This window comes from Pinus tabuliformis, chromosome J (assembly GCF_031772625.1).
Source record: "Pinus tabuliformis cultivar Carrire ecotype Pingquan chromosome J, CPIR1, whole genome shotgun sequence".
In the NCBI taxonomy this organism is placed as follows: Eukaryota; Viridiplantae; Streptophyta; class Pinopsida; order Pinales; family Pinaceae; genus Pinus; species Pinus tabuliformis.
Window position 1 is genome coordinate 272,790,093 of NC_142295.1, and position 144,179 is coordinate 272,934,271.

At 36.9% G+C, this 144,179-nt stretch overlaps 1 protein-coding gene across 1 annotated transcript; it reads left to right on the plus strand.

The window, feature by feature from the left end:
- Positions 1 to 17,114: 17,114 nt before the first annotated feature.
- LOC149226833 (DDT domain-containing protein PTM-like) lies at positions 17,115 to 62,102 on the plus strand. Its single transcript, XM_089377616.1, is given in 9 exon segments — positions 17,115 to 18,303; positions 24,752 to 25,507; positions 26,222 to 27,410; positions 27,637 to 27,931; positions 28,041 to 28,165; positions 28,255 to 28,715; positions 30,453 to 30,481; positions 58,784 to 59,341; positions 59,671 to 62,102. Coding segments are annotated over 9 exon segments (6,276 nt in total). The 5' UTR covers positions 17,115 to 17,242; the 3' UTR covers positions 61,473 to 62,102.
- The last annotated feature ends 82,077 nt before the right edge of the window (positions 62,103 to 144,179 follow it).

The window sequence follows — 144,179 nt, forward strand, 5'->3', positions numbered from 1 at the left end:
TAAAAAGAAAAATGATGATATAGCTGCACTGAAGAAGCAGCTCAAGATCCCTCCTCTCCACCATCCTCAAATTGCAGAAGTTATAGAGAGGCAAAAAGAGGAAGAACTTATGGACCTAGTCCTTATGTTAAATGACCAGTTAAAAGAAACTGAAAAAGAATTGGAGAAAGCAATACAGTCTAAGCAGAGTGAGCTGGCCACCACTCCTCAGACTGTCATACCTACAATTTCTACAACAATACCCTCCACTCTGGCAACTTCCTTGGCGCCAACACTTCCACCAGTGATAGCATTGCCAGTAGCAAGGACTATTTCAACCATAGGTACATCAACCAGTGCAGGGACATCAGCAGAAAAAACAAATGAATTGATTAAAGCCATGGAACAAATGAGTATCCAGGCCACAGAATTGAAAAAGCTCAGAGAACAAATGACAAGTTTGGAAACAAACTATGAGCTTGCACAAATTCAGAATAAAGAAGAAGAAAGAAAAAACCGAAGGATGGAGGAAAGAATCAGAGTCCTGGAGAAGGATTTGACATTAGAAAAACCATTGGGAGACATGAAAAATATATTGTGGGCCAATATCATTGATTCCATCAATGATATTTGGCCTTCTATCTAGGTAATTTTTGAACAGACTGAATTAATTAAAGTAGCTATGGAAGCTATACAAAAGACTAAAGAAGAACTTGGAGATAAACTTGAAGAGGCAAATCAGTTGATTGATTTTTTAAATAGCAGAAACAAGTACCAGCTGGACGAGTTAGAGATTGAGGATAAAACAACTACTATTATTGAAATAAATAAAGTTCTTGCTAAAAGGAACTTAATGCTTAATTTAGAGAAAAGGTGTGAGAGTATTCAGGCAGACGTAGATAGCTTCATGTTAAAATATGACATTTTGAGAGAGAAAGGCCTTTCTAGCCCACTAGTTATACATGACAAGTTAATGGCACAAGAAGACTATATCGAGAGATTAAATAAACAGACTAGGAGTCAAGCAAGTTCTTTAGGAGTAAAATCATTACCTACAGGAAAGGTACTTTATGATGCCCTTGAGAATCTATTCTACATAGAGCATGAAGTAAAACATATATTCACCAGCAAACCCAATTTTGCTAAGTACACAGAAGCTGATGAAGTTTACAAGAAGATGATCAGGATGAAATTACCAGATAACAAATGGTGGACCAGTTTGACTGACTTACTGTGAAGTTACTATAGTAAATATGTGGAGTAAAAAATGTTTACTATGGTAAAGTCTGGTAATACAGGATGAAAGGATGAAACAACACAGGTAAAGAGTATCAGTAGGTGAAGATAAGAGTGAAATCCAACACATAAATACCGAGGCAACTGCAAGAGCCAAATCCGAGTTCCAGTATCCAGCACATTCACAAATAAAGGGACAACAAACAATCTGTTTTCCATCTGTCTCTATCTTCATGTGGAAGATAACTTTTGTTTCCTAGAATAAATCTCATATAGTTATGAGATATTTTGTATTAATTTTTGTATAAATACTTCACAAATTGAAGTAATTAGGGTGGATTAAAAAGACATTTTTGTAGACTTTTTGTTTTGAGCTAAAGGAGCTATTGTAATCAAGGCTGGACTGGTTTACTGGATTAAATAAAGCTGAGGACATTTCACTTGATTCATGTGCACTGTGGGAAACAAATAAGTATCATTTCTCTAAGTTTGATTATTGTTTTCCTTTATGTTATGAAATATCATATGTGTTTCTTATAATTCTTAAAAGCAAACAAGGAGTAATATCATCAGAATTAGCTTAAGTGCTCTCTGTTTTAATTGTTTGCTTCTTTAATGTTTTCTACTAAATTGCTTAAGTCTGGGAATTCTTAGTTGCTCCCTTACTTCTGTAATTCATTCCCTCTATTGGCCCCTAGTATAGGATTCTTAATTGCCCTTGCTATTTGCCAAACCTCCCTTCTTCATCTTAATCCCTGTCAAGGATTCTTCATTGCCCTTGGCCCTGGTTAAGATTTTCATCCATTGAGACCTTCAAATTTGTCCTTGCTGTGCTATCTTTCCTTGTGAACTCTTACCTCGGTGATTAATCAAATCCTGTTAAACCTTTCCTACTTGACTCCATAGCCCAATGGCCTGAATACCTACTCTGCCCATCTGTTTCCTTAATTCCACCAAACAAATCAAAACAAATTCCTTAAGCATTAATAACTAGCCTAATATCATATCAAAACAACGCTAAATTATAAAGAGAGAGCCCTCTCTGAGTGTAGATCGGCTAGGATCTGTACTTAAAAGATTGGTTTGTAGTTACCTTGGACACTTTCCTTCTTTCAAATAACTTCTAAGGAAAATCTGAGTGATAACATCACTTAAATAATAAAATTCCTTTTATTCAAAATAATAAATTTATACATTCATAACATCAACACCTAAGTGTGGATTAGGCAATAAAACCCAAACAATAGCGAAATGATTTTAATTAGAAAAATAATTTAGAGTAACTCATTCATTCCATCATGACCACTCATCAAGATAAAGTAATGATATAATTGAAGCAAGACCATAGGATAGAAAGTGAGACAATAGTCCTTTGCAAAAATTCAAATGATTACAGGCAATTAATTCCATAGGGATGTAAAGGAGACACATGCTTGAGGTCTCATGCTTCAATAAAAGTCATAAATCATGAAATTTATGAGCTCCATAACAACTCTATGTGAAATCCACTTTAAAGAATAATACAACTCAAACTTTCAAGATAAAATACAAAACATCACTACATATATCTATGATACCTGAATGTGTTTGTAGGATTGGACTAATATGGGACTCCCATGGATCATACTTATGTATTAGTATAAATGACCAAGAGGAGAAAAGGAAACAATCAAGGATTGACCTTATAGGAAGATAAATCAAATCATTAAGTCTAAATGATCACCTATTTGGAAGAAAAGATGTAAATGCTTCAAATAAAAGCGTACTTACAAAATTTGGAGATGAACAATGATGGATGGATTCCTCCTCCTCCTCCTTCTCTCTAGTACTCCTCAAATAAGTAGTTGGGATCGTGAACTTAACTCATGTAACCATTTCATGCAAGTTGGAAGTTACAAAAGATTAGTTATTGTATCAATGGATTTTTGAGCCAATCTTCAATATGATCTCTTAATGATATTACCATTATATCTTGTTTGATTTGAAGTGGAAAAAAAATCATCTTTAACAACTTTGCATTCAGAATGTAACTCTTGAAAGATATTGTTGTGGTCTTCATTATCATTCACAATGTTAACCAACCATTTCAAATTTATTCTTTAGGGAAGTTAGTGAGGTTGTGAAACTCACTACTCCATGAAGCCTTAATTATATTTAATTTCGATTCAAGTTGGTATTTGGTTACCTTCATGGCATCCCTTCTTAGTGGTGGGCATTTAAGTTCGTTCACTGTATCCAAGATCTTTAGAAGCAATTCACTTCTTTTCCCTTCAACTAGTTGTTAGTTGTTGAATGATACCAATCCTTATGAGCCAACAAGCTTTTATCTGCTTTATCATGCTTTGGGAGGGGAGATATTGTTATTTTCTTGTGTAATCATCCATGTATAATACTCTTGCTACAAAAGTACTTAATGCAGTTTTATAGAAATATTCATCATTTTCTAAATCTTTTTTATGGTACGTAGTGAGAGAAGAAACTTTATTTGCCAATTTACTTGAATTAGCAACAATTTCTCAAGCTTCCAAAATTGTGCTAAGTTGTTTATTTATGTTCTCAACAACATATGTTCTGATCCCAATTAACAACTTAGTAGCCTTTTTAACTTTAGTAGATGATATGGGTGTTTCTAGAAGGGCTTCACCTAGGTTGATGATAGACAATGACTTCATGAACAAAGGTTTAGGACTTGAAGCATCCTCTAGCTCATCTATCAGTTTCTTCAATATGGTGTTTTCTATTTCCTGCTCTACTATCAAGTGAGCGAGTGTATCGCCAATAGCTCAGTGAAATTTAAGAATTCTAGAGCCTTTCAATTCTTTGACTCAATTTGCAAATTCCATTTTCTTGTAAGATTCTTGTTTTTTACAATAACTTTTTCAATTTGTACTTTTCTAGCCTCTTTATTCCACAAACGAACATAATCATTAATAATCCTTAATAAAACATCCTTTTAGCGTGTATAGTTGCTCTAAAATGCATGTGAAATATTGGTATAAATGTCATTTGTCTATAAATAATTATGAGAAAATGCAACGATTAAGCCTTATTTACCTCAAGCAACCGTCCTTATATTGTGGAATGTACCATCATAAATAAACTATAAATCACCTCAAGAATAGAAACCATAGAGGTTGCATAATGAGGAATGATGTGCTAAGTGTGAGATGGGGAATGCATGAAATATGTAGAATGTGGGATGTGGAGGTTATCGAGGGTGTCGATGTGAAGTCTATGCAGTGAAGAGATTATGTAGAGGAAAAGGCAATGCATGGGAAACTGTGTTGAAGAAAAGTTAATGTGGGGGAAAAGTAATGTAATTCATTTGCATGGTAAATAAAGGGGAAATGAGAAATAAACTATGTACCATTGGTATGGGATCCTTAGTGTTGAATGTAGAGAGTAGACTTCATGTGGTATGTGGAGCACAAAGTCACTACAAAAATTCTCCTCATACATAAAGAAAGTCACAAGATGACTAAGTATATGAATTTTTATTATTGGAACAGAAAGGGGTATGATATGAGTGTATAGTGTGGAGGTTAATAAGATGAGGTGAACAACATTCTTACTTCTGCATCTATAATAAATAGTGGAATTAAAAGGTTTGGCATGAAAAAGTATCAACATGACCATCAAGTTTTAATATATATGTATCCATATCACTCTTCTCAAAAAGTTTAGTAGGGTCCTTGTCAAACATTGTCTTCCTAATCTCATCCTAAAATATTTTTTTGTACCAATTAATCATGTTTCAATCCTAAATCCTTCAACCAGGAGAATTTGCTATTTTTCTTACCTTTTGTAGTGAGAATCTTTAATCTCCAAACACAAAACAACTATATGCTAAATAATACTCCTTTTTAAAATTTATAACATTTCGAGAAAATTTTAGACATTTTATATATTTAAGTGTCAAACATTCATCACTTATCAAAACTCTAAATGTCGTCACATTATAAGATGGGTGATCACTCTACTTAGTAAATAATACAAACACTTTGATTAGTGAAAAAATAATCTTCTAATATGAAAATATCACTCCTAAAAACAAATAAACCTATTTTCCAAAATCTAAACTTTCTTTTGGATATAAAAATTTTCCATTTTAGACTCTTTTAAAAGATTCATTTAACAAACCCATAAAATGTAATAACTATGAGTACAAAATACCATGTTAAAATCCCTTAAATATTTAACCCATAATTACATGATAACGTAAAAATTATAATAATAATACTCCACATACCATTTTCCATCTTTAAATTTATACCAATGTTAAAAAATAATCTTACACATATCCTTGTAATTTATTTTTACTAAACTAATAATATAATTTGCCTTGTAATTTATTTTTACTCAACTAATAATATAATTTGTATTTTAATATCGTTTTCAAGTGTTTTAGTTATATTGATGTTCAAATACGAAAGTTTCAGGATGAAGGTGAGATAAAAACATGATGTTGAGTAGCAAAAGTATAACATCACGACAAAATTACTTCAGATTGGGATTAAGTGGCAGAGTCAAGTAAGGTATAACTTTACCCACAATGAAGGTAATTGATTGCTTGAGCATTTATTTTTCCTCGGAAAAGAGTTGTTTCAAAACTATATTAACAAATCAATTATGAAATTTTATTAACAACACATAATTATATTACCAACTATGAAAATTTAATAACATCACATAATTTAATTTTATAATTTAAAGAATATAATTTTTTTTGTTGGGGTAAGTTTAGCAAGATTATATTTTCATGGTGTTTAATATATTATTTTGATTGGGGTGAGGAATTAAATTAATGATTTTATATTAAGGAGTGCTTTAACATAGTATTTGATCACCCTTTATCTAAGATTTTAATAGATTTTTTTTGTGAGCTTGGCATGACTACTATGTCTTCATCATGTTCAATAAATCACCCCTATTATGGGGAAGAAATGTGACTTCACATCAAAGAGTGCCTTAACAAAACACCGATCACTATTTATCCAAATCCCCTTTAGCAAAAATGTCATAATATTTATTATTAATTTTTTATAATAAATTTAATTTAAAAATGTAAAATTTTAATAAATAATTTAAAAATATAAATAATAATTAAATGAAAAATAAAAAAATATATTTTAAAATAGAAAAAATATCCATGTACAATTAATTTAACAATATATTAACAAGAATATATTAATAAGAGAAATTATCTTTATGCTTTATTTATTTAAATTTAATTTGATATTAATTGTTTTATTTATTTAAATTTTAATTGATATGGCTTTTTATATTTTGAAAATTTATTTTTAATTAAAATATAAATAAAATGTTAAAATAATTGCATGCTCTTCAATCTAGTGTGTTAGAGATATTTGGTCGAAATAAAATAAAATGAAATAACTCTATGTTAAAATTAAAATTCTATATAGTTATTATTTTCTAATTAGTTTTTGTTGGGTAGTTAAGCTAAATTTGAAATAAAAGTAAAAAATAAAAATAACTCTATGTTAAAATTAAAATTCTATGTCATTATTATTTTTTAATCAATTTTTGTTGGGTAGTTAAGGTAAATTTGAAATAAAAATAAAAATAACCCTATGTTAAAATTAAAATTCTATGTCGTTATTATTTTTTAATCCATTTTTGTTAGGTAATTAAGGTAAACTTGACTTAGTCAAATTACCAATCATTTTTTAGCTTCAGGTTTATGAAAACCCATGATACTGGACATGGTATTCATATAGAATATAACATATTTAAAAGGGAATTAAACCAACCTACTTCCATTTTAACTATAAATCAAATGTTTCGATCTCTCTTGACGTTTAATAAATCTGAAATTAAAATAAATATAAATTAATTTTATATAAAATTTTAATGTATTCAAATTAATTTAAATAAAAAAAATAATAACCATAATTATATTAAATTATTTATTATAACGAAAAAAAGTAAAAAAATAAATTAACTAAAATCATAATATAAATAAAATTTAGTTTTATATAAATTTTACCTCTTCCTTCCATTCCACCTTGATATTAATTATCATTCTACTAATAATCTCTTGCATTAATAATCAATACAGTTCATATTAATTCTCCTTAAAACATTGCCTCATAATTAGTAATTTGGAGTTTTGACCCCTTTCTATTGTGTAATCTTCAAAGCACATTTAGAATTATTGTTATGTTTCCATATATCTAGTTGCAGCTACCTCCTTATTTCACATTTTATTCTATAATCACTAGTCCTTTTTTTTTCTTCTTCAGTAAGAAAAAAAAGCAGTATTTGTATTAATGTAGGAATATTTACATACTGAAAAAAGTGATATGCTTTGACAGCAACATGGTATAATAAGGCTGTGTAAAAACAGAGCACACTAAGATAATAGATACAAGGCAAGTCCCAATATGTATACTAAAAGATATGTATGAGAATGAGAACTCATCAAAGTACCAAGGCAAGTCCCAATATGTATACTAAAAGATATGTATGAGCATGAGAACTCATCAAAGTACCAGGATAACTTCCAGGTTCATATGGATAGAAAACAAAACGAACCAGTTGGGATAAAACCAAAAGATAGTAAAGAGATCATACCTTCCGCGAATAGGTAGAAATCGTTTGTCAAAAAGGAAAATACCTGATAGATACCAAAAAACAGAGTGGATCAAGTACCCGACCAAGAGAATTCTTCTATCTGGAATGTGGCTGAGCCCATTTGTATCTCCATTTTCCATATGCCAAGCTAGCTCGCTAGTCCCATCTTAGATAAGATATCAACTTTCTAGTTCTGGAGTCTTTCGTGAAGTTATCTATAGTATTCATTGCCAAAGGATATCAAGCTTAAAAAAAAATCTCTCACACATTTAATGTATTACTTCAATTTATATAATATCATTTTTCTCTTAACATGCTTCCTCTATTTCCCTATCATTTAACATTCCATAAATCACTTCTTACCTTATAGATTGACATTTTCTTACATCCTATAAATCACTTCCTACCTTATAAATTCCACATTTCATTTTCTTTTTTCTTAATAAAAAGTACTCTAATGTATTATATTTTTTTACCCCAACTTAAAAAAAACAAAACCAAGGTAAAAATATGCATATCACAATTAGGAAATATGTAAATTAAAATATGAAATAATAACCAATAAAACAAAATTTTATTAATTTTTTAAACTTATAATTTTTATTTTTTTGGTAACTTATCATTTATCAATTTTCAATTTCATTGTAGTTTAAATTTTAATAAATAATTATTTATCCATTTCAAAATTTTCTTCTTCACATGCCTCGACCTAGACCTAGAGATGCAGACCTAAATATCATTTCACACAAATAAACTAAAATTAAAAAAAACTCACATATATATATATATATTCAATTAGATACAAATGTCTTAGATAAAACAAAGACGCTCTAAGACACCAAAAGTGATGCTTAAGTTACAGACTCAAATGTGCTTATTTGGGTTGCACATTAAAATATATCGTAAATAAATATTGAAAAAGGGTAATGTAAAATGTAATTAAATAGACCGTAAAGAGATTTAAAAAAATTATAATAAATAATACATATATTTTGAAATTGAATATGAATGTATAGTTATATTTGTATAATAAAATATATGATTAATAAAATCAAAATATATATATATATATATATATATATATATATATATATATATAATATTTTTACTATGTTTAGAATTATTTTCTAGTTTATTTTAGTATCGAAAAGATGTTGTAATATGTTTTGTCATATTAAAAAAAAATTATATGTTAAAATAAAAATAATATAAGTTAAATAAAAATAATATATTGACTTATAATTATAGTATTCATCTATAATATTGATTTGATTCATGATATTTATATGTAATATAATTTTTTTAATAGAAATCTATCTTAATTCGAACTACATAAAATTTAAAAAATCATTTTTTTTTTCACTATAAAAAATATTTAACTTCAAAAAATTTAATTTTTAAACACTTGATAATTCTAAATTAATAAATCTAAGTTTTATTTTTTTAATAGCAAAATAAAACTATTTTAAAAACAATTTAATATTATCATAATACTCCTTCATCTAACACCACTAATTTCTTTAGCACTTGGATAATTCATGTTAATCTTCTTTTTTTTCAGAGAGAAAAAACCGACATAGATTATATTAAGGAGATATAAAAATCTGGATACATGTCAAAAAGTGATTGATTCAGCTGGAAAACATGCAACTGAAACAGTAACAGATTGCAACTGAAACAGAAACAGATAATGTTCTGATGCGGCGCCATAAAAAACCAAAACATAGCTGTATGTGCGAGCTAGTGGATCCATCCACCTGTTATCAGAGGCGCTTCAAAACAAAGCAGACCGCCATGGAGAGATAATAAAAAACATATGGACAGAAATGAGAGCCATAATCTGTAAAAGCAACCCCAAGAAAGAGAAGCATGTCCCAAAAAGAGCATGTTAATCTGAGCGAGGCAGGAGGCCCGTGATGGAGATCAGAATGGAGTGCAAAGGCATCCTGGAGTTCTGGAAAATGCAAGCATTTCGCCATTTCTATAGGGACCAGCAAGTGAGAATAAACAGTGAACGCCAGCACGGATTCTTCGTGCACCACCAGGAGAAAGCATGGATTTAAAACAATCACAAACCTTGCACCAAATTTAAAATTAACCTTAAACCTTGAGACTTAGCAAATGCACCACTAGTTCAATATTCTATATACTTAGGAGTTGAACATCAAGCAATTTACATAAACTATTAAAACAAATATAAATAAGGAATCTTAGAATGGTTATAGCCAATGTGAATAATATAAGACAACCACTAACTATGTGAAGATAAGGCAATTAGGGAAAACAAAGGAGGACAATAAAACATAACCCTTAGCCAATATATGCTCATGGCAAATCATCTATTCTTGAATCTTGTCCAATAATTTACTCAATTGGAAAATTGCAGGGGGCATAGCACTCTATTAATCAATAGTTTTTTTTATGTTCCACTCTTTTAATTTCTTAAGATAATCACTTTTGTATGTTAAATGAAATTATGATCACACTAAATAACCTAACATATATGATAATAACCATGTATGCATATTTATATTTATATATAAATTGTTTATATACCATGGTGTGTACTAGCTCTCACACGAGTCCTTTGGGTCCTACAAGCGCATAAAGCTCAATGTCATTATAAATGTGGTTGGACCTTGAGATATTTTTCCTAACTATAGAGTACAACACTTTTTTAATTATTAATTATTGTATTATTAGATAAATAGTGCATACCATTTTTTAATTATTAATTATTGTATTATTAGATAAATAATCTATTAGATAGGTTGACATTTATGAAAATGTTTAATTATTAATTATTGTATTATTAGATAAATAATGTATAAGATATGTTGAGATTTATGAAGTAATAAATTATGATCATATTTTTAATTATAATGAATAGGTTAAAATTGATGTATCTATTTCATTTTATACTATTGCTTTGAATTTTTAGGTGAAGAGTCTTATATGGTATTAAATTGTATCATTATTTTTTTTCATTTTTAATTAATTTAGTTAATAAAGTTTTTGAAAAAAAAAGAATAGAAATTTTAATTTATTATTTGTTTTAGATCATTTACTATTTTTTAACAGTATAACAATTTTTATTAGATAAATAATGTATAAGATATTTTGACATTTATGAAGCAATAAATTATGAATATACTTTTTAATTATGGTGGATAGGTTAAAATTTATTGGTCAACCTCATTTAATGCTATTTGTCTAAATCTCTAGGTGAAGAGTCCTACATAGTATTAAGTTGTATCAACAATTTTTTCTTTTCTATTTTTAATTAATTTAATTAATAAAGATTTTGAAAAGAAAATCAGTTTTAATTTATTATTTGTTTTATATCATTCACTAAATTCATTTTTATATATCAAGAATTTTGTTATTAGAAATATAATCTTTCGAATACTAATAATATCAATAATATTTGCATCTATATGGCAATAGGTGGGGTGGGAGTCTCTACAATTTCAAAGGAAATAAAATAGTTCATTTTACATGGGGCCTTTGCATTACTCCTAGTAATTTAGTGGAAGTAGTAACATTATGGTAAGATATTTCCTTAACATCAAAAGAAGGTTTGAAATCTTTAATCATGCCAAGAGATTCAAGAGCCATGATAGAGAAAGTTCCATAAGAAGATATAAACTTAATTCCCTCCTCACTATAATAAAATTTCTTGCAAGCCATTTTGAGCAAACATGGTTCTTTTATATTAAACATGAGCATAACGTTGAAGCTGACCATTGGGCGAAGGTTGGTTCAATAATGAAAGAGGTTGCTCTATTTAAGCCATTAGTTGGCCCTTTCAAGGTCTGGATAGGAGCACATTATTATCCACTATAATCCACTAACTTTAGCTCAACTTACGTGTGGGTAATTTGAGCGGTGCATCAGGGCTTCACTAAATAATTCGAACAACAAATGCAAACAAAATGAGTTGGCTTTGTTTGGTGGAAGGGGCTCTCAAGGTTTCAACGAGGGTTTATTTTACATTCATCATAAGCCCAACCTCTTATAACATGGAAAAAGCTTCTCTTGCCCACACATGTTAGGAATTAGGGCCTTTTTTCAGGTACGCTAAGTGGAGCTATTATTTAACATGACCTCTCATGCAAATTCTAGGCACGTGCATCACCAAGCATCCTCTGGATTCTTAGCTTCTACTAGCCTTCTAAGTTAATGGTGCTTTGGTGTTTATTTGCTTTTACACTTCTCTTGGTGCATCACTTTCATCGAGAGAAAGAAGATTAGTCTTCAATCTCAGACTGATATGGTCTAATCTCTATAATCATTTTCTATTAGCTTTGTTTTTGTTCGAATATCATTATCTGGAAGGTAAACTATGGACAAACTAGAAGTCAAGGAAGTGAGGAAAGCACTTCATTGGAAAGCAAAAGCCATTAGGCTAATAACATGGCCCTATCAACAATTTTTGCGAGCTGGTGGAGATGGAATAGAGTACATTAGCTCATAATTTCACTGTAATGAGCCTTCTCCATAGTCAAGGTTAATGCATAGACAATATCGAAGCTAAGTGTAAAATACTTAGATTTCTTCTTCTATCACAATGAATGGATTCCTTTATCTCTGGGATCCAACAATGTAGAGACTGGTTAATTGGCTCATGCAGGTTACGTGGAAGAAGATTCAATTCATTAGTCGAGAGATCTAATAGAAATAGAAGACCAATTACTCCCTACTTAATGGGACAAGAAGTAAAGGACAATTGTCAACTTTAAATTATAGCTATATGTTTTTTCTTACAGTTGGTATGATGGAAAGTTTTGTAAAAGTGTTAACATGTAGGAAAACCTAGAATTATAGCATGTGTAAAATGCTAGAATATGTATCAATTAGTCCAAATGTTTATTTTCTCTTCAAACTTGTGGATCTGTTGCTTTTACACAATGATATGTACTATTGCTAGCTTCAATGTAGACATTTTCATTGATACAAAAATAATTCTAGTTAAACAAATTAAAAAAAATAATAATATTTGTATCTGTAACATCCTTCTTACAAGGTTTGAAAAGGTTATTACCAAGCTTTACATTATTAATCTCCTTCTAAAACATTTGTGGTACCAATTAATGGAGATTAAATACAAAGTCATTCTACTAAAAATAATTGCTATATTTTCCATCTTTTATCTCAAGAATCCTTATCCTTTGTAAAACAAACCCATTACATACTCAACAACCCTCTATAGGGAAAGTTTTTATATGCTTCCTTGATAGTTAAGCATTAAGAATCTATCACTCCTTAAGAGGTGGGAACAAGTCAAGCATCCACTACTTCTCAAAAAAATAAAAATCCACTGCCTCTCAAAAATATAAGATATTGTTCATATTATAAAAACTGTGATAAATCAACTCAATTTAATAACCCCTAAAACTTAATTAATAAAAACCATTTTCTTAAACATCTATCACTTTTCAGAAAGTGATAACAAGTATAGCATCACTAGGTATTCATATCATAAGAGATATAATCATTCAACTTAATTTAATGAACCCTAAAACTCATTTAGCATCCCACACTTATTAAGAAATAGGATACTCTTTATATTATAAGAGGTGTGATCATTCAATTCAATCTAATTTAATAACCCTTAAAACTTAAAGCAACTTTTCTATATAAAAATCATTTAGAAAAACAAAATATTCTTTCCAATAATATATATATCGTCTTTCAACCTATAACAAACTTATAAATTGCTATTAATTTATAACCAAAATACGCTTACAAACTTGCATTTAACCAAATATGTCACTATCAAGTCCTTGACTATTTTAAAGTTTAAAAGTTCTTCAAATAAAATGTTCTACCGAGGTATTGTGATATTTTCTATTTTAAAATCGCTGTCAAACTCTGAATTTCAATTATATATTTTGTATTTGACTTTGAGGAAAGAAATCCTACATATCTAATGTAGTCCAAATGAGTTGAGGAAATGAGTGAAAATGGGGTAATAGTAATGTTTATAAAGCAGAGTATAATCATATCTTGGAGAGAAGGCAATTGATTCTACCTATACAGTTTTGGAGAAGACTTGTTCATGGGAAAGAATATGCTATTAAAATTTGTAAGTTTTTTTTAAGGGAAGAAATATTTAGAGAAATAAGTTGTGATTTTTTTATATATATATACATATTTGTTCATGGGAAAGAATATACTATTAAAATGTGTAAATTTTTTAATGGAAGAAATATTTAGAGAAATAAATTGTGATTTTTTATTTTTTTTTAATATAATAATAAAAATATCATATATATATATGGTGTGGTTATTGGGTGACTGTGATATCCACGAAAATATCTTCGCTAATCAACCCTAAAGGGAATCAAGCCCCGCAACCAATAACTAGGTCTAACCCCAAGGGCTTTGGGGTGGTCATTGGGTGGCCGCTACGTCCACGAAAATGTTTGGGTCTAACCCCAAGGGCTTTGGGGTGGTCATTGGGTAGCCGCTACGTCCACGAAAATGTTTGGGCTGATCAACCCCAAAGGGAATCAAGCCTCGCGGCCAATAACTAGGCCTAACCCCAAGGGTGGCCAATAACTAGGCCTAACCCCAAGGGCTTCGGGGATAATTGACCCTGTGACTACCCGATCGACGAGGCCCCGAAGGGAATCAAGCCTCGTGGCCAACAACTAGGCCTAATCCCAAGGGTAGCGAATAACTAGGCCTAACCCCAAGGGCTTCGGGGATAATTGACCCTGTGACTACCCAATCGGCGAGGCCCCGAAGGGAATCAATGACCTTGTGACTTCCCGATGGGCGAGGCACTGATTTGAACTAATAAACTTTATTAGTTTAAATATTGTTGAGTATTTAATTAAATTAATTTTAAATATGGTTGAGTATTTAATTAACTTAATTTTAATAGATGTAGAGTTTGAATTATTTTGAATCTAATGAATTAATATATATCAATAAGTTTTTGATTTTTGGTATGGTTCCTCCGGACCTCTTTTGGAACAACTCTTCCTTTTTTGCGGCTCTAAATAACCCATCTATTGTCATTAGGAACAACATGCATGCATCTGGCTTTTCCATGTATCAGCTCATTATATATCCTGAATATAATATACATATTGATTTTCTCTCTGAAAAAAAAAATATATATCAATAAGTTCATTGAAGATGTCATTCATACTTATAAAAAGCATTTCTTTACTCTTATAAAAAATTTATTGGAGAAAAAAGAGATAAATTTATTTTAATGGTATAATAATTTTCTTTAAATAAAACAAATCAATATACAAAAACAAATTTATTAAAAATGCCATTCATAAATATATAAAGCATTTTTTCATTTTTTAAGTTATTTTTGTTGTTGTTGTTAAATTGTTTAATTGATCAATTCTTATTTAACAAAGATGTTTACACTTCCATGAAATTTGAAAAAGTTCAAAACAACATAATTATAATAAAACAAATGAGTAAAATGTTTTTTTTAAAGAACAAATGAGTAAAAGATTACAACAAAAGACTAGGGCAAAGCAAAGGTACGATCTAGATGCTAGTGTAAAGTAGTTTTGAGCTATGCCCCTCTCTCCCTACTACACGCTATCATTTAATTTTAATAGTCTTTTTCACACATCATTTTTACACTAATAAGGATGATATTTGTTTGTTGTTGTTGTTGTTGTTTTTTGTTTTTTGTTTTTGTGTTTAGAGTGAAAGTTGTCTCTTTTGTTTTATTATTGACATATTTGACCATTTAGTAATGAATGTATGCTAATTATCAACTAAATTGTGATATTTATGATTTTTTTTTAAATGAGATTTTTGAATCAAATTTAACAATTAATAAATATGCGACTTCATCAATTGAAAACTTTGATCTATTCTAAATTTATGACTTTTGACTTAATGCTTTGTTAATCATTTGGATATTTGATCATCCACCAATGTCACCAGCTAAATCACCATCGAAATCATATTCATGACTTCTTTTTAATGAAATTTTAATCAAATTTGACAACTAAATATATCATTTAAGCACATGTCAATTCAAAACTTGGATTACTTACCATCCATGACCTTTGTGTTGATGGAGATGCAATTTAGACAACACATTTATTATAGCTAAAGATTTTTTTTGTTTATTAAATTCTAATCAAAACAATAGAAATTGGAAAAAGTTAACTAATTAATAGACAACACATCTTTAATTAAGTGGAAACTTAGTAATATTTTGACAAATTGCTGTGTTACCATCTTTTATTTCTTTGACGATTTTGTTACCATATTTATTTCTTTGGTTATCTTTTGTTTTTGACAAATTTTCTTACTAAGAATATTGAGGCTTAAATAATCTTAAATTATAATTTATTGTTTTCATTATAATTTATAATTATTTTTTAACTAAGAACATGTTAAAATACAATGATCTTAAATTTTGATTTTAATTTTTATTATAATTTAAGGCTTAGTCTAATTTAGTGATGAAATGATTTTTTTTCAAGACATTTTTTCTGGTTAATTTTAACCAAAATCTGGCAAAATTTTTTAATGCATTAAAAATATATATTTCAAATAACAAAAAATCACATTCTTGCTTGAAATTATATAGCATTCAAAAATGCTATCTCATCCATAGATTAGACAAAAATTATTTATAAATTTGATCCATTTTAACATCTCAAAACGATAAGAATAATTTTTAATCTTTCATCCAAAATCTTGTGAATTATCATCTTACCCCATTCTTAATTTTTAATCTTTCATCCAAAATCTTGTGAATTATCATCTCACCCCATTCTTTTTTTGTTAGTGTAAAGCTTATCACCTCACTCCCAACCTACTAGCTCTGGGAAGATGAGCTCTAGGTTAGTGAGTTCCTCAAGTAAACCAGCCATTGGATCCAGGGTTTATCCATGTGAGCATGTATGTTTAGGAAAGTTAGGTCAGATTCATTCATAAAGTGAGCCCCCAGCACAGTGTGAGTGTTTGGTTAAGCTAAGTTGATGCAGGCTACATTATCTGTTAGGTTAAGCTAGTGGATCCAGGGTACATCATCTAGGTGAGCATGCATGTTTTGAAAAATTAGCAAAAGTTAAATGTTCAAGTTCATAAATGGTAGAAAATTGAACATGTGTAAACTGGTTTAGATTATATAATATTATCAACCCTAGGAAAGACAAAGGCAACGCATATACAGCATAATGGAGAAGCATGCAGGGCACGTTATGGAAAATAATAATAAATACCAGAGAGGAAAAGTTATTTTGTATACAAAATCAGGATTTATGAATTTCATTATCAATTTACGTATCAATAATTATAATCTATTATTCCTTTCCTTTCCATACTCTCGCTTGATTGATCGTTGGGGCTGGAAAATAAAAATGGAAGGCGATGAGCTCCGTTTCTCAGTTTGCGCTAGTGCCATTTTGACGATCATCCGACTAGGTCGCGAGCGATGGGAGGTAACAGGTTCCAATCCGGGGAGCACATCGTGGGGAAGACCGTGCAGAAGAAATTCAGAGGTTACGGGGTTTTCACGGGCAAAGTAGTCTCCTACAACTCAGCTCGGGGGTTTTACAAGATCAGATACGAGGACGGGGACGCAGAGGAGGTCGACACCGACGATTTCCGTGGCATTCTGGTGGTAGAAGATGAAAATGGCAGGAAGAGGAAGCGCGATGATGAGACTCCGAAACGGCGGAAGAAGAGGAGAAAGAATGGCGTCGGCCGGCCCAGAAAGACTCCAGAGGGGGGCGAGGTTCGGAAGAGGGGGCGTCCTAGGAAGAATAGAGGAAATGAAACCGAGGTTCGGAACACGGGAATTCTTGAGGGGAGTAGAGGAAAGGAGGCGGAGGTTTCGAACACGGGACCTCTTGGGGGGACTGGAGGAAAGGAGGCGGAGGTTTCGAACACAGGACCTCTTGGGGGGAGCGGAGGAAAGGAGGCGGAGGTTTCAAACACCGTAGATCTTGGGAGGAGCGGAGGAAAGGAAGCAGAGGTTTTGAACAACGGAGATCTTGGGAGGAGCACAGGAAAGGAGGTGGAGGTTTCGAATGGGGAACCTCCTAAGCGTAAGAGGTTTAGAAGAAAGAAGTTAGATGTTTGGAACGAGGGACCTGTCAGGAGGAGTCCTCGCGTAAAGGAGTCTGCAGAAAATGCTATCGAAAAGCCCACTCCGCCTAAGCAGCGCAGGCGCAGGGTTAAGGTTCAGGATGAAGGTTTGGCAGGCTCAACGCCCTCGGTGCCTCAGCTACCCCCGTCATCCAGCGATTTAGGTGTGCCGGAGGAATCGGTGCCGAATTTGTTATATGTTTATAATTCTTTGAGGTCTTTCAGTAGACTGTTGTTTTTGAGCCCGTTCGGGCTTAATGATTTCGTTGGGGCATTGAACTGCAAGTCTGCTAATTCTTTACTGGATGCCGTGCATGTTAAGCTTCTGCAAGCATTGAGGAGACATCTTTATTCTATTTCCCGAGAAGAGGGGTCAGCTGCTGCAGCCGCGGCTAGATGTTTGAGGTACAATTGTCCTTTTCCCCAATTTATTTTTATTTTTATTTTTGGAAGGTGTTCTGAGAAACAATGTGGAGGTTCTTCTTTCTTCTCTACCAAATTCGCCCATAATATGCACCCACATTTATTCTATTTGTGTCATGTCCTTTGGGTAGGACAGATCAAAGTGAGAATGGATTAATACCCCGTCTATCCCACCAGTGAACCAAGGTCCCATTAGCATTTCTCAGTTTCTGTGAATTCTTAAATTAAAAAAAATCTCAAAACCAAGTTTGGACCTGTGGATATGGGCCCTTAACCAAAATGCCAGTCTAGGGCATTCGGAAAGGCACCCACATGCACCCACATTATTGGCAGAAATTCAATCCATAGAGCTGTATGTGGAGTTGTAGTGATGCACAGGCATCACAAGGTGATTGAACTCAAGGCTGACTACCTATGTATGTGGGTGATTGAATTTCAAGCCATGGAGTTGTATGTGGAGCTCTAGAGATGCATGGTGGGGGTTATCAATCTCAAGATCACGACCTGTGGATATCGGTTGTTAACCAAAATGCCAGACTGGGCCATTCTGTACAGGCGAGCTACAGACAATACAGGAAGAATCAATTCCTGTTAGCATTTCAATTAGTCCTACAATTCCCATTCATAATACCAATAAGCTTGTTAGCGAACTATCCATCAAGATCAGCATAAACTTGTCACTGCCCAAATCCATGGAGTGTTGGAGTATATAGTATCATCAATGTACTTTGAACAAGTTTTTATAGAAAATCTGCATTATGTGGACATTGCAAATATTCATATAGGTGAAAAGAGTTTTATTTGTGAAATTTCGTTTAGTTTCATTCTATTTAAATTTTCTGTGTCAACTCCCAAATTTTCACTGGCTCAAGTCACCTCTTACTCTTCGGCCCTGCTGAGTTACTATTCTTCTGGTTAGGCTGGCAACTTTCCTCTGCACTAGTATTTGTATTCTTTTTATGTTAATATGACCAGTGACTATATGATGCTCCTCTGACTGGCTCTAACTTCTGTTTCTGAACACATTCTGACATCTGCTATTGCTGGTCCTGACGGGTGTACAAGTTCTCAACTGTTCATACAGTCTGTGCGTGCAAATGTATATTACACATGTACATTTAGTAACAGATGGTGTGACATAGATCTAATCTCAGCACATGATTCATCATTATATTAGCCATGGTGGCTTTTATTGGTAACTTTATGCACATAATGTTATATTAGCAACCGGAGATCAATCCTATCATTAGGATATTATTTTAATATTCTCTAGGTAATCTCAACCTTTTGTCCAATTCTGTTACAGCTTTATACTATGAATTTGATGTACAGTTAAGATTTCTGTTGAAAAGTGTAGCGAAGAAGGTTTTCTTCTTGACATGTGCCTTAGTCAAGAAGGAATTCAATATGTTCTTCTTTTGTCAAGTACAAGTTCATGAAAACGGATGAGTTAGTTTGTTCATGCGCTAGTTGGAGGCTCAGTTATGTGGCTATCCAAGTGTGACTTCAGAATTAGAAGGGAACTAGTTGAAGAGCTTCAGTCTTGATTGAAGAAAGGGAGTGTTGAACTAAGAGTAGACTCAGTTAACAAGTCAGACTCAACTTGTGTTCTAAATTTGTATTTGCCAGATATAGCATGATTGAATAACATAAAAGGAGGACAAAGGCATAGAATTCAATTCAATTGTTTTGTGTGCTCAAGATTGTGAGACGAGACAATAGCTCACGAGTTTGTGAGAGGTTGCACAGGGTTTGTGTGAGAGCTTGTTATAGGAAGAACATATCAAGGAGGAGCCTGTACACAGATCAGAACAGAGAATTTCCTTGCTGATGTGCGCTAAGATTTAGGAGCAATATTCCTAAATAATAGTAGCCTGTCTTGCGCTAGGAAATAGGAGATTTCAGTGCTAGGAAATAGGGAGAAGCAACGCAAGGAAAGAGGAGCGAGCTAGATCAAGTGTGTTTGCAGGGAATTTCATGCTAAGTGTTAGCAGTGAGAACAAACTTGTTTTCTAGTGACAGAGTGTTGCCTTGTAAAGAGATCAATTGCTCAAAGTTCTGTTAATAAAATTATACAACAAAGCAGATGGTTTTCCAAGTTGGGTTCTCTAGAAAAATACTGTGTTATTGTGTGTGACTGGTTTTTTTAATCTCTGTTTCCATTTTGCTGCTTATTTAGAAGAGAAATTCTATGTCTTGGTGAATAGAAGTTGTTTCAGATTGTTCATCATAGTAGTTGCAGAATTTTGAGGAAATTCTACATGGTATCAGAGCAGAGAACAACGAAAGATCAACACACAGAGGAGCAGGCAGTTTGGTTAAGAAGTTACCATGGTTCTGCAGTCTAGAACGCGACCTTGGAGAGGCCTGTAATACCTCAGATCCGAGATAGGTAGGGCTGTGAATCTCTGCTATGACAGGAAGGGCCGAAAGGCCTCTTTAGATGCGGAAAAACCCTGAGTAGCCTCAGGTGATAGCGAGCAGGAAAGGGTCTCTTAAGGTGTTCTTAAAGAGAAAAGAGATAGGCCACAAGCCTGAAGGTATTGACTGAAAGTCTGGAAGGTGTCTAGATAGGTGGTTGAGTCAAGGAGGTTTGTGGCAGTTGTTGTTTTGAGTGCCCTAGATCAGCCTTCCTTAGTGGTGTTAAGGAGCTGTGAGTGGGCTGATTGGAAAGCCCTAAGTAAGGTGACAAAGGAGTATACTTGTCACTGTGTGAGGTCAGCTTGATCAAGCCCTAAGTTCATTAAATTTGGTGAAGCAGAGTTGATTAGTGAGGGTAGTGTTTTTTTTGGAGAGCAAAGCAGTCCCTTGGATAACAGTATGGCATTCATAGGATTGATGTTGGATCACAGTCTAGAGGAAGCCTCGAATTTCTGTGCATGGAAGGAGCGAATCACTATAGTGCTGGAAGATAATGGAGTGGGAGAGTTTATCAAGCAGGCGATAGCGCCAACTCAAGATCCCCAACAACTGGCCCAACATACTAAGAATGACACCAAGGAGAAGAGGATAATTCTAGAGGGGGTCAAAGAACATATCATTCCTTGTCTCCATGAAAAGAAGACAACGTTCAAGATGTTTAAAGCATCCTAGATCTATTTCAAGGTACCGATGATTCCAAGCAGCTTGCTCTTAAGGAGAAGCTAAGAAGTATTCAGATGAGCAAGGATGAGCCCATCGTCACATATCTTTCTAATTTCACTTAGGTTTGAGATGAGCTAGGTGATGTGGGTGTCACTGTGCCAAAGCAAGACCTTGTGAGTTTTGCATTACTAGGACTTTATAAGTCTTGGTATACCTTCCAGAATGCAGTAAGTGGTAGATAAAATTTCCTAGTTGGGAAAGACTATGGGGTGACTGTGCTTGGGAAGAAAGCTGAAGAGGAACAAGAAATGGCAGATCAACACCGACAAAGGACGAGGAGAACTTTCCCCTGGTAGGCAAAGGTAGCAAGGCCAAGGGCAAGAAGGGCCTAGGAGAGGCTGAGTCTAGTCAAAGGGCAAGAAGAAGGATTTGAGCAAGATCTTGGACACTATGCCATGAGTTTGGACACTATGCCACTAAGTGTCCTTAGTAGAAGATGGAGTCCAGGAAGGTTCATGTAGCTGCATCAGCGTAGGTAGTAGATGCATTTTCTGCCTAGTTCGAGGAAGATTTCTCTTTGATAGCTTGCATGGCAAGCGACAACAATGTATAGTATATTGATTTAGGAGCTTCCTTACACATGACCAGAAACAAGCAGAATTTCAACCACCTGAAGAAGAAGGACATGCAGTTTTAGATTGAGCTAGGAGATGATGCCATGTATGCAACTAGAAGGGTTGGTACTGTTAGTTTTCAGAGGGAGTCACACAATTCTCTTGATCTCAAAGATGTCCTCTATGTTCCAGGATTAAAGCAGAATCTTATTTCAGTAGCGATCCTTGAGGACAAGGGTTATGATGTCATCTTCAACAGAGGTAAGGCTTACTTCCAATGCTTAGATTTTGGATGTAAGAAGTTGATAGGTGTAAGGAAGAAGAATCTTTACAAGTTCCAGGTAAGATAGGTGCAACCTTGAGCAGCAAGGCAGGGAGAGCTCGGAGTAGAGAGGTGATGGTTGAGGAGAGCAGAGCTTTGAGAGAGTCCTTAGAGCAAGAGTAGATTAGAGTACTCGAGAAAAAGCTACTTAAGATGGAGCCTCAACTAGTATCTGAGTTTGAGTCTAAGCTAGTTGGCAATTGGGCCGCGCAGTAGTATGATAAGGAGCATAGCCCAGGGCGAGTGGAGGCAACCACTTAGTCAGTGACTCCAAGTATAAGGAGAGTTCAAGCCTAGTGGGTAGAGGATTTGTTTAAGGGAGAGCAGGAGAGAGTTGGATCTTCCAGTGTAAACTTCAGCCAGAAGAAGCAACCACCGAGATACACAGGGCACATGGCACTTATGATTGAAGTGATAGACTCGCAGAGCATGGCTAGAAAGAATAGGTCTTCAAATCAGATTCCATGGAAGAAAGCAGGGAAGCCTTCTAGTTCAAAGGGAGCAGCTGTAGTAGCGGAGAAAGTGGTAGTGTTGGAGGCAGATCCAAGTGGATGATGTTCTTCTAGAAGCACCTTCCTTGTTAAGAGGGAGTGTTGAAAAGTGTAGTGAAGAAGGTTTTCTTCTTGACTTGTGCCTTAGTCAAGAAAGACTTCAATGTGTTATTCTTTTGTCAAGCACAAGTTCATGGAAAATGATGATTTAGTTTGTTCATGCACTAGTTGGAGGCTCAGTTATGTGGCTATCCAAGTGTGAGTTCAGAATTAGAAGGGAACAAGTTGAAGAGCTTCAGTCTTGATTGAAGCAAGGGTGTTTTGAACTAAGAGTTGACTTAGTTAACAAGTCAAACTCAACTTGTTCTAAATTTGTATTTGCCAAATATAGCATGATCGAATAACATAAAAGGAGGACAAAGGTACATAATTCAATTCAATTGTTTTGTGTGCACAAGATTGTGATACAAGACAAGTTTGTGAGAGGTTGCACCAGGTTTGTGTGAGAGCTTTTTGTAGGAAGAACTTATCAAGAAGGAGTCTGTACATAGATCAAAACAGAGATTTCCTTGCTGATGTGCGCTAAGATTTAGGAGCAAAATTCCTAAATAATAGGAGCCTGTCCTGCACTAGGAAATAGGAGATTTCAGTGCTAGGAAATAGGGAGAAACAGCGCAAGGAAAGAGGAGCTAGATCAGATGTGTTTGCAGGGAATTTCATGCTAAGTGTTAGCACTAGCAGTGAGAGCAATCTTGTTCTCCAGTGACATAGCGTTGCCTTGTAAAGAGATCAATTGCTTAAATTTCTGTTAATAAAATTCTACAGCAAAGCAAAAGGTTTTCCCAGTTAGGTTCTGTGGAAATATACTGTGTTATTGTTTGTGCCTGGTTCTTTATCTCTGTTTACATTCTACTGCTTATTTAGTAGAGAAATCTGTGTCTTGGTGAATAGAAGTTGTTTCAGATTGTTCATCATAGCAGTTAGAGAATTTCAAAGGAAATTCTACAATTTCATGTGTTTCTGTTAGTTGGCGTCATATCCTCATTTTCGCCTTCATCCTGGACTTCTTAAAGATGGAGTCTACAACCAATTGCTTTAGGCTCTCATCCTGGTTTCTATTGATACCTGTCTGCATAGACAGGTTTGTCATTAACCCAGTTCTGAGAGTACACCTCAATGGGGCTTGCAAGAGAAATTGGGTCTATGATAGACTGGATCTACAAGGTTCAGTAGTATGATTATTGTCAATGACTTCCTCAGTTTGAACTGGTACAAAGTCCTTGCTTTTAGCAAGCGTCTGGTTCTGTTGCTATAAATTGATTTAGATCTGCCATCTGTTTCTTAGTTGAGGAATAGCTATTCACATTCTCTATAATAGTAATTTTCTGTAGAAACTTGGAACATCAATCACATGGTGTGTGAACTATACTTTGTCAGGATTGTCACAGTGTGGGAGTTTAAGCTCTCAGGCACATGTTCTATGATTGAAAAGCTTGCAATTGCCTGTGTGTTCAAGGACTGCTATTCTCATAGACTGACAGCTTTTAAGGGTTGTTTGCACTTATTTATGGCATGTGATCCTTAATTACTAGAATGAAAGAATCTATGCCCTTTTTAAAGTCCATCCATTTGTCTGTAACTCTGCAGTATAAGAAGTCTTACTGGTTTGCTCCATACTCACCTTAAAATTTGTAGTGTTTTCAACCATGGTTGTCTGATTGGTCCGCTGTCCTTATGATTGTGCTAAATCCCCACTATAGACATGAATAGGTAATAGACATTTAGCAGACTATTTTTCCTATTCTTATCTCTACATTGTTTGATCCTTAGAGGTAATTTTTATTGCTTTGTTTCAATATTCATTATTCTAAGCTTGTTGAACTTTCAATGTTTAATCAATTTGCATTTTCATTGTGTAGGCACCAGGACTGGAATTTTCTAGACATGATAACCTGGCCAGTTTATTTGGTAGAATACCTAACAGCGCAAGGTTTTAGTAAAATCTATGGCCAAAAGGTTAGTCGTCTGAGGCTTTTGGATGGTGAGTACTACAGGACACCAGTGCCTATAAAACTCACTATTTTACAGTTTCTCTGTGATGATGTCATGGAAGCTGAAGAAATAAGGGCAGAAATTAGCATGCGGCTAAATGATGAGCCAGATGCAGAGACTGATATAAATGTTAACTTGTCCCCTGGTGTGCGGTCAGTTAAAAAATTGAGGCCTGGGAGGGTATGCAGACGTCTATGGAAAGAAAATGAGGAATTAGACTACACTAAAACAGATGACCATGGAAGTTCCATTTCAAATCAAATGCTTGTTGAGAATGTAAATTATGTGGGAGATAAGACAACATTACAGCGCAAATTACGCCACAGCCAGGCCACTAAAGATGAAAAAAGAAGATCTGTAGAAAATTTGAACAGTGATGAGTGCTGCCTTTGTGGGATGGATGGTACTTTAATTTGTTGTGACAGTTGTCCTGCTGCATATCATTCTAGATGTGTTGGTGTTTCAAAAGCCTTTTTACCTGAAGGGGATTGGTATTGTCCTGAGTGTTTGGTGAAAGAAAGAACCAAAGGACTTGAGGCATTGAGTGGTTTGCAAGGAGCTGAGATATTGGGTTACGATCCATATGGACGTGTATACTTCTCTGCCTGCGGTTACTTGTTAGTGTAAGTTAAACTTCTGATGGCTTGAGTTACTGGTCTTGTATTAATTTTTGTATGCATTTTTGACTGAGGTTCTTTATGATTATAATGCTGAATATTATTAGACTGCTTTTATGGAAGAAAATAATTGCATAAAAGACATTGTTCACAACTACATGGTCCTTTTACCAATTTGAGGCTTTTTTGTTTATATTGTGTTTGGGAATATCTGCTGATTTTGATGTGTTTCAAGGTCCTTGTCATTTGATGGAATCTTTGTCATTTCTTGCATTTAAAAACTTTTTGAATTTTATAAAAATTGTAATTCCCCCCTCCCAGTTACATTGTTTGCAAGTGTCAATTATTTATCTTTCCCTTTATCAGGACTTTCAAGACATTTCAATATTCACACTTGTAGCAATCTTCTGGTTCTGAATGGAAGCTTTCAATGGAGTCAATAATTTATAGCTTGCCAGGCTGGATAGTTTCATTCATTCCATTGTATGCACTTTCATTATATTTTCATTTAGCATAGTTCTAAGGATGGATGTTTTACTTCAGGATGCCTTCTGGGCACATGATGTTTGGAGTTAGTTATAGGCTTGTCACTTTTTAAGGAAAGAATCTTTGTACCATTATTTGCTTTTGGTTAATGATGCATTCAGAATTGCAATGATTTTGAGACCACTTTATGTTGGATGTATTTAATTCAAAGGTTTTTCAACTATACTGTCACAGGTCAGATTCTTCCTTTGATCGAGCTATAACTCACAAGTATTACAACAAAAATGATACAGTAAAGGTTTTGAAGATATTAGACTCATCAGATCCTCTATATAATAATATACGGAATGCTTTTGTAGTCTCCCGGAATATACCGATCAGATATAGGGATGAGCCAAAGCATAAAATGAGCACAAAGGCAGATAATTTTTCTGATAAATGCTCATCAGAATTATCTGCTATATCTGTCTCGCAGTCTTTTGTTCAACAGGATCGAAAGAAAGGTTATATATTTACATCTCTAGGTGCCCAGGAGGATGTAAACCTCAAAAAGGTGGCATCTCAAAAATTGGAGGGTATCCATCATTGTGATGTAGCAGGACGAAAAGAAGATGAAGTATTTGTTATGGATCAGATATATGATAATACTCAATTAGCAAGTTCTGAAGGTTCTTTGGAAATTACGTCATTGAATGATGTAAAAGAACATCAGAAAAGTTCTGAGCAGCATTTTAATGATTTAGGTGCTCATTGTTGTCCTGGATTTACTAAAAGCAGTACTGAAACAGATGTTGGCAGCGCAGCTGTCCAGGTGGAACAAGTAAAGCAGTCTGGTATGGGCACCAACTCTGTCGTGGGCCAAAAACGTTTTAAAAGCAGTCCTTCAAATAAGGAAGTGACCTTTCATCCAAATGCATATATCAATCAATATGTTTTAGGTGATATGGCTGCATCAGCAGCTGCAAATTTAGCAGTCAAAGGTGCTCAATATCGACGAGTGAATGCATGAGTATCTTCAAAGAAATCTCCATCAGCAACACTTGCAGAACAAGTAAAAATATTTTCCAGGGAAGCTGTGCAATTCTGCTGGCCATGTTTTAGCAAGAAAGTTATGGAAGTGCCAAAGGAAGGATGTGGATGGTGCTTTGTGTGTAAGTCATCTCCAGGTAGTCGCAGCCATTGTTTGTTGAATATAGCTGCAGGAAATATTATGACAGGAGCTGCACGGATGGCAGGTGGCCTTCATCCAACAAAGAATGGTGATGGTCATTTTCCAGCCATTGTAGCCTATATACTATATATGGAGGACCAATTACATGGCCTTTTGGAGGGTCCATGGGAGAATCCATCCTACAGAAAACATTGGCGCAAGTCCATTGAACAAGCTTCAACTTTTGCCGAAGTCAAATATTATCTTCTGAAAGTAAGAATTTATGAGATTGATTTTTTTGCAGTGTAGATTGTTTGAGAATTGCATTCTGAAATTCCTAGAATCAAACACCCAATTCTTTTCCTTAAGCTGCTTTGGTTACATTATTTTCTTAATCATGTGAACTGTATGGCAATTGTAATATCTGAATTATTTCTTATTCATGAGATTGTATGGTGATTGTGATTAGCTGAATATTTTTACCCTTTTTAATTGGCAGCTAGAAATGAATATCAGACCTGTTGCACTTGCGGCAGCTTGGACCAAACCTGTTGATGATTCCTCTACTGTGGTCTCTAGCAATCGAATTGTTACAAGTGTAGCTGCTATAACCCCAAAACGTGGAGGCCGTTTTCAACGTGGTCAAAGGCATTCTGGTGCTGCGAAAATAATATCTGCATCAGTGGATGCTAAAATGTTTGGAGTTAATTGGTGGAGGGGTGGAATATTTTCAGACCAAGCACTTTACTGGAAGGTCTTACCTTGCAGTACAGCTCGGCGAGCTGGACGCCAAGGTTTTTTTTTCAATTCTTTTCTGAGTTCCTTAGTGTGTCTTTATCTGTTTGTTCATTTTGATTTACTTTATCACAGGTTTCTAAATCCATACATAGTATAAATTTGCAGGTGGCTTCAGAAGAATACCTGGTATTTATTACAATGAAGGTTTAGAAATCCCCAGAAGAAGTAGACAGTATGCATGGCGAGCTTCTGTTGAAATGGCAAGGAGTGTATCACAACTAGCTGTACAGGTCTGTGGTCAGTTTGCAATTTCATTGTTTTTCTCAGGTTCTAAGCAATTGACCTTCTATTGATCTTATATTCTTGAAATGCTTTACAGATAAGGAACCTTGATGCTTGCATTAGATGGGATGACCTTTTAAATTCAGAAAATTTCTGTCAACTTAAAATGGTAGGAGACAAAGAGTCTGCTGTCTTCAAGAAGACTGTTATTTGTGCCAAGAATTCAGAAAATGGTCTGATAAAGTATTTGATAGACTTTGGGAAACAGAAAGCCATCCCAACTTGCATTGTTAAACAAGGAACAAAGGTTGAGGAGGCCTTAGATGGTACATGTAAGTATTGGCTTAGCGAGTATCATGTGCCTCTGTGCTTGTTGAAGGATTTTGAAGAGGAAGTGCAATTACGTGCCCACCCAAACAAAGGTTCAAAGAGATTCTGTAAGGTTCATTATAGACTCTCAAAAACTTCCAAGTTGGATGTTTTTACCATCCTCCTGGCAAAAGCAGAGAATCGTGAGAAATTTTCATGTGCTCATTGCAACAAGGATGTACTGATTCGGTATGCAGTGTTTTTTCTTGCCTGTTATCAATTTCCCCTTAATTAGTCATGATTATGTGGATACGCACTTAACGGGTTGCAATCTTGTTCTAACATTTTATGGTCTACTGTTGTACCATATGCTTGTCTACAAGATTATAGATTATTACAATGGCAGGCATAGTTACCATGTCCAATTACTCTCCACTTTGGAAGGATTAAGTCATCTCTTTAATTAACTTTGTTAATCAACAATTTAGATGAGTTTTGGAGGAATATTCTATGGTCATCGTTGACAATGAACATTCAAGATAAAAGTTTAATCATATGTCCTTGTTCCTTAACCCAGCTGTTTTGTGTTAAGGAACTCAATCATGGAGGTTTGAATGGCATGCAAATGTTTTCTTCTCTGTGAGGGAGTCCATCTGTTTCCTTTGGGATGTTTCAGTTTTCACGAACTTTGAACTTCTGTTGCCTTTTTGAATTGTCAGTACTTATAATATCATATGATTTTCTATTTCCTATTTTTGGGTTTTCACATTACCTATTGTTGTACACCAACTACATCATTTAATGTGGTTGTGCTCACTGCATGTGGTCTGTATGTAGTACTTAATTTGGCATTATCTCGAACTGCATCAGGGTAATGTCAAAATTTCTGTTTTTCACCTCAACAAATCTATTATGCTAGTTGTGGGTTGTGTTTATAATTGTATTTCTTACTTCAGTTCTTTTCAGGGTCTGCAGGTTATGTCCAGTTTCCCCTGACGATTTTGTCATGTTTTCCTTTGTACCAGATATAGTTAAATATACACAGATAATTAATCAACTTGTATAATTTTATAATGAGGAAGGCACAGCAAGATGATGAAATGTGAACAGGAACCTGCAGTAAATAAGTGCAGATATTTAATATGTTGGGATTGTTTCTAGTATTCAATTTAAACTCTCAAATACTGTCAAGTCTTGAGTAAAGTTAGGTTAAAAATATCAGTGATTTTCTCAGGCTGTAATGATGTCTTGTATCATATCACAATGCTGTAAGTTTTAAGGAAGCTGCTCTATGAATTAGGATCCGTGTTTTAGTTTTTATATTTAGAGGAGTTTGCTTGCAGAAGAATTTATTGTAGTGTTTGGTTGGTGTTGACTCTTCTATTTGCAATAAAAGATACTGTAAACTCATCCTGAGATACTGTAAACTCATCCTGAGACTTACCTGTTCTTCCTTTCTTTTAATCACACTTCTATAACAGAAGTTGCATATCCTATTTTTGCATGTTTTTTTTTTTTGGGTTCTTAAGCAGCAGCTGGTGTGGTTCTCTCAAGGCACACAGAACATGAGTGCCTAATAGGCAAGGTTAAATTCAAGCCCTGTGATTCACCAGCCCAAAATCAGAAAATAATTGTAGTTCATCAACAGCTTTTGGAATGGAAGCTATGTGAGCTCTTTCTTTGCATTGAAATTCATCTATGTCCTCCATATAAGAATCAGTTTATAGTTGCAAGGATGTTGTTAGGTTTTGTGCTTGCCTTATAAGAATTTACATATCTCAGTTGTCTATGGTACATTTTCTTTTTTTGCTGCTTGGTAGATTGTTTACTGGTTCATGATTTCCACTCTGTATGAAATAGACATGTCAAGTCTTATACTTTTTATTTGTTGCATGTTATTGCATTCATTTGATTATGTGTATATGTATGTAGAGTGCAAAGAGTGGTTGGATCCCCTCTAATTTGTCTTTGTTGTGTCTTTTGCAGGAAAGCAGTTCGATGCCATTTTTGTCAAGGTAAGCTTTATTTAAGCATTTTGAAATGTGCCAAAAAATTGATCATTGTTTACTCTGATATGCCAATTCCATTTGCAGGTCTATATTGGTTATTCACATGATATCATGATCTGGGGTTTTGCATGTGATAATGAGAACATGAAGGATATGGTCAAACAAAATGATACTCTGATATGTCAGTTTGATTTGCAGATCTATATTTGTCAATCGCATTATATTATGATCTGGGGTTAAGCAAGTGATAATTATAATGCACAATAATTAGTACATGAAGGGTATGGTCAAATGAGATTATTGGGCCTTCAATCTGTAGTCTGTACTTGTGCAGGTTTGGTCCCCACAGTAAGATAGATTTGGTTAAGTTTGAAGACCATAGACTGAAATATCCCTGAGAATGCCAATATTTGCCTGAGTGTGGAACCCACATAAAACTGTTGGCAGCTTTCAAGAGATGCAGATTGCAAGATGGAGTACATGGACAAAGCAGCATTGCAGCTCAGCATATTCCTGTGTGCTGCTTGCAGTGAGGGATTGAAGGTTTGCAACAGCAAGAATGTGGATGACTTGTGTTGCACAAGCATAGTGGTGGCTTGGCTATTCTCTGCAAAATAGAGGTGCATTTTAGTTTGATGGTGAAGGGCTCAAAAGGCGAATAGTTGTGGTAGCAGAAGTGTGGGATTTGATGCCAGAAGCAAACAGTTGGCGATCAGATCATCTCATATGTTTCCCTTCGACTCCATGATATGCCTTACCCTAAGTAGCCCTAGGGTTCATGGTTGTCGGTGTGTAGATGCCATTTTAAAATCAGGGTGCTGTAAGGTGCAATATATTTAATAAAAACAAAACTAACTTTTTTATAAGATCATAAAAACTTAAGACATTAAACCTAACTCACATGGTTCAGGTTCAGTTTTGAGTTCTAAGTTTGGTTCAAATTAAATAGTTATATATAATTTATAACATAATCAATGTTGCACGACTCATACTTCTATAAGGTTCTTCTGGCTATTGACTCGGCAACTCGTATAAGAATCAGGAACGACCTGTATAAGACTCGTATAAGACTTGACAAAATACAAACTCCCTCCATTTTCCCTTTCCCTCTACCTGATCTCTCTAAAAAAAATGAAAGTTGGTGCTAGGGATGGATCTTATACGGGTCCGTACGAGTTTGATATGAGTCGCATGCGAGTCAACGGGCCGATGCGGGTAAGGGTCTTATGCGCGGTTTCTATGAGAGTGACTCATTTCAGCGTATGACTTGTCAAGACCCACAAGTCTTGAAGGGTCTTATAAAGGTCGTGCTTCACTGAACATAATACAAGATAGACTATATTAAGACCATCATTGTTGTTGATCTATGACCCCTATCTTCACTCACTAGGGAAATATTACATTGTCGCATAGTTAGTAAGCCAAGGAGAACATGATTTGCAAGCTGCATTGTTGGCAAACCGATGAATACACAAATTACGAAGCATCAATTCTGAAAATGTCACAATTAACAAGCCTTTTGCACAATGATGATGACCGATCACATGATGAGGTACTTTGTTGAATGACACCATGTTGGGGAGGGAAGCATCAATCTAGAAACCAACAAATGAATGTAGGTAATGAACTTTATCTTTAAAGTTGGCCAACTCAAGTGAATTTTTTATTTGCTTTGAAATTTGGTTGAATTCATACCTCAAGTTTGAGGTGTGGTGAACATGGTGACCCAAGTTACCAGGTTTCTGATTCCAATACATATCTGTCAGGTTTTTGAGAAGCTAGGATCTAGATATGATAGTTAAACAACAAATGCAAACAATATAAATATATTTTTATAATTAAAAGTAAATTTTACATAGAAATTAAAAAATATAAAATTTTAAATATATAATTACTATGTACATTTGTAACATGTAATACTGATATTATGGTCCAATGTGTTAGCTCGAGTGGTTGTGTGATATGACTTGTAAGTTGGGTCAATTCCTTGAGCTAGTTGCCTCTTTGACATGTTGATATGTTAATGCTCAATGTCTTCATTTGGTTAGGCATACTAAAGTCTAGATTGAAGGTTTACCTTGATTACCATCCATCAACGCTGATTACATTCCTGTGCATGAATTACATGAAAAAGATACTTATAAATGATAACTAATATAATACATTAATTATATTATGTAAGTTAAATTATAAATTTATTATATATAAATAATAATAATTTAATATATTCATTACTTTACAAAATTGATTAAACTTATAATATATAAAAGATTGCTACAAATTAAAACATAAACTTTAGAACTTATATATTTTAAATAATAAAATTAATATATATATCTATATATATATATATATACTCTCTCCCACTCTCTTTCTAAAGTTACTTTATAATTATAATATAAAAATAATTATAAAGTTACACCATATAAAATAAACACGAACATGTTACTCGTTTTGAGCTTGAACACGAAGTGCCCTAATTGCCGCCTTCACCTTGTGGGGCCTTACCGACTTCTAGCAGAAGTTGTCATAACACTAGTTCTCATTGTCATGCTCACTTTTGTCAACTATCCTTAATAGTTGTGTTTCATGGATCAAAGAACTCCAACTTCCATCCATTCCATCAGGGTTGCACTGCACCCTTGACCTTATTTAGTACAAATGGGAACCAATTTGTAGCTTGTAGTAGACCATTGAAAACCCTATGTAAAATTTTATATATATGTTGAAGGTAATCGATACTCTGGGGATTTTGAGGGGTAGCTTATAGACATAATTGGTAGTAGTTTGTCGCAGATCGTTGAAAACCCTACGCAAATTTATATAAAGATTCAAAGAATTTGATCTAGCATTTCGAATTCACCTAAATTTGAACTCCATTCTTCAAATCCCAATGATCAAGGTGACTTAGCTCAACAAACTCAAATTGGCTAGTTCCTCTATCCAAGATTTGTTTTGGAGCGGATACTAGGCAGATCCATGTGGCTTCAAATCTAATTTATGTTCCATCCAGGTATCCATGAATCCATCCCCCAAGGCGAACAAATCTAGTAGCATAGCCTGTGACACAACATAGAACCTTTCTTTGAACTACAAAGAAATTTCTGTAATATATACCATTGAACATCAACACTTACGATATATATGTCTTTGCCAAAGCTCATTAAAAAGGTACAATATTGTGGGAATTATGACTCCTGAGCAAATTTGGGAGGTACAAACTATGTTCTAGCTCTAGACAAATGGCTTGGATCTTTGAAATAGGATGTGAGGCGATACTAGATAGAGAGCATAATTCCAATCTTCTTGTGTTTATTGGACATGAAATACACATAATAAACATCTATATCATCGAGCTGGGTGTGAAATATGCATGCCAAACCTCGAGGATAACTTATTAGATATATTCATTCGAAAGCTTCCATCACAAAGGCAAATATGAGCTTAAAATAAATTGACGATTATGGAGAATGTGAAGTAGACCTCAACAATGAGAATATTGGGCATGGGAATATCCCTTGAATTTTATGGGATCACCTTATTGTAGTTGTGATGTGGTACATGTTCCTTGGTATGAGGAGATGTGTGGATGCATCCCCGAGCAACATAGACCATACCTATAACAATGAAACACTCGTGCATAATTCATAATTTGGACGATAAATGGTCTATACGTCGAATTGGTCCACCTTTCCTTTGGTTACATAAATGTTACTTCCATTTTATAGGGGTTACAAACTCCATTCTAGATTGTACTTGTTCATTTTTTCATTTTGTTTAATAAGAATCACTTTTATTATTGCCAAATTTGTGGTTTGAATCCTATTCACCATGTTATTATGAGCTTTGCAATTAAGGTGGTTGGGTGCAATTTTATTGCGCTACACTCTATAGGCTTCCATAGGGATGAAGTTGTTATTAAAGGCACATAATTGAAGTTTTGCAAAAGCCATAGCAAAAGAACACACAAAGAAGTCTTTCAATGGTGCTTTTCATACTAGAAGGTTAATTGCAAGATTTATAAGGAAGGACAAGCCAAAAATGGTAGGAAAGCTTTATTTTGTAATTATTGAAGTGTAGAGGACATCCCAAAGGAGAATGTCAGATGTTGCATCTAGAGAAGCAATTGAAGTTTATGTAGTTGAAGCAAACAAGAAGATCATTGTGCTTTCTTACTTTGTAATGGAATGTATATCCTTGATGTGTATAGTTCATCTGAATGGATGTAAATCAAGAAACTATTAGTCATTGTAGTTTTTGACACATAGTTAGAGATTTGATCTTTCAAGCAATAGTGAAGAAGCATAGATTTCCAATGATGCTACATCTTGAATCCTTCCAACAAGAACAAAGACCTCTACATGTTGAGCACAAATGTAAGGGGAAGTTTTCCATCCTTGTGAACACCGAAAACATTGCAAGGAAGTGTTTCCTTTGGATGTGTGTGGCATAATTTTTGGAATATCTATGTAGTCTACGAAAGGCAAAAAACTAGTGTATGTTCGTCAAAGATGGATACTCATATGTAATGACTTCACAAAAAGACTCAACACTACTAGTATTGGACTCTGCGACTAAAGTTCAAGGGCTTACAAAGGCCTTATGAAAATTTTTGCTCCTTATTTTTCAATCAATAAATGAGATACAATTGAATTTGTTTAGTTTCAATCGGTGTAAGAATGGAAGCAATTGTAACCCACATTATTCGTTTCCCCAATAGCAATCCAATATGGAAAAACGATAGCAAAAGCCACAAAAAGGGGTATTAATATTGATATAATCTTGATCATTACTACATTAAACTTTTTAGTGAGCCAAAAGGTATGCTTGCAAGGTGCAATATTTAGCATTGATTTGCAAGAAGGGGTACTCTTGTCAAATTAGGTATTAACAAGAAGTTTCTACTAGAAAATTAGGTGATAAAGAATTAATTCCAATAATTGCTACACAAGACACATTGGACCCGACGCTCCTCTGTGTAGATTAGCCATAGTATTGGTTCTAAAAACATATGGTACATGGAGAGTGTGTGTGGATTATTGAATTTTGAACGTACATACTATCAAAAATTGAGATCATTACTCCACATTTGTGATTTGTTAGAATGATTATAGGAAACAAAACACTGTAGGCAAATTGACTTTAAGTTAGACTACCATGAGATATTTGTTAAAGAATGCACTTGGAAACTCGTTAAGGCATGTTGAGATGGTTGGTAATGTTGTTTGGTATTTCTAATGCCCATGCAACCTTGATCCAAATGATGGATGTAGTGTTAATAACATTATTGGATTTCTTTGTCATTGTTTATCTTGATGACATCTCAATGTTCAATATGGTTTAGGACAAACATTTGCTTGGTTGTGATTTGAAATGAATCTAGGGGGATATGATGAGACAACTTTGACCTAATATCCCTGCAACCTTGATCCAAATGATGAATGTAGTGTTAATACCATTCTTCGATTTCTTTGTCATTGTTTATCTCGATGACATCTCTATTAGTTTATGTAACTCATACAAATGTTCTATTCTCAGGTGGTGTTAATGAGGCTACGGACACAAATGGATTAATTATCTCAAAGCCTAGTTTATTTATAAAGTGTAAATGTCTTAATTAGATTTATTCATTAGTTTTAATTATTTTCTTAAGTCTAACTTAGGGATATGGGTTAATTAATCAATATTAATTGAGACAAGTCGATTTCTCTCTAGTGACTTTTAGAAAAGTGATTTGATGGAGTGAAGACAATCTTAGCCATTGATTGTGATTAGATTGTGGTTGTTGATTACTCAACGAGAAATTATAAGAGGAGATCGATGGGGTTCTTGGAGATCACTATTTAGGTTGAAGTGATGTGCGATGATAGTGTGGAAGACACCAACAACAAGGTTTTCAATAGGAGAAATTGAGGAGAGATTTGATGGAGTAATTTCTTCACAATGATTATAGTTTTTTGAGAGGAAGGAGGCTGAATTTGCTAGTGCGTGTTGCTGGAGACATAATTTCGATTGATAGTTGCTAGATCGATTTGCTGGGGGTAGTGCGAGTGGGCTATTCGAGTTGGAGGCATAAAAACTTGTTTAATAAATTTCCGGGAAGCAGTGCGAATTTCTGGGAGGGTCAATGTGTATTTCCAATGGATAGTGCAAGTTCATAAAGGGAGTGCAAGTTTCCCAGTAGAGGTCGAGTTGATTTGGAGAGGAATATCTTCGATTTTCTAGTTCGATTTGGTCAATTGAAGTGAAGACAAAATTGTCGGAGCTTTGCGAGTGTCAAGCAAGCTGTTTATGTACATTCTCAATTTGCCGAAGAATTAGTAATTTAAACCCTCATCTGCAGAACTGGTTTTCCCCACATTGGGGTTTTTCCAGGGCCAATTTGTACATAAATATTGGTGTCGATTTTGTGTGTGATGTTTTCTCAATTCTTGTGATTTATTATTCGGTGAAATTAACCATTTTGTTTTTATTCAGTATTTGCAATAAATTAATCTGCTGGGATAAATAATCTATAAAATATAGGTGAATAATAACCAGATTAATTGCAATATATTTTTCACAATTTCAATGTTCAATAGTGTTTAGGAGGAACATCCGCATTGGTTGTGATTCGAAATGAATCTAGGGAGATATGATGACATATGATTCTAAGCTGTGAGATATCTTAGTAATTCTTGGTAAAATGTCTCATTATGGTCCTTTGCTAAATTCTTTTTAAAAAATCTTTATATTAGGCCTTTTGTAAAAGTTATAAAACCGTAATTTTAAAAAATCATGACAAGGATTTGGTAAATCTCGAGAGTAGGCTTGTAATGCCTTAGATGAAGTCTAAGTGAAGGTAGATCAAGATCATAAAAGATTGAAGTGCAAATCCATGTTGACTCCATATCTAGCCCAATAGCACCATGTTTTGATTTCTTCATGAAGGACCCTACATGCTAGTTGTTGTTGAGGATGCTGCAGGGGTCATGGTTATTGGAGGAGCATGAATTATTGCCAGGTAAGAGAAGATTGATCTTGGAAGAGGGTGTGAAAAACTAATCGTTTACAATATACTCTTGAGGGTGCTAAGTATCTTCACATTCTTGGTCAATAAAAGAAGGATTGAGGGGCATCCATTAGGTTGAGGAAAACAAGAGGGAACAATTTTTCCATATGTAACATATTTCCACCCAAATTCATCATAAAAGATTGAAGTGCAAATCCATGTTGACTCCATATCTAGCCCAATAGCACCATGTTTTGATTTCTTCATGAAGGACCCTGCATGCTAGTTGTTGTTGAGGATGCTGCAGGGGTCATGGTTATTGGAGGAGCATGAATTATTTCCAGGTAAGAGAAGATTGATCTTGGAAGAGGGTGTGAAGAACTAATCGTTTACAATATACTCTTGAGGGTGCTAATTATCTTCACATTCTTGGTCAATAAAAGAAGAATTGAGGGGCATCCATTAGGATGGGGAAAACAAGAGGGAACAATTTTTCCATATGTAACACATTTCCACCCAAATTCTACCCGTTGCAAATGAACTTGATAATGGAGTGACAATTAGTTCGAAACAAGAAGAAATCAACCAAATTACTATAAATAGAAGAGACCCTAGTTGTTTGTTTTTGAAAATCGATTTAGATTTCAAGAAAATGATCCATTTGAGAGAATCAATTGCTAAAATCTTGCAATAAATTTTGAAGAAATGGATTTGATTGATTGCTAGTAGACATGGAGAAAACAAAGAAGATTCGATTAGTTGAAGGAAATTGTTTTAGTTGAGTAGAAAATCAATTTGCCTAAGAAAATTCAAATCAATCATTCAAAAATAGAATTGCACATAGAACTTGACTAGCCAAATTGAAGTCAACTTGCTTAGTGAGAGAAAGAGGCATGGGGAATGAAGGCAACCAAGTAAGGAAGGAAACTTGATTTGTTGTTTGAGTAATCGACTTAGCAGAGAAGGAACTCACCTTGGAGATAGAAATCAACCTAGAGAAGAGCCTGATCAATTTTTCTAAAGGAAATCCACTGAGATGAGAGGATAATGATTTCCATTAGAGGGCTAAGTTTCTTGATAGAATATCAATGATTGAATTGCCGTGAACAATTTTGAAATCTTTGTTTGCTATTCGAAGGTTTTGATAGCTTGGAAGCCAATGTGAAGACAAAAATATTGGTGCATACTTCTAGATTTTGCTAGTAAATTATCTATGGGAGAAATCAAAAGCTTTATAGGAATTACTTTTGCAATTTGAATTGGAATTCTCATTTAGAACATGAAGTTTTAAAGTGTAATACTAATGTAATCTAAGGTCACTAGGAATAGAACAATTGATTTGCTTGGGAATAACATTGTTGTTTGAAGCTTTGTTGATCAATCTATTGTTTTGACCTAAAAATTATTGCAAAGAAATAAAAGGCATAACCAAATTTCGCTGACATTGACAACCCTATGGTGAATGGAATTATCCCACTAATCAAAGATTCGAGTGACCATATATCCACAGAGAGTGTTAAAAAAAGCCAAGTTTGCCTTGATCAATTGCCACAAGAGACGTTTAGAAGGACATGAGTTTTTGGATGTGAGTGTAGAGGTAATCTTGTTGAAATTGTTTGAGTTCCAACTAAGGAGTAGATGCTCTAAACGATCCTTGTTATTTGCATTTTTTAAATTGGCAAGGGCTAAGCAAGCCTTTTATTGGTGCATGTTTACTTGCTTTGGGTTTGCAAGCTAAATCACTATCGTTTCTTTTGTGTATGTGATTGCATGTTTTTTAGTTCCAAATGATTTGTTGTTCACACAACGATTATTAATACACTATGGTAATAAGTAGGACAACAAGAAACAAGAATGAACAAATGATCTATGTTGGTGAATCAAGGTAGTGATGGGTTGATTGAATATGGTAAAGTTGGACCAAACAATTATACTTTTGCACAAAGAGAAGTTATTGGTCACTTTGAAGGACTGCGCAATCAAGTAGCAACTTGCAAGATTTTGAGTAAATCATGAAGGGTTGATCATTGATTTGGTGAATATTGAAGCCACTTTCAAGTAGATTTTGCGTGCAAATTTATTTGACTTCCACGATTTTATGAAAAAAGCATACTATCTGCACAAATTCTCATACTTATCCAACATCGCTTTCTCACTTGGATTATTGATAGAGGTCCATGATTAGTTCAATTGTGGGGCAATAAAACATGCGACATTTGATGTGATAAAATAGAATGTACTTATTGTTCGAATGCTTGCCTTGATTGATAACCAACAACATATTCAAATAGAAGCTTTTGGGCATGTGATGGGTGTAGTCTTCATGCATTATGCAAGATATATAACATACCACTTTAAAACTCTTTGTTGCAGTTTTGAACATTTTATTTATGATTGTGAGATGTGTGCTATGGTGCAAATAGTAAAGAAATTGTGATACTATCTACAAGATAAGGAAATGATAGTGTAGAATGATTCACAATTGGTCCATTACCTCCAAATTTAGTTTAAACTTGAGAATGCATGGCTTATGAAATGAATGACTTATTTGCAACAACTCAACACTTCAATTTTTAAGTATTGGGAGGGATACAGTGAAAAAATTGTGGATTTCCTTTCAAGGCTACTAACAATTGCACTAACTATGTTTGTGTGGTTCTAACAATTTCGGTTTGATGACTTCAAGGAAGCCTTTGTGCATAAGTCCTAAGTCACAAGCATGAAAGCCCCATGATTATACATGTTGCAACTTGCAAGATGGAATCCTTTACTAGTTGCAACCATTTATGTTCCTTACGAAGAACATTGGATGGAATTGTTGATAGAAGTGCATTGCTCCAAGATTTTTGAATAGTTTGAAATGTAGAAGATGTTATCAAATATGTGATGCACTTTTCATTATCCAAGGATGGTGTAGACAATGTTAAAATTGTGTGCAGTGGTCTCCTTTGTAGTGTTTCCAAGATGGCTAATGAGAGTTTGGGCAATTATATTCCATTACTAGTTCCAAGTATACCTTAGGAAGTTGATGTCCATGGAATTTTGCAAAGAGTTATCAACAACCAACAAAAGTAATGACTATTTAATGGTGGTTGTGGATTATGTTAGCAAACTAGACTTACGATTCCCTCTATCAAGATTGGGACAACATAGCATGGAGTATTTTTTCATGGATAATGTATGGGTGCGTTTTAACTCACCATGTTCAATTCTCTCTCATTAAGGCAATTGGTTCTTGAGTTTTGATGGCAAGTTCTATGGGGATTTATGGACTCAAAGATGAAAATGAACATTGTGTTTCATCTTCAAACAAATGGACAAAATGAGTAATTTAAATCAGATTATAGTTCAACTATTATGCGTTTTTAGTCGTAACTATGAGTACCCAAAGACAACACATCAATATTTCATATATTCAATATTGCTATAGGAATGTCTTGGAAGGGAATTTGGCACTTAGCCTTTTGAGGCTTATCTTGTGTTTATTCATAAAGACCTGGTACCATATTGGGTTCAATATATGAGGTAACAGTTTCAAAGGAAGTTGTTGCACATGGTCAATAAGGTTGGTTTTATTGGACATATCCACTTCCATTAGAAGCACAAGGTTCACCATGTTCAATTGATCAGAAGTTCATGGTAACGATAGAAACATTGGTTTTATCTCCAGAAAGAGTGCTTCAAGGAAAATAATTGAAAGTTGAAACCATTGACATATGGTTCATACACCATTATTGAGTAGATAGGGGAAAATTTGTTTTGGCTAGATCTTTAGTAGTGCATAGGAATAGTTCCCATGATTAAGGTCTAATTCTTGAAGCTCTTTGAGTCGTCATTGATCAATGCTAGACATAGAAGAGTAGACAATTATTAACTATGTTTCCCTAGGGAGATAGATATTGTTGATGACAGAGAATTATTTGACAAAGAAAAGATAGAGTTACCTAGTATGGTACAATTCAACATTATCATATTGGGCTTAAAAAGAAAGTTTCCCTAGGTCGTAAAGTAGTTTACTGTTGAGCATTTGAAGAAATAGTTTCATGAACTGGTATTATAGTTGTTAGGGACCAACAAATTCCAAGAAGGGAGGTTTGATCTTGGAAATCATGAGTTTCATTAAGTTAGACAACCAAGCATTTGAAGAAATAGTTTTAATAATTGGGATTGCAGTTGTTAGGGATCAACAACTTCCAAGAAGGGAGGTTTGATCTTGGGGAATCTTGGGATTCAGTAAGTTTCACAACCATAGAATTAGAATGAAATTGTGCCAAGCTAAGAAGCAAGACACTTTCCCTTTAGACCACATTTCATGAGTTTGCATGTCAGACATGGGTGTCCCAGTTTGTCAAACACACAACATGTGAAATAGTGTGGGGCTTTTTGTTCGTGCTTTGAATGTTTATTCTCATTTATCATTCTTAGAACACTAAAGAGCATTTGAAACAAAAGGAAAAAGGGTTTTATTATTGGTTTTTGTGGCATTGTGGTTTACTGGTTTAGATTGGGTGCAACAATGCAAGCATCCAAGTTTTAAACCCCAATGGGTGTAGAGCCCTTGTGTGTCTCTATATGTGGGTGAGTGCGTGAGTGGAGGAAGGTCTTTGACCTCTCAGATTTGGTTTCCCATTTTCAACAAAGGGGCTTAACACATGTTCAACAAGCCAAAATGGTTTATCCTTTATATATGAAGTGGTGCCCTTGCTTATCTGAGGGCTAGCTCAATCAGTTACTGCCATTATTGTGGGGAAAGTGTCCATAATTTGGGGTGTTGTACAAGTACTTAGTTTGATTCCCATGAGCTCAGGTGCATTGAGTCTACATTGCTTGCTTTACACCAAGTACCATCCGTAGATTGGGGGAAAGTGTTTGAGATTTCCTAATGAGTCATTTCCAAGGGAAAAAAAATATTCTTTTCTCTTGTGCGATGTTTTGTGTGTCCCATGTCACTACCCACACCCTCATGTGAGGTGATGAGATGCTGGAATTCACGTAGCTAAGGAAGCCACACAAAACTATATGTTACTTTCAAGATATGTAAATCGCTGAATGAAGCACATCAACAAATTGGCATTGCAACTCGACAGATGTGGAAAGTGCAGGAAGTTAAGTTAAGTTTTGCTAACAATGGAGGATCACTCATGTCGTGCAAGTGCAATTGCGACTTTGCACTTTTTGTTGATCTGAGGCTCTCGACAATTCCACAACACATAAGGGCACAAAAGGCAAACAATCATAGCAACTGCGCTGTAGAATTTTCTAGTAGAAGCAAATTGTTAGAAAATAAAAAAGGTAGAAAGATTTTCTTATGTTGACAATTACTTGTGATATTCTTATATTCTTATTAGCTTTCTTTATGTTCTTCTTTATCTTGTTCTCATAAAGCAATCATCAAATCAAAAGCATGAAGATCAATGACACTTGAAGTAGGCACTCATCTAGGGATAAAATCCCTATGAAAGGGAAAACCTAATCAAACTCTTCTACTAGGATATTCAAATCAAATTGAGACAATGCAAGACCTTAGACCAAATCAAAAGACTTGCCTCACTCCACCAAGTCAACCTTTCAAGATGATTAACCAAACATCAGTAGTCTCTTCAAACAACTTCAGCCCAACTACAACACATAATTTTGGCCCTCTAGCTTCCAAAATTTTGACCCTATTGCAGATCTGAAATTTCGGCCCTCCTGCAGTAACCTAGAAACTCGCACATGTGAGAAAAGGGAGAAATTCAACTTCTTCTTGCTTGACAAAAGTCTCCTTCTTCGTTAGGGTTTTCTCCTTCTCCTTAGGTATTTCGCTCTTCCTTTTCTTCTCCAGCTACTGTAGATTGAACTTGCTTATCTTTGTCTTTCAAATGAGGTTGAGTAGCTGCCAATATATAGTCCTTTTGAGTGGTCGAATTTTCCTAATGAGGCTTACTTGTCTTCTTTGAGGCCGACTTGGTGGAAGATGCTTATTTGACTATATTTACATCACAATAAGTTCCTTTCTTGATAAACAAAGCCCAAGAAGGGCTTATTACATGATGACAAGGACTAAGACTCATGACATAAACCCTAGAAGCCTACAATGGAGGCTTTAGACCTAGAAAATAAATAAAAGAGGATGAAGCCCATGCTTCAAAATATTTTTCTTTTATAAATAAAAATTTCTTTTCTTTCTTTTGACAAATACATTTCATCATGACTCGAATACAATTATGAAGACCAACACTAGTTACATTCTTCAACATTCCCTCTTAACTAGGGGGTATTCATAATTACATTTATGTTGAAAAGTGTAACTAGGTTCGGTCTTCATAATGACATGTGTAATTATGGTTTTATGTAATTGATGTTAAGAAGAAAATAAAATTATTTTTGTAATGCTTGAATCACATGGGTTTCATGATCAAGGAATTTTATCTTAGTTAAGGTTCCCATTGTGAGCCTTTAGGTTTTGTCATCAAGTCATAAAAGTCTACTGAGTCAATGTCATGTATGGAAGACCCTTCTTGGGCATGTTACAAATATATGTGAGTCATTAAAAGAGTCAAAGAGACCCTCCAAGATGAAGCTCAAGCACCTTCATCAAGTCGGCCTTAAATAAAATAATGCAGCTACACCTAATGACATGTCGACCTAGGAATCTATCAAGTCGACTTATTTCTCGACCTCCATTTGGAAGACAAATTTTCGGTCAAGGGAAAGTTTGAAATAAGAAGTGTGAAAATCATTAGGAAAGGAGCCTCATAACGAATGAAGAAGAGGAAGGGAAGAGCGAAGTTGTTTGGGTCTGTTTTAGCGCTGATCTCTTCACATGATGTGTGAAGGAAAGGAGGATCATTTGTTGCAGAAAAAGGGTTGAAGGTCTCACTGCTGTCCTAGAAGCCGAATAAATGAGAAAGAGAAATAAATCCTCAAGCCGAGTTAAGGAAGGTTAGTCTCCCTTTCAAGCGAAGAAGGTTGAAGGTGAAAGTTTCTCAAGGATCAAATTTAGGGCTTTTAAAGTAGGGCCAAAAAGTTGTCGAGAAAAGAAAGTCGAGATCTGAAGGGTTGTCGAGGAAGAAGGAAGAAGCAGGTAGTTGACCATTGTGACTCAAGTAAGAAGAAGAGGTCAAAATAAGAAGCTTGGTGACTTGGTCTTGGAGAGGTCAAATAGGTCAAGGGTCTTGGCCTTGGTATTCGTCAATTGAAGTCTTTATAAGAAAAAGAATTCGTTTGGGTTTTCCTCTCAATTGGGAGAGGTTTTGGCCTTGGCTGATTGCCTATATTTTGTGTCTGTTATCTCTTTATTGTTTATGCTTTGGTAGCTTTGTGATGAAGAACATTATAATAATATAACTAAAGAGAAGACCATAATCTAGTGAAGTAAAAGGTATTCACAAGCAGCTATCATTAGAAGAGAAAACCTAATCTTGATGCCTTAGATTTCTCAACATGGTATCAGAGCTAAGGTGACAAAATCACTGAAAGGGCATCTTATCAAGGGACACTCAAGCATTCAAGGAAAAAATATCGAGGAAGGCATCAAAGCGTATCTAGAAGATCATCTTGAAGTCAAGATCTACAAAGAAGTGTCAAAACCCTAGATCGAAGAAGAAGTCTTCACCAAAAGAATTTATGGGATTCTCGCTCAAGATTCAAAGAAAAAGACCGTATTTCCACTCAAGAAAGGAAGAACTTGGCTCATCCAAAGGTAGATAGATCAAAGGTGTTGTCATCATCAAAGATATCAAAGCAATCTCCCTCCCTCTAAAGCAAAGGATTTCATCTCAAAAGAAATCCTTTATCCTTGAAGAAGATCATCCAAGAAGTCATCAATCATCATCAACAAAGGGATCAAGTTGAAGAGTTCATCTTCAAAATAAGAAGCTTGGTGACTTGGTCTTGGAGAGGTCAAATAGCTCAAGGGTCTTGGTATTGGTATAGGTCAAGGGTCTTGGTCAAGAGGAAACATTTGCTAGATGAGGATACTCAAGATCCTCTATTGGAATATTTTCGGAAGGTTCACCAATCAAAAGGAAACAAGGGTTTCATCAAGAATTCCAACTTGTGGAATTCATGGGATGATGACAAAAGAGAGCAGATTAAGGGATTGAAGTTCTTTCAATCAAGGAAGCTACTGAAGGAAGTCTAGATGACCTAAAGGAAAAATGAGGTATATATGCTTGTATTCGATATTGTAGAGTCATGTCGTATGGTTGCAGGTAGCATGGATAAATGCTCTATCTCGAGAGAATGATCACAAGAAAGGATCTCCTCCTTTGAAAGGATGTAGGAAGGCATGGGTCACATATTGTCTAGATGAAATCAACATAATATGTCCCCATATGGATTATGAGGTGGTCGATAAAATTGGAGGAACTATGATTGGAAGTTCCGAGAAGGAAATGTGTGAAGAAAGAAAGGAAGAGATCATGAAATATGCAACTATGAAAAAGGCAATCTACATCTGAGGACTAAGAGATTTGACTAGGATATCTCCATGGAAGATATGAAGACTTTGATGAAGTCTGAAAATGAAAGAGACCCTTGACAATATATATCTTTTGGAGATGTATCAATATGTATGTAAGATGCTGTTGCGAACTAGGAGATGTCATGATGAAAGACCATCACAAAGGTAATTTTAATTTAATAGTCATTCCTTATTTTTGAATGATATTTGGATGGGCTGATGTAGGGCTGCCAAGGAAAGAGCGATGGATATCTTTCACCACTGATGCCCACGTAGTAGGATGAAAGATCCTTAAGGAAACATGGCATGAAGGAAGACCAAATATGAACTGATGGATCACTTTTTGATGAAAGGAATAAAGACATGACTGGCTCATGATGAAAGTGATGGATGGTCTGTGCCCTAAGTCTCGCAAAATGTAGACTCCTTAACAAAGAAGAAAAATTCATGACATCAAAGAAGGAGTTCTATAAGTAGCTGGTTGTGGCGTGATCGCCACCTAGAGAGATGCTGGAAGCAAGTCCCTTGTCAAGAGGGAGCTTGGTCAAGTCCCTATTTAAGAGGGAGCTTGGTCAATTGGTTGGTTGTCCCTGGTTAAGAGAGAGTGACAGTTGTGGTTCTCTATCTCATGTATCATGCACTAGACCAAGACTAACATCGGTAACTCTTAGGGAAGGCCATGAGGAGAGAGATAGACACATCATTGTTGTCTTCTCTATCATTGTTGTCTTTACTTGGGAAGACATAATGGAGGATTAGGTAAACATCTGACATCTGATACTCCTTGAGGATGAGGTAGGGCATCCAAGATAGGAGTAGTCGTATAGGACTGATATTCTTTGATGATTGGGATCTAAGATAAGAATAGTCCTGGTGAAACACTCCTTGAGAACCTCGGTGTGGTATGTTCCGAGAGAGACAATGATGAGGGTATCTATACATCATTGGTCTCGCAAGCGTTGTGCTTTGATCTCGTGGAGAGATAAATCTGTTAGTCAAGGCCTTGCTATGTGACAATGTTGGTTGATATGATGCTATACAGATGGGTTACCAATTGGACGCTTTTTATGAGAATTCTTTAGATTGAAGATGTCCAAGTACCTTGTGTGGATTATGAATACCTCCCTAGTTAAGAGGAGTGTTGAAAAGTGTAACTAGGTTCGGTCTTCATAATGACCTGTAATTATGATTTTGTGTAATTGATATAAAGAAGAAAATAAAATTATTTTTGTAATGCATGAATCACAGGTTTCATGATTAAGGAATTTTATTTTAGTTAAGGTTCGCATTGTGAACCTTTAGGTTTTGTCATCAAGTCATAAAAGTCTATTGAGTCAATGTCATGTATGGAAGACCCTTCTTGGGCATGTTACAAATATATGTGATCATTTAAAGAGTCAAAGAGACCCTCCAAGACCAAGCTCAAGCACCTCCATCAAGTCGGCCTTAAATAAAATAATGCATCTACACCAAACGACATGTTGACCTAGGAATCTATCAAGTTGGCTTATTTCTCATGGGCATACCACTATAAATAGGCAACTCGACCTCCATTTGGAAGACAAAATTTCGGTCAAGGAGAAGGTTGAAATAAGAAGTGCGAAAATCTCTAGGAAAGAAGCCTCATAACCAACAAAGGAGAGGAAGGGAAGAGCGAAGTTGTTTGGGCCTGTTTTCGGGCTGATATTTCCACACGTGCAAAGGAAGGGAGGATCTTCTATTGCAGAAATAGGGTCAGAGGTCTCAATGCTATCCTAGAAGCCGAATCGAGGAGAAAGAAAAGTAAATCCTCAAGCCGAGTTAAGGAAGGTTAGTCTCCCTCTCAAGCAAAGAAGGTTGAAGGTGAAAGTTTCTCGAGGACCAAAGTTAGGGCTTTTAAAGTAGGGTCGAAAAATTGTTGAGAAAAGGAAGCTGTGATCTGAAGAGTTGCCGAGGAGGAAGGAAGAAGTAGGCAGTTGACCGTTGTTGACTGAAGTAAGAAGAATAGGTCAAAATAAAAAGCTTGGTGACTTGGTCTTGGAGAGGTCAAATACGTCAAGGGTCTTGGTCTTGGTATTTGTCAAGTGAAGTCTTTATAAGAAGAAGAATTCGTTTGGGTTTTCCTCTCAAGTGGGAGAGGTTTTGGCTCTGGTTGATCAGATATATTCTATCTCTCTTGTCTCTTTATTGTTTATGCTTTGGTAGTTGTTTGATGAAGAAGAACACTATAATAATCTAACTAAAAAGAAGATCATAATCTAATGAAGTAAAAAGCATTCACAAGTAGTTATCATTAGAAGAGAAATCACCTAACTCTTGATGCCCTTGATTTCTCAACAATATATACATGGGTACATGGAAGATCTCAAAATGATGTGCTCTATGAAGAGTCACAACACACTCATTGCTATAGATTAGATACTTGACCAAGGTACACCAAACTTTGCCTTATCACTTCTTCTAGAACATCCAAGTCTTGTTTACAACTTTGCCACTCACTAATATATATCTGTAATGTTTCAACCATGATCTTTATTCTTTCTTCAAGGTCTTAGTTGTCACATTATGCCTCCCTCTCAACTAGAGAGATATGCACTTTCTTTCATCCAAGCTCCCTCTCAACTTAGGAAGATCAATAACTTGGAGAAACTTCAACCTTTTAAAGCTTCATTTCTTCAGGAACATCATTCTTTCTTATGACAACAAGGTCATCTTATACAACTTTCTTGCAACTTCCTTTAGTTATGATTATCATCATTATTATCAAATCGTCTTCAATTATGAACATCTTCAAGATTATGTACTTGCAAATCTTCAACAACAGATACAACCAAGTACAAATATACAAATACATGAAAATCATGTCATTAGAAAAGAAGCATCAAAACAATCAAGCTTTATACATTGAATACCTAAACCTAGTTCGGTTCATAGTAAACAAGGGTCACATCTTTTACATATTAGATTTCAACAATTTGCTAGGGATTTGTTACAAACCCTAGATTCTATCAACAAGACTTTTAAAGTCTTAGATATCAACAACTAAATCAAGTTAGCAATCATTACATCTAGAGATTCCTTGAATTTATGTCAAACTCTACTAGGGTTTTGTCACAAACCCTAGATTCTATTAACAAAAACTAAATCATGAACATCAACAATCAAGATAACATACTAGTATTTAATATCTAGGGTTTTATTAGTATTTTTGTTAAAATTGGCAACTAGGGCAAAACTTCATGTGGGTCATCTTATTCATGGCTAATAATATTTTTATTAGATTCCTCTCGTCGAGAGGTGTAGGATTGATATAAAGATCATCCAATTCCGATAAGTATTCATGGAGATATGAATTTATTTTGATTATGGAATTATTATCAAGCCGACCTACAACTCATGTAGGCTCAGAAGCCCAACAATCGCATCTATTCACCCACCAACGTTGTGGATAAATATAAGAGGACTTTTCCTCATTTGGACTCACTCATCTCATCACATCTCTCTCTCTCTACTGCGCAGATATGAGTCTCTTCTCTACTGCGCTGAAATGGGTCTCTCTCTCTCACACATGTGAAGTCGGAAGCTGTTGAATTTGAAGCTGCAACTGCAGAAGTAAAGATTTACTTGCGTGGCCTAGAAGATCTCCTCTTTGGAACTGTGTTGCAGGTTCATCTGAACCTCCTTTGAAAGCCGCAACTTTTGGTGGTGGAATGAAGTCAATTAGACGAACGGTTTGCAAGATATCGACTGCCCTAGTTTGAAGCCGGAAACTGCTGAAACTGAAGCTGCAACTGCAGAAGTAAAGATTGACTTGCGTAGCCTAGAAGATCTCCTCATCTGAACTGCGCTGTAGGTTCATCTGAACCTCCTCTGGAAGCCGAAACTTTTGGTGGTGGAATGAAGTCAATCCGACTGTCGGTTTGTGAGATATGGTCTGCCTTAGTTTGATAATGAAGCCATTAATGCTGATGCTACTGATCTAGGGTTTGCTACTGCTGATATGAATCAGATTTATTGTACTATTTATCTCTGCTGAATTATTGAAGATAAAAGAAGATTTGATCAAAGGGTTTCCCCACACATTGTGGGGTTTGTCCCTGGCTGGCCGCCACATCTTGTGTCTCTTGTCTTGGCTTGTTTTCTGTCGATCGTTTAATGTTCTATCTGCACTTTACTTTATGTACATGTGATTGCTAATCGGTGGAATATAATAAGAAAAAGAAGTAAACTGTTATAAGCATAGAACATACCATAACTTAACAATTTTCTTATATCAATCGCTTACTAAGATTTTATCGTAAACCCTAGATACAAACATCAAACTCCAAAATTAGATATACAACAAATTTTGACCAGGCTAGGGTTTCAATTATACGAAAGCACATGCACCTAGAGTTCCATTTCTAGGGTTTTATATTGACTATTACAAGGGTTTTTTCATTAACCCTAATTTACCAAACCCTAAAAATCGAAGGTTTTATCATATAGCCTAGACATCAACAACAACTCTAAAAAGGTTATAGTTTCATAACATCAACAAACCCTAAACATCAAGAGTAGGATTTCATCATAGGTTCAAACCCTAAGAGGACTAGGATTTCATCATTATTGTTAACATACCTTAAGCACAAAAAGGTTAGGGTTTTACAGTGAACCCTAAGGTTAGGGTTTTATCAAAACAAAATGACAAGAGATAGTATGATAAGGGTAGATTCAATCTAGCGATTAATCACCATAACAAGAATCTTTATGATTTAAAACCCTAGACATAAGAGAATTAGTCATATAAAACAAATTTCAAATGAGAATGATCATACCTTTTTGTATGAAGAAAAATTTGCAACAAATCTTGTAGTGTAAGACATACCTTGAGTTGTTCTTTAAGAAACCTTGTAGGACATCATTTTCTCTGAAGGGCTTCCTTTGCAACATAACTTCTTTCATGATTCAAAGCTTTCCTTTGAAGTATCCTCCATAGCCTTTCCTTATCAAGGAAAATACAAAGAAAGGATTATGGGCATGCAATACAAATAAATTTTGATATGATGAAGAAATCAAACATAAAAGAGGAAACAAAGAATGATATACTCATCTTCTGATAAAATGGTGAATACTCCCTCTTAATCCAATCTTTTTGAGGGATACCTACAACTTATCAAAAATAATTCAAGAATTTCTAACAAGACATGTTAGATTTATGAACTCTAGAAATCAAAACATAAAAGAAAACTTTACAAAACTTAAAACAGTAATCTAGAAGGATATGCAAGGAAAGACTTAATAGTATAAGTCTTTGACTTTGGATTCTTCAATGTTGTTCTTCTTAGGTGGAGCTTCTTCAACAACTGTTGCATGTTCCCTTTCTCTTTTCTTGTTCTTGTTCCTAGGATTTTCAGGACATTGATTCTTATAATGCCCCATCTTATGACAATGATAACATTCTACTTTAGATAGGTCAATCTTCTTCTTTGGCCCTTTAAACTTCTTATTTCCTCCCTTTTTCTTGTAGTGAGCAAAATATGCATTTGAAGTGTTGTCCTCATCTTCTTCCTTCTTATTACTTGCTAATGAGATGCATGCTTCTTCTTGACTGCATGCATTCCACATTTCTTCAAATGATGGTCTCTTTCCAATTGCTAATGCCTGATGCAAAGGAGCTCCATGATTTTGGTAGACCTAGTAGAGCAGCAATCACAAGTTCTTTATTTGGTATGATTTCATCAATAGCTTGGAGCTCATCTCTTATTCAGGAGATTCTCACAAAATATGAAGATACAATGTCATCCTTTGTCATCTTTATTGTTCTTAGTTCATTCTTGAGACTAGCAATTTGTCCAATGTTCTTGATAGTGAATAGTTTAGAGAGAGCTTCATACATCCCTTTTGCAGTTTCTATATTGGATATATAGGGGATTAGGTTGTCTTTTACTCCATCTACAATTAGATTCATAGCTAAGATGTTTGTCTCCTTATATTTTTCCTTTCCTGCATCATCTGTCGGTTCCTTCACCTTTCCTTGAATAAAATCCAATACTTGTGTTTTGGAAGGATGAGATCCATCCTCTTCTTCCATGCTCTATAGTTGGTGGCACCATCTAACTTATTTTTTGTCTTCAATGAAGTTGCGATAGATTTTCTAGATGTAGATTCTTCCCTTTAATAAGCCTTCCACATATGATGTTGTCTTGAAGCCTTTCTTTGATCCTTCCTTCTTTCAATAGACCTTCGAGCTGCCTTTTTCTTTCCTCGTTCATCGTAGCTTTGATACCATGTTAGAAAATAAAAAAGGCAGAAAAATTTTCTTATGTTAACAATTACTTGTGATATTCTTATATTCTTATTAGCTTTCTTTATGTTCTTCTCATCAAGCAATCATCAAATCAAAAGCATGAAGATCATTGACACCAGAAGTAGGTACTCAACCAGGGCTAAAACCACTATAAAAGGGAAAACCCAGTCAAACTCTTCTACTAGTAGATTCAAATTAAATTGAGACAATCCAAGACCTTAGACAAAACCAAAAGACTTCCCTCACTCCACCAAGTCAACCTTCCAAGATGATTAACGAAACTTTAATAGTCTCTTCCATTTCAACAACTTCAGCCCAACTACAACACAAAATTTCGGCCCTCTAGCTTCCAAAATTTTGGCCCTACTGCAGATCTGAAATTTCGGCCCTCTTGTAGCAACCCAGAAACTCGCACGTATGGCAAAAAGGAGAGAAATTCAACTTCTTTTTGCTTGACAAAAGTCTCCTTCGCTAGGGTTTTCTCCTTCTCCTTAGGTATTTCGTTCTTCCCTTTCTTCTCCAGCTATTGTAGATCGAACTTGCTTGCTTTTGTCTTTCAAATGAGGTCGAGTAGCTGCCAATATATAGTCATTATGAGTGGTCAAATTCTCCTAATGAGGCCGACTTGGTGGAGGAGGCTTCTTTGAATCTATTTACATCAAAAATAAATTCCTTTCTTGATAAACAAAGCCGAAGAAGGGTCTATTACATGATGACAAAGACTAGGACTCATGACATAAACCTTTGAAGCCTACAATGGAGGCTTTAGGCCTAAAAAATAAATAAAAGAGCATGAAAACCATGCTTCAAAATAATTTTCTTTTATAAATACATTTTTCTTTTCTTTCTTTTGACAAATACATTTCACAGGAGTCAAATACAATTATGAAGACTGACATTAGTTACATTCTTCAACACAGACAACTGAATCAGATTGGCTCATATGGCTCCCTTCTCCTACATGATGCACCAAACCTGTAACAATTAGATGCCCATGCATAGATATGTAATTTGGAAGATAAACAGTGATTTGCCTACCCTTCGTTTATATAATCTATTACTTCCACTATTTCCACTGGACAGGGGGGTTATGATATCCATTCTAACTTGCATTTGTTCATCTCTGCTTTGTGATTAATGAGAAAATCATCTGCTGCAAAAAATGTTGTGTAAATTTTTCTGTACCACTTTTAATTGCTTCAGTACAGAGTAAGGGCTCTTGCATTTGATCAACTAGGTGTGGTACTTTTGGGATATGAATTTGGTATTGTATACTAATGGAGCTGAGTGGGGTTTAGATTTTATTGAGATGAATGTTATGGAAATGGATATGGGAACCTTGGGGTGCTTCTGCTGAGATGCTTACAATAACTAAGAGTGAAAAACTGTTAATAAGTGAACGAGACTATGCAGTGTTCATTCTACTGTACACTGATTATATCAAATCAACATACAGGTCAGGAAATGCAAGAAGATTAGAGTAAAAGAGTGAAGGGGAGTTGGGAGTTGCAAACCAAAACTGAAACTGAAAAAGTCTTAATCTTTTTATGTTTTTCAATGTTGAAGAAATGGAACACCAATAGGTACTCACAGCAGCCATAATAGGAAGATGAAACCACCAGTAACAATTGAAAATAAAACCAATCAATACAGGTATATCACTAATGCAAGAAACTCCAGATGTAGATCTTGATAGCAGATTTATAACACCAATAGAAGAAGGGAAAACCAACAGTGTCAGATAGCAACAACAGATGAAAAGATTGTATTCCTCAGCAAATAGAATCTGAAACTCTGAAAAGCCATGGATGCCAATTCAGGCCAAATCCAATGCAGTATGGCTGCTTCTCTTGGCTCAAACTTCACCAAAAAATCCCTACTGTAATGCCTACAGTACTTTTATAGATAATTTCCCTTCTTAGCTCTTTTGCCCTTTGCATTTGAGATAGATACACTTTTCCTGTTAGCTAACGGAAAAGTAACACTAACATAAACCTAATACTTTATTCAAAAGAGTGAAGGGAACTCTACTTGAATGGTTCACGAGGCACAATACTTGCTAAGGTTTTGCAAATGGGGTAGCAAGCTGAGTGGGCTTGATTGTGGGGAAAACTCCACAGTTAAGCGCACTTGAGCCAGAGGCGATCTAGGATGGGTGACCTCCTCGGAAGTTTTGGTTACCGGGTGCAAGCCCCGGAAGTGATGATTGACGCTATGTGATTTATTTCACTAGTTTCAATCCCACTTCTTCACCCTTGTGAACATCACCTGATGCAATGAGTGCTAAGTGGACTATTCAAAAATCATGAGAAATTAGTCAGTTATGACTACCTCTCATGGAAATGGTTATAGATGAATGACTTAATGCAGTTGAATCCTAAAAAATGATATCTAACATAAACCTAGTTAACTGACATAAAAGTACACTAATATAAAAGTCCATTAACTAACAAAACACTGTTAATCATTCCAATGACTCACATAAATTTGAGCCCAATGGACCCGCAAAGTATTAATAACTGGTGTTGATGAGTAAGTTACCAGGATTCAGACATGGATCCACCAGATCTTTGAAAAGCCATTATCTGGATATAGCTGGGAAATGATGTGAACAAACAATATAAATATATTTGTGACTTTAAAAAATAGAACTTATATAAAATTAAAAAATATAGAAAGTTTAAATATATAACTCGTTTTCTTCCCTTGTCAAAAATTCAGAACTTTTCTTTCATATAAAGAAAATAGATTACATATTGTAGATGTTACGAGAGCATTCATAAAAAGGTACACAACAATAAAATTATAGACAAAGCAATAACAAGAAAGAATGCAAGTACGAATGGGGAATATTATCCTCAATTATGTTTTTTCTCCCTTTATCCATGGAAATTAACTATAGATCAGAATTTTGATTTTCAAAATTTGTGTAAGTGGCCATTTTTTATTATCAAAATTAGAGTTGTTAGATTCATGGAATCATTTCGTACCTTCTATTAGGGCTTTACTGTCTATGACCTCCCACTAGTGGGAATTCCTGAAATTCATTTCTTCATTATCTTCTAAAGGAGGGCTTAATAAATTAATTCTTTAAACTGCACCACTGGACCAACATTGATATCCTTCTCTGAGTGTGGTGTATGGTGAATTTCTGCACTCTAATCCTTTTCATTAACTGAGAGTGGTGGTTCATATGATTCAACTTTTTTTGGTTTGGGGCTGTGATTTTTTTTTTTTTTTTTTTTAAATCTTTGGGCGAGCTTCCACTTGGGGACAAGAATCATGAAACCTGTATTGTTTACTGGCAGATCAAACATCAGAAAGCTCTTTTGTCATAATCCGTGAGGCCGGTGAAAATTCCCTATTTGTAGTATCATCCTGTTTTGGTAGACAGTCACTGAGATCGATCTTGACACATTTTTGTACATATGTGAAAAGTCCTAGCTTAACCTGCTTATGATATTCTTTTAGGTATCTGCCTAGGGTATTCCCAATATATTTAAAAACTGATAACTACCTAGTGGTCCAGTCAAATTCAAGGACCTGAGGGGTAACGAAAAGTCCCACTCTTCCCTTAAACCTTGGATTCTCCTTAAAAGCTTTATAATCATCATCAAGGTATGCACATCGAACAATAAAGAAACCTTTCGAACAGAGATATATCTCACATTTCTTTGTTTAGTATATAAATAATAAGTATTCTAATACGTTGAATTATGTTATATAAGTTAAATTATAAACCTATATTATTGAAACTTTGGAACATTGTTAATATAAAGTTACTTTATTTAAGTTCATTGAAGTCAAATTGTAAACTTCTAATATAGAAACTTCAATCTGATCTTTTAAAGTTTATAAATAGTGGGTCGAATCATGTCTAAAGTGGTTAAAATTTATAAACAATTGGTCATATAATATGAATACTAAAACTATTAAAATCTCACAAAATTTTTAAACAGTGGATCTGGCATCATCAATATTAGGGTGAGAGATTCAACACCTTCCAACAAGCCTACTGATAATGTCTACCCATTCAGGGGAATGCCTGGTTCTATGATTTGATGCAGGTTGCGTTGTAGCCCACTTTTATGATTGCCAATATTTGGAAGCTTGACAAGCCAAATTAAATTGGAAGCTTGACAAGCCAAACTAAATTGAAGACAATTTTTTTTATTGTCATAATTAAAAAAAGTCAAATTGGCAAGATGCGTGTATCCTTGGGGTATATTTCACATGTGAAGGATCCATTTTGGAGCGGATCTAGTTACAGCCAAATCTGAATCCATTTTCAATTTTGGGATCGGCAAATCAATTAGTCAAGGCTGATGGACTCAGAAACAGAGGCTTTACATTGATTATCTGAACATTGTAGAAATCCTCCGTCCTTGAATTTCTTTGCCCCAAATCAATTCTAGTGTTGGGTGTTGAAATATCATTGGCTCTCCCATGTGGCATCCCTTCCATTGAATGAGACATTCTGATAGCACTTTTGTCCTTCACTTTTTATCTTTGTCTTTTGTTGCCAAAATGTGCATTGGATTTACAAGAACATGCCCTTTGTAATTGAGAATAGGCAAGGAGTTCGAAATTGTTACCTTCCATCCGACCATCTTCTTTTAGCAGGAGACATGAAAACTGTTTTGCACTTGTGACCTTGTGGGCAGCTCCAGGTTATCTCCAACCTGCCCCACTGTTGCTTAAAACCTTACAAGGCCAGTGATATCTCGGACCTAGTTTATACCCCTTTCACCATGTATGATTTTTCATATAAGGTTGTAATTGAGCCAAGAGACTCATTCTACAAGCCAGTGTGAAGGCAATGTGTAAGTATGTCCATCCCTCTTAAAATAAAAATAAAATATTCTGAAAATAGAAAAGCGATGTGTATGTCCGCCCCTCTTAAAATAAAAATAAAAATAAAATATTCTCAAAATAGAAAAGCAATGTCGGCTATGCCACGCATATTTAATTAGTTGTCCATATGACCTAATATAATTTCATGTAAAGCAAACAAAAATATGTAAGATGTTTAAACCTTAAACCTTTCAAAAATATTTTAACACGTGATATTAACTTCATATATATATATGGAACAAAATGTTAAAAGAAAATATTTTAATGTTGTAGAGCATAAAATATCCAATGTGGGTTATGAATAAAATATTTTAATATAAAATAATATTGACGTATACTTAAAAATATTTAATAACAAAAAACCAATTTAATGTGTGCTCATAAAATGACTTAAATGACTCGATGCACATATTATTTAATTTTTATAATATTCAAAAATACAATTTAAACAATAAAAAATAACACATTGTTTTTTGCACTCTAAAATATTTATAATATTCAAAAATACAATTTAAACAATTAAAAATTGCACATTGTTTTTTGCACTCTAAAATAAGTTTGCAGGTAAAAAAATTTGATCCCTCTCCGTTCATGTTAGATCCGTGGTTAAGATGGATCTATGCTGGTCTTAAGAAAACCCAATCTTTCACTTCCAATTCTATTGTTTCAATTTGAGTTTCTATTCTAGTAGCTTCAGTATCTGTTGACTTTTCTGTAGGAAATATTTACTGCAGGTACTGAGTCTTTTCAACGATCAAATCAGTTAGTGGATGTTGGTCATAACTATGAAAGGCTTTAACTAGTGACATTCCAATGGATGTATGGTATGTTGCAGTCTACCAGTTCTCTGCCAAAAGCAATCATCTGAGCCATGAAGCTTGCTGATCTGTAGCATAGGTTACTATTTTCAATTCTACATATATTTGCAGGCGATAACTTGTACTTGGGGTCAAGACGGTACTAACAATTTTAAAGAGTTATTCGAAGAAAGTACTGATAAATTTTGGATCTCAGTCACTAACAATGCTCTTTGGAAGCTTGCGTAAGCTTTATGTTGTTTGAAAAACTCAACGAGTTCTGAAGCCTTAGGAGTGAAATCCATGTTAACAAAGTCAGCATACTTAGTCAACTTATCAACCGCAACATCGATAGAATTCTTTCTGCCTATGGGATGCAGAGAAATAATGAAATCCATTCTACGAGGGCTACCACTGTTCTTCCATTCGTTCTGTTTTTTACCCTCAAAAGTCTGATTGAGTGATTCCAAGCATGAGGCTGCATGACCTCAAAGGAGACAGTTGGAATTTTGTTCTTGTTTTTGGTCCCCCACGTGGGTGCGTGGGTGTTTTTGTTGGTTATTTCTGCTTCTTCTTTATGGTCACCACTGGTTATTTCTTCGTGATTTTCTTTTACTAATTCATGTGGATTCTTCTTTTTATAAGATTACATCTAATCAAATAAATGTGCTGGTGTTCTTAATTATTTATAAACTTACATTTAATCAAATAAAACTACTGGTGAATTAGTGAAATATTTTATTTATTTATTTCATTAGAAAAGTGCCTTTCATTTAATCATGAATGTGGAGATACTCTTTATTAGCTGTTAGTCAAAATTTCTGTCAGTTGATCTACTCAGCATAAGATTTTAAGCAAATTTTGCTATTTTGCCTCACATTGCTTCACTGACACAGCTTCTTGAAGAAATCTGTTATAGTTGTATGTTCTCATATGTGCCTTTATTTGTCAGGTTCATTTCATCGGAAATGTTCGGTATCTTCCCATTTCTCGGATAAACTCCAGTACATGTTTACCTGTTACAAGTGCCACGGTGTTAAGTTGCTAAAGAGCAAGCCTGAAGTCAGAGTGCAATCGGAGAAAAAGATTTTGTCAACTTGCAAACGGCGCAGGCTTTCAAAAAAACTAGAGGAAATTGGGACCTCTCCACAAGATGTAAAACTAAAGAAACCTAAAAGGCATTGGTTACATGATGATAATGTTGCAATCCAAAAGCATGAAAGTGTTGGGAAGGTCAGGGGTCGAAGAAGGAAAACTAAAGGAGATGTACAAAAGAATGAAAGTGTTGGGAAGGTCAGGGGCCGAAGAAGGAAAACTAAAGGAGATGCTGTTTTGGATGGCTTTTTATGGAAGAAAAATGCAACTGATGAATTAGGAAATGATTTTAGGCAAAGCATGCTTCTTCTTCCAGGCCAGAATAACATGGATGCCTCTGTATGTCCTAAATGTTTTCTTTGTGGCGAGGCATACAACCCTCAGTTTTTATATGTTGCATGTGAATATTGTAAAGGTATGATGATGGGTGATCCATTTGGTTATTTTTTTCTTCTTATTGATTTATCAAGTATCGTTTTGAAAGAGTCTGTGGTATAGAACTCTTCTAAGCCCCTATTGGTAGTACTCTACATCATATGTGGATAGACAGCAAGAGGATGGTGAAATTGATCTGTTTCAAGAAGAATTTGGCTAAGGAGAGCCATAAATCAAGATTTTATGTCATACTGGTGAAATTAATTATGGTAGATAGCACTTTACTACATGCATAGTGATCTTTTGACTTGTAAAATCTCACTTTCGATCTTCCAATTAATTTTGAATATTTTAATTGTGTGTTTGTAGATTGGTTTCATGGAGATGCTTTTGGGCTTACCCTGGAGAATAGTACTGATGTTATTGGTTTCAAGTGTTACAAATGCCGCAAGAGTAGTGCACCCATCTGTCCTTGTGCCAAGAAGGATAACCTCTGTGATAAGAGGCTTGGTTTGATGATTACATCAGATAATGAAGTGCTGGATGTAGCAAAAAATGGCAAGCCTTTAGAGGTGATATACAACAGATCTAAACTTGTTTCTGATAAGGAGCTTCATGCCAAATTAGCCAGGGAAGAAGAGCACATGTTGGCTAAAGTAGAATATGATCCAGAGAATGGTCTTCAAGATCTTAAAGTGGAGGACCATAGGCCAGTTCCAGAAGCAGAAAATATTCCAAATTCAGCATGTGTTATAGTCAGTGAACAGTTGTTTGAGTCATCTGTTCACGATTATCTGCAGGAAGAAGTGGTGAATTACCAGCAAGACAAGTGGTCAAGACAAGAAACCGTTGGATTTGAAGTGCATAAAACGGAGTCCATCCAGATTTATCCTGGTATACAAGCTCAATCCAAAATTGTTCCAAATTGTTCTGAAAAGTTGCTCCCTGTTGAGGAGGGAGAAGATGCATTTTCTCAACACCCAAATGTTCAAAAGCGTTCTGAAAATTTACTGCCTGTCGAGGAGGGAGAAGATGCATTAACTCAGGTACCAAATGTTCAAAACTGTTCTGAAAATTTACTGCCAGTCGAGGGAGAAGCAGCATTTTCTCAGCTGCCAAATGTTCAAAATTTTTCTGAAAATTTACTACCCGTTGATGAGGGAGAAGATGCATTTTCTCAAAATTGTTCTGAAACTGTACTGCCCGTAAAGGAAGGAGGAAATGCATTTTCTCAACTACCTACTGTTCAAAATTGTTCTGAAATTTTACTCTCTGTTGAGGAGGGAGAAGATGCACTTTCACAACTACCGAATGTTCAAAATTGTACTGAAACTGTACTCCCCGTTGAGGAAGGAGAAGATGCATTTTCTCAACTACCAACTGTTCAAAATTGTTCTGAAACTTTACTGCCTGTTGAAGAGGGAGAAGATGAATTTTCTCGATTACCAAATGTTCAAAATTGTTCTGAATTGCCTCTTGAGGAGGGAGTACCAAATGTTCAAAATTGTTCCGAATTGCCTCTTGAGGAGGGAGTACCAAATGTTCAAAATTGTTCCGAATTGCCTCCTGAGGAGGGAGTACCAAATGTTCAAAATTGTTCTGAATCGCCTCTTGAGGAGGGAGAAGATGCATTGTCTCAACAACCAAATGCCCAAATTTGTTCTGAATTGCCTCTTGAGGAGGGAGAAGCTGCATTATCTCAACAACCAAATGCCCAAAATTGTTCGGAAACTTTACTACCTGTTGAGGTGGGAGAAGATGCATTATCTCCACAACCAAATGCTCAAAATTGTTCGGAAACTTTACTACCTGTTGAGGAGGGAGAAGATGCATTTTCTCAACTACAGGGAATAAAAGATAGTGTTCAACTTTGCTCCGGTGATGATATTTCACCAGACCATTCAGAAAACAAAGGTTGCCATCTGGCAAATAAGTTTTCATTGGAAAATTTCATAAATCAACCATATAAAATAGGTAGTGAGATTACTTCAGAAGAGATGGAGAAGAAGATATGTGCAACCTGCAACTCATTGGAGGTGCCTCCTGATCTTCTGTGCAGTGGATGTGGCCATGCTATTCATTGCCATTGTTATGAACAAGCACCCACTGGCCTTTGGACTGCATCTGGATGGATTTGTGGTGGTTGTCAGGATGGTTTTGTACTAGGCTAAGGCATCCTTTGGGGAACATCACTTTTATTCAATGCCTTTGAAATTAACAAAGGCTATGGTTAGATCAATAGTTTTTGCCCAACAAATGCCTGCTTCCATATTATGAAATGGGCAACAAGGACTTTCATATATGAACAGGAATGGATTTTCTCGGCTATTCTCCATGAACCTTTCCAGTAGCTTCCTTATGCAAGAGAGAAACAATGGGAGCAATGGTGGTCCAACTTGTTCATCCCTGATTATAGATGACGACAATTGTGGAACTATTTTCTTGGATACCATTTGTACAATGTTATTGTTTTGCAGCATCCACTGGCTTCTCCTGTCGAGGTGGGATTCTCTCAGATAGAACAAGCACACAAACAGAACGGAAAAATGAAGTGCCTGGTGTTTGTGTATATCTTTTTGTAACACCCAATTTTCTCTGGCATTCCAGAATTGAACGACTGTCTCATAAAACTGTTGGTGTACCCCAGATTCATAAGCTCATTCTTTTACACCCCTATTGTCCCTGATGAACTCTTCTTTGAAGAGTCGAGCGGTTTGTTTCTTGAACAATCTCAAAAGGGCTATTTATTGTGAAGTTTCCGTACATATCTTATAATGATGATGCAACAGAATTTTGATATACACACACATTTTCCTTTACATGTATGCAATGTTTAAGTTAACCAACCAATGGCTGGCTTTTAGTGTTGTATGCGGCTGGTAATTCGAAGTGACCAATGGCATAATAATATAATGGTACTGACCGATGTTAATGATAATATAGAGGAATGCATCTTGGGGTAGCCGGCGGACTTGCTTAGGTAAGGTCATTGAGCAAGGTGGGTTAGGGCGGATATATTCATTGCCTAAAGGTTGTTTGAATGTGTTTAGTCTAAATGTTGGATGTAGAATGATTTTCCCAACAGCAGGATGTCGTCATTAAGACTGTGTGACACTTGGTCGAGCCTGGACTTCTCTGGAGATGGTAGTTTTCACAATTGGTTTCCACTCTCAATCTCTCTGCATGAGGTTTGAATCTGAAACCTGATAGGGACTAAATAACCTGATAGGGACTAAATTTTATATAGACCAACTTATTTACACTTTAGAATTGTAAATATCTATTATCAAACTAGATAGAAACTCTTGGTTTGGGGCTTATCAATTTCATAGAATTTTAAATATTTTTTTCCAAAATGAATTTCAAAACCCAATATGTTTTTAAAAAGATGACGAAGGAAAAATTGTCCTCCATTTATCTTATATCTTTTAATCAAGCCCTTGGAAATAGTCGAAATAGGGAAAAGATAAATTATAATGGAAATCACGACTGTAGAGTGATTGGGTTGGGGTGGGGGCAGGGGCGTTGTTGATTTGGGTCGGGGTATGGAGGATGGGGGATATGTGTAAATATACATCCTTTATACACGCTAGAGAGACGGCTGGATGTACAACCCTACTTTTCTCAGGATATGAAACTTACAAGATCAGGCATAATAAACAAATTAATTAGCATTGACTGATCTTAGTTAATGATGAGTCATATTGAAGTGCTATATCATTTCAACTGTTACTTCGTTAAGTCTAGGCTTCACTGAAAATTTTATTGTGAACCCATAAAGCTGCATCTTTGTCTCATTGCTCGAAAAAAACTTGGCTTTACAGAACCGCTAAAGTTTAATCGAGTTCGTATTTAAGTCATATGTAATTATTTCGCTTCACTGAAAATTTTATTGTGAACCCATAAAGCTGCATCTTTGTCTCGTTGCTCGAAAAAACTTGGCTTTACAGAACCGCTAAAGTTTAATCGAGTTCGTATTTAAATCATATGTAATTATTTCGAATGTATGATGAATGATTTAAGTACAACTTGCTATAGGTCTATAAAACCTTGGCACATCTCAATTAAATCCTTTTATTTCCCAATAAAAATCCTCACGTTTTAAGTTGCCCATGTTTTTTCTTAGCGTCTCCATATTTTACTAGATTTGGCAGATGCGTCCGTTGCCTTTACTGAGTGTCATCTTATAATGAGTTCTGATCCAAAAATGGAGTGTCTTCCTTAGGTCTGTTGCCTTTATTGAGTGTCTTCTTGTAATGAGTTCATTATCGAGTGTTTTCTTATGATAAGTTCTTTCATTCATAGATGCACAGTTTCGTTTTAACCTAGGAAGCAGGGAAAAAAGAAAACGGAGGAACAAGTTTATTGCTGCTATTACGCTTTTTCAATTGGGTATTCATAGAGTATTTTTTTCTTGTTATCTGGTAGTTTTCAGTTCTTTTTTATTTTGTGTCTCCAATCCCTTTTCCATGTCTCTAATCGCCCAATATTCGCTGCGCTACGTCTTGATTGTCATAAAATCGATGATCTAGGCTATTTTCCATTTTCCTAGAATTAGTGTCTAGATTGGAAATTTATTTGGAGATCTTTTATCCCCATCAAATGGGGAAGAGAAGAAAACCTTTCCATACCTCTCATTAGAGCAACTGTTCAAGCGTAAACAGGGCTTTCAAGACCAACTTGAGAGATAAGAATTCTAGGTTGACTCTGAATGCAAGGAAGAGCAAACAACTAGTGGCCATTTAGCATAATCTCCACACGAAAGTAATGGTCCAATTGAGAAGGTTTCTTTTAGAGTTGCAGATAGGGAGGCTGAGTTTTAGGTGAGGCTCAAAGAATAACTCAATCCATGAGGTTGGAATACAATGTGCAGTCGGGCCCTTGTTTTCTTGTACCCAAAACTAAACCTTCAATTATTCAAAACACTTTCCTCAAAGTTCACCTAAAACACTTTTCAGATGAACCTTCTTGTTGGAGACCAGCCTTTGAATTAGGAGAAGCAAAAAGATAATGATGAGAGGCAGACCACTCATTCAAAACCATCATTGGAATATTTAAATGCACATTGAAAAATGTGGATAAGTGCACATGTTCTGCATCAGATCATCTTGGCATGGCTAAGAAAGACCTCCTGCAAGTGATAACAAATAGCACAACTGGTCACCCTTATGGTCTTTTGCAGATGCCTGTTATCAATTTGATGCCACTTGTCATGGTTATTGAAATGCTAATTTAAAAGAAAAATGGTGATTGAACTTAGGGGAGGTTGTGAACTACCCTTTCCCCCAACTTTTCCACATACAACTGAAAGATGGAGATCAAGGGCCATTATGCCTATCGAAGAACAATAAAAGATTCGATATCCTCTAATTCTTCTATTTTTGAGTGTGACATATCACTGTATTGAGATGAATGTCTTTAGAAAGAAATTTGGAGACAAGTGGCATATGACTATGATTGAATCTCCAGCTGCTTTCATCTATTTAAGGCCTGGATTCATTATTATTTATACTGTTAACCAAAGAGCGAGAGTCTCACCCTAATTATTGAAGGTTTTGCCAATTCCGGAAGCATAATAATGCCTCATGTTTTTCTTTAGGGTCAAAGATGACATCCCACACCTGTCACCACTATAAGCATTGCTCATATTACACATATCGTCTATAAAACGTTGTAGAATGCACAAAACATATCAACAATTTTAAAATGTGTATGATTTATTTGTGCTTATTTGCATGGTTATAAACACAATTGTCAATGGAGAAGTTGTTAATTTTAGGTATGTTCTATTGTAGAGCAATTTATCTCAATTTTCACAGTTAGCTCAATATCTTTTCCAGATTAGCAATCACATCAACGTTTTACGAGTGTATTACAGAGCTCTTAATAAAACATGGTGTAGCAAGCACATGGGTGACAACATGAAGAGATTTGTAATACAACCATGCGTCCATCGATAGTACTGCTATGGTCCCTAAACCCATTTCCCTGCTCATTGATTAGATGAGAGGTACTTCCCATGAGTCCCAAACTGCACGGGTAGGATGCTTCGACAAGAGAACTAATCATCCTGTCCCACAGGAGAACTAATCATCCTGGCTCACAGGAGAACGAATCATCCTATCCCAAAGTCGCCTCGGGTTATCATAGGGGAAGGCTGAGCTATTCACCTTGTACACAACGCAACATTAGGGGAGGGCGAGTCGCCCTATGGTTGTGTGTTGCTCCAGTAAGTACCCCAAGCCCCTCAGAGCTCCCATAGCTCCTAGAGTTCAATGCATGCAACATGCAAGACCCTTATACGAAGGTCTCTCAACGACTCCAAGTTGTTTGGGAAAGTCACAGATTTGACCTTTCCTCGTGGCTTTGATAAAATGTCTGCGACTGGTACATCAGTCTCAATGTGATGGAGCCTCCTCGCTCATCGACTTACCATATCCCAGATAAGGTAGTATCTGATGTCTATTTGCTGGAGCAATCATCGAATATGGGATTCCTCAACAATCGAATCCCCCCTAGTTGTCACAGAGGATATGGTGGTATTCATCATGTGTACAAACAACTCATTGAAGAGCTTCCACAACTAGGTAGCTTCATACGAGATCATACTCGTGGCTATGTATTCGGTCTCGGTGGTGCTTATATCAATTGGCTTATGCTTTTTGCTCATCCATGATATCGAAGCAGAACCAAAAAGAACCAGCGCTGAGAAGTGCTCTAGTGATCCTCCACAGTGCTTGCCCAGTAGGCATAATCATGCAGCTTCATTTTTCCGGCAGTGTATCTCAATCCATGAAAGATTGTGCCTCGAAGATATCTTAGAAGATTCTTGGCACCAATCCAGTGATGCTCAACCAAATATGAGCTCACCATGCTAACTGCAAAACATATATCTGGACGGAAGTCCAACAAGAACATCAATGCAAATGAGTTTATGGAACTCAGAGGCATTTCCCAAATCTGGTCTGGCATCACCACCATATAACTTATGAAAGTTAAGATCCTCAAGGTAGTCACGGGCTTGCAGTTTACCATTCTACATTCGGAATCCAACTCCCTCTTACTTCTGCAAGTGAGCGGGTTTGCATTTGTCAGAAATAGGTCATTCTCAGAAGGTGTTGGTATGAGAGGTCCATCATCCACAACCTTCAAACAATGGTTTGGATTGGCTTCATTCTCCAACTTCATTTGACAACTATCAAGCCTCTCATATCAAACCCGGGGTGATTTGCTTCAAGCCATAGAGGGCTTTCTTCCACCTGCACACATGAGATTTCTGATCATGAATCTCAAACCTTCTTGGGTTGTTCCAAACCTGTGGACCTGCTACATGAGGGGAATGGTCCCCTTGTAAGATTTTCCTTTAGTACATCTCAGACATATACCTTCATGCTCCTTTTGAATTCAGGCATCCCTGTCATCATCTGACTCACAGACCTTCGATGCTATGTGTCAACTAGTCAACTAATATGGTTCCCAATGGACTTCCTACAACTTGATACAAATTGCCAACCCTGAACCCATGAGTAAAAGCATATTTGAAAATTCTATTTTCAAACACGTACCTTTCCATCGATGAATGCCACCTTGCAACCTTTGACTTCCATCGCTAAAATGGACACCAGGTTCTTCTTGCGATCAGGTACATAAAAGAGATTCTGTAAATGAATCGAGTTACCCTCATTCAATTGAGGGGTAACACCCTTTTCAGGATAGGTGGCATCGGCTCCAAGTATAATCCCACGAATGTTTTCATCTCTACCAAATTAGAGAGAGAGCGCACTTCTATCTGATGGAGTGCCTTGAAGCATTACAATCAATAAACAGATTCCCAAAGAATCTGAAGGAGAGGGCCAATACAAGATAACACTTCTTTATCTTATCAGAAACAACATTTGATTCTTCATACCTGGGGTTCCTTGCTTTCTTGAAGAGTCAACGATTTCCTTGATGACCTGCACTGTCATTCTTTTGATCATTGAAGATGTCCCTGAAGTGATTGTTATCATCATCAAGTGATGTGTCCCTGCCATTCGGACGCTCCTTCGCATAATGGCATCCGCCTTTCCTTAGATCCAGACTTCCCATTGAAGTGATCTTTAGGTAGGCCATCAAAAACTTCCGCTGCGCCATTCTGATAATATTCTCTGCTTCGACTTCACCTTTGGTGAATTAGAAGAGGGATGAGGAATCCATTGATCCTTTTGTCCTTTCCCAACTATCTTTGGTGATTGCTCTTTCACTCTTGCTTGTGCTTTGTCTTCACCTCAGCTCTGATACCATGTTAATTTTATGTATGTTCTATGCTAGAGCAATTTATTTCAATTTTCACAGTTAGCTCAATATCTTTTTTAGATTAGCAATCACATCAGCGTTGAAGTAAACTACAGATAGAACATAAATATAAATAGCAGAAGACAAGCCAAGACAAGAGGACACAAGATGTGGCGCTAGTTAGGGACAAACCCCAATGTGGGGAAACCCTTGATCAATTCTTCTTATATGTTCTTCAATACTTCAACAGAGAGAGAGAGAGAGAGTACATTTACAACAGAAGTCAACACTTTGACTTATCTAAATAAGAGCATAGATCATCTCTAGGAAGATGATACGTGAGATCAGTTGAAGACATGCTGCTTCAACTGATTCTCTAAGGTGACTCCTTCACCTATCATTGTGCTACATCTCGTCATCACGCTGCTCCTCACCATGCTGCACCACGTTGCACCCATCATCACAATGCTGGACCTCACGCTGCTGTTGTCCCAGTGTTTAGCACTGCTGTACCTAGTGCCACGACTACACCACGCTGTCACCCATGTGCTTGCTGCACCATCGCTGCTTTGTGTCCTAGCTGCACCAAGTACTATACTGCTATCCCAATGTACTTGCAACACTGTGCTTGCTGCTGTCCATGATTTACCATGCTGCAGCTGTCCATGCTTCACCATGCTTGCCGCTGTCCCATGTATTGCTTGATGTTGTCCAATTGCTGCATCTAAACATGTTGTTCCATGCATCTTACTGCACCATGCTGCTGCAATATACCTTACTGTTGCATCCATCACATCATGTTGCACTCTTTTGGGGTATTCAACACTCCATGTTAACCCAATATGTGGCTCCCACAGACTGCTCCGAATCTGATCCACATCTGGTCAATATTCTTGACCCAATGCACCTCTAACACTACAAATCTGCGTGTCACTTTGCTGTTCCTAACTGTTCTGGTTAGGGCACTTGGGCAGCCCTAAATTCCTCTCAACAGTCCTTGAACAACCCTCCAAATCTGCTTGTCACTTGGGCAACTTCAACATGAATTTGTCTTAGGCAGCGTCACCATGACAACATCCTAGATCTAGGGCACATAGAGCTAGGGCATCATCTTCTAGGAGTTGCGTAGATCCTTCTTCCCCATGGCAACATCTAGGGAAACTTTTCTTAGGGCAACATATCTCTTAGGATCTATCCTCCCACCAAACCCCAAAGACAAGTGGAGAGGAAGAGATCACAAGAAGAGTGTGTACAAATGACTAGCAAGCCACCTCTTTTTATACTAAAACGTTGAGCACATGTGGGTGCTATTTAGTCGCTGGTCGACCTTGACGAATTGGCTTATAACACAAATTAATTCATAACTCCATGAATACTTATCGAAATTGGATGATCTTTAGATCAATCCTACACCTTTCTATGAAAGGGATCCAAGAAAAATATCAACGACCATAAATAAGATGACCCACATGGAGTTTGGCCCTAGTTGCCAATTTTAATAGAAGTCCATATCAAGATGTTCATTAAAAGTTTAATCTTATTGGATAAAAGTATGTAATAAAACATCATCATTTTTTATTGACCTTGCCTTGATTGGCAAAAAATGAACAACATAAAAAAAATTTATGAGAATTTTTAGTATCTTTTTTTTGTCGGTCAAAAAGGCTTCTATTATTTGATCAGAAAAATACAAGATACAAAATGATTTTTAACGGCTCTCCTAGCTTTACTTTGACCAAATTTGTTAGTTAGGAGCTCTGGAATGTAATGCATAAGATTTTTGTACTGAACCTTTATTTCCGAAGGGCTCGAAAACCATACATGCCAAAAGAGAGACAAATAAGTAGAAATCATTTGGACGACATATCAAGGTGGCGGTTAAGGAGGATGCATGGATAGAGCTACCATTGGGCCATGTTGCTCGTGCATATGGAAATCGACGTGTTCCATTTTGGCCTCAAGTTCATGCAGGCGGTCATTAGTTTGTCGTTGGCTCCTGCGCATATTGGCCAGTGGCTCCAGAATCTCTGTTTGGCTACACTGAATATCATTCATATAGGCCACTAACTTGTTCCCGTCTTCATATCTGTGGTCTCTGGGAATACCTAGATTCCCCTAAATTGTTTAGCTAATGATTCCAAACTGACCAGTAGGTCCACACGTCTCAGAGAACGACCTAGGTCTTGGGAAACTTGGCCCTCTCTATCCATGCTCGTCGAGTCTTCCTCGATGGACGAACTTCCTCTGTTGGATCTTGTCGCGGCTTGCCTGTGCTGGTCGCCACCTTTGCGGGGTCGCCCCTGTTGTTGGGGCATACGTGCATACAAAACTATAACCCAGACGTGGACCACTACTTGGTCAACAACACACTCAAAGTCTCCTACCTAGCTCCTAAACTTCAAAACCGAAGGGACCCAAAACAAACCCCAATACTCAACGAATTTTCAAGGACCAAGGGTGGAAAAATTCTCGACCAAACTCAGATGGTGCTTCCAAGCAACGCGAAGGCCTTTCGGATTTAATACAATTCCCCACCCAGCTAGATCTCCTAGATAGACACTACTCTGCAACAAGCCTGGCGACTAATAGACTTTTCATATTTAAAATGACAACATACACAATTCAATGACTCCAAGGCGAGGCTAGATTGAAGGCACCATTAGACAATATGTAACGGGATGGGAATGGACCTAAGGGAATCAAAGGCTTTACCACGACAAAAGTGACGGGACAAAAAACACCACCTGGAGGGAATTGAAAGAAACTCTTCGACACTGGAGCGCCACAAGTCAGACTTTAATAGTGCTGAGAAATTTATAGGGAAATAGATATTGTGATTTCTCTTTCTATGATAATTGCTTGTGATATCTTTTTACTTATTCTTACTTGTTAGCTTCTTATCTTATTATTATGTTCATTTATCATCAAACAACTACCAAAAATAAGAAGAACAATAGTACATAGGATATACGCTGCAAGTCAGGGCCAAAATCTCTCCCACTTGAGAGGAAAACCCGTAAATCTCTTTTATTCTTATAGATTCTTCAATTGGCGAATTCAAAGACCTTTAGAGCAAAACCAATACCTTCCAATACCAAGTTCAACATTCCCTAATGATGTGCTTCCTTTGTCCAAGTCAAACCCAGTCAAATCTCTTCCAGTAGCACAACTGCGACCCCCCAACTTCAAAATTTCGGCTTCTATTGCAAGTTTGAAATTTTTGGCCCCTAGTAACTATTACTGCATCCACATGTGCGAGCAAAATTAGCCTTCCGATGCCTCCCAACAACTTTGTTTTCCTTGCTTCCTTGTCTAGAGCTAGTAGGTGACCTAATAGGTCCTTCTTCCAACAACTTTGATCCTCTTCCAGTAGATATAGAATTTCGACCTTGAAGCAACAAACCTTAGCTTTCCTTCTTCACATGTGTGAGAGAGAATGTGCCCATAAACAATCTTTCTTTGTCCTCTTTCTTATTTGCTAGCCTTCTTGTCTTCCTCTTTTGCTTGAATGTGTGAGTGATGAATGTGTCTCAAGGAGGTCAAATTCCCTCCTTTATATAGATTTCTTAAGGTGGACATGGCTTCTCAAAATAGGTCGACTTCTTAGCTGCCACACCGACTTGGACATGAAGGGTATTTTGACATTTTTATTTACAAAAATAATTTTCTTTACTATTTACAATGTGCTCGATGGGTCTTCAACTTATTGACTCTTTTGAATTCTTGACCTAGAACAAACCTTAAAAGCACTCAATGGGTGCTTGACTTCTAAAATAAAAGACCTTAATCATACAACCCATGCTCCAATAATAATAATAAATTTTCTTTCATTTTACAAAATATAAGAATCAAAAGTACATTTCATATTTATGAATACCGAACCTAGTTACACGTTTTTCAACACTCTCTTTTAAGTGGGGATGTATTCATAAATGGTACATGGACATTCTCAATCTGAAGAGATCTCATAAGAAGAGTTGGATTGGTAACCCATCTGTTTAGCATCATAACAACCATCATTGTCACATAGTAAGGCCTTGACTAACAACTCTATCTCTCCACAAGATCAGAGCATAATGCTGATGAGATCAATGATTTATAGACACCATTATCATTGTCTCTCAAGGCATATACCCCACCCGGGTGTTCACAGAGTATGTTCTTCTTGGACTATTCTTATCTTGGATAGCTATTTCTCAAAGAATATCGTTCCTCGACTACTCATATCTTGAATACTTTACCTCATCTTCAAAGAGTATCAGATGCCATATGTTTACCCAATCCTCCATTTTGTCTTCCCAAGTGAAGACAAGAATGATGTGTTTATCTCTCTCTCAACTAGGGAGGATATATCTACCATACCAAGCTTGTCTCTCAAATATACAAGCTTCTCATTAGGAAGAGATTTTGTCAATATGTCAGCTCCCTGCTCATCAGTGGAGATATATTGTCGCTGTAGCACACCATCTTTTACTAGCTTCAGAATGTAGTGTTACTTGTTGTTTATATGCTTTGTCTTTCCATGAAACACTGGGTTTTCAGACAATCTTATTCAATTGGTGTTATCACAATGTATCACTGCAAGGTCCATTGGTCCTTCAAATAACTCGGGCAACAACTTCCTTGACCAAACAATTTCTCTGCTTACTTCACACCTTCCAATATATTTAGCCTCAACACTACTCAAAGCAACCGAATCTTGCTTTCTGCTCACCCATGAGATGATGGAGGATCCCAAGCTAAAACATCCTCCTATAGTGCTTCTTCCATCCTGCTCACTGCCTCCCCATTCAAAATCTGTATATCCAATAAAGCGGGCCTCATTCCATTTGTCATACTTAAGGAAATAGTGGATTGTTCCTTGCAGATATATCAGCGTGTGCTTGGCTACTATCCAATGATCATGCTTCAGCTCCACTTGGAACTGACTGAGAGCATTCATTGCAAAGCATTGTTTGGTCGAGAATTCACCAAGTACATTAGTGAGCCAATCAATTGTCTATACTTGGTAGGATCCACTGGGCTTGATTCAAAACTCATTAGTCTTTTCAAATTTGTGATCATCAAGGTTGTCATCAGTGTGCAATCCATCATGTCAAACCTCTTTAACATCTCAATCACATTTTTTCCTTGACCTAGATAGATCTCATCAGGTCCCTGCCAAACTTTTAGTCCCAACTAGTAATGCATTAGCCCAAGATCCTTCATATTGAATTTCGTTGCTAGCTGCTTCTTGCATTCTTGGATTCGACCTTCCACACCTGCTAAGAGAAGCTCATCCACATACATAAGAATAAGCACTAGCTCACCTTTTACAACTTTGATGTAGAGATTCAAATCAACAAAACTCAAGATCCTTCATATTGAATTTCGTTGCTCGCTGCTTCTTGCATTCTTGGATTTGACCTTCCACACCTGCTAAGAGAAGCTCATCCACATACATAAGAATAAGCACTAGCTCACATTTTACAACTTTGATGTAGAGATTCATATCAACAAAACTCTTTGTGAAGCCCAATCTTTGTAGGTATGCATCCATTCTAGCATACCATGCCTTTGGTGCTTGCTTGAGGCCATATAATGCCTTCTTAAACCTACAAATATAAGTTTCTCTATCTTTCATTTCAAATACTAAGGATTTCTCTATATAGACTTCTTCATTAATTGTGCCATTCAGGAGTGCAGTCTTGACATCCATCCCATCGATGCCGCCAAAGAGACTAGTGAGTGTATAGTTCTATACCTTGCTGTTGGAGAAAATGTCTTTTCATAATCAATGCCTTTTTGTTGAGAGAAGCCCCTAGCCACAAATCTTGCCTTATACTTGTCAATACTTCCATCTACCGCATGTTTAATCTTGTATAGTCACTTGGAAGTAACCACTGACTTGTCTTCAGGGCTATGTACATCTCCCAAACATCATTTTTCATCATCGATTGATATTCTTCATTCATGACATCCTTCCATTCTTGATGTTTGATAGCTTCTTTAAAGGTGGACGATTATGCTTTTATTAACTTTTTCATATATGCTACATACCCTGAATATATTTTGGACTTCTTTCTTTCTCTAAATGTGCTTTTAGCCGCTCCGTGACCTTCTGCGTTTAGTAATGTAGATTTCAACCAATTAGGTCTCTTTCTAGTCTCGGGGATTACCATAGGTTGTACAGGTTCAATGGGACTTTTATCTTCATGATTTGATTCTTCTTCCTCCCTACTAACTTCCTCTTCAAATACCAGAAGTTATTCATCATCAAAGTCCATAGGGAGATCCTTTGACTTCTTGAATGCAATACTTTTGTCAAATATCACATCTCCACTGATTTCTATTCGATGTCCTTCCTTTATGTGTCGATAAGCCTTAGAAGAATCAATGTAGCTAACAAATGTTCCCTTCATGCCCGATGGCTCCAACTTCTTTCTCTTTCCCTTTGGTATATGAATATAAACATGACAACCAAAAATTTGGAGATGATCCACTCTTGGTTTCTTCCCAGTGAATACTTCTTCAAGAGTCAGGCTATCTAGTGACCTGAGGGGACTTCGATTTTGAATGTATACAACTATCTTCGTGCTTTCACCCCATATAAATTTCGGCAAATCTTGATCATGTAGCATAACTTTTACACTTTCTTCAATGGACCGATTCTTTCGTTCTGCAACACCATTTTGCTCGGGATTATATGGGACAATTAACTCCTTAATCCCATACTCCTTACAGAAGGCTATAATTTCCTTGGATGTGTATTCTCCTCCATTATCAGACCTTAATATCTTAATTCTCCTTTATGTAAGGTTCTCTACTTTAGCTTTGAATCCTTGAAAATTGATAAATACTTATCCTTGGATTTCATTAAGTAAACTTAAGTTTTCCTTGAATGATCATCTATAAATTTGACATAATCTAGACGACCTCCAAGTGACTTTGGAGTCATAGGACCACAAACATCAGAATGAATAAGATCCAAGATTTCTTTTGACTTTGAAGCACTACTTTCAAATGATCTCTTGGTGTTTTTACCCAAAACACATCCATTGCATACTCCTTCATGATCTTCTTACAGTTCAGGGATGCCAATCACTATTGAATCTAGGGTTGATAGAATTTTGTAATGAAGATGACCAAATATTCTATGCCAAAGTTCACACGGACTAACTTCAATGTGAACCAAGGCTTGAGCAAGGGGAGTCAACAATTGGTAAAGTCTTCCTTCATGGATCCAAATCATTCTAGCATCTTCTATGCTTGAGTTTTTACCCCATACTACGACTTTTCCATCAATGAAAACAACTCTATCACCCTCGTCTTCTAAATATGAAATGGAAAGTAAATTGTTGTGTGCAAACATGGAACAAATAAGATATTGTTGAGATGAATGTTTCTCTAGCTCAAGTGAAGTTGATCCAATTCCTCTCACAAGGTAGCTCTTATTGTCACCAAGCTCTACGAAGTAAGAGGACTTTTGTTTTGATAATGTCTTCATTTGCTTGTTTTGACCAGTCATATGTCTTGATGCTCCACTGTCAATCACCCAAATATTCTCATCTTGAAATGTGCCAATGAGTGCTGAAAATAGTCCTTCATCATTTGAAGATGTCTTGGTCACTTACTTCTTAGAAGAGAATATGAGATCCCATATTTCTTTGATGCCCTTCTTGAGTTGACTTGCCACCTTCATACACTTATTTAGGAACTTCTTTAATGTAGTAGAGATCTTCATTATGCTCTTAGCCAACCTTAGCTTTGATATCATGTTGAGAAATCTATAGGGAAATAGATAGGATGATTTCTCTTTCTATGATAACTGCTTGTGATATCTTTTTACTTATTTTTACTTATTAGCTTATCTTATTATTATGTTCGTTTATCATCAAACAACTACATAAAACAAGAAGAATATTAGTACACAAGTACATAGGATATACGCTGCAAGTTAGGGCCAAAACCTCTCCCACTTAGAGGAAAACCCGTAAATCTCTTCTCTTCTTATAGATTATTCAATTGATGAATTCCAAGACCTATAGACCAAAACCAATACCCTTTAAGACCAAGTCCAACCTTTCCTGATGATGTGCTTCCTTTGTCCAATTCAAACCCAGTGAAATATCTTCCAGCAACACAACTTCGACCCCCAAGCTTCAGAATTTCGGCCTCTATTTTAGGTCTAAAATTTTTGGCCCTCAGCAACTATTACTGCATCCACACGTTGGAGCGAAATTAGCCTTCCAAGGCCTCCCAACAACTTATCTTGCGTTGCTTCCTTGTCTAGGGCTAGTAGGTGACCTAATATATTCTCCTTCCATCAACTTTGATCCTCTTCCAACAGATAGAGAATTTCGACCTTGAAGCAACAAAACCTAGCTTTCCTTCTTCGCACGTGTCAGAGAGAATGAGCCTAGAAACAATCTTTCTTCGCTCTCTTCCTTCTTTTTTAGCCTTCTTGTCTTCCTCTTTCACTTGAATGAGTGAGTGATGAATGTGTCTCAAGGAGGTAGTGTTCCCTCCTTTATATAGGCTTCTTAAGGTGGATGCGGCTCCTCAAAATAGGCTGACTTCTTAGCTGCTAGACCAACTTGGTCTTGAAGGGTATTTTGACACTTTTATTTACATTTTTTTTTTAAAGTTACAATGTACCTGATGGGGTCTTCAACTTATGACAATGACTATTTTGACTTCTTGACCCAGGAAAAACCCTAAAAGCACTCAATGGGTGCTTGACCTCTAAAATAAAAGACCTTGAACATGAAATCCATGCTCCAATAAAATTAATATTTTTCTTTCATTTTACAAATATAAGAATCAAAATTACATTTCATATTTATGAAGACCGAACGTAGTTACACATTTTTCAACAAATAGGTGAGCCCAATACCTAGAGCATGAGAACCCCCAAGAAGAAAACCGAGTTGCTATCACCACAAACATAAATGACCCATGTCGAAACCACAAGATGGATAGAAGGAATACCTGAATTCCGGGTGAGTGGATCCCAGGATAAGGGCCAACAATGCTTGCAGATGCCTTTGCTGGCAGTTGCAATTTCTAGACAGAGAAGGAGACCTCCAGGGTAACAAGGTCCTGCGCCTGGATCCCAAATGAACACCTGAGAGCTCCCCGACAATGAAACTCCAAAATTAAGCTCTTCCCTCATTTATCGTTGTTCGTTTGTCTCCCAGAGCAAGCTTCCTTGGAAGCCATTGCAGTGTCTTTCCTCCCTATTCCCTCTATTCATCTCCCAATTCACAAAACCATTCCAAATTCACTCAAGGAGAGCAATAAGTATACCCAATGCTTCGAGAGGCTTCATTGTCCATACACACTATCGAATAATGCCATTTATGGCTGAGAGCATGTTTGATGTGTGGTAGATGGGAGAGACCCCGAGGCCACATGAACTGTTGATCGCTCACCCACATCAGGATAATTATTGTCTTCATCTATTAGATGAGAGATATTAGCGAAGTCTCCTGGATCTAGGCCAAACGAGCTCAGAGCCAAATGCTAGCTAGTGGCTAGATCTTGGTGTCCAATGGTACCCAAATTTGCCAGCGAGTTTGCCACCTTGTTGCCAACTCTTAGGGAGTGAGCTATGACGACATATGGGAAGCTATCGATCAATTCTTTGATGCGTTCTGCCTAGGGTTCAAGTCTCCAATTCTGGATTAGTTGATATGGGGGGATTAGTCTATTATCTTTTGCGCCATATGAATGAATATTCTCGAGTTTCTTGAGATCTGAATATTGGTGTAGCATAGCCTTCGAGCAAGGATGAGTCCTTTTTTAAGGCCCATTAGCTCTGCTACATTATTGGTTGTGAATCCAAAAAACCCTGCAAAAAAACCCAATGGGGAGCCGATAGAATCTTGAAGAATACCACCAAAACCTGGCGAACCTGGATTTCCTTTTGAGGCCCCATCAAAATTTATTTTAACAAATCCGTGCGGGGGCCAAGTGAAGAAATATGGCGATCTAACAATGATCTCTCTTGTGTCTAGGTAAAGTTGGGACATCATTCCTTGAGATAAGTTGAGAGGAGGGAATCGGTATCTCTAGATGATCAACTTTCCAATCATCTTCCCCCCATTTCTTGGACAAGATTGTTTCCCTGATGTTCTCTTTAACTATCCTCCATATAGAAAGAGGTTCGTGATTGTTAAAGACAACTATGTTTCTTTCTTTCCAAATATTCCAGAGAAGGAAGCCCAATACCAAGATCCATGCTCTGTTGGTGATTGGGTTTTTGAATCGAGAGCACCTCCAATTGTTGACAGTGGTCAACAGATTATCCTGTGCTCGATCAATCTGTCCAAATAGGTTTTGGGCTTATGACCATACTCTTTTGCTACCGAGCATTCATTCAATAAATGGTTCATTAATTCCTCATTTTTCTTACACATCTGGCATTGAGACGGCCCATTATATTCCTTTTTGATCAGTCGATCCCATGTCACGATTTGTTTATGGTCAATTAACCATAAAAACTGAGTGATCTTTGGCCATAGTTTCCACTTCCAGACTTCCACCTAATAGCTCTCTCGTGACAAGGCATTAATGTTTAAATTAATGAGGTAGGCCTCCTTAATTGAGAAAGACACCAAGGCTTTGTAACCCCATCTGAGCTTATCCGAGGCTTGGGATGCGAGGATACGTATTTCCTGCAACAAATTATTAAAGGCCCACCAACTATCTGGTGGCTCTTCTATCTTCCACTCCCGCTATTTTTTCCACATATGCCATTCCTCTTGACCATAGCTTGCCTTCTGGAAATCTGCCATTGTTCTTGCATTTAGCTGATCTAGGACTGTCTTGATTCCTTGTAGGTCATTATTCTGATCCAGGCGCAATAGTTGTTGCCATGACTCTTCTCAAAATAGAGTTGTTTTTCCATTGTGTATTTCCCAAAATAAGTGATTGGGAATTTTGAAATATAAATTGAAGTTTAATAAAATATTATCAAGTTCTTTGTACCTCTTCCTCACACATTTTACCAAAATTAATCAAGATATGTATTTTAGTCATATTAAACATTATTATAAAGATAAAATAATTATTTTAGCAAAATGGCTAGGGTTTGTAGAAGCAAATGTTAGGTAGGCATAGGTGTAGGGTTGATAATTCAATGGTGAAAGCAAAGTTCATGAAATCAAAGATTAAAAATTGTGAACAAAATATAACTAAAATTCAAACAAAATAGTAGAACTTGAATGATGATAATGATATTGTATTAACTTCAAATTTTGATGTCAAAATGTTCAAACAAGGTTAAAGATGAAGGAAGGTTGATTTGTTTATCACTATAAACCTTTCAAATATTTTGTTTCATTCCAGGTTTTGAAAGGCCTTGTCAAATTGTGCAATCAAGGTTAAAGGAGAGGGTTGGGTGTTGATTTTTTTATTTTTGTCAATGCTTGGTATTTCATTTCAAGTTTTGAAAGATCTTATCTGTTAGTTGGGGTGTTATAATATGGACCTTAAATTAGAATTAGTTAATTCAATTCATTTCCATCAAAGTGAATTTAGGGTAATCATTCATTACTATTGGACATCTAATCCGCTAAGGGTTATGGTGTGGAATATGAACAATCATTAAAATCAAGAGACCAAAATATGAAAATCCAGAGTGATAAGACAATGTATTAATATGTGAATACATGTAAATAGAATGCATCTCATGTTTATCTTGAAGAGCAATTTTCCTGATATTTACACACACTATTTCATTTCTCCGCATACTTGTTCATTGGTTAACCTATGCCTCTTAGCACTCGTTATACGCTCATCGCCTGAACATAATAACCCCGACCCATCGTTTCTTTGCGTGACAATCGTTACCTATCTGACATCGTCTTGAATCAAAGGATTAAGAGTGGACGAGACACCAGTCGCTGAAAAATGAGACAACCCTGCCATCTCAATCTATTATTGTCTTAGAAACAAAGGATTAAGAGTGGGAGAGCCATGAATCACCGGAAAATGTAGCAACAACTACAATTATCAAAGTAATGTTGGGATCATTGCAAGTGGAAACAACATGTATTGTCACTAAGAAATAACATTAGTGAAATAACACATTTTTTTTCTTTTCTTTCCAATGGTATCAATGGTAGATAGTGTCAAGTGATCTTTCCTGGAAAGACTTGGCCATCTCTCTTGACCTTCCTTTGCTAACGCTATCAAAGACCAATATTTGCAAACCATGACTGCTCTCTTGGCCGTACACCGTCTTTCTTTGTGAAAATTAAGGTGTTCCTAAAGGGTAAATCAAAGAACCAGTTACCACAGCTAGGAACAACCCAACTTCTACATAACTGCACATCGACTTCCTTGACTGTTCACATTTAACAAACATTACTTGTATCTTTATCTGAGCATTTTATATTCCCTTGGTTGATGGATTAACTGTATGCATGAGAAACTATATTAGTTAGCAGTGTATGATCACCTAAAAATGTTTACATTTTAGATTTTCTCTTGGTATTTATTGTGAGGCATTATGGCAAGGTCTAAGACACTTGCTCCTTTTACCACCTAGTTGAAACTATTTAGTAGTGGGAGCTATTTATCATTTTATATGTTTATAGGTGCATTTGTTGTGAAATGGATCGAATGGATGATGTATTAAAATTACTAAATATTTTGATACATTCCATTGTTGATGGAATGGTAAAAATCAACAAGGACACTCTTTTCGACATTAGAATCTGTTTGCAAAATGCATATGAAAAGATTGTTTTTTTTTGCAACTAGAATCTTAGTTCTAGCGAGATGAGCTTCAATAGAAGAGTTGCCATTATGCACTGGTTTTGTTCAGAACAATCCTCTATTTGAGTTCGAGACAGATTCCCATCAACAACTAGAAACTAATAAAATCAGTGAGGTTAAGGTTGATTCAGTGCCAAATGCAAGAGCAGACTTGCATGTAGATGTAGAAATTTAGCCTGCACTTCCTAAACTGATCATCAAGCCTTAGGAAGAGCTTGTCAACAATAAGCGCATAACCAATATTGTATATTACAAGGATGTGTCCTTTCATATACTAGATTACTCAAAGCCCATCAAGTTTCAAACTGTTGGTTTTCTTTATGATGATTCATCTTCACTTATTCTAGCTCCCACTCCTCTTCCACAACAACCACAAATTGTCAAATGGAAACATTATAATCGAGTTGGCCATTGAAAGATCACTGTTTTGATCTTCACCCATGTGAGCATTGTCATAAAAATATTCATCATTCAAACAAATGCTTTAGAAAAAAGCCTCTTGCGAGAACAAATTTTCACCTTCAATGGTTGCTTCTTTGCAATGGGCTTCAACAACCAAAAAGATATTTGAGTAATATCACAACATTTGTTATCGGGTATTGAAATGTCTTGCAATTGAGTTTTCTTCATCTTCTCACCTTGTATCTGAAAGGGGGGGAATTGATGGTCATCTACAATCTTCAAAGATACCTCAAGTGAGCCTAAGTCACAACCTGAGCCTGCTTCCTGAACCTAGAGTTAGAGTTATCCATACCCAGATTCAGAGTTGTAGCTAATGACAAAGCAATGCCCTATGAGCATACCTTTGGTTGTTGGCCTTTCTTAAACCACCACAAGTTGAGGCAACAATGGTCTCCCTTTTCCAAGAATTAGGGAGCACTTTCACTAGCATAAGACTTCTACTTCTAGTGAAATTCAAAATTGTTCCAGGAACTGCATCAAACATTTCGGGTTGAGACCTCAATGGTCTCCCTTTTCAGAACATTAGAGAGCACTTCCTCTAGAAGAAAAATTTAGCTTCTAGCTATATTTGGAGCTATTCTAGGAACCACATCAAGCATTCCAGGTTGATACCTCAATGGTCTTCCTTTTCAGAACATTAGGGAGCAATTCCTCTAGCAAAAGACTTTAGCTTCTAGTTAGATTTGGAATTGTTCTAGGAACTGCACCAAGCGTTCTAGTGATGGTGGTCAGCCTTAAACCACCATCGACTGAGACCTCGAGTTCTCCCACCTTATACCATCATTTCAGAGAGCACAGTCAACCAATTTTTTCCATGCATTTTTTTCATTTTTCATATTTCATGTCTCGTCTTGGACTCATATATACCCCTTCGGATTAGGGGGGGATGTTGGACATCTAATTCACTAAGAGTTATGGTGTGGAATATGAACATTCACTAGAGTCCAAGAGACCACTCAGAATATGAAAATCAAGGGTCATAAGACAATATATTAATATGTAAATATTTCTGAATAGAATGCATCTCACGTTTATCTTAATCTTGTTTATAATTTGTGAGATTTCAACAATTACATTACCTTTTTTGTGTTCCTTTGGGATCATTTTTCTTGTCTAAGGTAGCCTTAAATGTGTTGGTGTTACAACTTGTCTAGCCTTTTAATTCCTATAATTTAATATATTTATGTGACTTTGATATCCACTCATATGGCTCTCAAATTGATGTGTAGGTCACTCTCTGTTCTTGAGGACGCCTTTCTCGCATTCTCAAGGTCATTCAATACAATCCCTCCTATTATGATCCCTTTTTCAAATGAATTATATTTTCACTTGTTTCCCTTGTCTCTTCTTCCTCATTACCTCCCTATATATTGTTAGTGGTTTCTCTTTTTATTATCACTTCAAATCACAACAGTGAGGTTTGTAGATTTTTAGCATAAATCAATTAAATAAACCATCCAAAATGGTTGAATTGGATGACTCAATATGATTCTAGAGTGCATTGGAAGGAAAGCCTTGGACAAATTGGCCAAGTGGTTAAAGACCTATTTTGAACCACATTAATTGAAAAGCATGTGAAAAAGAGTTGAGAAGCCAATTGCTTTTATGGCCACTAGTTTCTATATTGGATGCCCCCAACAACCATTTCAAGGATGGTGCAATGATGACAGTTGGATTTGCAAAATGAATTTATCGCCTTGTTGAAGATTAAACAATGGATGCTGAGTAGTTTGGAAGGATTTGTATTTTGCTGCATTGGAGGACTCCACCTTTAGAGGATCATATGATTCTATTAATTGAGCTTTGGGTTCTAACCAAGAGTCAAGATGAAGGTGCTTATGGGGAAATAGATTATAGGTTAATGTTTCACACATTTGGTAGTGAATTTATGGTTTCTAATGCTAGTGGCCTATTTGTTTCTCCAAGAAAAACTTTGAATGTTGCACTTAGCTTCCTATTTGTTGAAGCTAAGTTTGACCCTTGTTAAAACATATAGGTTCATTGGTAAAATACTCAATTTGTGATTTACACCCTTCATTGGGGGACCTTCCAATTTGCGATATTTGCTATTGTATTCATTTCTATAGGTTTATATGAAGTTTTGGTTTTCTATCTAAGATTGAGTAAAGCAAGAGACATAAATAACATATTATTATCAAGAGTGAATTGAATAAATGGTATTGAAACCAAATTGTACACAAATCATCCCCGAGGATTAGCTTAGTTGGTCGAGTCCCTATTGTTCAAGCACATTTGTTGTTGAGAGGTCACTTGTTTAATTCTCTCGACACTCTCAGGGTTAGGATTTGTGGTTGAGCCAATAGTAATTGATCCCTTTTGGTAGATATGCCTGGTACAATATTCTGTGGACATAGTGGAAGTCATCTCTGGGGACCATGAAATACATAGAAAAAAAATTAGGTATTGAAACCAAATTTTACATAAATTAAAACTATGATTAGTTTGTGATTTTATGCCTTTTGTGAAAACATATAAAGCCATAAGTTAATAACAAATATCCCAATCCTATCCTTGTTCCAAAACTAGCTAGCAAATCATAAGATGGTATGAATATGATACGAAAATATTTCATCCGCCCACTTTAATTGCAAAGCATCCATGAGCATCCATCCATGCTTTTTTTTTAATCAATTGTTCTCAATGATCCCCTCCTTTCCTTGTTATAAGACAACTTTATTATAAAAATAGAACCTATGATTGATTTGAGGGGGGATTATCCTTGCACTAATTAATACCCTTGGCTCACATAAAAGGGCATATGGAAAATAAATAACATGAGTTGAGGAATGAGGGAGGGGATAGATCAAAAGCTTTGGGTAGTGGGATTTTATTCATGTCATCAAGTCTCCTTTTACACCACCTATCCCTTTTGAATTTCACAAAGATTGGGTTGGGTGTAAACATTATAGTGTCAACACAGTTGATTTGTGGGAAGGTCGTCATGTTTTGTGAAATCCTTCATTGGTTTGATTATCTACCCTACCAATAAATCTTGTTAGATCATGATAAAAAGAGATGTTAGCAAACGAGGGACACATTAGTGGGATATGGGAGAGAATATGAGCTAGGGAGGGGGTGAATTATGTATAGTTCTTGAGTATTAAACATTAGACAATATGCATTTATATTGGATGGCATATACTAGATATATGATGCTTCTAGATGTGGTCGTAGTTAAGATTTGTTACTTACTTGGTGTACCTAATAGATGTGAGGATATCTTTGATTACATTGATACACATGTCTATTTTAGAATAGACCTTCCAAAATTTTAATTTAATTATCATTGGTTATTAGATGGATGGTCAAGATTTAACTTCAATGGAATATGCCAACATATTCATAATAGTATTCACATATCAAGGGTTAATATTTATCTCCAAGTTAGTTATGATCTTTTAATTTATTTATCTCATATTTAATTAGTTAAAGAAAATATCATATCAACACGTGTCATACTGGGCATGTGGTTTTGATAAGCAATGGTATTGGCCCATGGTACTCTAGCAAAAAATATTTAAAAATTAAGAATTTTTATGGTAGAGTCTTTTAGGTTTGTTCGTTAGTTACTTGGTGTACCTAATAGATGTGAGGATATATTTGATTACGTCGATATACATGTCTATTTTAGAATAGGCTTTCCAAAATTTTAATTTAATTGTCAATGATTATTAGATGGATAGTAAAGATTTAACCTCCATGGAACATGCCAACATATTCATAATAGTATGCACAAATCAAGGGTTAATATTTATATCCAAGTCAATTATGATGTTTTAATGTATTTGTCTCATATTTAATTAATTAAAAAAACTGTCATATCAACACATGTCGTACGGGGCATGTTGTAATGATAAGCAATGGTATTGGCCTATGGTATTGTAGCAAAAACTATTTAAAAGTTAAGAATTTCCATGGTTAAGAATATTGTTTAAATAATATATTAATTATTTTATAATTAATAAAAAAATAATAAAACTAAAATAAAATTATAATTTAGTAAATTTCTATGATTTTTAAAAATATGGGCAATGTGAAATGTATTGTGGGGTAATTGTTTTGATGCTTATTGACATTTGCCGAACATTTAATTTATATGGTTGTGCTAGTAACTAATGCAATTGATTGAATCAAGAGGTGCTCTCCAACCCGGTATGGAAGAGATGTTGTCATGTCATGTAAACATTAGCATTTTCGAACTCTGGATTTTGACAAAACATGGTTTTTCCCATGGTATTATTCTCTAATGTAGCCTATTTAAAGCCATAAATTCTAATGAATTTTCCCTTTTTTCCAAATAGAAGCATTTGGTTGGGGCTTTGAGTGCTATTTATCTATGCTCTATCCATGCCCAAACGAGTTTTGTAAAAATTATACTCTATTTACTTGGTACTAGGTTTGAATTCGATTGGTGGTTGTCTCATAAAACTCCAAGCTTAGGCCATGTTGTGTAACATTGATTATCTCAACAAATAGGGTTGATTTAAGCTAAAATCCCAACCTCCATGCCCTCGGTCACGTAGCACGGATATATTCAACAAATCTCAGCTGAGTTACCAACCCAAGGAAAAAAAACCAGGTGATCAAAGGAGGCCTATGGCATTGAGGGTTTTGAATCGAGGTCTACGAATTCTAGTCACATTATAGTACGAATTCTCATTATTTTCACAATGATGATCACTTAACAATGGTCCATACATAGTAGAAGAACTCCTGATTTGTCATCTCAGTTCACCAAATATGTCAAAGAACAAAGAAGGTGAGAGATTGGTTTAGAAGCATCTACCTAGAACCAAGTGGGAAACACTCGCTCTGCATAGAGATATCCTCAAAGCCTTGTGTGTCTCCTTGTGACGAATGAAGAAGTAACCCCTTGCAGAGACATCCTAAGGGATCATTTTAGATACAACTTCGATATGGCACATTTTGAATATACTCTAAAAAAGGTTTGCACCTCAAGAGAGTTGATCCCTCTCGATGCTTGGCAGATTCTGAGTTAAGACGAATCTAGGCTGGTAGATATAAGAATGATGATACTATTTCTATAATGTCACATATCCATGAGAGAATTCACAAAGGTTATTATGGGAAGGTTTTTACTCTGCATTATCACAAACAAAAAATAAAACACATCAAAGATGCACTATTTATATCATGTTATGATCTCCATAAGCGCACTCATAAATATTCTATTTTGCATTAACAAAACCAAGAGGAAAACAAACTTATTCTCAACCATATAATGTATAAGGAACTTAGAATGAGTATACTATGATTTTTTGAGTTTTCCTCATGATGATATGTGTGGCTTACCTAATATGGATTGTCATGACTATGCAATAAACATGATAAGTGGGAATTCATTGGATGTTAAAATAATGTATGAACTATATTATGAGTAGAAATTGATGAGACTCCTAACCACAATGATTACGACAACATGCATAAATTTTTTTATGTCAACTATGGGTAATTTTGTAATGGAATATTCTTATGCAAACATATAATGACATAGAGTGATTGCAAAAATAATGAGGACATCCAAGATTTTTTGAGGGGTAGGATGTGAAAATGATTAATGCAACAAGGAGGAGAATATAACTATTGGAAGAACCATTTGATAGAGTGGAGGACTATCACCAATAGGGAGGCAAGAAGTGATAGGTACCTAGAGGCAATGAGGTGACTCATTGTAGGACAATCCACACTAGGAAAATTCTTGCCATGTTATACCTCCGAGTGAGAAGGGTTAAAGCATGTCCAACTTATTTTCTTCCTTGCATCTGCTTTGTCAAGACATTGGTTTTTTTATTTTATTTACTATCTTACTCCCAAGTTATTGAATCTTGGTTTATTTCACACAAGGACTATAGTAGGCATGATCTCATGGTGTGCTACATGTTAGAAAATCAGAAAGGTAGAAATATTTTCTTATATTGACAATTACTTGTGATATTATTATATTCTTATTAGATTTCTTTATGTTCCTTTTTATATTCTTCTCATCAAGAAATCATAAAATAAAAAACGCGAAGATCAATGACGCCAGAAGTAGGCACTCAGCCAGGGAAAAAACCATTATGAAGGGGAAAACACATTCAAACTCTTCCACTAGTAGATTCAAATCAAATTGAGACAATCCAAGAAATTAGACCAGACCAAAAGACTTACCTCACTCCACCAAGCTAGCCTTCCAAGATGACTAACCAAACTTTAGTAGTCTCTTCCAGTCAAACAACTTCAACACAAAATTTTGGCCCTCCAACTTCCAAAATTTCGGCCCTATTGCAGATCTGAAATTTCGGCTCCCCTGCAACAACCCAAAAAATCACGTGTGGAAAAAAATAAATAAATTTGGATTTTTTCTTGCTTGACAAAAGTCTCCTTCTTCACTAGGTTTTTCTCCTTCTCCTTAGGTATTTCACTCTTCCTTTTCTTCTCTAGCTACTGCAGATCAAACTTGCTTGTCTTGTGTTCCAAATGAGGTTGAGTTGCTGCATATATATAGCGGTTTTTGGCTCCCAATTAGGATGACTTATCTTCCTTGAGGCCGACTTGGTGGAGGAGGTCCATTTGATTCATTTTACATAAAAATAATTTTCTTTCTTGACATATGAAGCCCAAGAAGGGTCCATTACATGATGACAAGGATTAAGACTCATGACATAAACCCTAGAAGACTACGATGGGGGTTTTGACCTAAAAAATAAAATAATAAAGCATGAAACCCATGCTAATAAATAATTTTTCTTTCTTTCTTTTCATAAATATATTACATCATGACTCAAATACTATAATGAAGACCAACACTAGTTACATTCTTCTTTCTGCTCATGAAATTTACTAAATCACAAGTCTTAACCTACTTTACTGCTCGACAAAATTCAATTCATAATCTAGAACATAAATCATAAACACAAAAGAAGAAATATCACACATGCACAAAGATTTATCTAGGGGAAAGAAACTGCTCAAAACCCCTCCTATCTGTTCTGCATTAATCAAAGAAAAGAGATGTAATACATATGCTTTCTCAAGCTTGAGCACAACCTGCAAGTGTATAGTCCTTCTCTCTGCTTGACTGACTGACTTTGGCCAACATTTAACCAAATTTCAAGCCCTCAAAGCCCATATTTCCTTGCACTATTCCTTGAGGAATTAGCCCCTATTATTTAGGGATTTTTACCTTAACTAATTTCCCAATCTATAAGGTTGGATCTTTGATTGCATGCACCACATGTACACATTGGAATAGTCTACAACTGATAGTACATTGCCTTGGAATTTCCATCTCAACTAGGTAACTCGAATTCTATGCATGCATCAATTATTTTGGGTTGATTGATTAGTTATCTGGATGATCACTAAGGTTGACTAAAGTCACACTTGTTGGAAATAATACTGAGAGTGGGGGGGGGGTGAATCAGTGTTAGCAAATCAATAATCTTTTCATTTCCATTATCAGATTCATATACACTACTTCAGTTAAGGATACCCACTTGTATACACAACTGTGTTTAATGCAACTAGCTTATATCCAGTAAACTTATGATTCAGTTAGTTGATCATCAATGAGTGCATCAGAACATTATTAACCATATGAACAGTAAACAGGTACAGTAAAACAGAACATATCATCACACATAAGAATCACACATGAACACCATGATATAAGGTGGAAACCCAATGTGGGTGAAAACCACCTGCTGCAATTGGTCTCTATCTTCTTTTAATAAGAAACTTATTTTTACAATATTTCTTTACTGGTGCAGTATTATACTAGTACGGAGGCTTCTACCTGTAGAAGGTTACAACCTTCTCTCATTCTCCAGCTTCTCCTAGAAGGGAGCTACAACCCCCTTAGCTCTTGTACTAGCTGATGTACTAGTACGTAGGTGCTGACCTACAAAAGGCTACAACCTTCTCTTTTCTTCCAGGGACCATGTTTCATAAATTTTCATACTAGATCCATAAATACAAAACAATCACCACTGCAATACAATCATTAACTCTAAATCACCCAAAAACTGAATCACTGAAACCCTGTCATTAAAACACAGTCACTAGAACACAGAGCAGAGCCCAGAACTTTGAAACAACCACTAGAACAAACATTAACCTCAAATATCAAATCTCATAATGTATACGCTACTTGAATGTGTTGAACCAGCGTGTGTATGCCCTTTCACTAGAGAGAACCCGCGTATAGATCTGAAAATAATTACTTATACCTTCGCTGCAATTTTCAACTTCAGATATACCCAGAACATAAGATATAAAGGATAAGACATGCGTCAGTATTCAAATCTATTCATGATCATACCATATAATGATAATGTATTTTATTCTTCATGATCCTGGTCCATCAACCTTTATCAACCGCATAGGTGCCTTCTTGGTTCAGATCGAGCAAAGCATCACAAACGCATAACCATCATACTAGATCTCACACTTCCTCAGATATTCATCACTTGCACACTTGCACATCTTGGCCTAATTATCTTCTCCTTATATAGGTTTAAGCGTCTCTCAATACCATGGTCCAAAACCACATAGAACCAATACCTAGGGTCAACACTTCGGACCAAATACCATGGACCAAATACCACGGACCAAAACTTAGATTCCCAACATATACGCGCCTTTCCTTCTGTAAGCATGCGTGTGTATGTATACGTGACTTGGTATATGGTGAACCCGCATGTATATGCTTCTTTGTCACACCACAACTGCGTATACCTCTCTGATCATTAATTCTTTGCTATTTACTAGCTGTACTATGATCTGTGATATAAGTGAGTTTCCATCAAGGACAACACCTGTATCATACCTGTATCATAATGCCAACAATATCTCCCTTTGGACTTGATGGCAACAACCACACCAAGTCACTCTCCCCCTTTGACATCAAGGGCAAAGGGAGGACCAAGATACTCTCTCCCTTGATATACATTCTGCTGTCCATACTCCCCCTGAGTACATGCTGAATTCTCTGATTGAGCTCCCCCTTTGTATATGCTAAGATGTATCAATCCGTTCATGCTCCCCCTGAGCACATGCCGAGTCTAAACAAGACCATGATAGTCATTAGAAAATATCATGCACCATACGATCTGCACTATAAGCATCTCTCATCAACATCAGCGACCTGTAACCTGCAATATCATTCTCTTGACCAACCAACAGTAAGTAGCAACAATTATGCCAACAATTATTTGAAGCATATGCTCCCCTTAAACCTGTGCCAACCAACACATACCATGACTAAACCATATCAGACTTCTTTTCCTGAGTCTATCCTGCTGCTTTTTCTTCAAAGCTCCATATACGCGACTCTGCAGCCACTAACTCACATATATACATGATTTATCTTTATAATATCTGCGTATGTAAATTGGAATACTGAAGGTCTACACTTTCAGTTTCCCCTGTGTCTGTTATGTCTGCTAACTGAGTTATGCCACATCTTTCTGATTTTAATTCTGTCTTTTGGAATTGCGATGATGTATGATCCTTTTGCTTTGGTGTCCAAATTTTTCTCATGCATTCCTTTACTTTATGTCCAAAATTGTTACATGCATAACATCTTACATGTTTCATATTCCTTTTATTGCAATCAATAGCTATGTGACCAAACATATTGCAAGCAAAACAATATCCCTTAAAGTACCTGGAATGTGATGATCTTTCTGTGTGATGGTCTTGAACCATTCTTCTTCTGCATCTGGCTACAATATGTCCAAAATTATGACATACATAACATTCAACATTATTCATTTGAGGAGATAACCGACTATCACTTCCATAGTTAAGAGCAAAAGATCTTCTTTGAAGAATTTCTTTCTGAATTTCTTTCTTTGAAGACATCTTTCCTTTGTTATGAGGGCATCTAGCAGTGTAGTGACCAACTCTACCACAAGAAAAGCATTTGAAAGGTAACTTACCTTTGAACCTTCCAGATCCCCGTTCAAGATTCTTGACAAAATTTACCTCATATTCTTCGTCTAAGATGTATCCTGATTCATTGAGTTTTGCTAATATGCTAAATGTGACTTCTCTCATATCTGATGGTCCTCCTTTTCTCATTTCAAAAGCAGTTAGGATTCTGTGAAGCTGCGTCATAGTGATTTTATGCAGATCCTCCTTCTCTTCTATGGCACACACTTTGGATTCAAATTTGGTAGACAAGGATCTCAAAACTTTCTCAAATAAGACAACTTCCTTAATTTCTTCACCCAGATTCCTCATACAATTGACAATCTCATCTATACGCAGGAAGTAATTAGCTATGCTTTCATTACTATGCATCTTAAGAGTTTCGTAATGTATTCTAAGAGTTTGAAGCTTAGCACGTCTTACCTGATCATCTCCTTCGTAGCTTAGAATGATTTTGTCCCATATTTCTTTGGCTGATTTGAACTGCATGACCTTAACAAATTTTGATTGTGACAAACTTCCCAATAAGATAGTAACAACTTTGCCATTGAGTTCATATTGCTTTCTATCTGCTGTATCTGTAGGAATTGCTGATGGATATGTATATCCTCCTTCCACGATTCCCAAAACATCCATTCCAAGCGATTATAGATATGCTGTGGTTCTTATCTTCCAGTAGACAAAATTGCTCCCATCGAAGATTGGTGGTCTCATGGATCCCTCTCTTTCTTGATTACTCATCCTGATAGATCTTCCTTCAAGCGATCAAGCTTCTTCTGAAGGACCTGCTCCGAAACCAATTATTGGAAATAATACTGAGAGGGGGGGGGGGTGAATCAATATTAGCAAATCAATAATCTTTTCATTTCCATTATCAGATTCATATACGCTACTTCAGTTAAGGATACCTGCGTGTATACGCAACTGTGTTTAATGCAACTAGTGTATATCCAGTAAACTTATGATTCAGTTAGTTGATCTTCAATGAGTGCATCAGAACATTATTAACCATATGAACAGTAAATAGGTGCAGTAAAACAGAATAGATCATCACACATAAGAAGCACACATGAACACCATGATATAAGGTGGAAACCCAATGTGGGTGAAAACCACCTGCTGCAATTCATCTCTATCTTATTTTAATAAGAAACTTCTTTTTACAATATTTCTATACTGGTGCAGTCTTATACCAGTACGCAGGGTTCTACCTGCAGAAGGCTACAACCTTCTCACATTCTCCAACTTCTCCTGGAAGGGAGCTACAACCCCCTTATCTCTTGTACTAGCTGATGTACTAGTACGTAGATGCTGACCTATAGAAGGCTACAACCTTCTCTTTTCTTCCAGGGACCATGTTTAATAAATTTTCATATTGGATCCATAAATACAAAACAATCACCACTGCAATACAATCATTAACTCTGAATCACCCAACAACTGAATCACTGAAACCCTGTCATTAAAACATAGTCACCATAAACCTAAAATATCAAATATCATAATGTATATGCTACTTGACTGTGCCAAACCAACGTGTATACGCCCTTTCACCAGAGAGAACCTGCATACAGATCTGAAAATAATTACTTATATCTTTGTTGCAATTTTCAACTTCAGATATACCCAGAACATAAGATATAAAGGATAAGACATGCGTTAGTATTCAGATCTATTCATGATCATACCATATAATGATAATGCATTTTAGTCTTCATGATCCCAGTCCATCAACCTTTATCAACCGCATAGGTGCCTCCTTGGTTCAGATCGAGCAAAGCATCACAAACCCATAACCAACATACTAGATCTCACACTTCATTAGATATTCATCACTTGCACACTTGCACATCTTGGCCTAATGATCTTCTCCTTATATAGGTTTAGGCATCACTCAATACCATGGTCCAAAACCACATAGAACCAATACCTTGGACCCAATACCTGGGGTCAACACTTCGGACCAAATACCATGGACCAATACCAAAATACCATGGACCAAATACCACAGACCAAAAATTAGATTTCCAACATGTATGCGCCTTTCCTTCTGTAAGCATGCGTGTGTACATGTACACGACTTGGTATATGGTGAACCCACGTGTATACGCTTCTTTGTCACATCACACCTGCGTATACCTCTCCGATCATTAATTCTTTGCTATTTACTAGCTGTAATATGATCTGTCATCTAAGTGAGTTGACATCAAGGACAACACCCGTATCATACCTTTATCATAATGCCAACAACACTTACACAATTGACCTTCCCCTAGTTCCTCCAATAGTTGGAACTAGTTTAAGACACAATAACTCAATTTAACTGAATCAGATTGCTACAAATTAGCAATCAATCATGTTGAACTGAACTCAAGATTCCACAAATTGAATAAACTGAGTTAACTGAGTGAAAAATTCCATGTCACCTTAGTTAACTGCCTCCAATATTTTTGTTGATGTGGAAATTCAATTTTTCTCTAATTTGACCAAGGCAAGGTCAAATTGAGATTTCATTGCTACATTTTCAACACTCCCTCTCAGCAAGAAAGGGATTATCAACCACCCCTATCTTTCCCCTATGGAACTCAAACTTTCCTCTTGACAAGGCCTTTTTCAAAATGTCAGCATCTTGTTCCTTAGTCAGAATGTAATCTAGCAACATTACATACCTCTACACAGTCCCATAAATGGTGATACCAATATATATATATATATATATATATATATATATATGCTTGGATCAATCATGAAATACATGATTTCCAGAGAGCTTGATGCAACTCTAATTTTCACAGTGGATCCATCATCTGACAAAACATTCCTATAAGCATCTTTCTCATCCAGATCGCCTCACATGTTGCTTGACTTGCAACCATGTATTCTGCTTCGGTTGAGATGAGTGCCACAAATATTTTCTTCCTACTGTACCAGGAAATAATTGTAGACCCAATAATGAAAATTCCTCCTGATGTACTCTTCCATTCTGATGGACTTCTTTCCCAATGTGAATCTGTGAAGCCACATAGCTTCACCCCCTTTGTCCATCTGTACCATAGTCCAAACTGGGTAGTGCATCTGAGGTACCATAAAACATGCTTAGCTTCCTTCCAAAATAATTTGGTTGGCTTCACCAGAGCTTGGCTCAGCTGGTTGACTACATAACACATATTTGTTCATGTGTTCACAAGATACATTAATGAACCTACACGTTGCCGATAAATGGTAGCCTCCACTTCCTCACCTGAAGTGGCATCCTCTTTCCTCCAACTGGTCGCTAGAGGAGTCTCCATGGGTTTGCTACTCTCCATGCAGAACTTCTTCAGTATCTCATTTGCATACTTTCCTTGAGAGATAAACAATTCCCCATCTCCTTGCCATACTTCCAAACTGAGGAAGTAGTGCATGAGTCCTATGTCCTTCATTTCAAATTCTCTTGCAAGATCATCCTTGCAATATCTAATCAACTTCTCATCACTCGTTAAAATCAAATCATCAACATATAAGATAATAATCAACAATTTACCTTCTACCATAATATGATAAAGGTTTGCATCCGCTTCACTTTTGGTGAAGCCCAACCCAGTGAGATAGTTGTCGATCCTAGTGTACTAAGCACAGGGTGCTTGCTTGAGACCATACAATGCTTGCTTGAGTCTGCACACATGTGAATCTCGATCAAAGGTCTTAAAAATTTATGGTTGCTCGATGTACACCTCCTCCTTAATAAATCCATTGAGGAATGTTGTTTTTACATCCATCTGGTGGATCTTCCACCCCATCTGTGCAGCCAGTGCAAGAATTGATCTAATGGATGAGTACCTTGATACAAGAGCAAAGGTCTCCTCATAGTCAATTCCCTCAACTTTAGAGAATCACTTGGCCACAAATCTAGCCTTATAATTCTCTATGCTTCCATCTTCTGCATGATTTACCTTGAAGATCCATCTCGAACCCACAACTGATTTATCTACTGGTCTTGGGACCACTTCCCAAACATTGTTCTTTACAATGGACTCGTATTCCTCCACAATTGCATCAACACATAAAAGTTTCTCTACTACTTCCTCAAAATAGATGGATCAGTCTCTACAAGCTTAGTCATTAGAGCCATGCAGCCAGTGTGCCAGTCAAGTGACCTTCTCTACCTGCGCTGTGAAGTGGGTGCTCCCACATTCTCTCTAGAATCATGCAATAATATCTCAGCTTCCCTGGTTCTTTTTCTACATTCTATGGATGGTTCCGCCCGAGTGTTTGTCTCCACTCTCTGTTCCTCAATTTGTGGTTGCTCCACAACTTATTGAGGTTCTTCCTTTGGAGCTAAAAGTTCTTGCTCTAGTTGCAACTAAATCTCCCTCTCAAGAGAGATTCTCATTGCTTTCTCCTCATCAAAATTTACATCTCTTTGAACAACTATTGTTATGAGGGATGGAAAGTACACACGGTAGTTGTGAGGAGTTTCTGTGTAACCCAAAAGTACCCCCAACTATGCTGTCGGCTCAAGCTTCTTCCTTGATTCTTTGGAGACATGGTAGAAAATTAGAGGCTCCAAAATTCTTGAAGTGTAACACATCCGACTTCCTCCCTGAGAAAGCTTCCTTCGGCGTACTCATGCCAAAAATATGATGAGGACTCTTGTTATGGAAAGAGATTGTTGTGTTGCATGCTTCAGCCCACAAATGCAAGGTAGGCCTTGGTCATGCAACATCACCATTTCCGCTCCCACAATGCTACAGTTCTTCCTCTTAGCCACCCCATCCTATTGTGGGTTGTGGGGTGCTCTCAACTCCTGTCGAATGCCTTATTTTGCACTTTTTTGTTTAAACTCATTTGACATGCACTCACCTCCATTATCACTCCTGAGAGCCTTCACCTTCTTGCCAGCTTCTTTCTCAACCAGTGCCTTGAATTCAACGAACTTGGAGAATGTCTCACATTTATTCCGCATGAAGAAGATCCAACACTTCCATGAGAAATAATCTTCAAAGATAACATAATATTTATGCTTGGAAGTGGAGGCTATTGAGAAAGGTTCGAAACCATCAGAGTGGATCCTTTCAAGGACTACATGCACTTCTCTATCCCGATCGTGGAATGTAGTGATCCGGATTTAAACACGAACGCAAAAAAATATAGAAATACCCATATACACAGAGATGCAGTGGAAATAATACTTCATTTCATTAATATAAAATACTGAAATATGCTTACAAATAGAAATGGAAATAAACCAACTAAGACGATGGTAGCTTATCTATGAGAAGAGATGTGGTGGCTACATGCCTCTGAACTATGTTACAATGAGGCTCAAAGGCCTATTTATTGTTGAGAAACAATGGAAAACCCTAAACATCCAAAAACCTAACCCTAGGAGATGAAACACCAAACTGTGGGCCCCGTTTTGGGTAAATTGGTACATCAACTTCCCGGGGGTCGTAACTTTGGCATACGATCTTCGTTTGACACGAAAAATATCTTGTTAGAAAGATCTATATGAGGACTACAAATTTGGAAGATCAGTGCATGGGTTGCAGTTGCTCCCAGTTTTCCCAAAAAACGTCGTTTAGGGCCTCAAAACGGCTCCGAAGTTCAAGACCCAAAAAACTGCTAAAAATAGTAATTTGTGCTACAATTAAGGAAACTGAAAAAATGAAAGAGATAGTTGTGGGGGTCCAAGTGGGATAGGTGGGTGGTCACCAACATCCACTTGGATCATTCCTCCCCCCTTAGGAAGTAATGGTCCCCATTGCGTTGAGTTCGTCCATCTATTGAACTTGGTCCCTGGTGAGCTGTTTTGCAATCTTTGATGTATCCAGTAATGGTGGGAAGCACGGTTGAGGGTGGTCCACATTGTTTCCCACAACCTTGGTAATGGTGTAAGGACCATGTCAGAGTGGTCTGAGCTTCTGATGAGCTCTTGTAAGGCATTCTTTCTGTAGATGCAACCAGACTTTGTCGCCCAATTGAAACTTGTGTGGTACATGATGCTGATCATGTTGCTGCTTGTACTTGGCATTTTATAGAATGGAGCGGCGATATATCGACCCGTTGGGTAGAGGTGTTATAATAGTCAGATCGAATGGATGCTTGACCTGATAGTGCAACAATGTCCTTATGGGTGAGGGGAAGATGTTATTGTCTGCTTTCATGACCGTATCCATCTGCTACTGCTGCTACGTGGAGGAACCCTTCGCGGGGGTCATGGATGTGGTGACGATATTCCCCTTACTTTGGGAGTGAACCAGATAGAAAATGAATTTCCTAGTTTTGGAGATGAGCTTGCTGCATTTCTTAGCTGTGATCAAAGAGGTGGTGGTAGGTGGGGCTACCTTCGGTATCCTGTATAATGAATTACCCAAAGTAATAATAACTGTGCGAGGCCTTGACTCATACACAACATGTCATCTCCATAAGTATGGTTGGCCTAATAGTACATCACAAACATCAAGAGGTGCAACATCACATAAGACCTCATCTGTAAAGGGCTTGATGTTGTAGGGAAGGCGACACTGTTGGCGGACTCGGAGATCTCATCCTTGGCGAAGCCACCCGATACTGCATGGCTGCGGGTGTGGTATAGTCGGTAGGCCCAATCGCTTCACGACCTCTGCTGAAATGAGGTTCTTTTGGCTGTCACTGTCGATAATGAATTGTAGCGGCGAAACCTTCACCCACATTTATGAGTGGAAAATACGCTCCCCCTCCTCTGGATCTTCGGGCTCATTCTTTTGGATCTTGGCAGTGGCAACAATGGAACTAGGTTCCGCGTCAATGATCTACTTCCCTTTGCCATTCCCCTTGTTGGGTTCCGACTCAGGGTTGGAACATACATTTGATTCTGAAGCCTTCAACTCGGCCACCAGCGAATGCTTGGTCCGAAACTCACTTGTGTTGTGAGTGGGGCTCTTATGGAACTCACACCACTTTCCTGTGTCCTTCTTCGACTTCGTGGTGTTTTTCTTTTCTTGTGGCTTCGACCGGTTGTCTTCAGTTGCCTTGTCTTGGCTTTGTCCTTGGTTCTGCGATTTGGGGAAGCCTTTCCCTTGCTTTGGATTCACAAATCCAAAGTATCACTTCTTTGTTCTAAACTTTTTCTCGATCTTGACAGCGTATTGGTATGCCGTGCCGAGCGAGGAGATGTTCAGGAACTCCATCTCATCCTAGATGTACCTGTGTAGGCAGCCGTGGTATTTGAGTACCAAATGTAGCTCAGAATCCTTGATACCCAACTTTGTGCGAAGGGTATGAAAAGTATTGGTGAACTCTGACACGTCTTAGTCCCTTCCCTGCCGCAGCGTGGTCCACTTTATGTATTGGTCCTCATAGCTTTTGACAAAGTTACTACTCCTTAATGGCATCTCAGAATGAATTCCAAGTGGGTGCGGCTGAAAACAGTGAGCCTATACTTTCATCCTTCTATTCGCAGTAGGTTTCCCACCAATCCTTGACGTGGGGGGCTGCTTTGAGAAGAGCAAAAATAATCTTTTCCTGATTAGAAAAATCATGAACAGAAAAATACCTTTCTAACAGATTTAACCATTTATCTACAACATCTGCATCTATCTGACCCTCGAATATGGGGATTTCAAAATTAACTTGTACCTTAAAGGGTGTGGCATTTCTAGAGTAGCTGTTGGAATCAGATGCGTCGCCTTTGGGTAGCCGTTGAAGGATTTGGGCAAAGTTTTCCATCATCGCTTGAGGGCTCCTTCGAGCAAGATTTTGATAGGATCTCCTGCCCCCTCGTCTTTATTTTCATCCACCAGGGGAGGCTGTCGGGATTTGTGAGGCTGGTCTTGCAAAGGTTCGACCAGTTCAAGCCCTAACTCCTTATATCCCGACCTCGTTGGGGACATGCAAAGAAAAACAGAGAAAAAGCAGACCGCTCTGATACCACTGATCAGGATTTAAACAGGAATGCAACAAAATATAGAGATACCCATATACACAGGGATGCAACAGAAATAATACTTCATTTCATTAATGTAAAATATTGAAATATGCTTACAAACATAAATGGAAATAAACCAGCTAGGGTGATGGTAGCTTATCTCTGAGAAGAGATGTGGCGGCTACATGCCTATAAACTGTATTACAATGAGGCTTGAAGGCCTATTTATTTTTGAGAAACAATGGAAAACCATAAACATCCAAAAACCTAACCCTAGGAGGTGAAACGCTAAACTGTGGGCCCCATTTGGGGTAAATTGGTACATCAACTTCCTGGGGTCATAACTTTGGCATACGATCTCCGTTTGACGCGCGCAATATCTCGCTAGAAATATCTATCCAAGGACTACAACTTTCGGAAGAGAAACATTGGTCCATGGACCCATATGGCTCCTAGTTTTCCAAAAAAAGTCATTTAGTGCCTCAAAACGGCTCCGGAAGTTCAGGACCCGAAAAACTGCTAAAAATAGTAAATTGTGCTACAATTAAGGAAACTGAAAAACTGAAAGAGACAGTTGTGGGGGTCCAAGTGGGATAGGTGGGTGGCCACCAACATCCACCTGGATCATGTGGCTTTTGTGTAATTCCCCAAGGTACAGCCTTTGCATGTATCATGCTTCTTAAGTGTTTCTTTGGAGAGGCACGTGGTTATGTGCTACATAATCTTTAGGGCAACTGTAGAAATTCCCACTGTAGATCACCTGATAATGCAATATACTAAAGCAAAATACTAGATCTACTTCTAAAATCAAACTTTTCGGAAGCTTAATCAATTTGAGCTAGATCAATTAGAACACATATAACAAAGAAGAAGAAATCATACACATGAAACACAAAAGAATACTATGGGGAAAGCCTCAGATAAATACCCCGATCTTTGTATTATCATATAAGTGGAAATATGTTCAGATTACATAAAGAATCAGCTCACAAGCTATCCTTCTCTCAGTACAATCGAACAATATAGCTCATAGATTGAATAGACACAAGATATGCCTTCCCTCAACCCTCCAAGACTCCTATTTCCTTGCACAGTTTTCCTTGGGGTCCAATGCTGCCACTTCTGTGAATTGGCCTCATCACACACTCACCAAACCCAAAAGTAACTGCAAAATATCCAAGGAATGAATTCCTTTTGTCTGCAAGAGATATCCTCCATGGAATATTCCTGAAACTGATAGTACACTGTCCCATCATCTGATCTCAACTGGGTCTCTGTCTAAACTAACATGCATGAGTTATTTATGAGAGAATATTCAGTTATCTGAAGTGCAACAGTTACATGCATGCATGCATTAACTAACTGAACTCACAATTAGTTCAACAAACTATTTGAACTAATCTCACTGGACTTAACTTAGTTAACTGAGGTAACTAATTACAACTCAAATTACAACTCATCCTTATCTCTTTAACTAACGGATAAATTCCTCAATCAATGGGATAACTGTTGCATGTCCTCACATAGACTTCATGTTTGATTTTCTCTAACTAGTTAACTCAAGATGAATTAATTAATTATTAATCAAACAACGGCTAAGAACAAATTCGAATTTTACTTCAGGGACTAACTAAAATAGGAAGGTATCCTGAAATGCTATTTATGGCAGTGATATTTTTAGCACTTCTATATTTAGCATTTCTTGTTGCTATTTTCAACACTCCGTCTCAAAAATAAAGGGATTATCAGTAACCCAAATCCTGTCTTTGTGGAACTTGAACTTCCATTTTGACAATGCCTTAGTCAAAATATCTGCATCCTGTTCCTCGGTCGAAACATACACCAACATCATGATCCTCTTGACCACACAGTCTTGAATATGGTGATACCGAATATCAATGTGCTTGGGCCTGTCATGAAAAAATGGATTCTCAGAGAGTTTGATACAACTCTGATTATCGCAGTAGATCACAGTTGAATCCATCCTCTGACCAAACAATCCCACTAGAATCTTCCGCATCCAAATGGCCTCACATTCAGCCTGACTAGCAGTCATGTATTCAGCCTCCGCTGAGCTAAGTGCAATTGACTTCTATTTCCTGCTGTACCAGGAAACTGCAGCTGAACGAAGGTTGAATATTCCTCCAGAAGTGCTCTTTTGGTCTGATGGAATCCCTGCCCAATCTGCATCTGTGAAGCCCTAAAGCTTCACTCACTCTGTCCATCTGTACCACAATCCAAACTGAGATGTGCCTCTGAGGTATCTTAGCACATGCTTCGCTACCTTCCTAAACAACTTGGTAGGCTAAACCATAGATTGACTTAGCTGTTTCACTGCAAAGCATAAGTCCAGTCGTGCGTTCACTGGATACATAAGTGAACCCACAAGTTGTCGATAAGTAGTAGCAGCTACTATCTCATTTGAAGTAGCATCCTCCTTCCTCTAGTTCCCATCTAGAGGAGTTTACATGGGCTTGCACTTCTCCATGTGAAAGCGCCTGAGTATCTAATTTACATACTTGTCTTGAGACACAAATACTTCCCCATCTTTTTGCCACACTTCCATTCCTAGAAAGTAGTGCATAAGACCCATGTATTTCATCTCAAACTCTCTGTTATAGACATTTTTGTGCCTTACAGCATAGAGCATGAAATGTCAATAATCTAAGGGATCCAAAGTCCCTAAACATGTTGTTCTTACCCTTAGAGGAACAAGGTCAGCAAACCACGACACTGCAAATCAGTTCTCACTGAAAAACACTCAAAAACAGGTCAATTTTGGATCAAAGCAGCTGCTCCACTAAGCATCTGCGCTGAATGTCAAAAGCTCTATGGTGTACCTGCGCTGCATAGCAAGTGCAACAAAGGCTACCTGCGCTGGGCGTACTTTGACATGTGGAGGAATCTTTTTCTCAATGTGCCAGTGCCCAGGAAGCTTCCAAAATGACACTTGATCAAAAGATTCGCCTAATGATGAGTTAAGAGCTTCTAAAACTCCAAGTGGAAGGTAGAAACTCCGAGTGAAGAACTGAAGAACAACTGGAGCTGAAGAGGACAACAAGTCACACATCAAGCTGACTTATCTTCACTCCAAAACTCTATATAAGGATCTCATCCCATGGGATCTGAGGGCGGAATTTAGTGCGAAGAATTGCTGTTGGTTTACAGTTGTGAGCATTGGGTGATTGCTTGAGGGAGGTGAAGAAGAGATTTCTCTCCATCGGGAAGGTGATGCTGGATTGGACCTTTCATGGTTGTATCACCGCCTGAACCTTACTTCCATATATTAATAAAGCATTTGAGGTTCTTCTATTCGCATGTGTTTCAATGGTGTATTGTCTTACTTGCGTATTTGATTTATGCTAATCCTTGAATCAGTTATGAATGCATGCTTCTTGTAGTTTCCTTTCTTTGTCTTGTTTGCAGGATCTCGTGTAGCTGGGCCCGTGAAAGGACTTGGAGCTGGGAGCAAGCGGCAAATAAAGGAGATTGGATCGACCATTTGCGCAAGACATCGGTAAGTGGATCTCTTCCTTGTATCTCTTGCATGTCATAAAGAAGTAACTTTAGATAGCTTTGCTTTCAGCTGTTGCTAAGGAATTGTCACCCTTAGAGTGGGTTAGGGTCATTCCGAGTTGGATACTTTCCCCCACAACAGACTGGCGACTCCACTGGGGATCGTGTCTTGTTGGTAGCTTGTGTTTCTTGCTATTCATTTCTTAAACAAAGGGAGTACCGAATCGAACTGCATTCGAGTCCTTCGAATGCAAAGTAGAGGGCAGCTACTCTAGCCCAGTGCTGGGCATGTTTATGATCTGAAGAGCTGATCCACAAGGACTCTTTTTAGCTCTTTGTGATAGTGTTCATCTTCCTTTAATCATCCTCTAGTGTATACTTGACTGACAGCCTCTGATTTGGCCAAAAACCATTGATTTTTGAGCAAACTGTGACCCGGAATCTGAGAGAGACAAGAGTTGTCTCTTCAGTGCAGTTGCAGCAAAGGCTACTTGCGCTGCAACGCAGGTCCCGAAGGGGCTACCTGCGCTGCATGTCAAATTGACAGTGCAGCACCTGCGCTGATCCAGTTTTGCCTTGTGCAACTGGGATTCCCCACTGTCTGTTGCCCAGTTTTCAGTATTGTTTTTGCAGCCTGTTGTCAACCTGTATACCCAGCTGAAACTACTTCTCTTTGCCTTCATTCCGCCTCAGTTGTATGAAGAAACCGTGATTGTTCTTATTGTATTTCTTGCTGTCATTCACAGTTTCCCATAGCGAAAGTGAACTAGTCTTGTTATGACCTCTTGGATATAGACCTATGAGAAAGTGTCGTTGTGATTCTAAGAGCTAGTTTATTTCTGTTCATAGCTGCTTGAGCATTTGCTTTCGTTATATGGTTCGAATTTCAGTATTTCTTGTGTTGAAACGAGTGAATCTTAAGGTGTTCTTTTGATTATTGGACAAAAACTTGTTTGCTTTCGCTTGAAATTGAATTCGAAATTATACAACAACTTTCTTTTTGTAATACATCAACATTAAGGAAGAAGAAAAGAAATACTTGCATTGTGCATGTGCATTTTGACAGCTTGCATGTCGATTTAGGAAAAGTGCATCAGTGTGTGCTCTATGATCTGTTCGAAAAGATGATGTCTTTCTTTTCCTTCAGTAGTTAAGATTTTCATAAGTTGAAAGAATTGAAAAAGCTTGCTTATCATTCTTAGACTGCATTTAGGAGTTGTATCATACATCACGTGGTGATCCATAAAGGCAAACTGCTAAGCAAGATCAACCTAAAAAGAACTGAATTTATCTAACAATGCTTTGAAACATAACGAAACACAATAGAGGTCTAGGTAGAGACGTGAACCGGCGTCGTTAAACATAGTGACTGTCGATCTCTACGAAGGTGGGTGATTCCTCCTGAGGGACGATAGCACTAATACGGACTTGTGCCCCCGCGTACCGTCGCGTATATTGGGGGACCCGAACAAAGCCTTTATCCATAGGAAGCCGTGTCGGCCGCCCTACTGATCGCGATGCAGTGAACACAGCATTCACGAAGATCGACCACTCGTACCGTAAAACGTATTCTGTGGTTTCGAGAAAGGTTTGGCACACCCTCTGCCTAGAACTCCAGAGTAGTTTCTTTTGGCCTTTTTCAAACTCTATAACTGAAAAAGTCCATCCGAGCATTTGTCACTTCGGGCTCGTTAATACATCGAAGGAGACTAGAGTCATCTTTAGCTTTTTCTCGACTCTTAAAAAGTGAAAAAGCAAGTTGTGTCTTAAAAGCGTCTAAAATTAATTCAATTCGAAAACACATTTTACCCTGTGCATTGTTGGTTGATCAAGTAATCCGCAACCGTGGAAGAAAGTCAATCGATGAACCGTCGTTCGCGGAGGCGTACGAGTCAACCGTCTTTGTCTCCGGAATCGAAAACAACCCGGGCAAAGCGATCTCGTTCAACTGGTTCCAAATCTCCTGTCAAAGTTAGAACAAGTGTTCCGACGACATCTGAGGTTCCGGTTACTCCAAACATTTCTGGAAACCCTGCCCCTATTGAAGAAGTTCAACAACCCCAGAAGGACAGTAACACTGATCCTAGCCTGAGAGCAAATACTTGTGTTACTGAATCAGTTCCATCAGTGATCGGTTCAGAGAGTCTTGCTCCTCAAACAACTGTCGCTGTCGAAACAACCCCTTCTTCGGCACCAGAAATATTCTACGGACCTGACGGTCTTCCTCTTCCACCCGGTCTGATCGCAATAGAAGAAATTGTAGAAGATCCGCAAGCAACTACTCTAACACATTTTGGAGCAGGGATCACTCTACTTCCTACTGCATCAGAAGCTAGCCTATCACCCAGAGAAGTTCCCGAAGAATCACTAGGAAATCTATTGGATAGACTCAAAATGTCTGAACAACCGTCAACATCTAGGACTGTGCCAAATGACACAGCGACAGCAGAACTCCCTGCAGTCATTCCGACAATGTTCGCCGGCACACCATCTGTCCCTAACTCTCAACAGCTGGAGGGGGTCCCTTCGGGGGCCATGACGACAGTATGGTCTGTTCCTGTTTGTTCTCCCGGGATAATACCCGGTAACTCCTATGTTGGAACTCAACAGATTGATCCTTTCGGAAATCAGTTTGGGCAATCCGGTCCTCGAGGTGTAATAAATCCTCTCGGTTCCGGACCACCACCGTATGGGGGGCAATATGCTTTTTCATTACCCCCTCCGGGAGGTTACCCATACGGGAGTTCACAACCATATTCAGGTTATACTGGAATAACTACAAGTGGTTGGATACCTATGCTACCCCAGCAACCAAGAGTTGTGTATTCTATGCAACAACAGATGCCTGTGACGAACATCCCGACGACACCAACAATTGTGACTGTGTCGCAAGTTCAAACGATACCTGTTGCATGTCAACCTCAGTTTTCTCAGGTTGTAATGCAACAACCCTTTGACCCTGCAACCCAACCACAATCGCCGACTGGCGGGGCGACACAAGCACAAACGGGTACCCTTACCCCTCATCTTGGCCCAGTGGTAAGCATCGCACAACAACCAATGGTATCACAACCATGGTTGGTGCAGTATCAGCAACCACAGTTCCAGCAAGTGTACCAAGGTACCGAGCAGCAAATTTTTGCGAACAATGGACAACCGTACCTACAATACGGTCAAAACCAACCACTCTATGGTGGAGTAGTCCATCAACCGTATCAATCATATCAGCATCAATTACATTATGCCGGTATGCAAAGACCAACTGCTCAAGCGATCCCATCGTATCCTGGGTACGCTTCGCCTAACCTGAGTCAACAGCTGCCATTCGTGGCAACTCTAGAGTTACCCGATTTACATCGGTTGACAAACGATCCGATTGCTTATGCCCCTTGGTGGCCAGCGATTCCTCACAAACTTCCCTCGGACATTCCTATATTCAATGGAAATCCAGGTGAAGACCCATCGAATCACGTCATGAATTTTCATCTGTGGTGTTCATCGAACACTCTGAACGATGATTCGATAAGACTTCGCCTCTTCCAGAGGACATTGACAGGTTCGGCGGCTAAATGGTATATAGAATTGCCAAGAGCCTCTTTCGACAATTTCAGCTCCTTAGCCACGACTTTCTTAACCCATTTTCAACTACCAATCAGGTATGAAACAGGAACCGAGATACTAACCAACTTCAAACAGACGACATCTACTCACATATCAGATCATATACATGAGTGGCGTCGCCGTCGAAGGATGGTGAAAACATACGTTCCTGATCAGCTATTAGCCGAATGGTTTATAAAGTCATTACTTCCGGCTATAACGGAAAATGTGGCCAAGGGGGGAGTCGTAACAGAGGAGCAAGTCATCGCTCGTGCTCAATATTTAGACTTGGTATATACTCAGTCTGGCACGCTCTATGACAAAATACCTGATGCCCCCAGACCTGAATTTTCAATTCCTCCCCCTCCTAAATCGAATATTGACTCTCATGCCGGAGATGGCGTGATTGGCACTGCAAGCGCGAAGTCGAAAAAGGCTTCACCTCAGAAAGCCCGTAAGACTTCAGATCGAAATGCCCATGAAGAGATTCTTGCTTCGGAAGTAAATGCCATATTAGCAGATAAAGGCAAAGAAACCAATCAACCAGGAAGCAAGAAGAAGCAAAACAAAGGGAAGAAGAAGCAACAGGATGATCCGTCACCTGAAAAAACTTCTTCGAACTCTCCTGAGAAAGGGAAAAAGAAATGGCCCTGTATGATATGTGACGAAGATCACAAGACATCAGAGTGTCCGTACAAAGCTGAACTCAAGAGATTCTTTAAAAGTCCAAAGAACCCAGCTGTGCTGACTGATCCATTTCCCAATCCAGGTCAAAATATGGTTGATAGTGGAAATGCTTCCCCGTCGCAAGTACTGATGTTGTCGATCTCTAAGCAGCAAAATGATGCTTTGATTTCGACAAGGAACAAAGATTACGGGGATCCACAACTGTCAAACGAAAAAGGTAAAGATCAACCTAGTAGTTCGACAACAACTTCGACAGAAGTTGTCCCACCCATAATGCCAGAATTAACAATAAAACCACCTAAGGGTGTAGTACACAAGTCGACTTTTAATCCTCGTGCCAGAGCGGCGTAGCATTATAACATAGTAGAAGATTTGGCTCAATCTCCATCCGCTATGTCGACTCTAGAAGTACTACAAAATTGTCCATCCCAAAGGCAGGCATTGTTATCGGAAATAGGGGGGGTTGATCCTAAGGATTCCAATCTTGTGTCCTTTGATCACAAAGGGTATGACCCTCAGTTACCAGCTCAACTAGCTTTCCTTATTCAAGTGAAGGCCCTCAACAAAACTGTTCACAGAACAATTATTGACGAGGGGGCATCGACATGTATTATGTCAATGAGCTGCTGGAAAACACTAGGGTCACCAACCTTGTCAAGATCTTCGACAACACTAAAGGCTTTCGACGGTAGGACATATACCCCTTACGGTATCCTAAGTAACTTGAAAGTTGAACTAGGTGGAAAAACAGTAGAGATTGATGTTGAAGTCATAGATGGAAATCTGGATTACAACATCCTACTGGGAAGACCATGGATTTATGCCATGGCAGCTGTCGTGTCGACTTATTTTAGGAAGATCGCTTTCCCGTTTGAAGGAGGGATTACGGTCGTCGACCAACAGAACTTCCTCCTTAATGGTTCACAAGTTACGGGAAGCATTCCCATGATCCATGAGAGCGACCATTCAATTCAAGATATAGGAGTAGGCCTGTTGAAAGACCCCACGATGATGGGGACTTTCTCGCTACCAAATCATATGTACATAGGAAATGTACCATTGGTGGCTACCTGCAACATGATATCTTCCACGAAGGTCGCAAAAGACAAAGTCGTCATGGATCGGGCAATGGTGTTGCACCCGAGCCCAATCGAAATATTGTAGCAATCAATGTTTCAGACATGGGAGGCGAGCCCAAATCAATGCTCGTCAAGCGTTTGGGTAGATAGGTCAGGAGAATGTGGTACCCCTTTGGATCCTTGGTCACAAGTGCATGCAAGTGACGAAGGAATCCTGCAATCAATGTGGATTGAGGGGGCACCATGGGATGATAACCACCATCGTTCCCTTCCTAAGGAAGATACTCAAGGCGACCTGTATCACCCTTCAGTATTTGAGTTCCTAACGAATACTGTAAATACGGTGGACTCCGAGAGAAACCTATCCAATATAGAAGAAACTATAGCCATAAATATCTCGACCAAAACAGACATTGTAGAGAATATTTATGTCGGCAAAGGTTGTTCCCCTTCAGAACAAGAAATATATAAAGCTCTTTTCCGCGAATTTAGAGATGTCTTTGCTTGGTCATATGATGAAATGCCAGGCATCGACTCGAGTATCGTTGAACATGAAATTAAGATGTATCCTGATGTCAAACCAGTAAGACAACGGCTTCGACAGGTGCACCCCAAGAAAGCCGCTGCCATTAAGGCAGAAGTTGAAAAACTCCTCCATGTTGGTTTCGTCTACCCGGTTCCTCTAACCGACTGGGTATCGAATATTGTCCCTGTTATGAAAAAACAAGGAACAATACGAGTGTGCGTCGATTATAGGGATGTAAATAAAGCTTGTCCAAAGGACAACTACCCTACACCCTTCATCGACCAGATAATTGATGAATGCGCCGGATGTGAAATCTTTTCGTTTATGGACGGATTTTCCGGGTATAATCAAATTAATATCCGCCCACAGGACCAGTCAAAGACTGCATTTATTTGTCCGTGGGGCACATTCGCTTATCGAAAATTACCCTTTGGTTTAAAGAACGCAGGGGCGACGTTTCAGAGAGCAATGAATTATGCTTTCCATGACATCAAGAACATCGTTCAACCTTATCTCGACGATCTTCCGGCTCATTCGCAAAAGCGGACTGATCATCCGCATCATTTAAGAGCGATATTTCTACGTTGCCGACACTACAAGATAAGACTCAATCCGCACAAATGTGTGTTTTGCGTCGGTTCTGGTCGTTTACTTGGCTTTATAGTCTCCAAGGATGGGATTCGTCTCGACCCTTGCAAGGTGCAGGCAATCATTAATTCGCCTCCACCTTCGAACTTGCTTCAGATTCAGAAACTCCAAGGGAAAGCAAACTTTCTGAGGAGGTTCATTCCGAATTACGCAGAACTTGCTAAAGGTTATACTCGTCTCTTGAAAAAGGATGTACCTTTCGTCTGGGACCAGGTTGCGCAAGCTTCCTTTGATGCTCTGAAAGAAGCGCTAGTCAAAGCATCATTAATGTACGCCCCGGACTATCAAAGAGACTTTAACCTGTATCTGGCTGCAACAGATACGACCATTGCAATGGTTTTAGTTCAAGAAGTCGATGGGATTGAACACCCTATATATTATTTAAGTAAAAACTTAAACGATACAGAAAGTAAATATTCTCATGTTGAAAAGCTAGCACTTGCTGCTGTTCAAGCGATACAAAGATTTCGGCATTATGTTCTCTTCAGGAAGACCACCGTATTGTCAGATTGCAACCCCATGACTTATATACTGTCGCGACAGTTGCTTGGGGGCAAATATTCAAAGTGGATAGCTATCCTTCAAGAGTTTGATCTGGAATTTGTGAAATCCAAATCAAAGAAAGCTTTAGTTTTCGCAGAATTATTATGCGATCTCCCGTCATCGTACAACGATGAAACGTCCAAAGAAACGATCGTGGACGAAAGTTTGTTTCTGATATCAGCAAGTGATGAGTGGTATGGAGATATAATAGTTTATCTCCAAACCCAAAAGTTTCGGCCAGACACCTCTCACTCAGGACAAAAACGCATTCGATACCAAGCAAAAGACTACATGATCGTCGGTGATACGCTTTACCGTCGTGGTGTTGATACGGTCCTGAGAAGGTGTCTAACCCACGAGGAGGCCGAAAAAGCCCTGAATGAATGTCATTCAGGTACCTGTGGGGGGCATCAATCTGGATATGCTACAGCACAAAGAATCTTACGAGCAGGATACTTCTGGCCAACCATGTTCAAAGGTTGCATAACCGCAGTTAGAAGTTGCCATGCATGTCAGATTTTTGATAGCAAAATCAGAAGACCCCCCGCTCCTTTACAGCCAATAATAGCTGTGGGGCCTTTCGCCAAGTGGGGCATCGATTTCATGCAATGTAACCCCACCTCGACTGGGGGGCATGGGTATATTATAGTCGCAGTTGACTATTTTACCAAATGGGCCGAGGCGATGCCTACATTGGATAACATTGGTGAAACAACATCCCTATTCTTTTTTAATCATGTGGTCACTAGATTCGGCGTGCCACAGGCCATAGTAACAGATCATGGATCGCATTTTCGCAATCACATGATCGTTGAATTAACTGCCAAACTAGGATTGTCTCACGACAGCTCTACTCCGTACTATCCGCAAGCTAACGGACAAGTTGAAGCGATCAACAAAGTCCTGAAGCGCATGCTGCAAAGGATGGTGGGGGTTCACAAAAGAAGATGGCATTTGATCCTGTACTCGGCTTTGTGGGCCTACCGAACGTCGGTAAGGAATGCCACTGGGTTCACACCGTTTCAACTGGTGTATGGCCTGGAAGCGATCCTACCAATCCAGTGTGAAATTTCGTCCCTTAAACTCGCAATTGATCTCCTCCCCGGAACCTCAGAAGAAGAAGCTCGTTTCTTGGAGTTAATCCAGTTGGATGAAACCCGTCGTGACGCCGCCTTGGCCAACGAAGCCCATAAGAAACGAGTCAAAGCGCAGTTCGAAAAAAATGTCAAACCCCGTGTCTTCTCGGAAGGTGATTTGGTCTTGCTTTATGACCAAGAATCCAATAAATTGGGAGCTGGGAAATTCAAGTCCTTATGGATGGGCCCTTATATTGTTAAAAGTGTGTTAGCAAAAGGTGCCTACGAGTTGGTAGATTATGACGGAATTCCACTGGCGCAACCCCGCAACGGGTTGTACCTTAAGCGTTACTATGCCTAATAGTAACCTGTATGCTTTTGTTACATTTTTGTTTTCGCTAAATCGTTTGTTCCGGTTTAAGTAATCCGCTTTTTACACTTATTGCAGATGTCAAATCCATTGGAACCATGGGTTGGATATGCTGACGGAGCGAGTCGTAGTTCGAGGAACCTATCCTCAGCAGCATGGGCCATTTTTAACCCAAGCGGCGAGTTAATGAGTTTCAGGGGGGTATGTATTGGTCAATCAACAAATAATATCGCTGAGTATAGCGCGTTGATAGAGCTCCTCTCTGATGCCATCACCCATGGCATACGCCGGCTAGTCGTCAGGCTAGACTCACAGCTCGTGGTACTACAGCTCAAAGGTACCTACTCTGTCCGAAATCCAGCTATTTATCGCAAGTTCCTAAGAGTTAAAATCTTGGAAAGATAGTTTGATTTTATCCAATATCAACACATTTCCAGAAACTTAAACACATTAACCGACTCATTAGCAAACTATGTGTTAGATAGACATTTGCAAAATTGATAAAAAGAGAAACATCATCGATGTTTCATGCATGGATCACATAAAAACTGGAATAAACCCCGAAAATCAAAAATATATATAACTGTTTACGATTTACATATAATGTTCTGTAACCAAGACAAAATCGGTCATACGACCCCAAAACTCAAAAATGGCTGGGGGGCACCCTAGCCTAGTGATGCTCATGATAACATGCCACGGCCTGTGCGATCATGCGCAGAAGACGAGACCATCGTCTAGGAACACCAGCAGTATGTCGCTGCAGTCGCAGAGGCAACTCGTCAATCCGTACATCCGGAATCTCGAAGGTAAGACCCTTGACCTGTTCCTGCACAGCTGCAAGAGTCTCGGCCAAGTCAAGGTCACGGAGAATAGCTCTCCCAGGAGCCTCCCCTGCTGGGGCAGCGGCCGGAACTCTCGGACGAACTACTGGACGGACGGGATCAACATCTGCATGCACACATGAGTTTGATTAGAGTCTTGATAGAGTAAAGCACAAGGACATTATAAATAAAAAAACAGTAAACAGTGAGAAGGTCAAAATATCTACCAAGATCACCCCACTGCTCACCATCCGGTAGTACCAAATCCGGATCACCTCGGAAATCCATGCCAATATATGGATACTCGGAAAAAGCCATATCTTGCCGCTCGAACCACCTAAAGAAGGCATCAGTAAAAGTAATCTGAGATTGACCTGCATGTCTAGCCATGTGGTCGACCCACCTCTGCATGCGTGGCTCCGTAGGAGATGGCAAGTCGAGAACAATGTACTGAGGTTGCATCAGGGGTATCTTCTCCAAAGCGAAGGCAGTCAAAACTGAACCAAAGCCAAAATTCTTCAGTCTCCTGTCCTTTACTTTGGTCAACTGGTTTTTCATCTGAACCAGTACTGCATCACACCAGTTAAAAACTTTCGGCTGAAGACACTCCAGGGCGTGCTGCACATATGACCTGTTGGCAACATGAGGGGATGCGCTGCTGGCCATCCTACAAATCATGTATAGAATAGACCTGAGAGACCTGTCAGTGATATCACGGATAGAAACCTTGCCGTCTCTGCTCGGCTGGGATCCCTCCCTGCAATACTGACGGATATAATCTTTCACGGAATCACTCCCTCGGGCCGAACCGGACAAGGAAATGGGGGCACCCCGCCTTGACAACCCAGTCAAGAAGTAAATGTCCACTATGGTCAAAGGGATGGACTTGCCCCTAATCTGGAACACTTGGTTAACATGATCCCAAGCATCAAGCAGGTACTGCAGTAAACGTATCTGTGCCCTCATGCTAGATATACGGAAGAATTTTAGCAAGCCACAGTTCCGCAAAGCGCTCACGGTAACAGGATCATGGAGGGCAATCATGTCCTCCTCTTCATGCTCTCGTTCTCGCCACGTGAGAGTCATTCTGCTCCAATAAACTCTGCAAAACAAACAAGAGGAGGAGTAAGATCCCTGGCTCAGTAAAGAAAATGGCAAAATTCTCATGAAAAATATGCAACCAAAAAGTTTTCTGCCCCCAACGCAGGTGGGGAAGGGTCTCACCTGCGTTGGGAGACAAACTGCCTTTGAAAGTGAGAACCCCCAACGTAGGTTTCGATATAGGGCACCTGCGCTGATGGCAGAGCGCCCTAGAGAAACCCCAGGGGCTCATGGGGGCAGGAAAACAAGCATAAAACTGAGAAATAAGACCATGAAAAGATAGAGCTAGGGTTTAGCTCCTACCTGGTGGAAACGACACTGAAAATCGTCCACAGAATCTCCCGAAATCAGCTGGTGAAAAATCGAGGGGAAGAGGCACCTCCAAAGCTCCAACAAACCAAATGCACATGAAATGGTAAAATGAGAGGTAAAAACATCTTTTAAAATTGCTTTTTACGTAGTTCAAAGTGAAATATTAGTATTTTTACTTCATGTTATCCGTTTCTAACAAGTTTGTTGCAGCAAATTGATGAAAACAGTACTATCTCTGGAAAAGAAAAACTAGTCATGGTAAAATATGAATTTGACTTTATCAAACGAGCAGTTTTGGCATAGTTCATGCTCGTTAAAAAATAAACGCAAAACCGAGCAGTTTTAACGCGGACTTCATGCTCGTTAAAAAATAAACATAAGCAAGTGAGCAGGCTTCCTCCAGAGTTCAAGCTCATTCACAAAAATGAACCGGTAAATAACCATTTGAGACCGTAAATTCGTCAGCCATAAAAGCCTTGGTCGTGTTTGTGCACCGTCACCTCCACTTTTCATTTGGCCGATCATTCACATCCACTTGATTGTTTACCTATTTTGAGGAACAGTTGCGAAGAGTGATCCCACCTAGCCATCCTTGTAATACTGCCGTGATTGGAAAATTCCAACATGTACCTGGAATCTGCTGCTATCCCTGTTTATCACTCGTTCCTCAAAATACGAGTCTTCTTTGAGCTCTTTTCACTGACTCGTAAAAAATGAAAAGTTTGCCGAGTTTTGGTCTTCCAACTCGTTAAAAGGACCGGAAGAGCTATCCCTCCTCTAGATTTTAATCTTTTTGGACCTGAGGGATTATTGCACAAAAAGATCGAGCGCTTGTCTAGTTCGGCTCGATAAAGCTATCGAACATTCATCCCTTATGTATTGTTTTATACTTTTTCGGACTTAAGGGATTAGATGACGAAAAAGGACCCCTGGAGTCCACTTTATGTACCCTTTTCAGACTCTCTAAAAATGAAAAGGACCGAGTTGTCTTTGTCGCTGGGCTCGTTAAAAATATTAGATAGCGACAAACTTGTCTTTAGACGAGAACGAGTTTCCCTATCGCTAGGCTCATTAAAACATAGCGATGGGCTTGCCCGAAGGGCAGGTTATAGAACAAGCATATGTTATCCTCCTCAAGCTTGACAAAAATAAAGAGGTACTGGTCAGAAATGACTGGGGAAAAATTGGGAGAACCTCAAAGCTTAATGGTAGCAAGTCGCTCTTGAACATGACACTTTTGCCTCCGTAAATATCGGGTTGGGTTATTATCATTCACCGGTCCCTTCACCATGGTCTCGCCATACCATCCATACATGGGGTAATGCTACCGATCCATCACATCAGTGTCGTTATATGTTCAAGAGATGTCATTCAGAAAGTGTCAACCGGGTCCCATCCACTACCGTACATCATCTTTCATCCTTCCATGACCGCCACCCTGAATCATATCTCACAGATCGTTTTCACCATCATCACTAAGCTCCGTTCCGTGTCACTGATGTGGGATTCATTAAGGCCCTCCTTTGACGGATCACTTCTTGTCGACATCAGCTCATTATCCAAGAAGTTGGTCTAGGAACACCCCCTCAGTACTTTGAAGCTTGCATGCCTCAATGGCAAGTTTCTCACTCCCGGCGATAGGTATACATTAATGACCTTCGACCAGGAGACTTTGCGTGGTGTTCGACGTCAGATCCTATATTCACACCACATGAATTGTGCTGCAGTACCTTGAGGGTCATCATCATTATTGGTGATTCCTCTCGCGCTTGTTAACAGTTTACATTATTGACTGGTAATCAAGCGATGTCTTTCCATGTTCGACTTCAAGAAATTCTCACATGGATCGACTTGTACTAGAGTGAAGATCGGACAAGTTTGAAGACCCCGGATCTAGTTTCATCCATCCGGGCTGCGATATATATTCAGGAGATAAAAATGTAGACATGTGCAGCAGATGATCATCCTACTAAAAGGATGATAATTAAAAGCAGAGAATTATCAGTCTATTATCAGACGATCGTCTGTTTATGTACAACAAATGTATTTATAAAGCTGAGCATGGGAAATGCCCGCATCAGCTAGATCATGAAAAGAAAGTATGAAAAGATAATGTATTGTATTGTATTTTGTTACAGGTCACCTCCCGACGATTGAATGAACTTCGGATCCTCCTAATAAAGCATTTCACCCGATAAACGACCTCATACTTTAGGGGGCAACTGTTATAGACATTTTTGTGCCTTACAGCATAGAGCATAAAATGTCAATAATCTAAGGGATCCAAAGTCCCTAAACATGTTGTTCTTACCCTTAGAGGAACAAGGTCAGCAAACCACAGCACTGCAAATCAGTTCTCCACTGAAAAACACTCAAAAACAGGTCAATTTTGGATCAAAGCAGCTGCTCCACTAAGCATCTGCGTTGAATGTCAAAATCTCTATGGTGTACCTGCGCTGCATAGCAAGTGCAACAAAGGCTACCTGCGCTGGGCGTACTTTGACATGTGGAGGAATCTTTTTCTCAATGTGCCAGTGCCCAGGAAGCTTCCAAAATGACACTTGATCAAAAGATTCACCTAATGATGAGTTAAGAGCTTCTAAAACTCCAAGTGGAAGGTAGAAACTCCGAGTGAAGAACTGAAGAACAACTGGAGCTGAAGAGGACAACAAGTCACACATCAAGTTGACTTATCTTCACTCCAAAACTCTATATAAGGATCTCATCCCATGGGATCTGAGGGCGGAATTTAGTGCGAAGAATTGCTGTTGGTTTACAGTTGTGAGCATTGGGTGATTGCTTGAGGGAGGTGAAGAAGAGATTTCTCTCCATCGGGAAGGTGATGCTGGATTGGACCTTTCATGGTTGTATCACCGCCTGAACCTTACTTCCATATATTAATAAAGCATTTGAGGTTCTTCTATTCGCATGTGTTTCAATGGTGTATTGTCTTACTTGCGTATTTGATTTATGCTAATCCTTGAATCAGTTATGAATGCATGCTTCTTGTAGTTTCCTTTCTTTGTCTTGTTTGCAGGATCTCGTGTAGCTGGGCCCGTGAAAAGACTTGGAGCTGGGAGCAAGCGGCAAATAGAGGAGATTGGATCGACCATTTGCGCAAGACATCGGTAAGTGGATCTCTTCCTTGTATCTCTTGCATGTCATAAAGAAGTAACTTTAGATAGCTTTGCTTTCAGCTGTTGCTAAGGAACTGTCACCCTTAGAGTGGGTTAGGGTCATTCCGAGTTGGATACTTTCCCCCAAAACACTCTCTTGCAAGGTCCTCCTTTCAAGACTTGATCAATTGATCATCACCTGTCAAAATAAGATCATCCACATAAAGTACAATGATTAATGGTTTACCTTCTACCATGATGTGGTAAAGGTTCGCATCTGCTTCACACTTGGTGAAGCCTAACCTTGTGAAATAGCTGTCGATCATGGTGTACCAAGCACGGGGTGCTTGCTTCAGCCCATACAAAGCCCTCTTGAGTCGGCACACATGCAAATCACAATCGAAGGTTTCGAAACCTTCTGGCTGCTCAATGTACACCTCTTCCTCAATCTTCCCATTGAGGAACACGGTCTTCACATCCATATGATGGATCTTCCAACCCATCTGAGCTGATAGTTCCAGCATCGATATGATAGATGAGTACCTTGCTACAGGAGTAAAGGTCTCATCGTAGTCGATCCCCTCGACCTACGAGAAACCACAAGAAACAAACCTTGCCTTATGTTTCTCAATACTGCCATCAGCTGCCTGCTTTACCTTGTAAAACCATCTGGAACTCACCACTGACTTGTCTTGAGGTCTTGGAAGTACATCCCACACACTGTTCTGAATGATAGAGTCATACTCCTCTACCATTGCATCAACCTAGACTGGTTGCTGCACTGCCTCCTTGAATGAAGAAGGTTCAGACTCTACACACTTCCCAACTAGGGCCTTGTACCCATTGTACCGCTCGAGTGACCTCCTCTGTCTGCGCTGAGAAGATGGCTGTCCCACATTCTCCCGCACATACAACATCAACCTGTCAACTTCCCTTGAGCGTTTCCGCCCATATTTGGAATACTCAGCATGAGTGGATGTCTCCACTCCCGGATCCTCTGCATGCAGCTGCTCCGCGTCAATTTGAGGCTCCTCTTGCTTAGGAACAGAAAGTTCCTCCTCTGCATGCAACTTGAGCTCCCTCTCAAGTGATACTCGCACGGTTTTCTGTTCGTCGAACTTCAAATCTCTGCGTACCACTGTCCTCTGACTGGTAGGCAAGTACACCCGATAGTTGTGGGGTGTATCAGTGTACCCCACAAGTATTCCCAAATCAGCTGTTGGATCTAGCTTCCTCCGGGCATCTTTGGTCACATGGCAATAAACCAATGATCCAAATATCCTGAAGTGACTCACATCTAGTCGCTTCCTGGAAAAGGCCTCCATAGGTGTCTTCATCCCCAGTATATGGTCCGGGATATGTTCTGCAAGTATACTGCTGTATTGCATGCCTCAGCCCACAAATACAGTGGTAGGCTTTGGTCATGCAACATCACTCAAGCTGCTCCCACAATCGATCTGTTCTTCCTTTCGGCCACCCCATTCTGCTATGGGTTATGGGGTGCCGTCAACTCCCGTTTAATTCCTTCTGCAGCGCAGAAGTCCTTAAATTGTTGGGAGACATATTCTCCACCATTTTCGCTACGCAAGGCTTTTATTTTCTTTCCAGATTCTTTCTCTGCTAAGGATTTAAACTCTCAAAACCTCAAGAAGGTCTGTTCCTTCTTTTGCATAAAGTAGATCCAACATCTATGAGAAAAATCATCAATAAAAATAACATAGTACCTTTGTTTAGCGGTGGAGGCTGTAGAGAATGGTCCACAAACATTTGAGTGAACTCGCTCTAGGATTGCTCCAGCTCTACTGTCTCGATCCTAAAAGGAAGATTTCACATACTTACCCAAGGTACAACCTTTGCATGTATCCATCTGCTCTAGTTTTCCCTTGGAAAGTCCAGTAGAAATCTGTTGCATGATCTTCAGGGCTCCATGGTGCAAGTGGCCCAATCTTCTATGCCATAGCTCACCAACATCTTGGCTCTGCACCATCTCATCTTTGGAACTCAATGCAGCACAGTCATCTACCTCCATCTTGTGAAGATTCTTTACTCGAATCCTGATCCTATTGGTCTGTCCAGTACCGATGTGCCTCAGGAATACCTTTCCTTTACTAAAGATTACATCATAGCCTTTATCTTCTAGCATAGCAACAAACACAAGATTCTTCTTCAGACTTGGTACATACTTTACATCAGTTAGGGTGAGAGGAGCTCCATGCTCCCTCTGAAACACAACCGTACCTTCACCAGAAACATGGTACTTTCCATCATCGCCCATATTAATCCGCACCTGGATATTCTTCTCCTCCAGGGTACTGAAAAGATTCTTGTCGCCGGACATGTGGAAAGAGGCTCCACTATCTAGGTACCAAACATATCCCACCATGGATGAAACCATGCATGCGATGAGAGAGAAATCCAACTCAAACTGTGAGGCCAGTGCCTCACCATCAGATCCCTTCAAGGATGCCTTCTTGGATTTCTTTTGTGGACAATTTGTAGCATAATGGACCTCTTCATGACAATGAAAGCATCACACTTTCGATTTGTCAAACTTCTTCCCACCATGGGAAGAACTGGATTTGGGATGGGACGCCTTCCCTTTCCCTTTCCTCACCTTACTCACTAAGGCTAGATTTTCTTCATCATCTTGTTTTGATGAAGATCCATCTCTGGTGCTTCTTCTTATCTCCTCCTGCATCAGATCCAACCAAAGTCGTTCCTAATCTGGCAGTTTCTCTCTTCCATTAACCGAGTCTTGGTAGCTATGCCAACTCTTAGGAATACTGAGGAGAGAAAGACTCACCATTTCATCATCAGCTATCATGATCCCTACACTTCCAAGCTCATCCCTGCAGGTGGTGAGCTTGTTCAAATATGTAGAGATCATGTCGCCCTTTTCACACTTGATTTTCCGAAGCTTGTCTTTCAGCGCCAACTTCCTCGGATCACTGTTGTTCTGATATATATCTTTCAATGTTTTCCATATTGAAAATAGTGTCTCCTTCCCATGGAGACTCGAGACTATGTGGTCTCGAACTCCCTCTAGAAGGATTCTCCTCGCTCTAGCCACACATTTCTTCCATTCCGCCAATTCGGTAGCATTAGCTGCTGCTGGCTTGGGGACTTCTTGATCAATGAAGTCCTTTAGACCGTTTTCCTCTAATACTGCTTCCATGCGATCCTTCCAGGCTATATAATTCGAGCTGCCACCAAGGGAATACTCGAGTCTTAAACTGCTGAAAACCATTGGTGAAATTGAGATGTGATAAGAACTCGATTTCTATAATCAGGAACTCGAAACTTCGAACTTCTCCCTTATTTGTATACTGTTCTTCACTTTGATCACCTTTGCTCCGATACCATGTAGAAATTCCCACTGTAGATCACCTAATAATGCAATAACTAAAGCAAAATAGTAGATCTACTTCTACAATCAAACTTTGCAGAAGCTTAATCAATTTGAGCTAGATCAATCAGAACACATATAACAGAGAAGAAGAAATCATACACATGAAACACAGAAGAATACTCTGGGGAAAGCCTCAGCTAAAAACCCTAATCTCTATATTATCATAAAAGTGGAAATATGTTCAGATTACAGAAAGAATCAACTCACAAGCTATCCTTCTCTCAGTACAATCGAACAATATAGCTCATAGATTGAATAGACACAAGATATGCCTTCCCTCAGCCCTCCAAGACTCCTATTTCCTTGTACAGTTTTCCTTGGGGTCCAATGCTGCCACTTCTGTGAATTGGCCTCATCACACACTCACCAAACCCAAAAGTAACTGCAAAATATCCAAGGAATGAATTCCTTTTGTCTGCAAGAGATATCCTCCATGGAATATTCCTGCAACTGATAGTACACTGTCCCATCATCTGATCTCAACCGGTCTCTGTCTGAACTGACATGCATGAGTTATTTATGAGAGAATATTCAGTTATCTGAAGTGCAGTAGTTACATGCATGCATGCATTAACTAACTGAACTCACAATTAATTCAACAAACTATTTGAAATAATCTAACTGGACTTAACTTAGTTAACTGAGGTAACTAATTACAACTCAAATTACAACTCATCCTTATCTCTTTAACTAAGGGATAAATTCCTCAATCAATGGGATAACTGTTGCATGTCCTCACATAGACTTCATGTTTGATTTTCTCCAACTAATTAACTCAAGATGAATTAATTAATTATTAATCAAATAGCTGCTAAGAACAAATTCGAGTTTTACTTCTCTATTTTAGTTCAGGGACTAACTAAAATAGGAAGGTATCCCAAAATGTTATTTATGGTAGTGCTACTTTTAGCACTTCTATATTTAGCATTTCTTGTTGCTATTTTCAACAATGACATGATGCAAATGGCCAAGTATTCTTTGCAAATTTCACCAACATCGCGACTCTGCACCTTATCTGCGATCGTGATTAATGCAACATACTCTTCCAGATCTAGATTATATAGGTTCTTCACACGAACCATGATCTCCTTCACCTGTCCCATGGCTATGTGCTGAGGAATGTTTTCCCTTTGCTGAAGATCACATCATAACCACGGTCTTCCAAAACGGAAACAAAGATGAGATTTTTCTTTAGGCTTGGAACAAACATGACATCCTTGAGTCTGAGAGGGGAGCCCAATTCCCTCTAAAAGGTGATTTTACCAATCTCAGTCACACTGTACCTTCCATCATCTCCCATCTCGATGTGAATCTAGAGATCTTTCTCCTCTAGGTCACTAAGAAAATCTCTATTCCCCGTCATGTGGAATGAGGCAACATTGTCCAAGTACCCCACACTCCCCATCACTGTGCTCACCATGCATGCGATAAGGGTGAAGTCAAGCTCAAACTGTGAAGCCAAAGCATCACCTACCACTGCTCTTGAGGTCTTATTGCTTGAATTTTTGTGTGGACAATTCGTGGTATAGTGCCCGAATTCATGACAATTGAAGCATTAAATTTTGGACAAGTCTTTCTTCTTTCCCCCTTGGATGGATTTTGGTTTGGACTGAAATTTCTTCCCTTTCCAACCAATGCACAATTTTATTCATCCTTTCCCATGGATGAAGCCCCATCTCTTGTATTCTGCCTTATTTCCTCTTATACCAAATCAGACCATAAGAATTTCCAATTTTGTAGTGTCTCCCTGCCATTCACCAAATCTTGGTAGCTATGATAGCTCTTGGGAAGGCCTAGAAGGGATAGGCTTACCAAATCATCATCTGAAACTGTAATACCAACTCTTGCATGTTCATCATGATATTGTGTGAACTTGCTCATATATTACTAAATAGAGTCATTCTTCTACATCTTGATATTTTGAAGTTTATTGTTAAGTGCCCGTTTCTTGTGTGCACTATTTGGAATAGATATGTCAGTGCATGCCACATTGCATAAAGAGTTTTTTTTCCCATGGATATTGGAGACAATGTGGTCCCTTACTCCCTCTAATATTATTCTCCTCGCCCTGGCTACACACTTCTTCCATTCTGCTAGATTCTGGGCATTAAATGATCCTTGTTTTGGGATGTCATTATCAAAAAATTCCTTCAATCCATTATCTTCCAAAACTGCCTCCATGCATTCCTTCAAAGCAACAAAATTTGAGCTTCCCTCAAGGGCATACTTGAGTCATCCATAGAAAGCCATTCCTATAGCTTTGAATAATTTTTTCTACACTGATCTTGCAAATTTGATCCTCCTGATAAAAAACTTCGAAATTCTTGCTCTAATGTGAATCTAGCTTTGATACCATGTTGAAATTATGTGTAGATTTTAAACTTCTCATGAAATTTACTAAATCACAATACTCAAACCTACTCTACTGCTCTATGGAATTCAATTCAAAATCTAGAATACAATCATAAACATGCAAGAAGAAATATCACACATGCACAAAGATTTATCTAGGCGAAAGAAACTGCTCAAACCCCTCCTATCTATTTTTCATTAGTCAAAGAATAGGTATGTAATACATATGCTTGCTCAAGCCTGAGCACAACCTACAAGTGTATAGTCTATCTCTCTTCCCGATTGACTGACTCTGGCCAACACTTAGCCAAATTTAAATACCTCCAAGCCCTTATTTCCTTGAGGAATTATCCCCTATTATTTAGGGATTTTTTCCTCAATTGATTGTGCAATCCATAAGGTTGGATCTCTGATTTCATGCATCACTTGTATAGATTGAAATAGTATACAATTGATAGTACGCTGCCTTGAAATCTCCATCTGAACTGGGTAACTCAATTTCTCTGCATGAAACAATTATTTTGGGCCAATTGATTAGTTATTTGGATGATCACTGAGGTTGATTGAAGTCACACTTACACAACTAACCTTCCACTAATTCCTCCAATAGCTGGAACTAGTTTAACTGACAATAACTCAATTTAACTGAATTAGATTGCTACAAATTAGAAATCAATCACACTGAACTAAACTTAAGCTTCCCAAACTTGAATTAACCGAGTTAACTGAGTGAAAAGTGCCATGTCACCTCAGTTAACTACCTCCAAGATTTCTGATGATAGGGAAATTCAATTTTTCTCTAGTTTGACCAAGGCAAGGTCAAACTGATATTTTCTTGTTGCATTTTCAACAACTTCAACACTACATGGGACCATATGATTCAAAACTAAGCTATAGGATATAGATTGGCCTTCGAGTGCCATGTTTGACACCAAATTATTTGTCTCAAATAATTTTCCACACATCACATTGTTTCTATACAACACACTTGATAGATGATCCATATTGAAGTGAAGTTTCTTTGAAAGCAAGTTGACTTTAAAAATTTGAGCAACCCTTGTGGTATTGGACCAACTAGACTAATAGGATAAAAAAATGATAATTCAAGATAAAAAGTTTTAGATCTTATTTATTAAAAACATATGACATTTTGAATTAGCTGTTTTCCTAATTCTACATGTAGACCCCTTTTATTGCAGAGTCTTGTTAATTAGACTTATCCTGGATGGTTAGAAGGAAGGGTTGATATCATCTTCACCCAATTTCTTTCATTTTGTGCCAATGACATGATGAAATCACACTAAGTTTATTGTTACAATTGCTTCAAACTTAGCTCTCAACTAAATTTCCATTTTCAAAAGTTTAGTGAAGGTTGACCCACCAAACTTTGGTCTTTGGTTTCTTTACCATTTGTGATTTGAATTGTTACGACTCCCCATGCTGCAAGACCTCCATGATTTCGTGGCTATTAGGGTATCTGTTGTATTCTTGTGATTGCTCTATGAAAGAAAGGTACCTAATGGCTGAAACTGATTGAGTCACTAATTTGATGTTTATGATTTTAAAAATGTCAACACATTTACTTAAAATTTATTTAAAAAATGATAGAAAAATATCTCCATTGTCATTCAAACATCCTTCAACTTGAATGCATCTATGGAAAGGATTTTTTGTCTGAATATCTTAGTGACATAATGCACAGCTGGAGTGGAAGCCTTTTCATGCTCATATGTTAATCAAAGAACATATATAAAGAAAAAATATAGGGACGAATCAAATCATCTATGGAGGTAGGTGCATCGCGTCTTGTGAGGTCAATGGCCTTTAGGTATATTACAATTTTAAAAAGGGTTAATGAATACTTAACGAATAGTTAGGCTAGACAATTTTCAGATACAAACAACTACCACAACATTCTAAAAAGATGGTGAGATGATGGTGGAACATCTAGGGAAAAATATACAAAGTCTTATCCCACTATTACTCTAAAATTCACATTTTGGGATGTCATGGTCCTTGTAAATAGACTGCATGAATAAAATTATAGATTGCAAACATAGGCATCTTGGGCCCTATTACTATATATAATTCTTAATGAAGGCATAATTTTTAATTGTGCTACCATTCTCTAGCACACCATGAATGAAGCCATAATAATAATCTAATCATTGCCAAATGGAGCTAAGCCAGGTCTTTATATGTCCCCTTACTTGTTAAACATAATATGCATATCAAAGCCATTTTATGGAATGGGTTGGAATTGGATTAATGAGTGTCCTTAGAGCATATATATTAAGAAAATATTTGGAGAAGAGAATACACCCAATACCATGCACATATTTGTGATAAATTCTTAGCTCCCTTATATGAGCCATTCTTTAGCAAAATTGGCCTCCATTTCCATAAAAGGCTTTGAACATGCAAATATTTGTGACAAATTCTTCGTTCCCTTATATAAATCATTCCTCAACAAAAAAAATGTCTTAGATTCTCATAGAATGATTTTAATGTTTTGAAGATAATGAGAGATAGGTATACCACGGATATAGGTACCAATTATATCAATATTTATGGTTCTTATCAAATCATCAGATTTACGTTTAATGAAATATTATCCCATGGAAATGGTTCTTAGCTTGAGTGGTTGGGACTGTGGCTTGCCCCCCCCCCCTCACCCACCCAAGTTCAAGTCTCCAAAGGCATGTTGTAGCCTGTATTGATTAATCTCAAGGATTAGGTGGCTCCAAGGAGTTTTCACTCAGTTTGTTGTCAATACGGGACGTCTTGACTCTTACGTAGTCATTGGGTATTTTCAGTTAAACAAGAAGAAGAAGTATTGTCCCATATGTAGAAAAAAAGGTTGTTTGGCCTACCCCATCTTCATAGGAGTATCGGGTTTGTATATTGTCATATCTGGATGTACGGATGCAAAAGAGATAAACCAATCTAGATTTAGATAATTCTAATGTTTAAATATTTAGCGATTTAAAATCATAGAACTTTGGTCACTATAAGATAGGCACACTTTAACAAAGAGTACCATGAAGAAACTTCATGAGATATAAGGAGGCTCTTTAGAACAAGAAAGCATCAAAAGAGAGTTAAGTAGAAAATTTTCCTTCCAACACTACCCCAACAGAGGTGAAAACTATTAATAAGAGAAAATATTCCACCTCTCACTCAATTGAAGTACACCATTTGAATAAATCGAAGAGTCTCCGGTCCAAGACAAAAATTGGTTCAATCAACATGAAGACATAATGATTGACCATTTAGAGATATAGAAGAAACAATTGGTTTCCACAAAATGGCCACTCCATAAGGGAAATATTAGCAGGAGCCAAGGCCAAGCATAAAAGAATCTGTTAAAAGGGTTTCATTACAAGGTTAGTGGCAATGGAAGAATTCTTCATTTTCAACCAGTCAATTCCAATTCATAGCATTATATTATATTGAGGGATACATCCTTCTTGTATGGTTTAAACATTTTCAAGTGGAATGATGCATAATAAATTCTTAATCAAAACAAAAATAACAACAATGATGGACAAATATTGTGCAAAGATTTACCTTGGAACCTTTAACCATAAAACTAGCATAACTTAGAGCCACACCTCTATTTTATTCAATTTATTGACTTATTTGTTCACATTACAACATTTCAGTATTTCATGACATCCAAAACTTTCCATGTTAACCTAGATTACATTATAACCTTAATCCCTTAACTAGGATTAGATTACATTGGTTTAAAATTGAACAAAAAAAAACACCCAAAATTCTTGGGGTGTTACCACGAGCTCTATTGAACTCTTGTGGAAAAGTTCATAATCCACTTGTGATAGCTAAAACCTTGCGTATGAATGGACAATTTGCATGCAAAGAGTATTACCAACACAACTCAAATATTCTTCCACTTCTTGTTTTCTTTGTAAAACATGAAGGCCTAAGATTTATAAGGTCACATATTTTAGATAGCCACGCCCATTGATTTTCTACATCAAGAGAGCTTCTTAATATTAACAAATTTTGTCAATATCGTACAAAATCATCCAATAGGTAAACCTTCTCGAATGATACCTATTTCTATTTAACCATGTATCTTTCAAAGTGGTAGTGAAAAACAATATTCTTTGTCTTAGCATGATAAGTAGGGTTCTTTGATATAAATATCTCACTGTCATCATCATAATCTGATCTTATAGTTTGCATTACAAAATCAATACTTGAACACAATCTTTGTAACCATACAACTTCATTACTTGCATGTATAGATACCATATATTTAGCTCCCGTAGTAGAAAAAATTACTATTAGGGTAATTTTGAGGTTAAAAATGGGCCTCAAAATGAAAAATGTAATAACGAAATCAACTTTAAATGAACCAATTGTTGAGAAATCTAGGGGCAACTGGATTAGGTGATTTCTCTTCTTTTGATAATTGTTTATGTTGTATTTTTACTTAACTTGATTAGCTTCTTCTTTCACTTGATTATTATTATGTTCTTATCACCAAACAACTACCAGACAATGAAAGAACAATGATACAAGAGGACTCAAAATGTAGGCTGCTAACCAGGGCCAAAACCTCTCCTCTTGAGAGGAAAACCCACAAGAAATTTTCTTTTCTTATATAATCTTCAAATGACGAATTCTAAGACCTAAGACCCTTGAGAAAGGCCCCTCCAAGACCAACTCAACCTTCCTTCTTGATGAGATTCCCTTACACAGCTTACAACAACAACCTTTGGCCTTCCAAAAACAAATTCAACCCATCAACTTCTCTAGCAACTTCGAACCTCACAAATTTTCTAGGAACTTTGACCCCAACAACTTTTGTAATTTCTACTTTCCCAATAATTTATTCAATTTTTACTTTCCCAACAACTTCTACAATTTCGACTTTCCCTACAAATTTTGCAATTTCAACTTGCCCAACAACTTCTACAATTTCGACTTTCCCAACAACTTTTGCAATTTCGACTTCCCCAACAAATTTAGAAACCCTAACACAAGAGAGAGAGAGAGAGAGGTCCAAAACTTCGATCTTGCCATTCTTCTTTTTGTCCTTGATTTTCGTCCTTTTCTAGCTTCTTCCTTGAGGAGATCGACCTTGCTTGTCTTATGCCCAAATAGGTCGAGTTCCTTCTTATATATAGGCTTTCCAGGGATACAAATTGCTTCTATGAGGCCGACTTGATCTTTCATGTAGGCCAACTTGTTGTAGCTCATTGAAAATGACTTGAAGGCTCTTTTGTGACTCAAATAAATTTATTTTACATAATACAAGATTCCCAAAGGGGTCTTACATGTATAACAATTACTCTTTTGAATTCATAACTCTATGAAAAACCTAGAAGCACTCAATGAGTGCTTGACCTATAAATAAATTTATCTCTAGAATGAAACCCATGCATCAAGAATGACAATAATAAATTTATTTTTCTCTTTTCATCAAATACATAAAATGATGATTACAATAGACATTATGAAGACTGAACCTAGATACATATTTCAACACTCCCTCTTAACTAGGGAGGTATTCATAATCCATACATGGTATTTGGAAATTCTCATACTGAAGAATTCTCATAAGAAGAGTCTAATTGGTAGGCCATCTCATAAGCTATTATTTTAGCTTATCTCATTGCATCTCATCATATCAACCAACATTATCACATAGCAAGGAATTGACTAACAAATCTATCTCTCCACAAGATCAGAGCACAATGCTGACGACACAATGACTGATATACACCATCATCATTATCTCTTAAGGCACATACCGCACCTAAATGTTCACAAGGTATGTCCTTCTAGGATAATTATTGTCTTGGAATAACACATCATAAAGGAATTTCCTCTTCGACTACTCTTACCTAATGGATTCCCTACCATATCATCAAAGAGTAAAAAACTAGATGCTTTACCCAATCCTCCATTCTTTCTTCATAACATGAAGACAAGAATGATGTGCCTATCTCTCCCTATTAACTAGGGAGGATATACACATTCCTATAAAAGGAATATTCCCAAGTTACCTTTTAACAAGGGACTTGCCCAAGCTCCCTCTGAACTAGGGACTTGTTTCCAACAAAAACTATTTGCACTTTGGTGGATATCGTTGTACTATCAGCTACTTGTAGGGCTCCTCCTTTCGATGTCATGAACTTCAACTTCTTCATCATGGAGACTTTATATTCTAGAACTTATTTGTAGGGCATCAACCATCTTCTCCATAACTTTCCTTCAATGAACCATAGGGTTGAATCAATATTCATGTCATCCTTATCTTCATCAGAAAGTGATCTTCATTCCACATTTGGATTTTCCTCATACAAATATTGCTTCCAAGTCATGTTTCTTTTAGGATCTTCCATCCAATTTCATGAGTAGTAGTTGTAGGTGACATCTACAACTCTCTTTCGGTAGCCCTATTTCAACCCAACCAGATGTTTTCAAAAAACAAGATAAACATTAAATAAAAGTTACATTTTTAATGATGACATTTCTTCATGACATCAACTTCGTGCAACATCAACATCCTGCACATGTATGAACCCATCTCCAAGTCATATATTACTAAGGTTTTATTTTTCAAGTATCCATATCAAATCCTTCATACCTTCTTCTTCAATGGATATGTCATAGCTAATTATTCTAGTTATCAGATGTTGATTACTTACCTTACATGATTATAGTTGCACTTTTCACGAACTCTTATTCCTTTCTTCACATATTTATTCCCCATGAGCTTCTATACATAGTTGCTTCATTATAGGAACCATAATTTTCAACCAGCTCATCTTTCATATGAGGTCATATTATGTTGATTTCATCTTATCAATATGCAAAAGAGTTCAAGGTACATTGTCTACATGACTTCATGCATCATTCTAATGGAAGATATCCTTATTCTTCGATCATGCTCATGAGATAGAGCATTCAACCATTTTATCTACAACGATACGATGACATGAATTTATCTATCAAATATATACATACCTCTTCCTCTTTTTGGTTATCTAGACTTCCTTCTAGCAACTTCCTTTCCTTGCTTGAAGATGAAAGTAATTTAACCATATTGACATGTTTCACTCCTTTGTCACCATACCATCATTCTTCTAAACAATGGATCCCACACAAGGTGGAATGTAGACAATTAGCGTGACACTTGCTTCTTCAAAGTAGAGGTGAACCTTCTTATAAAGATTCTAGAGGAGGATCTCGATTATTCTCATTCTGAAAATGATCCTTTCTAATAATGATGATGTATGATGGCCTTTCTTTATTTGCTATATGACTTTCCTCCAACCATATATACTTGTACTTGGCTATCCTTATATGCTTTCAATGGAGGTGTCATGATCTACTTTCTTTCTATCATGATGACTGCTACAACCATGTAGACTTCTACTTCAACTATCCTTCCAAGAATCTATGACAAAGTCATCTCTATTTAAAATATAATGTATCTTGATTCTTGTGATGCTTTCCATCCTTATTTCTATCTTCTGGAAAGAACTCGAGTATATTCTAGTCATAGTAGAGGTCTTTCACCTCCTCCTTTTTTGTCTTCTTCTTTCCAGATTCTTCCAGTTCTTCGGTGACATGGGCTTCATTTCTTTATTTTCTCTTCTTTTTGTCCTTCTTAAGTTTAGGACAATTCCTTTTAAAGTTCCCATATTCATTACCCTCACAACCTTGTACCTTTGACATATCAAGCTTCTTCTATTTTCGAGGATCAAACTTTCTAAAATTTCCTTTTCTCCTAGCCATGGTAGCATATGCTTGGACTTGTTCATTTTATCCAACATTCCTCTTTTCCTTCAACCTAGTTTCTTCAATCTGACATAATGACCAAATTTCACTAAATGGAGTGGCTTCCTTCTTTCCATAGATACTCAATATAAAGTTGCCCCATTCATCAGGGAATGCGTTGAGCACACCGATGGTCATTTCTTTATCATACATTATTCCTCCTAGTTCTTGAAGTTGATCTCTTATTTGTGATACCCTCATAAGATATGAGGTTAACCCTTATTCCTTTGATGCCTTCATTTTTTATAATTTAGTTCTCATGATATGACATCTCTTTCAATGCTTACAAAAAGCAATTCTACCAACTTTTCATAGATTTCTTTTGATGTCTCTATATTTGCTACATAAGGGATGAGTGAATCCTTGTTTGATTCTATGAGGATTCTTTGAACCCTTATTTCCCCTTTCATATACTTCGATAGTGCTTGAGATTTCTATTGATGTGGTTTGGAGATTGAATCCTTAACATATCAATAACTTCATTCTTTATGAGGATGAAATATATCGTCTTCTTCCATTCAAGGAAATTTGATGACCCAACCTATTTTTGTTTTCCTTGAAAATGAATTCATTTTAATAGTAGATTCAAACATAAATATAAAAATACTTACTTTTCAAGTGAATATCTTCCTAGATGATGATATCATTAACTTGATGACTTCTTGATGATGTTGATCTTCTTCAAGGATGTTCGAGATGTTGTCTTTGCTTCAATGTGAAGGAGATCACCTTGATTTATTTGATGATTATGATAATGCTTCTTCTTTCTTCCTTTTGATATATAAATTTATAATATGGAGACTTCAAGATGCTTCAAATATGTATTCCTTATTTCTTTGAGTGGAGGTATGGTCCTTAAGGTCTTCTTCTCCTTGTGATTATGTGATATTTTGAGTTGAGTACTCCTCCTTGGTGTTTCTTAGTCCTCTTTAATGATTTCCTTGTGCTCGGCCCTTATGTATCCTTATTCAATGACACGATATTCAAGCTGCCTCTCCTTGACTTGTCACCTTAGCTCTGATACCATGTTGAGAAATATAGGGGTAACTAGATTAGGTGATTTCTCTTCTTTAGGTGATTTATCTTCTTTTGATAATTTCTTGTGATGTATTTTTACTTAACTTGATTAGCTTCTTATTTCACTTGATTATTATTATGTTCTTATCATCAAACAACTACCAAACAATGAAAGAATAATGAGACAAGTGGAAACAAAATGTAGGCTGCTAGCCAGGGCCAAACCTCTCCTCTTGAGAGTAAAACCCACAAGAATTCTTCTATTATTATAAAATCTTCAAATGACAAATTCCAAGACCTAAGACCATTGACAAAGACCCCTCCAAGATCAAACAACCTTCCTTCTTGATGATATTTCCTTACACAACTTGCAACAACAACCTTTTACCTTCCATCAACAACTTCGACTCAACAACTTCTCCAACAACTTTGACGCCATTAACTTTTCCAACGTCTTAGAGAGAGAGAGAGAGGCCCATAAATTCAATCTTGCTCTTATTCTTTTTATTATATATTTTCATCCTTTTCCAACTTCTTTCTTGAGGAAATTGAACTTGCTTGTCTTATGCCCAAATGAGGTTGAGTTCCTTCTTATAGATAGGCTTTCCAGGGGTACAAATTGATTCTACGAGGCCGACTTGATCTTTCATGTAGGTCGACTTGTTGAAGCTCATTGAAAAGGTCTTGGATGGTCTTTTATGACTTAAATAAAATTCTCTTACATAATACAAAATTCCCAAAGGGGTCTTACATGTATGACAATGAATATTTTGACTTCATAACTCTATGACAAACCTAGAAGCACTCAATGGGTGCTTGAATTATAAATATATTTATCTTGAGCATGAAACCCATGCATCAAGAATGACAATAATAAATTTCTTTTTCTCTTTTCATCAAATACAAAAAATCATGATTACAATAGAAATTATGAAGACTGAACCTAGTTACACATTTCAACACCAATAGGATTCAAAGTGATGATGTCATCCCCATGGGTAAATATTTTTGGAGGGAAACGAAGAATTCTTTTTTTTCTTTAATCATATTTTTGGACTTATCTCATGTAGGTTTATTCAAATTTCATGTACACTCATTGGACACAAAATTATATTTTTCATCCAACGAATACCAACTCTACATACTTTTGAGTAGATCCACATAGAGGAAAATTTAAAATACATGAAAAAACGTGTTACTGTAAAAATTCAAATACCTGAAAAACGTGTTCAAATATTGTTTTTTCATGTATTTTGTATTTTTCGTAGTGTGGATTTACGCAAAAGTATGCAGAGTGGGTACTCGTTAGATAAAAATCTAATTTCGCATAAAATGAGTGTACAAAGTATAAATTTGAGTAAACCAATAAGGATATAAGTAAAAAACACTAAAAGAAAGTAGTTTTCTTTCTTTTATTTTAAAAATTCATTTCTCTTATTTTACTATTTTTACCATTATTTTATTATTTTTATTAGGAGGCCCATTTTAGACCTCAAAATTACGCTAATGACCTACCTCTTACTCATCCCATTGATTTATGCTCCAAATAGTTCAAGACAAAACCACTTGCAGAATTTTTGCAATCAAGATCTTCAACCCAATCTGCATCAATAAGCCCCTCTACATTATTCACTTTATTTGCTCTAGGTATTCCTTGGTAGTATATTGCATAATCGATAGTGCCACACAGATAATTGAAAACACTCTTTACAATTATCTAATGTTCCTTCCTCAGCTTTGACAAATATCTCCTTAAAAGTTTGACAACATGGACAATGTCTAGTTTAGTAAAAACCATAGCATAAAATGAACTACTAGTAGCACTCACATAGGCAACACAAGACATGTCCTCTACCTTTTCCATGTATTGAGACACTATTCTATATATAAATTAGCCCCTACATGAATAGGAAATTTGAGCAGTTTAGATCCTTTCATATTGAACCTCTACAAAATTGTTTCAACATACTTCCTTTGGCTTAACCATAGTTTCCTATCAACACAATCTCTTTTAATCTCCATGCCCAAAGTAATGTTTATAGTAAGAAGTTAATTCATGTTTAACCTAGAATATAATTGATATTTAACCTCCTTAATGATATCCATGTTGTTTCTAATTAACAACTCATTATCAATATAAAACATTACATAAATAAAGTTATCACCAACTTACTTGGAATACACATAGTGATCAACCTTGCTTCTCAAAAATCCCAATCCAAGTATGTAAGTATGAAACTTTTGATATCACATTCCTAGAGGTTGATTTAAATCATATAGGTATTTTTCTTAGTTCAAATGAACTTCTTACCCTTCATCGTGAGACCTTCCAATTGGTTTATGTAATTTCTTCTTTTAGGCCCTCATGTAGGAGCATTATCTTTGCATCCAGTTGTTCTAGTTCAATATCAATTGCAATGAAAAAAGGCAATAAAAATTGAATGGAAATCAATTTTGCAACAAGAGATAATCTCACTAAAAAAATTTCCATCAACTTAGGAATATCCTTTTGTTACCTACCAAGCCTTGTACTTCTCCACTTTGTTTCTACATTGAACTTTTTATTAAACACCAATTTGTCATCAAAATATTTTCTTCCATCAAGCATTTCAGTCCCATGCCTTGTTTTTGTCCAAGGTATCCATTTATTCAACCATGACCTTCTACTACCTTCCTCATAATTAATTATAATTATAGGTATATCATTAATAATAAAAAGAAAGTCATGTATATTATACCTTTTTATTTTGCTTCTTACTCTAACAAATATCCTCAAGATCAAGGTTTGTAGCTTCCTCTTATTTGAATCATTATCATCTAGTGAGTGAGACTCTCCATTCCCAAATTCACATTGCATGTTCTTTGATTATTTCTATTTGTTCATCTTGATGCTTGTCAACAATTTTAATTTAAAGATCACATCATGATTATAAATATTCATCTTTGTCACTAGATTCAAAATTTTATGCCTTTATACTCCATCTTTATAAAGTTTAATAAATATGAAATTTTCTACTTTATTGTATGGCTTGCTCCTCCTTGCCTTGGGAACATGCACATAAGCATCATAGCTAAAAACTATGAGATGTTCAAGACATGTTCTCCTAACAGCCCATGACTCATGAGGAGTGTTATCAACTATTGGTGATATAAATGACCAAGTGATCAATAATATGCATTACTTACTACCTCTACCCAAAATTTCTATGCTAGGCATACACCATTGAGCATACTTCTTTCATCTTGCATCAGCCTCTCATTCATCCTTTACGCAATGCAACTACATTCTATTTAGGAGAGTATGGAGTTGTATTTTGCACTATTTAAAAAACTCCTCAAAATCTTTCTTGTAGAACTCTCCTCCATTATCCGTCATCAACACCTATATTTTTTTTTCTATATTTTGGTTTTCTATAAGAGCCTTAAACTCTTTGAAATTACCAAAAACCTCATATTACTTTTGTAGGAAATGCAACCATGTTTTCCTCGAATAATTATAAATAAATGACACATAATACAAATATCCTCCTAGTGATGGAACATATATAGGTCCAAATAGATCATTATGTATAAAATCCAAGATCCCTTTTTCTCTTGTAGCACTAGATGAGAATGTCACCCAATTCTATTTACCATATGCACAACATTCACAAAAATCAAAATATGAAGGAAAATCAGAGATACCTGCAACCATACCTTCACTATACAAAGCATGAAATCCCTTCTCTCCAACATTTATTATTCTTTGTTGGTAAACCACCGCTGAGCCAAGAGACTCATTCTACAACCCAATATGAGGGGGGTTGTGTAATTGTGTTCATGTTCAACATGGAGCTGACAAGTGTCCCTTTTAAAATAAAATAAAATATTCTTTAAATTTAAAAATAATGTTGGCTATAATCAAAATAAAAAATAAAAAATACATACTTGATTAGTTTTACTTAAAAGTATTATAAAACTTAGTCCCATTCTAACTATGCTTGCTTTATTTTTTATTTGTATTACAATCCAATACAAAGGAGTTATGGTAAAATATTTCACTCTCACTCTCAGTAATAAATAATATATTCCCATGTCCATATCAAATAAGATAATTGTATAGCCCCAAGGGATAGCTCAATTCGTTGAGCCCTTGTTGCTAAGTACCTTGCCTATTGGGAGGTCACGAGGTCAAATCTCTTCGATGCCCTTGGGGTTGGCCCTGAGATATTAGGCCGCCTTTGATGGATCTGTGTGGTGGACGTAGCGACCACTCAGTGACTGCGAGCCATGGTTGCCTTAAAAAAAAAAAAAAACATAATTTTATACCGACTTTTACAATTCATTTAAAATAATTAAAATAAAAAACAAATAAAGTTGATATTATTTATATTTTCACATTTCAATTGGATACAAAAATAAACCATTTTAGTATCCATGTTAACTATTTTATTTTAATATCAACTTTAGAAAAAACATACACACACACACACACACACACACACACACACACACACACACACACACACACACATTTATATGAACCATGATAAAATGTTTAAGTGTGTAAAGGGAAGTAGTTGAAACTAAAAAGATTCAATTCCTTCCTTATAACAATAAGAGGGAGATGTATAATTAATTCAATTATTAATATAAAATTAATATGTGACATTTAAAAAACATTAATAGTAATTAAAATATTCAATCTGCATCATAAATAAAATGTTTCAATTTACAAAATTAAGTAATATTGAAATGTATTTAAAAATATATTAATAGAAAAAAAACTTTAATGTGGACAATGTAATCCATAAATAAAATATCTGAGTGCTCATATTAACTAAATTATTTCAATGTCAACTATTTACATATTATATATGGTTTAATAATAGTAATAATAAAATATCTCTATATTATATAAAGTAATTGCAAAAATAAATTCTTATCATTATAGAATTTCAAGTATCATTATTTTACATTTTGACTTTTTTACTAAGGGTTAATTTTGAATGGAGAAAATATTTGTTGGAATTGCATGTTTAGGCTATTTTATTCCATGTATTCAAGGGATTCTCAAAGGGTGGAATTCATCTATGCATTCAAAAATGCAATTTAAAAAATGAACACACACACACACACACACATATAAAGAGAGAGATGCAATCTTTGGAGGTGCATTTTTATAAGTTTTGAACTATAAAAAAGATTTGCACGTCAAAATATTTGATCCCTTTCGGCTCTTGCTAGAACCATAGTTAAGATGGATCTATACTGGTCTTATTTACAATAAGGATAGGAATTTGTTAGTTTCATTATAAAAACAAGAATGCTATTACACCCATTATTGATAATGTTTCCCAACAACTTGAACAAAGTTTCAATTTGAACTCCCCATTGTTTCTTCTCAAACCATCTTGCATGTATCCTTCTCAAATATAGTTTCACATCCACATCACTCATCTTACTCATAGATATGATATTTCTGGCCAAAATTGGAATATGCAAAACGTAAGGGTGGGTTTTGACCTTTTCATATTTAAGAAACAACTAGATCTTTCCACACCTTATGATTTTGACTATTAAATCATCTCCTAGGAATACACCTCCTCCACTATACTTTTCATATCCAAAAAACCACTTCCTAGAAGGAATCCTGTGAAAAGATTCACCTAAGTTGACCAATGGTCACGCATCATGATCTGAATGTGTACTTGTAATGTACACGTACAATTTAGATCATGATGCATGATCATTGGTCAACTTAGGTGAATATTTTTAGAACAAAAAAGGAACCCATGGCAATTTATGGTTGGTCCACCATGGATTGACTTGGAAAACTTAGAGGTCTTAGGATCCGTGCTAGGACTATGTTTGGCAAGGATTTTTTGTGTATATAATTTTGTACAAAATGATAAAAAATAAGGTTTAGGAACAAAACAAAAGGATATCTCATGTGGTTACTAGGCTACCGGGCACTGAGAGGTTGAAATAATTATAAAGTAGTGCAATATGTCCTTGGCTCAGGTAACAAAGACATTGTCATCAAGCAGTAGAACTAAAGTTTGACATATTTTTGGGTACTAGGACACTGGGAATCCTGCGAGTGTGTAGAGCTTCTGGGGGTGCACAGAACACTTGAGATTCCAAGCATCTAGGCCCTAGACATGTTACAAAAATATTTTAAGCCTAAGGATCCAACCCCAAATCTCAAGGAACAAGAAGTGAAACTCCGAGTGCTGAAATTTAAGGTGAAAAGAAATTTGAGCATTTGGCATTTGATTTTGTTTGAGCGTTGGCCGCATGGTTATTACAGAAAGGCCTAGATCTAGAAATTGTAGCATGTTATGCACTTCGTTATGTTGTCGAGTCATATGGAAGTTTGAGAAAGGGTAAAGGTTCCTAAGCACTATCACACCATTTTTAAATATAAATGAACTAGTAAGGCAACATATATTGTTTATTAATGAATATACTAGTTAGATCACAAAAGTAAAGGAGATGATCTATGTAGAGAGTGGCGATCAGGGTTTGTTAGAGAAATGTTAGAGATCATAAGGGAGAACAACATAAGCACAATGAGTGGATAAATGGGTGGAGAGTAAAGGTTGATCGTGTGCATAGAGAGAGAGAGAGAGAGAGAGAGAGAGAGAGAGAGAGAGAGAGCACAACACCAATCAAAGACAGAACTAAGAGAACTATGAGATTTCTCTGTGTGAAAAAATATGGCATGTTGAACTAGTCAAGAAGGTAGATTGACCTAATCAAGTTGCAATAGCATGGGTCAATACCATGGATTGATGCCCACAATAAAGGAAAGATCGAAAACTGTAAAAGTAGAGGAAGTATCTTGAAGAAATGAGAGGTGTGTGAGGGAAGAAGAGTCTGAGAGTGGTGACTATACAAGATGGTCAAATGCAGAGACCAAAGCAAATTTGAATGAAAAATATAGAGCGTGTGATGTTAAGATTAGATCTTAGCTAGAGGAGAAGAGATGTAGTGCAGAGACATAGATTGATTGCAAAATAAGGATAAATAATTGGTGTATGGGTTCTCTGTAGATGTGATTAAGTTCAAATATAAAGAGTTAGTAAAGAATCGGGGTACAAAATATATCTGAGAAGTAATAGAAGAAATCTTGAGAAATACCAAGCTGAAGTAGCGATCAAGAAGTTGTATAAGTTTGATTTGAAAAGCTTATGGATCTAAGTTTGAAAATGTATGAAAGATAGATTTGACAGGTAATGCAAGTTGGTGCTTTTAAATAAGGGGATCAAAGTCTCCTTTAGGTTGGTGCTTATAAATCTCAGGGGATTGAAGTCTCCTTCAAGTTGGTGCTTATAAATCTCACGGGATCGAAGTATCCTACAACCTGGTTCCTATAAATCAGGGGATCGAAGTCACCTTCAGGTTGGTACCTTTAAATTAGGGAATTGATGTCTCCTTCAGGTTGGTGCCTGTAAATCTCACATGGGCGTCTCCTTTTGGTTGATGCCAGTAAATTGAATGTAACAGCAAGTTGGAGCCTACAACAATATTCAGACATAAGTTTTGTGGTTTTCTCCCATATGATTTTCCATGTAAATATATATGTATGCTAATCTATGTGTGCTTTGTTTCATATATGACATTGTTGTGTGGTTTATTATTAATAACTTGAAGATCTTAAAATTTCTAAAAATTGTATAATAATGATTCACCCCGCTCTTAGTATTATCCTGGTTTCAAAAATTCTCTCTCCTACACAGAATGTATGAAGCTCTCTATTTACTTCAATAAAACTACATCCTAGTGGATTCCTCACTTTTCTCTCTACCAATCCTTGTATACCAGCCTTGCTTGAGTACAGGTAGTCAAAACACTGATGAAGGTGTCATGATTTAGCTTTGCGTCTATTTGTTTCATTTGAGGAAAAAGAACAAGAACAAGAACATTCTCCCTAAATCCATGAATTCCATATCCCAAAATAATTACATTCTATGAAAGCAAATTTTGATTTGAGAGCTTGCCAAACACTTGTTGAGAAATGCCTATATTCCCACACTTGGCATACATGTTTACAAACCCATTGCACACAAAATCACCATTTTCAAATCCACTTCTTATTTCATTATTGCGGATCTGTTTAACTTGTTCAAGAGCCAATAAATTGACACACATAAGTAGAACATTAGCCATGTCGATTGATTTGGGTTTTATGCCCTGGATTTGCATTTCATTCAAGGATGCCAAGGCTTTATGGGGGTGGTCATTTTGGGAATAACCAACAATAATTGCATTTGATGACACAAAATCGCGTTTAGGCATATTTTCAAATAGTTAATGAGAAATGTTAACACGCCCACATTTGGCATACATTTTTACAAGCCCAATGCCCACATCAACATGAGATTTAAATCCATTTCTTATTACATAACTGAGAATTTGCTTACCTTGTTTGAAAGCCAATAAATACGCACAAATAGTCAGAACACTAACCATGGTGATGGAATCAAGTTTTATCTTGTGGACTTGCATTTCAATGAAGAATGCCAAGATCTCATGCGGGTGGCCATTCTGGGCATAACCAACAATGATTGCATTCCATGACACGCCACTACAATTAGGCATTCTTTCAATTAATTTGCAAGCAATGTGAACAATTCCACATTTGGCATACATATATATAAGCCTATTTCCCACAGCATTGGATTCAAATCCACTTCTTATTAAATGACTATGGATCTGTCTACTTTGTTCTAGAGCCAATAAATCAACACATATAGGCAAAATACTAACCATGGTGATTTAGTTGCATTTTATGTCATTGACTTACATTTCTTTGGAAACTGCCCAGGCTTCATGGGGTGGCCTATTGGTTGATGTAGCTCTGATAAGTGTTCTAGCCTTAGGTCGTTTCAATGAGGCTAGGAACACAAAAGCGGAGAATATCTCCAACCCCAATTTATTTTAAAAGTGAAAATTTCTTAGTTAAATTAAGTAATCATTTTTAATTATTTTCTTAAGTTTTAACTTAGGGAAATATATTAATTAATTAGTAATAATTGAGACATGGTCAATTTTCCTCTAGAGACTTCTAGTAAAGTTTCTAATTGATCTTAGCCATCAATTATATCATTTGAGATATAGATCTTGGTCGTTGATTTCCCAATGAGGGGTTATAAAGGAAATCGATGGGTAGTCTTGGAGATCAATTCATTGCAGTGAAGAGGGCATAGTGATAGCATGAGGATTGACACAAGTGAGGGTTTTCAACAATAGCCAAAGTAATAATTTTTTCCAGAGTTTTCTTTCATCAATATTCTTTTAGTTTCCTAGATCCGAAGGAGGAATTCTCCCAAAGTTATTCTACAGATAGAGAGGGCATACAATATTTCCAGGAGAGGTTGTACGAGTTGTCAGTTTAGCGAATTGAAATTTCTATTTGCAGAGCAAGTTGTAGGAAATTAGTGCAATTGTAGGAAAGACAGATTATAGGAATTCATAGTGCGAATTATAGGAAAAGTCGTAGTCAGGTTTGAGAGGGAGGTCATATGCCTTCCGGTGGTCAGATTAACCTGTGGAGGTGAAGAAATATTTTTTCAGAGATTTGTTGCGGTTTTGTGAAGATAATAATAATTTCTTTAGATCTGAAAAACTAGTTTTCCCTTCAGAGTTTTTCCAAGGATGTTTTGTCTGAAAATAGTGCCCATTTTGTGATTGGTTTTCTATCAGATTTTCCACAATTTATTTAATTGGTGTAATTCGCAGTTGTGTTTTTTAGAGGACTAGTGCGTGGTTCTAGTGGGAAGTACGATTTAACGGAGAAGGGTGAGTTTCCTAGTAGCAACTGAGATCACTTGCAGAGGAAGATCGTGAGGTTTTCCATGTGCTTTTGTTAGTTGGTAGAAGGTATTATTTTTATTTTCTCTCGAGTACTTTAGAAATGGATTTACCAGGATTGAGGGATCAAGATAGGTTGGATGGTGCATCTAACATTGGTGTCCAGAGAATCCGATGCCTTCTTATTTTAGAAGAGAATGGGCTAAAGGAGTTTGCTATGACACATATTGTTAAACCAACAGATCCTATCATCCTGCATGAATACCAAAAATATGATGCCAAGGCTAGGCATATTATTTTAGATGGAGTCAAGGATGACATAGTTCCACATTTAGCGAAAGAAGATACAACCATGAAGATGTGGGATGCCATCAACAAACTTTTTCAAGATAAAAGTACAAATTAGAAAATTATCCTAAGAGAGAAGCTCGGAAGCACCAGACAAAATAGGGGAGCAAATGTTACCAATTATCTCACCCGCATCAGAACATCAGAGATGAGCTAGTAACCACTGAAGAGAAGGTCAAGGATGAATAGATTGTGAGAACAACTTTGAATGATTTTCAGAAGTAGTGGGATGTTTTTGTGCAAGTGGTTACTGGAACAACTTCACATAGGAGAAGATTTAACTGAACTTTGTGAAAGGAAACAATAATACTAGCAGTAGTTTTGAGCTGAAGGGAGATGACAGTGAGAATGTTGCTCTTGTGAACAAGGGCAAAGTGAAGAAGGAATCCAAAAAAGGGTCCAACTAGAAGGAGGAAATGAAGGGCACATCAAAGATCAAATTCTATGGTCTCCATGGGTTTGGACATTACTACAAAAATTGTCCACATAAGAAAGGTGATAAGAAGGGTGAGAGGCAGATAATGACAATTGCAGATGAGCCTTCTAGTCGAATGGAGGATGAGTTTGCACTCGTTGCAGGACAGAAAGATTGTAGGAATTCATAATGCGGATTGTAGGAAAGGCCATGTCAGGTTGCAGAGGGAGGTTGTATGCCTTCCAGTAGTGAGATCGACCTGTGGAGGTGAAGACATATTTTGTCGTAGTTTTGCAGTGGTTTGGCAAGCAGTTGTAATATTTATCAATGGAAAAATTTGTTGAAGATAATAATAAAACCCTCAGATTCGAATAATTGGCTTCCCTTTGAGGTTTTTCCAAGGACATTTTGTCCAAAAATATTGTGTCCATTTTGTGATTGGTTTTCTATCAGAGTTTCAACAGTTTATTTAATTGGTGAAATTTGCAATTCTGTTTTTATTCGTTATTTGTAGTAAATACTTCATTGCAAATATATTTTTTCACATTACCATTCTGGAAATAACTCACAATAATAATATTGCATGATACAACACCTTGTTGAAGCATTTTTTCAAACAATTCGTGGGCAACATTAAAATTTCCATATTTGGCATAACTAGCAATGATTGCATTCCATGACACCACACATAGTTGAGGAATCTTTCAAATAGTTGTGGGAAATGTTAAAATTCCCATATTTAGCATAAATGTTGACCAACACCCATAAGAACATCATATTCAAATAAATTTCTTATGTTAGAGCCAATAAATTGGCACACACCAACAAAACATTGATCATGGTGATTGCATTGGGTTTTATGCCCTGGACTTGTATTTCTAGGAAGAATGACAAGGTTTCATGGGATTTTCCATTCTTGGAATAATGAGGGATCATTATATTCAATGACACAAAATCTCGTTCAGTCATTCTGTCAAACACTTGACGTGCATTATTTACACTCTTGCACCTGCCATATATTGATGCCAGTGCTGCTAAAACATCCGACACAAAACCCCTTGTGATAATATCTTCATGAATCTCCCTATCCGCTTGTAGAGCTGATAACGAACCACATGCATTAATTACAAAAGAAAATTCCAACTTGTCTGGCTCAATACCTGTGCTTTGTATTCCATAATATAGTCTCAACACTTCATCACATAAGCCCTTCTTTACAAACCCTTCGATCGGGTCGTTCCATAATAAAATAGTGGGTTCTTTGCGCTTTTGTGCGTTGGTTTGCTTATATTGGTTTTGGTTACCATGTGCAAAGACACCTACTGAAATTTCTCTCTTCTTTTTCACTTTGTTCCTCGACTACAGCCGTTCAATTGATGCTGCAACAACAGAGGAGGTGGGAGCACCATGAGAGACATAAAAATAAAAATGATGAGATTTAGTATGCAAAACTATTGGCAGATGTAGGTACATGTAATTGTAGTAGTTATAGGAAGAAAATTTATTAGGAGAACGAAGATGGATATGGGGTAAAAGATGGTTAAAATTGAAACAAAGCCATCCTACCCCAAGGAAGGCATAAAAACTTGTTCAACTGTGAAAAGTGAGGTTGAAGAAAGTGGAATTCCAATATATAAAAAAGATGATGAAGTTAAATAGCCCTCTCTTTGGGAGCTCTGTGGATATTGCATAAGACTCGATCAAAATATCTGAGTGTAGCGCTTAGAGGTATTTTCTTTGCTGAAAGGCATCTAATCATTGGATTCCTAAGTCAAAATCGGGTTCTGCACCTCGAGGTTTAAAACACCTCTAAGTGCCATACATATGTGCTCTTGGCTCTATCACAAGATTCGTCGAATTTCAACTTTTAGTTCGGATTTTGGCGAACCTTAAAAGAAATTTGAGGTTCAACAAAACTCATCGAACCTTATAGCCGTTGACCAAGTCCACAGATCAAAACTCATAACTTCATGTCACAACTCAAGCTTGTAATCTATGCTTAAAATTTCCATGTTCGTATTAACATTTTTTTTATGTTTATTGATGTTGATATCTTACTATTTTATTCCATATAGATGTTGATATCTTACTATTTTATCCTATATATATATATATATATATAGACGAACCTAATGGCGAACCTCATCTGGACCTCATCAAAAAATTTAGACTCAAACCAAACCTAATCATTGCCAAACCCAAACTTAAATCTGAACCATGTGACTTAGTCTCCCAGGTGGGTGGGATATCTCAGACTAAGATCGGCTTGCCTTTCTGGTCGATTGAAATTATGTGGTTGAAAGTATGTTGGACCTCTAAGTTTCATCTCTATAAGGGGATTTTTATATCTGGAACTTGGTAAAGTCAGTTTCTGTGGGTTGGGCCAGTTTTAAAATGATCTAGATTATTAATTTAAAACTAAATAGATCATAATGTGCGTGAAAATGGAATTAGTAAATCAATTTAGATTCATTTTAATTTTAGATCTACCAAGGGTTGAGAGGATCAAATCACTCGAAAATAGAATTAGTAAATCAATTTAGATTCATTTTAATTTTGGATCTACTAAGGGTCAAGAGGATCAAATTGGAGGAAAACCATGGGGTAATACATTATTTTTATATGTATTTATGTTTATGTTTATTTATTTTTCTCTACATAATAAAACAAGATAGGACATGATTGGGCATTGCAACATCTCTTCCATACTGAGTTGGAGAACGATTTGTGTGGTATGCTACTAACATAGACAAAATGAAGATGAACACTTATGGAGGATGCAAAAGTGACAAATAAGAGAAGTGTGAAAGAGATAGAACAGTGTGCGAATCACAACTAGAGAGTAGAAGGGCTCTTGAGACATGGAAACGCAATGAGAGTTTGGATAGATCTGATCTTGGCCTAAGAAATTTGAGGGAAAGTATTCCAAAATAGAACGACTGTAGAGATACATTATGGATGCTTGTTTGTTAGG